The sequence below is a fragment of the Lissotriton helveticus genome, chromosome 12 (genome assembly GCF_964261635.1).
Source record: "Lissotriton helveticus chromosome 12, aLisHel1.1, whole genome shotgun sequence".
Taxonomy (NCBI): Eukaryota; Metazoa; Chordata; class Amphibia; order Caudata; family Salamandridae; genus Lissotriton; species Lissotriton helveticus.
In genome coordinates this window covers 44844676-44988854 of record NC_136073.1, presented here as the reverse complement: position 1 = coordinate 44988854, position 144179 = coordinate 44844676, and the positions used below count along the sequence as shown (strand labels likewise).

General features: G+C 47.2%; 1 protein-coding gene across 1 annotated transcript; it reads right to left on the bottom strand.

Moving 5' to 3' along the window:
• Positions 1 to 23250: 23250 nt before the first annotated feature.
• Positions 23251 to 143550, bottom strand: ACADVL (acyl-CoA dehydrogenase very long chain). Its single transcript, XM_078671429.1, has 20 exons — positions 143316 to 143550; positions 137828 to 137900; positions 90744 to 90818; positions 88354 to 88426; positions 86520 to 86584; positions 85937 to 86071; positions 79182 to 79326; positions 78572 to 78701; positions 66929 to 67054; positions 65042 to 65240; positions 44501 to 44605; positions 44119 to 44205; positions 42825 to 42887; positions 42313 to 42414; positions 30716 to 30813; positions 30322 to 30394; positions 28893 to 28965; positions 26713 to 26785; positions 26389 to 26464; positions 23251 to 24588 (listed from the first exon to the last, which is right to left on the bottom strand). The coding sequence occupies exons 1-20, from the start codon at positions 143378 to 143380 to the stop codon at positions 24451 to 24453; spliced, it is 1974 nt and encodes a 657-aa protein (XP_078527555.1). The 5' UTR covers positions 143381 to 143550; the 3' UTR covers positions 23251 to 24450.
• Between the last annotated feature and the right edge of the window lie 629 nt (positions 143551 to 144179).

Here is a 144179-nt window from a genome sequence, read left to right as displayed (position 1 = left end):
AGATTCTATGGTGTGTAAAGTTTCTAGAAATATGAACACCCAAGAATACTTTGACAAATCTGCAGGAGGGCCTGAAATTAGTGAAGAGTTATGTTCTGCACATAATTACCTGCACCTATAGGTTAATGTTGTAGTACATGCTGCGTACAGTGACATCATACCTTAAAGTGTCTGAACCGGGCAAATCATTTTCGTAACAAAAGCTAAGGTGAGATAAAATAGGAACGCTTACTGAAAATTACCAAACTATCAAATTACGGAAATCGTAAACTTTTCAAACCTTCTGTACACCATGCCTAACAAAATAAGGTTCAAGAGCTTGGAAGTGACATCAACTTTATGTACAACAAGAACTTTGAAAAGGCTGAACACTAAACAGTCCAAAATGAAATTAAATCACAAAATACATATGTATCGTTAACAGAAAATTTAATGAATGGACACAGGGGGGGGGGGGGGCACTAATAATGCACTTGAGGGAAGAAACGAGACAAAGTAGCCTGAGATTAATTCAACTGAAAGTACTATATCAGGTCTACTCAACAGATGTCGACTCCAAATTGTAGGCATGGTTACCCATAGTAAATGCTTGAAATGTAGAGTAGAAGAGGCCACCTTACTACACACTATGTCCTTGCTGAGGGGCTTTGATGGGAGGTGGAGGAAGAGCTCTTGGAAGTCCTGGAGTCACTATCATTTTCTCATTGCAATTTTTGATTCTCTGTGTACGTAATGATGTTGAATTACTTAAAATTAATCTAACACCACTCGTTGCAACTAACTATTGTTATTATGAGCCTCTATACTGGTGTTGGCGTAAGACAGTGGATGGAAGCTGGAAAAGTAATTTACAAGGGAAAGGAAGTCCCCAATAATTACTTAAAATATAGGGCTCTTGACTCAATTACTTTGTCCAAATATGATTGAGGACAATGGCCCTATTCGAGAAACCCAATGTTGTAAAACGGGCTATGGGTTTGTTGGAGGTGCCCCCCTTCCACCCAAGAATGCTTCTGGAAAGTAGATACCCCAAAAAACAGTGTACGTTAAAGGGATAATGGGATTTGCAGTACCATTCAACTTCTTCCATTTGCTAAACGCAAGGAGGTGGTTGCTACCATTATATGCTAATGGTAATTCTCCAGGCTATAACAGCCCTTTTTTCACTTTAAAATGGTTGCATCTATAACTAGCAATACAACTAATAATGCAAACAAAAAAACCTTTTTCTATTCACTGCTGTACCCATTACGGTGAACACTTAGACACAGTCAAACAGCAAACACTAGATGGACAGCCCTTTCATTAGTTTATAGAGATACATTCTATCGCCTTATCACTGACGGCTCAAACCTCACAATGCATAGTCTGTAAAACTACCACTTCTAGCCCAGAGGAGTCATGCTCACATAAAGCTGCGAAAACCACCAGTTCCTGAAGGGACAAAATGTTCATCACCAAACACACCCAAAAAATTATCCATAAAGTGCTCTTACTATCAGTTTTGTCTTACCCTTTCCTCTCCTCCCATTTCCACCATCTTGATCTTCCCATTGCCAATCAACTAACTCCTTGCACCACCCTGCCACTAGCAAATATTACCCTTGCTGTATTGTTTTTTAGATTATAGTGGCACTCTTTCATTCACCAGCAACTGTCACCTCCAATCCGCCTGTATATTTTTTACTCCTTGGGACGTGCTCTGTAGGAAAATTATATTCTAGCAATTTGGTCGCTAGTTTGGATAATCTAGCTGTAGGTCTATTAATCCTGAGTTCTCTCAAGATATAAATCAAATATCTGTGTCAATACTTCACCCACAAAGAAGCTTGAAACCTGCCAACATATGAAACAGGACTTAAAGTTTTCGAGACTCGAGTATGTAGGAACTACATACTCGAGACCGGGACCGAGGGAGAACTAACACGCCGTGGAGACTAAAACGGATACCATACGAATTGGTTGTGAATAATGGCACCATTCTGATGGCGTATCTGCCTTGATGTACACTGAATAAGAGGAATTGATTACTTTCCTTCATAATAAGGCTATAAATGCCATGCACACTTGAAGCTTTGAACAATAAAGTCTGAGAAAAACTACCGACTTACGTCCTCAAATATCTTTCGCCCTGAAAAAGTCCTTTGGACGAAACGCGTTGGCTACGTTTTTTCATGAAGACTTTGAATAAAAGCAAAGAAAGAAAACTTTAAGTCCTACTGAATTGATTTTCTTGATTTTTGCTCTGACTACTTTTTGTCATTATGTACTTTGTGGGGTGCTGAACCACTGTGTTGGATTGTATAAATGTTGGGAGTCTAGGGGTATATGACTTCAGGTTCCTGGCACCCACAACAATTAACTGGACCACACAACATTGGATAAAGTGCAGTCATCGGTGCCCTATACCCCTGTTCTAGTGTGTTTTAACATATGAAACAGGCTCTTACTGAGCATCTTACGTGTCTGCCACAGTGTCGTTCATGCAAAACCTGTCACACGTCTTCCTTCCCACAACAGCGACACTGCAATCAACCTGTAGACACTTGCATGCATCATGATATAGGCTTCTCCCTGGAATGAATCCCTGTAAAATTTGTGGATTTGATATTTCCTTAATCTTTTTTACTTCTTAGAAACCGGACAGTCTCCTCTCCAATTCGAATCACCAATGTGTTGCAAAAGTGGTTTAAAATATTCCACCTTTATTGCAAAATCTTATACAGTTTTTTCTCTAGAACTTGCACATACCTATGTATGACTCTAATTGATCCCAGTCATTAAGTGCCAGTGTTTTTACTACGCCTTCAACTAACCCAGGCCTTATTTATACTCCATCACCTGATATCACGACTATGGACTTTTGGATTAGGAACCCCGTGACCAGATTAACAGTTCCACCCTAACTCTTTCCTACATCAGCCAAGCTACTACGTGGGTGGGCGGCCATTTTTACTAGGTATTACAGTATCAACTCAAGTCTGCATGGAGGGCCATTTTGTATGTTCAGTCCTGCAAACCTTCCTGGTGTAAATCCAACTTCTCGTACTCCACCTTTGTGAGGGTACTGCTTTAGTATTGATTCAAACAGTGAAGAATCTGTGGCTACAAGTATACTTCAGAAGAAAAGGTTACTCACATATGGGAATGCTTTTTCTGATGGACACTCTAATTGCAGATTCTTCACTGCCCGCTCTCATCCCTGTTTTGTGGTGCGGACTTTTACAAGCTAGATCACTTCAGCGATCTTCTACCCGCTAAGCTTCTCAAAGATCTCAACTCTACCATTCTTCCACTCTGGGCCGGATCATTAAAGAACCTCTCTTGCAGGGGAGGATTCCTGACTGTCTCAAGATGGTGCAAGTCACTCCCATCCCCAAGAAGCCTAATACCGACCTAGCGGATCCCAACAATTTCTGTCCAATCACCAGCATCATGACCTTAGCTAAATTGCTCGAGAAATGTGTTCACACACAGCTCTGCAACCACATTGAGAAATTTCAGCTACTTGACCTCTACCAGTCGGGTTTCAGAGTGGGGTGCAGTACAAAAACAGCACTAACTCACATCGTTGATGACGCCTTGAGATCCCTTGATCAAAATGTCCCTTGTCTTCTGATCCTTCTGGACTTGTCCTCAGCATTTGACACCATCAAACATGATAATTTGATTGCTCTTCTTCAACATAGGATGGGTTTATCGGGCCCTGTCTGCAAACTAGTTTCCCTCTTCTTACATAACTATACCCAAAGAATCAAAGTTAACCAGTCTCTTGCTGCTAGTACCCGGTCACTATTTGAGTACCTCAAGGTTCAGCACTTTCGCCCACACTCTTCAACCTTTTCATGGAACCTCTCGCCGATATTCTGACCTGCTCTAACATTCAATACTATATGTATGATGATGACACTCAACTGTATTTGAAGATCTCCTCTCCAGATGACAATAAAACTCTCAATGGTGCGCTACTAAAATCTCAACAATGCCCATCTCATATTCATGTATTGTTAAATAACCTAAAAACAGAATTCCTCCCGATTGCCCCCTGTAACCACTCGGCACCTACTCTAGACTGGATCAAACAACTTTCTGCACTCAACTGCATCCCTCATGTTGTTGACTCTGCTAGATCTTTAGGTATTACCATGAACAAATACCTAAATATGCAAGACCACATCAGTGTCACCATTAGAGGAGCTAATCATCAGCTGAACACTAAGGAAAATAAAGCCATTCTTACCTCCAGAGGACATCCAGTCAGCAGTTTAATCCCTAGTTATCTCACAATTGGAATATGGTTTGGTGACCCTAGCTGGGCTACCTAAAGCTAGATTTTGCTCCACTTAGAGCCACTCTGAATACTTCTGCCAGACTCATCAGGGGCTCCAGAAAACATGACCATATCACACCTGACTTAATTCAACTTAACTGGCTATCCATTGAAGCAAGGATCTGTTTCAAGATAGCCTGCCTGACACACAAAGTTATCCATTACAATACCCCCGTCTTCCTGGAAAAAAAACATGAGCTATCTCGCTCGAGTCGGAACTTAATAAGCTCTAATACTCTACTTTTAAAACCTCCTAAATTCAAGAAGAAAAGAACTTACAACCGTGCCTTCTCTGGCCTTGCTCCAAGAATTTGGAACGCTCTTCCTCCCAGGATCAGATCCAACCCATCGACTGCTTCATTAAAAAAACATGTCGAATGGCTGCCCTTGAATGACCATGAACAGAAATATCCCCGATGCCATTTTCAATCTACTTTTATCTCCGAAGGCGCGCATAAGGCAAGCCCGTCTGCACCCGAACGAGCCCAGGAGCCAGGACCCCCGCATCTTGTCCATCAGGTCACTACTGCTACTCAAGTGCACATCCCCGCCAGTTAAATAGCGCACTAACAACAAACTGTTATCATCATATTCAGTGTGATAAACCAATGAAAAAGTGCCCTCATTGCTCGTTCACTCTCTCCCCCAGGATCATTTCCCCCTCTCCGCCCACAAGCCCCTATAAAATATTTTTATCAAACTGCAGATCTCCGCCTAAACATACTACAGAGATCTCAATGCTGCTACAAGACTATGCCCCTGAGGTCTTATTCCTAACAGAAACCTGGCTCAATCCCAGCTCAGAGCCTGACATTGTGCAAACTCTCCCCCAGGGGTACCTGATACAGAGGATGGAAAGAAAAATAGGCAAGGGTGGGGGGATTGCAATCCTTTATAAAGACAACCTCACCTGTCGCCTACTTGGGAATCACAGACTGTGAGAATATGCGCTTCTCGATAGAATTTACCCCGCTCCTCTCGCTCACAGGCATCTTGATCTATCAGCCCCCAGGAACGGCAGGCCCCTTCTGCAAAGCTCTGTTAGAAGCAGCCATCAACCTAGCTAGCAGCGCTGCAAATGTTACTCTCCTTGGGGATTTTAACCTGCACTTTGACGATTTGTTAGCAGCAACAGCACACAAACTAGTGTCAGACCTCACAACTTTTCAACTGTCACAAAAGGTTTTGCGAGTTACCCATGTCAAAGGACACTGCCTCGATCCTGTGTTTTCCAACTTGGAGAACCTTATAGGAAAGGACCCCATTCCCATTCCATGGTCCGATCACTTCCTCATCCCCCTTTCGTGGTGCACTCAGGTTTCCGCTCCCCGTGCCCAACCCTCACTGACCCTGGTCCAAGCTCCCCCTGAACATATGGGCCCAAGAATTGGAAAAGACCAGACCTAAGCCAGATCCCTATCCAGTTGCAGCTAACAATGACTTCTGCAGTTGGATAGAGGCCTCGCTGAATCTGGTCCTCCCAAAAACTTTGATCAAAAAAAGGAATGGTCCTTATAAACCACCCTGGTACACCTCAGAATTACACACTCTAAAACAGTACTGCAAGGTACAAGAAAGAAGCTGGAGGAAAGACTGCTCTCCTAGCAAGAAGCTCGAATGCAGAAGAGTCATTGGCAAGTATAGAGCAGAAATTAAAAAGGCACAGGCCTCCTTCAATGAGGAAAAAATTATGCTGGCCTCCAACTCCCCCAGAGAGACTTTCCTCATCATAAAAACTCCTCAAAAGCCTGGTTCCCCCTGTTGCCCCCGATGCCTCAGGCCAACAATGTAATAAACAGGCAGAGTTTTTTAACACCAAAATTCAAAACATTCTTAAACTGCTGCCCCAAGTTGATGACTAATACGACCCCGCAAATGAGCACGTAGGTCAGGGTCCTGCTCTTGTCAGACACCTGTTGGAGTTTATCCCTACTCTCCCCCAGGAAACTCTTCTGACTTCGATTTCCTCGGTGAAAAGTGGATCCCGCACCTATGAATGTACTGAAAAAGGTAGCACCCATAATTGCCCCTACCATTGCAGACGTGATTAATGCCTCACTTACCATAGGAATAGTCCCCCCTAACTGGAAAGGGGCAATGGTTAAGACACTTCGGAAGAAACCCAATCTGGACCCGGGGTTCTAGGCAACTACCGTCCCATTTCCCTTCTTCCTGGGATTGCCAAAATCGCGGAAAAATATGTCAACCACGCTCAAACTTTGTGGAATCTCTTAATTTGCTACACCCCTCCCAGACAGGATTCCGCCCACGTCAAAGTACTGAAACTGCTCTGCTAGCGGTGGTAGAGCAAAGCAGAAAGATCCTGGACTCAGGAGGGTCAGCTGCCATCATCCTCCTTGACCTGCGCACAGCATTCGATACGGTGAACCATCTCATCCTGATTCATCGTCTCAGAAACATAGGAATAGCTGCCACTGCACTGCAATGGCTGCGCTCCTCTCTGGAGGGACGTTTCTTCCAGATTTTAGAAGGAGATATGAGTTCTAAACCCCTGCCTTTGCTATGGGGTGTCCCTCAGGGCTCATCTCTTAGCCCAACTCTTTTTAATAAATATATGGCCCCTCTGACGGCAATCGTGGCCGCTTTCGGAATCCATATGGTGACCTATGCCGACGACACCCAATTGGTCGTAGCACTCAACCAAGCAACGCAACAGACTAATGCCCTTCACGCATGCCAATGGAAATCTCTAAGTGGATGGGGGCGTCCCACCTGAAGCTCAACGGTGAAAAGACCGAGATCATGATCCTGGGCAACCCCTCTAATGTAACACTAGGGACCATGTGGCCAGGATGCATGGGCCCAGTCCCGGTCCCCAAAACCGAAATAAAGAGTCCGGGCATCTGGTTAGACGAGAACCTGACATTCAAGTTGCAAGCAAGGAAGACGGTTGCCATCTGTTTTGGCTTGCTTACAATGGCCAGAAAAGTGCTTCCTCTTCTTCCTCCCCTAGCTAAGAAAGTCCTAGTCCAATCGATGATACTATCAAGGATAGACTATGGAAATGCACTTTACTTGGGGGCCCCGGTTGCAGTAATCACTAAACTGCAAACGGTCCAGAAAGGTGCGGCTAGACTACTGTTGGGAATGCCAAACTGCGTCTCAGCCAAACCTGCCCTTCCCTCCCTTCACTGGTTGCCAGTGAAAGAAAAAGTTAGCTTTAAAGTCCTCTGTGTTGTCCACAAGTCCCTGCTGGGGAACGGGCCACCTTTAATCTCAACCATGATCTGCCCCTACAAAGCGAGTAGGAAACTCCACTCAGACGAACTCCACTTAGTTGAAGTCCTTAGAATTAAGAGGTCCAGAAGCGGGGGTCGTCTCTTTCCCTCAATGCAGCCAAACTCTGGAATGCACTGCCTCTTCACCTCCGCAGGGAACCCAGCCACCTTGTTTTCCGAAAACACTATTGTTTCCCTAAAACCCCCGTCTTTGATTACTAGTCATGCTCAGCCTTGGGAGGCCTCCGGGTAGCCATGCGCTATACAATTGTCCCTTTCATTTCATTTCATTCAATCTCCTGTTTGAGTCTTTTTACCTTTTGTACTAAATTTATAAAGTTTCTCATCACTTGTCCTTTTGATTTACTAATTTTGCTGGATCTTTACAGATTTGTATAGCCACAAAGAAGCCCCCCTTGGCAAACTTTAGATTCACACACAAAACATTGATCATTCTGTAAGTAGAAACAAGTGTGATATTTATCCATGTCGCCAAGCCCCCCTGACGATCGGCCTCTCCTGCCTGAAAGGGCAGGCTGAAAAAAGCAGACAAACCCAGTTTGAAATAAGGAACGCGTCACCCAGGTCTCCTGAAAAAGCACAGATTTCGAATTGGTCCACAAAATTGGGCCATTCTGGACAACCCAGCTTGTTCATTAATCCTGCAATGTTCCAGGATAAAAGTTTATTTTCCACTGGAGCGATGGAAAAGGTGTCACCCTGCAAGGCACTAGTCATTGCGGACCAGTAAATCGGGACCTTTGGCACCAGCAGGATCAATCGTTTTTCCGCCTGCTAGGGGACAGCAAGCATCATTAGGGTCCAAGGATACAACTGCAACAATGTTATCTCCTGTACCCATCGCCTTGGTTTTGAAGTTGCCCATTGCCAAACCCATCGCTTGGAGTGGCTTGTTGTTAAATATTTTGTCCACCCTAAGCGTGGAAGGGTATACTCAGATGTGAGTCCCTTGCTCATTGCACCATCAGGATTCAAGCAAGCCGGGCCGACGAAGGCTGAAATGCCAGAAACCGGTCCCCTGAAGCTTGTTTCCTTCCCAGTGTAAGAATTGGCTTGGTAGTTTGGTTTGCCCTGTTCCCATCATGCACTGGGACAGGAACAGACTAATTTGCATATAGCCAGGTTCTGAACTGGGATGGTGCAGTGAGCTAAAAAACGGTGTTGGATCTAGCCCTGATCTCTTGACTGGGTGAGAGTATTCTGCTTAATTCAGAAACTCTGTCCATCACCACCCCTTGTTGTTAAATATTTTGTCCACCCTAAGCGTGGAAGGGTATACTCAGATGTGAGTCCCTTGCTCATTGCACCATCAGGATTCAAGCAAGCCGGGCCGACGAAGGCTGAAATGCCAGAAACCGGTCCCCGGAAGCTTGTTTCCTTCCCAGTGTAAGAATTGGCTTGGTAGTTTGGTTTGCCCTGTTCCCATCATGCACTGGGACAGGAACAGACTAATTTGCATATAGCCAGGTTCTGAACTGGGATGGTGCAGTGAGCTTAAAAAACGGTGTTGGATCTAGCCCTGATCTCTTGACTGGGTGAGAGTATTCTGCTTAATTCAGAAACTCTGTCCATCAGCACCCCTTGTTGTTAAATATTTTGTCCACCCTAAGCGTGGAAGGGTATACTCAGATGTGAGTCCCTTGCTCATTGCACCATCAGGATTCAAGCAAGCCGGGCCGACGAAGGCTGAAATGCCAGAAACCGGTCCCCGGAAGCTTGTTTCCTTCCCAGTGTAAGAATTGGCTTGGTAGTTTGGTTTGCCCTGTTCCCATCATGCACTGGGACAGGAACAGACTAATTTGCATATAGCCAGGTTCTGAACTGGGATGGTGCAGTGAGCTAAAAAACGGTGTTGGATCTAGCCCTGATCTCTTGACTGGGTGAGAGTATTCTGCTTAATTCAGAAACTCTGTCCATCACCACCCCTTGTTGTTAAATATTTTGTCCACCCTAAGCGTGGAAGGGTATACTCAGATGTGAGTCCCTTGCTCATTGCACCATCAGGATTCAAGCAAGCCGGGCCGACGAAGGCTGAAATGCCAGAAACCGGTCCCCGGAAGCTTGCTTCCTTCCCAGTGTAAGAATTGGCTTGGTAGTTTGGTTTGCCCTGTTCCCATCATGCACTGGGACAGGAACAGACTAATTTGCATATAGCCAGGTTCTGAACTGGGATGGTGCAGTGAGCTAAAAAAACAGTGTTGGATCTAGCCCTGATCTCTTGACTGGGTGAGAGTATTCTGCTTAATTCAGAAACTCTGTCCATCACCACCCCTTGTTGTTAAATATAACGAGTCCGTTGTTGGCATCCAATCCTGGTAGAGGCCTGAATTTATTTTAGGTTATGATGGAGAAGGCATCCCTCACGTTCTCTCTTTGTAGCTGGGGGTCTCCTGCCACTGGGCTGAGTAGGTCTATAAATAAAAGCCTAAAGGGACAATGCCAATGGCTGAACTTTCAGCCCAGTGTCTGTGACCTGATAGAATCATCTGTAGCGCCATACATGGATGGCTGCAATTTATGACCACACAGTCCCATTCTATGGTTTTGGATGAGTGGCCCTATCCATCCGATCCTACTCACCAACAAAATGGCAGCGATTGCGTGGATAGAAAAGTCAGCATCACGGACAAGCCAGTGGCAGACTTTGTTCTTGAATAGTTCTCTTCTTCGTCATGTGCTAAGGGAGGTACTCAGACTAGAACTGCCACATAAGGACGGCAGTCAGGTGAAAGGGACAGATAGAGCTAGGAGCCCTTTCTAGGTGGCTGCAGCTTTGTCCCTGTGGAGGTGGCCGACCCCTACCCATCCCCCTATCCCTGGTGGAAACATCCACCCCAAATCCTTAACACCTGCTGTGCTGCAACATGAAGGGTATGGTTTTTCTATCCCCTGGAGCTAAAGTTGAAGGACTAACATCACTGGCACAGGACTCCATTGACAGCATATGGCTCATCTTGGTACTGTCAGTCGTTGAGATACAACAAGGTCCTACTGCTGTGGACAATAAAAGTATTATTGGGGCTGAAGATAAAGGGGCCAGTAGAAACTCCAATTTCGATGTTAGGGATATTAGGACTCTGCAGGACTCGGTGGTCGGTGTCAGCCGTGCCACTGTTATAATTTGATCCGTCTGCCTATAGGAACAAGTGTGGGGGGGCGAGTATTAAGGCAGGCATAAGTTCTTGTTTTTTTAGCTTGCTCGTTAGCCACTTGCTTCATTTTCCTTTTTTTCTTAACCACCACTTCACCTGAGCTAATGGACATAGTCTGGATGATTTCGCTTGGGCATGACCACTCACAGGGATTAGCAGACTGGGTACACAAAGATGGAGGTCCGGTCAGAAGAGGTAAACTTTGCCCTGTTTCCATATCCAATGATAGACTTAGTAGAGAGGCCTCTATCTCCCTCGCAACAACATTCACAGCTCGTACCAGGAAAGTGCATATGTGAATGAGGGCGAAGTTACGGTGGTAAATCCCCAGGCAGTGACCCTACAAAGCACCTCCCCTTAACAAACCCCTCCGCACGACAATCCAGCGACAAATAATATAATGCAATGTGAACAATAGAGGTGAGATTAGCAGTGGCAAGCAATAACAGATGTACAGCACAACCGACAATAGTGATGATCGTCGTACATCCCTAGTCTAACTAGAGCTGCCGCCTCCAGCCACACAGCTCAAACCAATAATGGCATGATGGCCTGAAGCAAGTTGGAGAAGCAAACTGGAGATTTATCTGAGAATTATTGCAGCACATGGCACTTTGCACCACTGTAGCTGCCACACCCTCTCACCGTCCCCCTGCCCTACCGCCCTGCAGTACACCTGGATCCACCCACCTCATGAGCAAACTGGGTACAGTGACAGGGATAGGCAGACCAGCAGGTAACCAGCAATGACACTGCCCGCAAGTCAACAGCGGCCTTGACTGAACCACGCTGCTTCTCAAATGGCACTCTATGACTGTAGAAGAAACCCTGAAATGCTGTGCTGCAAGGGCTAATGACCATAACGGTCCTGCGAGGTGACAGCAACAACCAAGCCCACAACGAGCTCTGCCAGCCATCTATGAGGCTCCTCTCTGCGCACTTCAGCTCCCAACAAAGCATGTGGGTCGGTACAAGCACAGCGCAACGTCATGGGAATGATGTAATCTTAATGCTCCATCTCCACTTGCGCTTTCTGACTCAGGGTCTGTGCCTCTCAGACCTCAATCAAGGGCAAGAACGGTTTCCCCTGAACCACAACCTTCTTCCATTGACGCACTTTGCGTCTCACCTCCACCAGGCAGGTTTCATAGGCTGCCATCATTGCTTTGAACGGACTACGGTGCAGGAGATAAAACTGGCTAACTTTACAATTAGGAAAACTACTATGATCTCGGAGATGCCAGCAGTCTCCCCCCATCTCCTGATTCCAGCCTTGTCTCACCCCCAGACCCTGCACTGAAGGAAATGCTTCTTTTGCAGGGGTCATGTCTCCACATGGCTAAAGTTCACAATCTCTAGCTCCCCACTTTAGCGGTCAAAATCTGTGTCCTGACCGAAGTTCTCCAGCCGGGGCACACTACCACTGAGCCGCTACTTCCTTTTAAGGAGGAGCTCACGGATACCCTGCCAAGGGCCCCGGCCAAACCTTGCTCTCGCTCCCCAGTCAATGACCAAATTGAAGGGGCCACCAACTTGTCCATGGCAGTCCTAACTTTTTTGTCTCACCACCCTTCCTGAGAGTTTTGTGGTGCAGGCTTCCACTAGTCAGACGAACCCGAATACGTTTCCAACTACTCCTCCAGATACGGAGTCCAAGAGTGGAGCCCTTTAGGAAGAGCATATTTTCTTCCCCATATTTGGCCCTTAGGTCTATCACTGCCAGTTGTCTTCTGGACTGCTATTCCCACGAGCTCTCTAATTCAGTTGCCCAAGTCCCGCAGGGTGTTCCTAATGATCTTCACAATGTCCTCACCCAAGCCCCACGGTACAGAAGCGACGCCGCTAAGTTCACACTTTGTTGTGGCCTGGATACCAAGGACTCCATTGAGCAGGCCATTTGCACCAGTGTTGCCATCTGTAGGAAGCTGGCTCTGTATATGATATTGCCACTAGGTGGTAAAACTGTGCACAAAGTCCAGGGGCTCTCCAAACGTGTACAGGGCTCAATTTAAAACCCAAAGTGCTCTATTAGTGGTAATGTGGGCAATCAGCCTTAGGCCTAACACAGAGGAGTGTAAGACATTTATTGCACAAAAGTAATCAATAATGGACACACGACTTAAGGAGATCCAGATCAGTTTTAGAAAAATACACTTTGTATATTAAAACCAAGGTCTTCGTAATCAGGTAAGTATTGTTTTAATTAAAAATACTTTTCACCTTCGAAAATCAACACTTAGAAACTTTACAACACAGTCCAATATCATCCTATGGGAAAAATAATATTGCAGTTAAACAGGTAAGTATTACACTAACATCCCAGTCTTCGGAGCCAAAAGTCTGCAAGGGCCAGGGGTCAGGTAAATACAACACTGCACCACCAGCGGCATAGGGGTGGCCGGGTGCAGAGGTCAAAATCAGAGTTTGACCCAATGCTTTCCAATGGAGACAGGGAATACCTGGAGCCACAATGCTTGCAGGTAAGTTGATTGATTGCAGGGGCCAAGCTTTGGGGGTTAGGTCAAGCACAGGGGGCCACAAACAAACATCAAACCTACACCACCGGCGGCACAGGGGCAGCCGGTTGCAGGGTGCAAATTAGACCTCGTGCACCCAATGCTTTTCAATAGGGATTCCTTTTTCGCCAAAGAGACTGCAGGCGTGGCACTGGAGGTTGCAGGTGGAGGACCAACAACAGCAGAGGTAAGCTGGGATGTAGGGGCACCATCGGTTCAGCTCACCAAGGCCCAGGGGCTTTGGGTTCAGGGGTGCCTTTCGACGTTGGAGTCTTCTTATCGGATGCGGTCGGGAGGAGTATCTGGATTCACAAGGCAGGAGCCGTCGTGGAGGGCAGGAGTAGTCAGTCAATGCTGAACAAGAGGTCAGGCTTGCCGGGAGAGACCACTGCACAGGTGAGCCACTCTGGTGTTGGGTGCAGAGTGGCAGGACACGCGGATCCAGAGTCCTTGGACAAGTCACTAAACTTCGAGATGCCTGGGCAAGTAGGTAGGCCATGGAAATCTGGGCATACAAGTAGCCTTCAGACCACACAAACAATATGCATGTAAGATGGGGCGAGTGATTATGGGCCTGCAAGGGTCACTGGTGTTCAGGAATAAACTCCCACTGTCTGTTGCTGGTCGCATAACTCTTGCTAAAAGGGTTGTGGTCCCTCGGTGTTCGTACAACCTGCACAGTGTGAGATACCTCGGAGCACTTTCAAACAACTGAATAATATCTTGATAGTGCTGGTCTAGGCGGGGGAAAAGAAGTAGAGTAGGGCTTCATATTTTGAAGAGAGATTTACACTTGGGTGAGCTGGTAGTCCCGTACCTCTATTACCTTGCAGTGCAGTTACAGCATGTGGCTGCCTGGTGCCCAGAGTGCGACAATTTGGATAAGAGACGGCTGGCGGGAGTCCCCGGGACGGAAGGCTTGCCAGTGAGCTTAACGGCAGGCCCACAACTCGATAAATTGAGCCCACACATGGTACATATGGCAAGTGGGAGCGGACAATCGGGGGTGGTGTTGCGTAAACCCCCTTTCTCCTGCCAGTTGCCGATCTGGTGGCTGCGGCCTTTCATAGATATCGACAAGCATATGTACATGGCGAGAAGGATGTGAAAAGCTGGGGGATCACTACCCTGTGGATCGGTGCATTACATTTCCGGAAGCTCCGGATAGGTTTGCTGTAGGTCTAGGGCAGTTCCTACAATTTGCCAAAGTAATAAAAATAACCATTGAGATCAGGATGGATTTTACGGATTCACTGCATGGGCCACATACACTAGAGGTAGTATTGGATATGGTCTATTCCCGACATCTGGAATCCCGGCTGTATGATGCTCTTCAACAGGATAGGCAAGGACCAGTGTTCGTGGCCAGACGGTACTGGGAGACAGATGCAGATGGACCCATGACGGACAAGGAATAGGAAGGCATGCACACTGGTTAAGGGCGTTTCTAGTAATGCCTACTTTAAGCTGCTGTTTTTTTATGTACCACACAGAGCTTTTCTCTCCTGGGATGGAGGATATACCCGGATAGATGGGACAGATGCCCAAGGTGTGGCATATGCGAGGTACATTTCATACACATGATTTGGCATTGCCTATGTTTGGGTACATACTTCGGGCCGGTGGTGCACACGCTTCAGAGAGCCACACAAATGGCGCTGGAGTGCCGTATAAGACACTGTCTGTTGAATCTACAGTCTTGAAAAATTGGCTATGCAGTATAGAATGACACTGTTGGCGTTGGTCCTTGCCAAGTGTAGGAGCACTATAAATGGGGGCGGGATATTGTAAAATGGGCGCTTGAGGAGGAATGACGAATATGTGAGGTAAGAGAGGATATGGTCTGGGATGCTGGAGATGATAATACAGGCAGAGGAGAGGGGGGACATGCAGATCTTATGCACACAGACCACACAGGGCAACATGGCCCGCAAGTACATACGTGCATGCTTATTATAATGCTGGGATGAACAAGGGGGAGGGAACCAAGAGGGCAAGCAAGAAGGGGGGGGGGGATGGTGTGGGGTGGGGGGGGGGCAAGGGATGTGGTGGCTCTGACCCAGGCGATCCGGTGTGTTGGATATGTGCCCCCTATGTCCAAGCTCCTGCATTGTGCTACAAGGACTATGTATTTTCTTTCATGACCCGCTAAACGTATTTCTGTTGGTTAAACGGTTTACAAAAATCACAAATAAAGAAGTTTTTTTTTTATTTAGGTGTTTTAGTATTATTTCAAGATCACAGTAGCAGGCCTGTCAGGGAAGGAACTTTAAAGTTCTACCTATTCCGTAATAACCAACAGATAGCACGTTTAGGGGCGATGCTACATAGATGGAACGTAGGGAACACCAATCCTAACTTTGCACCTTTGGTTTTATGATCCTGACTTTATTGGCATAAGGCAATTCTGCCGTTATAAATTGTTGTTTTGTTTCTGGGCAGGTTAGGCTATTGATTATAAGGTTATGGCCACAACTAAGCACAATCCCATCAGAACAGTATTAGATCTTAACCCCTTCCATGCGCATGACGAGCTGAGCTCGTCATGAGTTGCACCGCTCGCATGCTCATGACGAGCTCAGCTCGTCATGTAACGCGGCTTTTCGCAAAAAGCCGCACAGCGCAAAAATAGCGGCCGCACGCATGCGGTTAAGCACTTTGTTGGAGCCGCACCAGATGTCTTTTCTCAAAAGGAAATTGCAGTGAAGCAGGGCAGGAGATTGCGTTTGAAGAAGGAAGGTCCAGCATTTATGTTCAGCCGATGATTCTTCGCACTTGGTCAAATTTCAAGTTTACATAATCACTAACTCCTTGAAAGTTCTGACTGCACATGGAGTAATATTTTCCAACATTTGCAAAGTCCTTCTTGTACCTCCCAAGCAGAGGTGGCTTGATCACCATTGCAGTTTGGCCGGTTGCCATTTGCCAAGAGATCCCGATACTGCCATAAAATGTTTTATTGCGTGTAAGGAAGCCATGAGAATTAAAGAAAATGGGAGGATTTGATCACAGCTTTTGCCCAAAATGATGCAGTAGCTTTCTGAAGAGTCATAAATCACACTTTTTTATCAGGCTCTGAACAACACTACCAGACAGGAGGCTGGAGACAGCGATTACAGATCTTTTCTAAAAGGTTACATCCTGCACAGACTGCCAAGGTAGGGAATGAAGAGTGCGGTGAATGCTCTGATAGCTTTGTTTACATGAAGGTGTCCGACAAGGCTGTGTCCTTGCTCCTCCTCTATGTACATTATGTACAATCCTGAGGTTACCTTAATGAAACATGAACCTACTCATCAAGGGTGGGCTACCGTGCCATTTCAGTATTATTATACATGGAAGATGTCGTTCTCCTTTGACGAACTGAGAATCGACAAAGAAACTAATGGATGGCTGTGTCTCCTTTATATAGGACATACATTTTTAACAACCAATTTTTTCAAAACCTATATTTTAATAACTACAAAACATATCAAGCCAGAAACCAGTACAATCGCAAGGGTACTGTTTTAGAGATGGTCCTTCCTTTTCCAACTTTTGAATTCCTTTTGGAAGTATCCAACGTTGCTATCAACTTCTTGAGACAAGGAGTCAGAATGTATTAGCTCAGGGGGCAGCGTTTAACTTTGTAGCGCATCTGAGTATTAAACCAATCAAATTAAGCAGGAATGCCGCCCTAGACAGTAGCACCACTTTGTCTGGAGAACAAAGTTGGTGTATGGTTGCTGGACAGACAGCTCTTACATACAAGTCATGCAACAAGCTGATGTTATTGCTATTAGAAAGACTGTCTTCAGAGTCAGAAGACACAGGGAGCAGCTGTGCATTGGTTCAAATGGGGTACACATCAAATATGCGAGAACCAGGTTAAGAGCCAACTGTGGTGGGTGGAAACATGTGGGTTAACTGGTTCAGAAAACACATTAAAATAGGGGATTTGAACAACCAAATGTTGATCTGGTAAACATAAAAATGTCAACAAGGTCGACAACTAGCCTTTAACAGTGGCCAAAGCAAGTCCTTGCTGGGCTAAAGATGATACAAAAAGCAGTACATCTGATGATTTGGCATGCAATGATTCTATCCGACGAGAAGTGCACCAAGCCACAACCTTCTCCCAGTGTCCAGCATAGATGGTTTTTGTGGATGGACGTCCGGATACCAAGATGGCATCCACTACCCCAGGAGAGAGGTTGAATGCAATCAGATGTCGCTCCTCAACTCCATGCATGGAGGTGTAGATTGTGCAGGCCTTGGTGAAGAACCCTCCCCCATACCCACCTCCCATATCCCCCACTGCAGGGACAACAGATACTCCAGAAATCGCAGTCTGATAGGAGGACAGAGGCTCATGTCCAGAATTTCTAGGCAGCGCACCGTTCTCGCCAAATACAGATCAACTTGGATGACTTGAGGCTAGTCATTCCTGATCGTCTTGAGAACTCTGGGCAGAAGAGGCAGAAAAGCAGAGGAGCCCCATGCTCCACTATAGGTGGAAGGCGTCTCAGGGGAAAATCTCCTCGGGAACTCCAATGTGCTAAAGTCTGGACACGGTGTGTTCTCGCCGGTGGCGAAGAGATCAAGCCTGACTTTTTCCCATTGCTGGAAGATGCCCTGTGCCACCTCAGTGTGTAATTGCCATTCATGATCCGCTAGGCAACGCTGGCTGAGCTTGTACTCCCTGGTGTTTTTAGATCCTGCCAAGTGGTTCATAGCCAGAGATACCCTAGCGACTCAACTAGCTCCAGAGCCTCCCATCACAGGACCCCACTACGTCCTTGTTTTTGCAGTGGTGTTGTTTGTGACAACCCGAAACAGCCTCCCCTTGATGGATGAAGTAAAGCCTTCAGTGCCAATCTGATCACCCGCAGCTCCAATGAACTGAACTGGAGCCAATTCTTTGCCAGAGACGAGGTCCTCTGATCTCTACCTTTCTCTGATAACCTCCCTAGCCCAGCAATGATGTGTCTATGATGACAGTCATATGCTGGGGGGCCAGGGAGAAGGGTCTGCTGCTGGTTCAACTGCGGTTGAGCAGCCACCCACTGCGATCGTTCGCAGTCTCCTCCAAAACCTGGGTGAAATCCGACAGGTTTTCTTGGTGTGGAGCTTTGAAAAAACAACATATTCAGAACCGCTCCAATGAACAGGAGCCTCTTGGAAGGAGTCTGGTGTGACTTCGGCACATTGTTGGAAAACCCCAAACATTAAAGAGTTTTGCCATCGTCTGTAGATGGACTATGACCAACTGCGGTGAGCCCACCATCAGCAGCCAGTCATCAAAGAAAGACTGGTATTCCAATGTACTGAAGATGTGTTGTGAACACCGCCACACTTTTGCGAACACACAAGGGGCTCTGGCAAAGCTGAAGGGGAGAGTGGAAAACTGGAAATGCTCATGGCCCACTGTAAACCGCAGGATGGGGATTGGAAAGTACGAGGCGAGGATGGTTAGTACCAATCCATTGTCCGGGTAAGTATCCAGCCCACTGGCCTCCCCTAAGTCCATTTAAAGAGTAGCATCACGTTGGCTATCATCCAGGCCATGTGGGCTATGTTCTGAGTCCGACTGAAAGACGTTGTGAAGTGAATACCGGTTTCGAGGCAATGGCAGAATTCTGTCAATCAGAAAGTGGCTGTATCGGTTGAGGATAAATTGGAGGAAGATGCAACTTTAGTCAAGGTCGTGTTTTGTTCTGAATCAGAAAGCCCAGGAGGTTCTTCCACCGGTGTTAGATGTTGGGGCGGATTTCAACGCAGGCAGGTCCGGCATTGGATTGCGGCGCAGGAGTCAGAATGGGCGTTGGCCGTGGAATCGGGCCAGACCCCTTTTAAGGGTCAAGAGGCACAGGTGTTGACGGGGACAGATCCGCTAGCAGTGATCCAACTGGAGGCCTCTGTGGATCCATGAGTCCCAAAGGTGCGCCAGAGGGAACTGGAAGGGTGCCAAAAATATGCAATATGGTCTCATTAAAGGCTTTCACTGTTGCTGCAGCAAAAGATGGCCCTGGGAATTTGGGACAAATCTAGACCAGTCCTCAATAGGCATCGATGACCAAGACGAGTGGTACCTTGGCGTTCACAAGACTTCTCACGATGAATTGCAAAACACGGGAGAGCCCTGCTTCAACTTCTTATGTTTCTTGACTTTATCTGAAGTTCTGATGTGGGAAGATTACCTGATGTGGGAACAGCCTCAAGAGCAGGAACAGGATTGCGTTCACTCAACTTCGAACAGGAAAGGGGTTTCTTCACTTCCTGGTGATGTTGTATTATGTAGAGTTTTACTTCACATTATCTGATCACCTCTGGATTTTCCTTGGAGCAGTCTTCGAAAGACTTAGGGTCACTTGAGAATCCGAGACGCTAGAGACATTGCTAGTGAGAATCAGTCACAGGCATTTGTTTGTGGTAGTTCTTACAGGGCTTAACACTTATTGTTTTAGGGAGTGGCATGTCCCTTGCACACTGTAGAAAATTGCAATAGAATTACAATGAGGGAACAAGCTTTGTATCCGTAGGTGCAGGAAGAAAGTAACATGCCAGTGCGCAGCAGTGGTGATTATATGAGACCCCAGCATCACTTCTGGGGCGGGATGGAGTCGACACAGAGCTGCTTGATGCCGCCTACACGCATGCAAGGTAGCTGCTGTAAAAGAATCTCTGGATCCAGTCTGGCACTTGGGGGTATTCACAAGGTGAGGTATCTGAGGTTAGAAGTCCCCCTCAGAAAAGTTAGGATACACTCACTTGAGGCCCGATAAACCTTTTCTGTAATGTTCCTGGGTAACATATAAAGAACTTTTTCAGTACTCCACCACAATGATCTGAAGTAGATCCAAGGTGCCTTAAGGAACGTTAAAGAGATCAACATGATATACCATTACTCTCTGCCTCAATTTCATGTCATCCTAAAACACTCCGACTCTCCCCTGGGGAGCCTAAAGCGCAGTACAAAAGCCCAACATGACATGACAGTCACCACAGTCATAGACAGTATGGGCCAGTATAAGATTAGAACGTCTGGTGCAAGCTGCATTGCTTTAAACTGGCCCTAAATGTCAAATTCAGAGGGAGGAGTAAGCACTCTGATTAAAGAAATGCTGAGCAAGCAAAAACTGCACACGGCAAACAGAAATCCCACTCAGACAGTAGTAGAAAATGACAGATGCCCATAGGCACAGCAAGTATACAGGCTATTAGGTTTTAAAATGTCTCAAGCTCCTACAGCCAGGTCGTTCCATGAGACAGGAGTAAGGAGAACTAGCAGTGTAGTGGTAAATGAGCTCCTGAATGGAGTTCACCTGATAAATGGCTGTCACAGTACATCCTTGTTAGACCTGTCCGCTCCTGAGAGTGCCCATCCATTTATTATTTATTTTTGTCACCCTTGGCCTCCTAGTGTTTCTATTTTTTTTATATGACCACCAGGATTTTTTTTTTCTAGTGTCGTCAGGGGGTTAGGTGTTCCTTGAGTATGACGCATTACCTTTCCTCTGAGGCCTAGTCAACCTCCTGAAAATTTAGAGAAACCTAAAATGGTGTCCAGCAACTGCCATAACGGACACTCCATTGGGGCAGTCTCATTGAATACCATGGAGAAAGTTCTGGAACCCTCTAGCAGGTTCCAGTGGACTGGGGTCAGCCTATAAAAGGCTAGTGTCCAGGCGGCCATTTTAGAGCAAGAGAGAGCTGGACCCAGTCAGGAGTGAGGCACATAGTGAGGGAGTTAGCGCAAACTTAAAGGTTGAGTCCGACCTGCGGGCCGGCAATGCTCCTGGTTTAGACGTGACCCCTCGTTGTATGACCAAGCCCTGATCTGGAAGCCTGAAATTAGTCTCCGCAAGAACCCTCAACTGGCACGAGAAGACTTCAGTACTGCCTGCTGGCACCAGACCTGTCAAACTGTGAGCGAGTAGCGCTGTTTAGTGGTTACCAAGTAAATGTGCCTCAAGCTTCTCTTCCGGTACTACTGCGGAACAGTAATCAGCGTTATGGCTAGCAAATTCCAGTGAGGAAGCAGCGTGTGAGGGAAGCAACACTCACCGTGTCTGTCATCGAGGTGAAGCAACTGGTTTGCCAGCAGCGCGAGGCTTCCCCTGCTTCGGAGCGAAGATCGTCAGCTGTGAGGGAAGAGCTTCCCCAGGGACCGCAGGAAGCCCCGAGTGACGTCGGGGAGGCGGAGCGGAAGTGGAGGCTGAAGACGATCGGAGAAGGCGGAGCCTGCGGCAGGAGGAGGCGGCGTCAGAGGTAATCGGAAGGAGCACCCCGTCGTGAGAAGGCCTGCGTGACAGAGCGTTGGATCTCCGCGACCTCCAGGAGGCGAAGCCGCCCAGAGATCTGCGTCAAAGTTCTGCCTCTTCCCCTTCCCCAGCTCGGAGCCGGTGCACGTCTGGGACTCGTGGGACACCTGCTGAAACCCCAAGTAAGCCGGGAATAGTACTCCGGGAGCGGGAGGAGTGAAAAGACTGAGCCGCACTTGCGAGTGAAGGGGGGGGGGGGGGGTGAGCAGGAACCTGGACAGGGGTGAGACGAACTGAGGTGACGGAAAACCACCTCCGTGACATTCAGAAGTGACACCAGCAGAGGGAGCAGGCTTAATAGATGAATTGCTGCTAAAACTGAAACAGGTGGAAGTAGTGAACTCCTAAACAGTCTAACAGCTGAAGCGATTGAAGTCCCCGAGACTACTGATCGGAATGGGTGGCCACCGAGCGTCTTATTGTTAGCACCCTCCAGTGTGAGAAAGAATAGGATACCCCCTGGGGGCACGGAGCAGTTGTGGGGGCTTTGTTGATGTTTAAGTAACTTGTCTGTCTTCTTCCAAGTATATCGCCTTCGGGGGAGTGACAGAGGAAGTTGTGGGGGTCAGGTTGCTGCATCACTTTAACACACGCTAAGGCTGCCTTCGGTTAACTCAGGGTAATGTACACGACCGAACCTTCTGGGGGAATGTTATCCTAGTATTGTGACCTAACGGGGGGGGGGGAATTATACATGCCGTAAGGTGGCAAAGTGTCATTGTTGTTACCAAGAAACTACAGTTTGAGAACCACAAAAAAAAAGTGAAAGCTATTGAAATGTAAATGAATGAACTGAACACTATCCATTGAATGTAAAGAAACCTATTGTATTGAGCTTGTACCCTACAGTGATTTAAAAAGAAAAGAAAAGGAACCAAGAGATACATTTTTATGAAAGGAACCAGTATTTTCATAACTTTGGTGTGGTGTCCTTATTTTTGGGGATAATGTGCTGAGTTACTGTGGGTGAGTTTGTAACCATTACACAAAAGCCTCAGAGGTTTAGCTTTAACCGCTCTGTGCCAGGTTACCCTATGTAGTCTAGGAATTCTAGGTCTAACATATGATCTTGGAATTATACTTGGTTCAGCACATGGGGATGCTTATGTCCCAATAAGGCCTTTGCTTGGTTTTGATGCCTTTGGATTGGTGGGTGCAATTCAGTCTGTCAATGTCTTGCCTATATAGTGTCATATTTGTGTCGTGGTTGCATGACTTGATGAATGGGTTTAACCTTTCCATGGCTGTGTTAGTGTAGCCTTGTGTTGCAGTTGTGTTAAAAGCTTAGTGTGATGTGGTTCAGTCATCCAAAGGCTAACAGAGTAAATAAAAGCCCAACCTTGGTGCTACAGTAAAAATACTGGGAGTTGGTCTCTTAGTGGCTGTCATGGTGTAGTCTTGTATTAGTGTTGCTGTACATTTTGGTGGGCGTCAAGTCTGCCATTTGCTTTGCAGAATAGCTTTGTGCTGATTTTAAAGTAACAGATTCAGTGGATGGGTTCAGTGTGAATGACTTCTCATATTGCCTCTTGCTGGGGTTATTGGCAGTGCTCTGGTATTGGTGTTACAGGAATGGTTGTGCTAACATGCTTCATTCTGCCAATGGCTGTGGCGCAGTGTGGGCCTGCAATGCTTCTCTTGTGATGCTTTACAGTTGATGATTCAGTTTAAGGAGAGTATAAGCAGAAGACAAATCAAGATATTTATTAGAAGGCCATCAAGTCCTAGCACAACAGTTAGGTAAACACAGTGGCAGTGACATTTAACAGTCTATTTCATCCACCTCCTCCCAGAACGCTGAGGGCATGTCTCAGCCCTGACATTATAGCCCTTTCTCACCGCTTCAACGGTTGATTCCTGCATACACCTCTACTGATTTTTGGCGATACGCTGAATATCTCATTTTTGTAGTTAAAAAACATACCTTTCTGTCTTTGCAGATTTCTTAGACTACCTGAGTGTAAGTCTTCTCACATCAGGAACTGGCTTTTGAGTTTAGAAATCGTATTGTTAACACACTTAGAGGCAAGCTTTTCCATTGCATTAGTTCTTATGCCCAGTAGGCTGAGGACCTAAACAAGTGCCTTACAGTAAAGTTTGTTTGCCCATTAATAGTACCCGATTACTGTAAATGTCAGTTCCTACACTGACCTGGCGCCAACCCTTATATGTTGCTTGGTTGTAATGAAGCACATCTGTACCATGCTCTAGAAAGGCTTATGGACAGGTTGATATACAAGGGTCACTTGAGCCACCCCACCAGTCTTTCTTCTCAGTGAAAGGTGTCTCTTTAGAGCCCAAGAACCAAAAACAACACTGTTCTACACTGCCAGCAAGTTGTTTCTCATCACATGAAGTCTAAAAGACTACTGCTCTTTAGTTGCTGGATCCATATTGTCATCATGTCTGAAGCTTCCACCCTGCAGCCAGAAGGGAGCAATTCACATTTTTGGCCTTTTGAGGGAACTGCTCACCTCATGAATGCCCTGGTTAGTGATTCAATCCAAATATTAATCATCAAATGTCCTGTGAATCAGTGTCCCATGAGAAGAGGAAATCACTCCATGCATGTGGAAAATAAGGCGATGGTTTAATACGCTGAACACTTCATGCCGGTCTAGTCAGAGAGAATGAAAGGTAACACACCGCAACAGATAAGAAGTGTTTTTGTAAGTTACGATGATTGAAGGCTAAGAGGAGGAACTCTGTAAGGCAATTCAGCATTTGAATGTGGCACTCTGGTTCCCTCCCACCTGATGTCCATTTCTTGCATGCCCCAGCAATTAGAAAACGTTACTGCTTGAGAGCGGATACAATCTTATAGTCCCAGCAGTTGTTGTGCGCACCCAGCAGCGGCTCAGGCACAGAGTGGTAAGCGTGTCGCAACACCTAGAATCCCAGTGGGTTGGGGGAAACCACCCCTCCATTCTCCACCAATGCCTTTGATATCATGCGCATATTTTTGAAGACTTGGTTGGTGGTGTCTGTGTTCAGCGACTGCAGGTTTTCCCGGATACGGCCATGAGCCTGAACAGGAAGGAATGGAGCAAAAAATCGGTTAGTTGCTGTGAAGATCATACAATACAAGCCTACCTTCTCGACTCTTGTGCACCTGTCCGCCTTGGCATTTGTGCAAGCATTTAATGACTAATTATCAAGTTGAAGCAGTGTTACTATACAGATACAATACAGTGGGGTCAGTGAGACGCTGCACAACCAGGTGTGTTGTAGGTATTAACATACAGCCTACAAGTATGCTGTTCCTGCAAAGGCTGCATTCAGAGCTCGATCGGAAGCATAGTTCTCTTTTCTCCAGGACTCTAAAGTCTGTCTCTCTATCCCTGAGTAGCACTGCTGCATCTGGCAGGAATTATCCACAGGAACAAGAGCAAAACAGGAAGTGCCCTCACTGCTGGTACAACTAAGGCAGCGAACTGCAAACAAGGAGAATGCTCATAGTTTGGAAGGGGTGAGTTTAGCTGGTCAGATAGAGCCATGGATAAGGGAAAGAAAGGTGCTACGAAGACCAGCATTCCGAACCATAAAGAAGGTCTCCTCGCAACCAAAGGTGGCAAAGAGTAACCAGCTCCTTGAAGCCACAGTCGTTGATCCTCTCCTCTTTTTCTACAAGTGAGAAGAAGTTCACATTTACCTAACTCATTGCCAAATGACTACCCTGTCGGGTACAGCACCCGCATGTAACAGTGCAGTCCGATTAATTCATTCATTTAATCAATTTCCTCTCTGGCTTTGGCTAAATAGAATTTCAATCTAGTATCAATTGTCAGTATCTGTAATCCAAACTAGTAATGCACAGGTTTACTACGCCCTGTGTTTTTGAGAGGTTTAGGGCAGTACTAGGGGAATAAGAGCTCAGTCTGTAAGCATCAGCCAGGCCGGTTGGGAAAGGCATGACTGGTGGTTTGTAGTCAAGGTATTGACACAGCACTGTTTCCAGGGACTGGCAGGAATGCTGACTAAGGAGCATCAGGACTTTTATCATCAGTTTCTATACCTGTACAGTGCTCTGCTGTCTTTCAGTTATTTTTGCACAATACAAATAGACCATGCATTAAAAATATACATCCATAACACAGCAAAACAGTGTCTTCCAGTGCAAAGCAAACCATGCGTCTGCCCAGAATCCAAAAGACATACTCCTTTTCGTAAATGATTACCAATGATGGTGGTCTGCACAAGGTTGCTCAAAGCGTTTCTGGGAAACTGGGGCTATGAGTGGGTAGTTATTGTTCAAGAAAACACAATTCTGATCTCAAAGGACATGTGCAAGTTCATAACAGTTGATTGGGCTGCTTTCACCCTTCTGCCTTCAAACCCAAAAAAATAAAAATCAGGGAAAGGCTTTGTTGGATAGCATCCGAGTACTTCCATGGCTATAGTGGGTTTTCCGCGGTGCCATCTTCAGGAGAGTGCTGGGACTGCAAGAGGTTTTCAAAGCAGCATCTGAGTTCTAATCCAGCTGTGCAGCAGTGGCTGTTACAAATTCCTAGTTTGAAGCATTCCTAACAACTCAAAAAAAGATTTTTTTTTTTATGAAACTTAGTCAGAGAAATGTCCAGGCTGTAATGGATAAGAAGTCCCTCTGAGAAGCTGCGAATTATAAAAGGTTTTTTCTTGCAGCTGAGATAGGCATTTCTGATGATAAAGAATAATCATGGCCGAGCTCATGAGGAATAAGATCTTTTTGGGCCAGGTGTGCTCTAGGAGCAGGACACAGCAGGCAAACGCTGGATTGTCTATGCAAGACCCTGACATATAGCCCCCAGTACTGTTCACCCTCCAGCACCGCCAACACCCAGACCTCACCTCTATGCACCAGGTGTCGCACAGCATTTTCTCATGCTCAGCAGTTGGATGCCCCTGGGTGAGGGAGCGGGAAGCCCTGCAGAATCAAAGGATAGTGTCAAATGTTATGTAGGCACCGGAAGAGGTAATCACACATGCTCCAGCCTGTCAATCAGTGTTCGAGATCCATCCTCCAGTCAGACTTCAATCTGGACTTCATGCAACCCAAGATCAGCCTTCAAGCACTACAGAAACATCTTCTGCCCTTGCCTATACCACAAGTGCTCACCCAGCCACCCACTTTCCCTACAGACATCAGTGCCACGCTGCAGCGCATGGACTTACCTGGAGAGAACGACCACCATCCCATAGAGATCAATAGCACTGTCTGCCACTCGCTTCAGCACAAACTGCTCATCTGTAAATGGGACAAAGCAAAGTTAAGGCAGCTCCAGAACAATGAAGAGTAAAGGCGTCAATGCACAGAGAACCTCTGGTCACACGATACACCTTGATTATAAAAACTGCATAAGACAGGAGCACAGCATCAATAACAGAACCATAGATCACAGACCGCACGCTGCAGACTGGAGAACGACAGGTTCTATAAAGCACTGTTGGATAAACTAGTAGGATAGGTAGGAGCAGAGTACTTGCCTCAATTCCCCAGTTCAGACGCAGCTATATGCAAATCAGTCTTGACCCTGTGCCTCATGGGAACAGTCCAGCCTGAACGGCCAAGACATGTCTTCTCTGGACCGGAAACAAGCATCCTGGGACCGGTTTCGGGCTAAAAGCTCTCATCAGCCAGGCTAGCTTAAAGGCAGTCTCAGTATTATGCCTATGTCTAAAACCAGACTGGCTCAGATGAAGAAACTCAATGGCCTCTAGATAGAGCAGTCAATTGACATATTTTTCAACTATTTTCGGAGGCGCTGGAAAAAGGGAAATTGGCCTACAATTGCCTGGAACATCTGGATCTGCGTTAGGATTCTTAAGTAAAGGAACAATTTTTTCTCTCTTTCAACATGAAGGCACCATGGCAGTAACAAGGGACTTATTCAGCACCGCGTTCAGAATGGGGTTAATAATGTCCACACCTAAAACAAAAAAATTGTAGGAAGACAAGGATCATTAGGAGAGCTCGATTTAAGATTTAAAATCGCTGTCCTAGAGACTTCCAGGAAGATAGTATTAGACTCCGAGAGCCCACAGGAATTTGGAATAGCCAATTGACCAGTACAGCCAAAAGTCAAATGCAGGATAAAAGTTGAGGGGACGCTGTTCTGTATTGCTTGAACGTAATTGTGAAAGATTAGTGTTAATTGCTCACACCAATGGAACCTTACTTTTGTGACTAGCCACAGATTCAGTAAAACCCTTCACAATAGTAAAACATTTCTTTGGGTTTGTTTGCTGCTGTTTCTATACACCCCTCATAATACTTTTTCTTTGTGAGATTTATCAGGGCCACATTTTGTATAATATTCTTGAATCAAGGCTATAATTCTTTCCCCATGCCTGTTCTAACTTTTTACAAAGTTTTTTCTCTTGTATAAGAGTATCAGAAAAACAGGGACTAGCGATCTTTTTACTACTGAGGCGTGAGTTGGGAGAGAGGCTGGTTTCTCCACCACAGTACGCAACCAATGATCGTATTTCATCATGGTGGAATCAATGAAACCTAATAGAGGTGAAATTGTATTTTCCAAGGCAGCCTGCAAATTGTCACCAGTGATTTAAAAAAAAGGACGATTTAGGGGCCTCATAACATCGTCCCGTTGGTCCGCATGGAAAGTAGACCAATTAAACTTGATAAAATAATGATCTGTCCAGACTAAAGGAATGGGGTCTGGCAAGGACAAATGAAAGTTAAATAACACTAAGTCTATTATATGTCCTCCTCTGGGAGTGGGCATCGCAACCTATTGAGAAAATTCCAAGGAAGACATACTGTCACTTAAGGTGGAAGAGTCTGTCAGGTGCAAGATCCCAATGAATATTAAACTCCCTAAGAATAATGTAATGGGTATAAGGTAAAGGAACCTGCAAGACTACTTTAATAAAAGAATTCAGAAAGGGCCCAGTCGGTCTGTAAATAAAAAGAACCCTCTCCTACAACATGTTGAACATTTATTGAGAGGCAAAATTCCGATACTTCTGTGTCAACAATTAGTGTGTCAGCAGAACAAAAGCAAGACTAAACATTCTTAAAGATGATAGCTATCCCACCACCAATGCTCATTTTAAAAGAGGGAAAATGCTGCTACCACAGTTATAACCAACTAGAACTATTAGGGTGCTGGTATCCGCCCTTAGTCACCATAACAACCCGTTTCATAGGCCCAACCTTTACTTCAGAGTATACACCAATAAGGCTTCCTTCAACGCCACAAACCATCTACCATCAATCTGATGGGGTATTGACAAAAGAGCCAACTAAGCCCTTTCATGGACAGGAAAGTTTTCGGAGGCCAAGCATCTGTATGAGAGACAGTGTAGAGTCAACAGGTGAGTTTGCATACCAATAATCTTCTTGCCATGCTTCATAAGCATCGTCTCCACAGCTCCTCCGAACTGCTCGATCGCCTGGACGGTCTGCATGGAAGAAGAGGGGGCAGGGGGTCAGTCTGTGCATGCAGCAGATTCATTCTCAGTGCCTTAATTAGCACTGACTGCATTGACTGAAGATAAATACTAAGTTTTTTAACCTTAAAGGAAGGAATGAGTACACCCCTAGTGAGGGTTTAAGTAATCCAGTTAATTACCTGTAATTATGGTTTGTGCAGCTTGAAACTCGTCTAGATTCACATGCTTTTCACAGTTTTAACATCTAGTGGTTGTGTTTGTAGGACTCGGTTTTCCTAAAACTTTTCTTAGCATGTGGGTGGAAGTCAACATAGGCGTAGCCTCTGTGTGGAGTTGACCGTAATCCCACAAAGACAACCATCTCGGTTTGGTTTTTAAACTTTAATACACCTCTACAGGGGTCAAATCTGTTGCACAGGCTTGCACTGGAGACAGTTAAGCTATCTTCTTGACTTGTTGTTGGCCGACTGTTACAGCTTAAATTCAGGCTGTAGCTGTGTTCTTCTGTTCTGGTTACATGGTGGCCCAAAGAGGTCACTGCACTAGATGACGGAGGTTCTTTCTAGTTGTAAGGAGGAAAGCATGATAGGGGGTGCTGGAGAGGGGCACCGTTATTATTCAAAGGCATGCATGTATTCCACTCGATGCGCCTCTCTCTCTCTGGTCAACCAGAGAACGGCACTGGGAAAGGAGGTGTGGGGCATTCAGTTAGACTAATACAGGCTGCTGGCATGATACTCCAAACAAAATATTACTAACAATTAACCATATTTGTTTCTTTTGTGGATTCTCTGTTGGGAATTCTCAAATTGTACATATATCCTGTCATGTGGTGGTTATGTTTCAAATACCATGTTGTTGACATGGGGAAAGCCAGCCAACTGTGGGTGTCAACAAGAGGCACGACTAGAATGACTCATGATGAATTGGGATGTACACCGACAATGCCACACACGTCAGAACCCATTTCCAGACTTCTTTTTCTAGCGCTGTCTTTAGAAGCCCGATTGGTAGTAGGGAATATCTGTGAAGACCCAACGGGTCCCATAGGAAGGAGCGGAGGGTGTTCTGAATGAGTAGACAAACACCAGGAAAAAAGATATCACTGATGCATCATAAGGACATCCCTCAGCAGCACCTTGCTCCCTGGGGGAACAGTCCGAAGAGGATAGTCGACCTGAGAAAGCGCAGTGGCATCGGAACAGAGGTACATCTTTGTAAGCTTACAGTGGACTCTTTAGCAAACAGCAACATCATTGGGCATGGGCTCTTGAGAAGGAGCTCCTTATTGGACTGCTTCTGGCCCAAATCTTCATGGCCCTGCATGTCTTTGAATAAACAGATTAAAAAGAATCCAATTCTCACCAATTCTCCGCTCTTCTCCAGCTCAGGATGCACTGTCCCCTTTAGGCTCAAGCCTGTGCCAAATCCTGCTTTCCTGTGGAGAGAGTTGCAAGTCAACAGTATTCACAAAAGTGCATTGCCAAGTGCTCCACTTGTACAACACTTCAACCAGAAACTCAACAAGCAAGAAATCTATGTCGGCCACTCTGTTAATCAAGTGGCCTTCAAAGCTTTGCCAACATAAATATTGAATTAGTTATTGCAGTGCCTGCCATATGAGACTTCACGTTCTATCCTGCCTGCAAGAACTTACTACCAGAAGCTCTTTCCCAACACCCATCAACTTCACCACCACTCTTTGTCTATCAGGACTACAACTGGTGCTCGTTCCTCAGCCTCCCAAAACCATCCTTACCTCTTGACCCGCATGCTGACTTCGTTCATAAGGAATCCTGCGTTCCCCAGTGGGTTTTTTAATGCTTTCTGCAGCCCCTTCAGCTGGTTCCCTGCACTCTATTAAAGGAAAACATCATATTTATATTTTGATTTATCAGGAAACGAGCCAGCAGTGGAAAGAAGAGAGTGACAGAGAAGCAGAAAGGCAATCTATATAAATGCAGGTGTTGGAAAGACTTTCTGAAGGCCATTCTTTTCAGTTTTCAAAATGAGGCAAGTCTGACCCCCTCCCAGACAACCTCACAACTGGACAGCCACAATGACTTTCACATCTTACAAAAACAGACCACGTAGAATGTGATTCTAACAATGTAGATCAGTGGCACCATAAGCTTGATCTTGTTGTGGCAAATGGTGCCCATTTACACAGTGTACTGTCATCATAATCTGGCCTCTTGGCACTACCTGCCCTAGCAGAACCTCAACATGGGCCTGTTCGGCATGCGTGTCTCTCTCTTTAGGAGTGACACGGTCCAGTTATCTCACACAGAGTCCCAATATGCCATTTTGTCTCCGATGTCAATCTTTTTGTCATTTGTGCTCCAGGTGTTATTTTTGTAATTTCATATCAGCCAGTTGAGCATAAAATCCAGGTCCGTGAGACAACGGATCTGAAAGTGACTGACCATATAATTTATCCAGGACAGATGTGAGCAGGGGTTAAATAAGTGAAAGGTTAGTTAACTACGGTTCTCCAGCATCAGTATCTTTAATCGGTTCACAAGCTTCAATAAGTTCTCATTGTTGTGATCGGAAACCCATGTAATCAATAATAACATAGTAAGAACCATTACATTTAGTAACACAGAACTAGCCACAGATTACATACATCCTTTACAAATTTGTATGTTTAACCCAAACTTCAAACAGCCATCAACCCTCAGCCCTTTCCCGGAGAGAAGCTTCCAAGAGCCAGATTTTCTGGCTTGTTACGTCTAATAATCTTGTAACAGGGAAGCGTCTTAAGTTACATATACCAAAGGTTTGGGAAGCAATAGAGATTGCCTTCAGAGGTCATTTTCCTTCTTCAAACACCACTGCAAAGATGGTTTAATCTGAGGGATTATGATTAGAAGATCATCCCAGTCTCCGTTTACATGTTGCCACTGTAAGCTTAGCTGCTCTTTCATTACGCTCCTGTGGAGAGGACTTGAGGCAGCAACGGGATACAAGGAGACCATTTCAAGAATCACTTCAACCGTTCTTACCACAGGCTTCTACTCTGTTTTCAGGAAAGATGCCTGGAGCATTAATCGTGTACCCTTTATAGAAATGGGAACAGCACCTTCTCATGTAAAGCTTGGCCCCTAGAAATACTAAATCTGTTGCTGGACATGGAACTGATGGTTCATGGTAATAGCCAATGCTAGTCTTGAAAGCATTACAATTAACTTTCTGGTCCTATCCAGTGCCTCCTGCTTTGTTTCTGCCCTTATCAGTCAGTCGTCAAAATAAGGGTATACCACCTAGCCTTTTTTTCTTAGGAGTTGCTACTTTGTAAAGATATGTAGATGTAAATGTAGACGTACTTGTAAAGCGCACTGATACTCCTGAGTGTCCTGGCGCTGTACTCATACAGCTAGAGAACCCTTCCTGGTTTCTCCCCGTGAAATGTCCACTCCTGGGCATCCCCAGGGTGCAACCAGGCATCCCTAGCGCTGTAGGGGGCCGTTGTGGAGACTAAGCAAGCTATTGCCCAGAGTTGCAGCGTGGGACCCATGCTTAGAGTAGGCACCGAGGCGAGAAATCAGGTCCGAGGAATTATGAGCCCAAGATCCGCCGAGACCAGCCGAGGCAGGAATTGAACCCTGGTCCCGGGCCAGACCTGTGCATCAGGGTCTACCGCTCTAACCATTGAGCCACACTTCTCCACTATATATGGAGCTGACTTTAGCCCCTTGACTGGTAATGCTGACCTGCAATCATGAAACTAAGAACTTCCTGTGCTTTGCATGAATCGAGATATTGAAATAAGTGTCCTCAATCTAAATACATTAATTAAGAATTTTCCTTGCTGGAGAAACAATACGATTTCCTGTGATGTTTGATGTATTTGCTGAGGTTTCTTAGGTCCAATAGTGGTAGCCATTCACCAGGTTTTTTTAGTATAAGAAAGAATCTCAAAACAAAATCCTAGACTCTTTTCTGAGGTTGGCACTTTTCTGGCTCCTTTCTGAAGTAGCCTGGCAATTTTCAAACACAATTCTTTTAGATATTTGTCTTTCTCTATTCTTGGAGAAAGACATTATCAAAGAAGGACAGGGACTGACCATGTCTGATAGTGTCCAACACTACCTTGACTGTTAATGTTTTCTGCCAATCCTTTAAGGATTAACCCATCCAGCCTCCCATCGTCAAAGTCAAGAGGGAGGAGGTAGACCTGGGAAAGTCAGGCTCGACTTTCCTAGATGTCAAACTTTAATGACTAGTTGCATCTTCAATGCTGATCTTGCTTGGTCAACTGCCTGCACTGTTGCCTTTGCGGTCTTGAGTATGCAAATTGCTGTCCACAACTGCCTGTTCTGTCAAAAAAGGAACCTGAGTGAAAGGATCTTTCATTTTAAAGTCTAACAGCTCTATAAAGGCGTATGGTCTGCAGGGGGAAACGGCCAATACAACAAAGCCGTTTCCACGAAAGGCTTAACCACGCATGCATTACAACACATGCGTGGTTACCACGAAAACATTTACCACGCATACCTTTACTACGAGATACGTAGTAAAGGCATGTGTGGTAAAGGAACAAATTAGAAAAGGGGGCTTGGGGGGTCTCCTCCCCCCCTAAAAAAACATAAGGGAAAAAAGGCGGTTGGGGGGGGTCTCCCCCCCAAGAAAAAAAACTCACCTGAAGTCACGTAGAGAAGTCCAGGCAATCGGCGTCGTTTAAGAGGAAACTGAAAAAAACTTCCGGTTCCTCTTTATGACGTAGGATGTCACCACGGAAGATGGAGAGGAGACGACGTGAAGAGGTAAGGGGAATATTAGTATTATGAAAAAATATATATAAAAAGGGTTAAGGGCAGGGGTAAATATAAGGATTGGGGATGGGGAGTCACGTATGGGGTATAACCTTTACAAAGAATATTCTCTTACCAAGCATACATTTACAACGACAATCATTGTAAAGGTTGTGCGTGGAAAAGGCATGCGTTGCAACGGAATGCGTTGTAACAACATACAACCGTCTGCAGGCACAACTAGACATCTTGTCATTCAAGTAACTATTTTAATGAATTAAAGGACCGTATCCAATTTCTTGCCCAAAACATTTGTCCATCGAAAGGTATGTCCATGGTTTCTCATTGAACATCTGGCCTCATGTCTCTGGCATTTCCTATTTGACAAATTGCACACGAAGAGGATTTATAGTAGTTGCTATGAACACAGTACGGGCTTGTTCTCGATCCCTTATGATGACTTTAGCCTTCACCCTGTTCTCCTGTAGCAGCTTTTCAGTTAAGCATGATATATTGCTTCAGAGCTAGTGGTCGAATCTAGCCACTATTTTAAAACCATTGGTAAATTTTACAGCATCCATTGCCAGAATATTCACAGGCTTTCCCATGGAGTCCCATTTACGACTTTCCTTGTCTGTAGGGGCTGTGCAAGGTGTTTGCATATTACTCGACCCGTGCTGTGTAACTAAATAAATGACCGAGTCTGTCTTCCCCAGATTCAAAATACACACCAGTCTTGAACCAGTAGCTCCTCATGTTTTCAGTGATAGATTAACTGTGGCCATAGCAGGCCTTCACATTATCAGAAGGCCCATAAATGATCTAGTGTAGCACTAGATCTTGTACTACTTTGCGTCCTTAAAATCAAAACAGAAAAAAGAATTTCAACTCTTGATGCTTGGACACTCAAAGCTGTGAGGCCTTTTCAATAAGAGAATGGAAACTCTCGATGTCATTCGGCAGCAAAAGAGTTGATTCTGGGGTGGCCTCATGTGGAATGATGAATGGATTCCACTCAATCTATGCTTGACGAATCTGGCAAAGCATTGGTGTCGTCACCATCCTCATTAAATCCTTGTGACTTGGACCATCCTTATCATTATCATCATTTATCAAGTCTCCTACACGTTAATCTCCATCATCCTAACCAGAGACGTCTCCCGACTGAACCACTCGACTATTAAGGAGAGGTGTGTTTAGGAGTGGTTAACTGTTTAGGTGTGGTTACCGGTTTAGGTAAAAATTCCTGAAATACGATGGGACGGAAAGGTAAGGGAGTCACAGGGAATGGATGAAGAACTGGAGGTTGCAGAGTTGATACTGCCTCCAGTTTTGGGAGAGGAACTGGAGGTTGCAGAGTTTTATTTATTTATTTATTTTGTACACTTATAGGGCACGCAGCTACCCAAAAAGGGTTTCCCGACGCCGAGACACAGCACTGAAGATAAGTATGGTGAAATAGAGCAAACAGAATGTATTTCTCAAACAACCAGGTCTTGATGCTTCTCCTGAACCTGGCGTAGTTTTCCTCCTTGCGGATACTGGATAGAGTTGATACTGACTTCAGTTTTGGGAGAGGACTAGCTAGAGGTGGCACTCTCCGGTAAATGTTTTTAACCATATCCTGCACAGAATTCAGCGTTTCAAGAGGTACTTGTACCATACGTATTGATGGCAGTAGTTGGCTGTCTGTTAGAAGGTGAATGTACTATCAACATGGTCACAGTAAGACTTGCTGTATTTTCAATGTCTTCGTGTAGACTTTATTGACTTTCTCGTCAATGGACAGGCACCTGGCTGGTATGCTTCTGAAGAAACTTTTGATTCCTTCAGTGCCACCTCAAAATCTGATGACAATGCCCTTTATGATTTCTGGATGTGCTGCCTAGGCACATCAATCTCCACTTGCAGAGCAGCAGAAGGCAGCAGCTGACCAGTTGTCCGATTCCTAGAGGCATGCTCTGAGGGACCTTTAGCCGTCTTGAAAGTCTTAGTCTTCGATTTCTCCAAGGAGATTTTTGCAGCTTTATCTTATTCACCAGAAGTGAATGCTTTCATTATCTGTGTTATGTCTTAATGTTCCTGAAGACAAAAATGTCTTGAAAAAAACTTCAAATATTTAAATCGATATTTGAAATATATAAAGTACTCCAGAGGATTTATAAACTTGAACACGCTGTAGACAATCCTGGCAGCTAGAAGCCTAAGTTAGGGAAAAGGGACAGGGTGCTGGCAACTGATTGGCTTAAGTTTATGTTAAATGAACAAGTTACTTACCTTTTGTAACGCCTTATCTGGTAGAGACTATCTGGTCGCCGATTCCTTACCTTAGAATTATCTCCATGCATCAGACTGGATCTGAAAATTGTTTCGAGCAATACATCTGCATCTGTAGTTTGCTACGCATGGCATCGTCCGTGGCAGAAGAGAGAAGCACAGTGCTTATATAGGGGCCACCCCAGCATGTTGGCGTCAGTTTCTTTTTGCAACTTTCCACACCACGAGCACAAAGTCATGAAGAACACTGACCACAAAGGGGAAAAGCCCTGTCCTTAGAAATTAGTTTGCGGAGAGGATGGGTGGGACAGTAAAGAACCTGCGGCTAGATAGTCTCTACCAGATAAGGCATTACCGAAGGTAAGTAACTTGTTCATCTGATAGAGACTTCTGTTGCAGAATCCTTACCTTAGTATATAAACCCACGCAATACCTCTCTGGATGTGGGTCTTCAGAACGAGATCATACTAGAAAGTCCTGCAGGACTGAACGGACAATGTGTCCATCCCAACGGACACGACTGTTGAGGCAGTAGTGCTTTGTAAACGTATGCAGAGAAGCCCACATGGTTGCCTGGCAGAAGTCCTGGACCAGAACACAGTATGCTAATGCAGTGATTGCAGCCTTCGCTCTGGTGGAATGAACATGCAAACCCTCAGGGGGTTGCCTCTTTGCTAGTACGAAGCAGATTTTAATGCAGAGGGCGAGCCATCAACAAAAACCCTTTTTCTGCACAGCTTTCCCCTTCTTGTTTCAGACATACCCCACAAAGAGTTGCTTATCCACCTGGAACTCTTTGTGCAGTCAAGGTAGAACTCCAGTACTCCTCTTCAGTAGAGGGATGTGGAGGAGCATGAAAGATAGGCGGGGTGATGGGACAGCCCTACATGAAAGGAAGTGACAACTTTTGGCAGAAAGGAAGCTCTAGTGCAAAGAACCAGCTTGTCTGGAAAGGTAATTAGATATGAAGGCTTAGATGCTGGAGGAAGCTGGCTCTGTATGTGATATATCAATAAGTTGATATACCGTGTAAAGAGTCCAGGGGTTCCCTTATCGGCGGACAGGGGCTTGCTATGCAATATCAAAGTGCTCTATTATGGGGTAGTGTGGGTGAGCAGCCTTAGGCTTAACACAGATGTGTAAGAAATTTTCAAATACACACATGACTAATAAATAACACGTGAGAGGTGGCGCTACACTCTTCCAGGACAGGCTTTTGTTCTGGTTCTCCTGAGAGCAAAGGCTCTCACCCTAGGAGGTCAGAACAGCATCTCGGGTGGCAGAAAGCAGTCAGCAAGGACACCAGAGGCGTTGAAGTTTTATGGGGCACCTCTAAGGAGCCCGCAGGTTTCACTGCAAAGCCCGCATAAGCCAGTGTGTATTTCGCACAAGTAAGATAAAGGAGGCCATGAGGCCCAGCAGCCTCAGAGTCTGACTCACCAAAACCCAGGATAGAGGCTGAAACATAGTTATCATATCCTGAATATCCTAGACTCACCGTTCGGGACAATAAGCCCAAAACTGCAGCGTGTCCAGAACAGCTCCGACGAAAGGGAGCATCTGAGAGGGTGTCAGGTGTGACTCTGGCATGTTGACAGTGAACCCTAGCCAGTGCGAGAGATCTGCCGTAGTCTGGAGGTGAACGAGGACTACCTGAGGTGAACCAGGCCTAAACAGCCAGTCGTCAAGATAGGGAAAGACTGGTACAACTGATCTCATCAGATAAACTGCAACCACCACCGCCACCTGAGGGGAGCTTGTAAGGCCAAAAGGGAACACGGTGAACCGAAAGTGCTGGTGGACATGGTAAATAACAGGTAACGTCTGTGTGCAGGCAGGACGGGAATGTGGAAATATGCATCCAGCAAGTCCATCGCTAACATGCAGTCTCTTGGGTCCAGGGCAGACGAGACTTGAGCTCTAATGAGCATTCTGAATTTCTCCTTTTTGAGGAATAAATTGAGAGGGTAAAGGTCTAGGTTAGGATGAAGGCCTCCGACGTCCTTGGGCACCAGAAAGTAGCATAAATAAAAACATAACCTACTTCAGTCATCAACACCCTCTTCCTTGGCCAAGAGAGCTGCCACTTGCTGGTGGAGTAAGGAGCGATGGCCCTCTGTTAACCTGTTGCAAGTGGGTATCATGGGGGAAGGGGCTGTCACAAAGGGGAGGCAGTAGCCCTGTTGTCTGATGGCATCGATCCCCAGTGGTGCAGGTGATTGCGTATCTTGCCTCCCACTTGTTGCCCATGATGGTTGGAAGATGAAGTAAAGAGGGTTGGAGGCTCTGGCTGCCGGGAGAGTATGTATGGGTCCAAGCTCTGGCTGCCCGGCCCACGTGGTCTGTGGGTAATGCATCCTCAGCCACACAAAATCTAGGAAGCTTGTGTGCCGTTGTGGCTGGGTGGGAATGACGCGGCTGGAAGCCCCTTCTGTGGCCACAAAAGGAGCGAAAGTCTGACAGGGGCTGGCAGGGGGCCATGGAAACGCCAGAGGACCAGGCCATAACTCTGCTTTCTTTTAGGTGCTCCAGCGCAGAGTTCGCCTTGTCTCCGAAGAAACGGAAGTCATCAAAGTGCATGTCCATAAGCAAGGCTTGGACATCCCTTGAAAAGCCAGTCGTTCTCAGCTAGGTGTGGCGCAGTAAGGCCACCGATAATGAAACCGTCCTACCTAGCAAGTCGGTTGTGTCCAGTCCACATTGTGAACTTGGTTGCATCTCTCCCGTTTGCCCTATCCTGGGAGAGTAGGGTCAGGGACTCCTCCGGGACCATAGGCAGCACCCGTGCAACTGAATTTCACAGTGCATGGGAGTACCGGCCCAAAGGTTCACTGACCGCAGTGCCAGGCTGGTGTAAGACACCTCTATGGTGGGTGGTAGGGAATGCTCCATGGTTTACACAGGAAGTGGAGGCTTGGGCCACAAAGCTCTCCAAGGTGGGGTATTATGTGAGGAAATTGGGATGGCGTGATGGCAGCAGTCCATTTTCCTGTTTGCAGGAGCCTTTGTGCAGGGCTTGGTCTGGGTCACAAGCAGGACGTCTGTACATGGAAGAAGTGAGTCTCGAGGGGGTCACTCCAGGCTGAAGCACCTCTGTCAAGATGTTAGTCAGACTGCCACTGAGGGCAAGCTAACGTCCAGGACCTCGCTGCCCTCCTCCCCACCACAGCAAAAGAAGCTCCCTCAGCCGTAGCCATGGTAGGAGGATCAACCATGCCAGCATCTGGGGAGGTGTCCAGTCCACTGGCATCTGCCAAGTTCTCACACCAGTCCATGATGGGGTCTAGCGGAAGGTATTCCTCAGAGTCTACTAGGTCATCCCAATCCTTTCCAAGCTGTAGCGAGTAGGATTAGGGCTCAGGCTCTGGCCAGGATGACAAGGCGGCAGTCAGCACCATAATAGACCCTCTGGCTCAGTGTTTGGAGTCGGGGATGAGAATGAGACTGGTGTAGCCAGAGGGCTCTGACGGTGTTGACATCTGGACTGGTGTCTGAGAAGGTCAAGGTGGCAAGACCGGCGCCGGTCCAGATCCATCCATGGATCCAAGGGGCCCGACTAGTGCAGGGGGCAGACACTCCAGCAGGAAACCATTAGGAGCCCCTCCCAAACCTATGCCAGTGGGAATAGGACTGCCCAAATAGGAGGTGCATAGCACCATAACATTTTCAAATTTGGGTGGGGGTCGCTCCGGCTCCCGGTAACCCCGGAAGGTGCGGAGCAGGCTCAACCCCAGAGCCAGGCCTTGAATGACTATGCTCCCTTGTCTTGTCGGCAAACTTTGATACACAGGGTAAGGTCAAGGACCTCTTCGACTTCTTACTCTTTCTTCTCATGAGACTTAAATGAATGCCCGGATGACTGACTGCGACGAAGATCAATGACTCTCCAACTGATCCCGGGACCTTTCTCTCAACTGGCATTGAGACCATCATGGCATAGCAATTCAAGCGGCCAGGAGCTTGAGAGACCGCTCCCTCATGGTGTTGGGGCACATGGCGCAGCAGTCGAGGCAGGTCTTTGCGTTGTGTGTGCACTCAAGGCACCAGAAGCAAAGAAGATGTGGGTTAGTCACCGACATCTGTCAGTGAAAGGTGCCGCAGGACTTGAAACCAGCTTTCCTAGTGGACATCTCTGCCACACCAGGAGAAAGGACTCAAATAAATGTGGCAAAGTCGATAAAGGTCAGTCAAAAATCACTGGGGGTCTCTCCCCCGGGATCTGTGCTGACTGACGCGGAGAGATGAGATCTGACGTCAGCGTGCTGGGGTGGGGCCTATATAGGCACAACGCACATCATTTCCGGCGTGGACGATGACATGTGGAGCAGAACGACGCTGCCTACTGGCACTCAGGGATACTGCTCGAAAACATTTCCAGATCTAGTCTGATGCCTGGGGATAATTCTATGGTAAGGAATCTGCAACTAGAAGCCTCTATCCGATATAAAGATGCGGGTACGATGTATGTCGTCTTGAACTAGTTCAATGTTATAGATTGTAAAGATACGCTTCCATGTTAACAATGACTACAGAATGTTTTGAGCTGACAACAGAATTCAAGAAGGCGAACCGATGAAAGATCCAATGCTGGAGAAGGAATGCTTGGTGTTCTAATCTATTTTTAGATCCGACAGATTTAGGGGTCAGTTTAAGAGTGGCAAAAATATTCCGCATGTTTCCTGGGTCGGAAAAGTGTCTGGATGACGATCTCTTTGTGGGTTAAAATTTAGATTTTAGATGCTATAGTTAGAGAGAACAGAACTGCAGAACAATGTGTTGCCTTCTAACGATCAAATGAATGTAACGGGTAAAACAGTTTCAGACTATCAACATGGTGTTTGGCAAGGGACCGCCTGATCTACTCAAATATTTAGAATACAAAAATGGATAGATGACAGTATTGGATAGCCATGTCTGCCATGACATCCCCCGCACACTGACAAAAGTTGTGGTATAGCCCAGTAGAAGGGCCAGTAAATGAAAAAGTGCAAGGGCCAGTAAATGAAAAAGTGCAAGGGCTAGCTGGAGAAAAGTTTAACTTTAAAATACTTGACTAACAATCAAAACTCGGGATAGGTTCCACAACTGTTTAGTATCAATATATTTAAAGATAATCAAACTACCGTGCCTTCAAAGCATTTGGAACACATCTAAGGTAAGTGTGATTAAGGGTTCCAAGAGCCATGGCTTTGATATTAACAGGCGATATAGTTTCCCTCCAGCAGATCATAGACATTGAGGTGATGCCAGCCAGTCTCCAACCCACATGTGAGATTTAGTTCACTATCTGGATCAGAGGTGGGGTAACTGGGGTCAGGTCTCATTCTAGTCAAATGCAATGGTGACAATGGCCATAAGAGGATGCATTAGGTTGGGCATCAATTGCAATACTGTTAGAAACTGTAAACATACTGTACTACTGGGGAAGGGATGCAAAGCATTGTTTTATGGATGACAAATAAGTATATTTAAACAGCTAAAAGCATTGCTAGTCCCCTGTACCAGACGGGTAGAGGCAAAATGAACTTCACCACGTCTCTGCAATGTAGATGTCGACTGACAGCAATTTTTAAAGCTAATGAGGTTGACTGCCGTCCCGTGGCAGCCCGTCATTCAGAGACACAGGGAGGATAGCCCAAAGAGAGCTGCTGCTCAGTGTAAAGGGGTAAATTCAAAACAAGCAACAAAACAAACCACTGAACGGTCATCTGTTAAAACATGATATGGGGCCCCTCTTGGGAGACCCAAATTATTCCTGTCCTCCTCCCCTCTTATGAGAGCTTTGTTTTATTACCAGATCCAAGAATATCTGCAACTATCCTGCTAAGCTCACAGATGTACCATACATGCATAGAGGGTAAAACGCTCCTCCCATGCAGTGACCCGAAAAAAATATGTGGTCCTTGAAACGGTCCTTATACTTGAAACACCCTCAAACAACTTTGACTTAAGAGTCACAACCTCTTTGGCTCCAATATCAAAATGCGGATCTGTAGGTCCTGCAGAACGTACTTTGCAAACTTTGGGGTCATCGGACAACTGTGCAGGGGCTAGCAGACCATAGCTCAGTGGAGCCAGCTGCTCAGTAGGAGCTAGTGACACCCCTATTCTGAGTGCTGCCCTTAATAAAGGAGTGTGGCTGCTACAAGGACTCGCAATTCACCCACTCGATTGCCCTTTCCTTTTCTGAGACACCCTGAATGGCTTGATCTTCAGATGGTCTTGATGATGGAGTACGTTAGTAGATGATAACCAAGCGAGAGGGAGAGAAGGACTGCTAAGAAAAGAGGGAGACAGAAAGGCACACAGGAATCTTGCTCACCTGGAAACCGTTCAGGGCCACAAACAGTCTTAGGATGTCATTGGTGCCTTCAAAAATTCTGAATATTCGCAGGTCTCTCATAACTCTTTCAACACCAGCTTCCTGAAAAGGGAAAACATTATTTCAGGGGCCAAGTTATAGCCTGAATGCATCTTTAGGTTGTAGAATGAAAGGGGAACTGTGCAATGGGTGCGGTCACTACCCTAATCCAAAATCCTGATTACAACTGTTCACCACTTCCTGGGGTTCAGGAACACACTAATACCTGCTGACTCAAGCATGTCCCTTTACTTTAGACTCCCAGACTATCCACAAGAGCATGCCCGAGGAGTCTGGGGTGGATCTCAGATCCCCTTTCTACTACCTGACCACTCCAGACTCCAGGTTAGGAGGCAATTTGTGGTTATATAGATTCACTTATCTGGCTGCAGCTCTGTAACCCTTAGCTCTCTATACAATTATGAAATTTGATAGTGTAGGCTCTGGGTGTGGCTTTTTGGGGTTCTACTCACCTTCATGAAACCCATTCCCCCCATGATCTGGATACACTCGTCTGTCACAGTCCAGGCCGCCTCCTAATGGGAGAAGATAGACAAGAGTTCAGAGACAATTCATTATTGATTACCGATGGTGGTGTCCTATGTGCGGAAAGGAGGTGGTCGCTCATGTAAGAGGGAGTGGTAGCAATATCTTTGTTCGCGGAGGGTAGTGCTGCACAAGTGATGCCCCTTGTTTCAAGAAGCTGGGTCCTAAGATGGGGTCCAGTGTATGAAAAGTCCATGGCTGTAAGGAGGAGTCCCATGCACATGGGTTGAGGGCAGTGGTAGCATTTGCATATTTCTTGTTCATAGTGGGTATTGATGTATGAGTGGCATCCCTTGTTTCACGAGACTGGGGTCCAGAGGCTGGGCTTCCATGTATAAAGAAGCTAAGGGTGTAAGGAGGGGTCCGTTATGTGAGGTGGAGAGGTAGCAGTTAAATTTCTTGTTCAAAGAGGGTCGGGATGTAGCAGTGGGTAACTTGTTCAATGAGCCTCAATATCTTTTTTAAAGGGGCTAAAGTCACACTCACTAAATGAACTCTGGCAGTAGCAGAGGAGCAAAGTGAGAAGTGGATTTCCTTATTTAATTAAACTGGTGCCGTAGCATGTGCATTTCTTGCTTAGCAGCTCTTGGGGCTATAAAGTTTCTTATTTTGGCAACACAGGTCTGTAGCAAGGACACCTCATCTGCAGGGTGGGAGGGACAAATGCATCGCTATCTCAATTTGACTGAGCTGCAGTTGCTATGCCTCTTGCTGGATGGGACCAGAAGTGCAGCAGTGGCAGATTTTGTTGTGTTTGCTGAGAGCTGTGGTTGTCGTGTGGCTTGCTTGATGGGGCCTGAGTTCAAGGAATTGCAGCCTTTGATGTGTTTGACTACAGCTGTGGCGGTCATGCCACCTACTTGCTGGGACCTGAGCTGCAACAGTACTGGTCTCTGTTGGGTTTGGCTAGCCCTGCTGTCATGCTTCTTGTGGCCAGAACAGAAGCACTGGCAACACTTTTGTTTGAAAAGAACTGTGGTTGTTGCAATGTTTGCTTCAAAGGGCTATAGCAGAAGTGGCTATGGCTGTAGTGATTCAAAGAATGCTGGGTTATGCTTTGTGTGGCAGAGTAACCTCGCTTTTTAAATCTAATTAAGACTCTAGCAATCGCGGCCCTTGATTCCTGGGGCCAGTGCTGCAGAAAACAATTCTTTATGAACATTGTGAGGCCTATTTTGGAGCCACCCCTCTGTCTTGATGAGCTTTTGCAGAGATACTCACAGAGCCAAATATCTTGCTGATGGCAGCTTCGATCTGAAAGTCCTTGGCACCCGTGTCCATGTTCCCACTGACCATGTATGCCATGGACTGGAGGAGAAAACAAAGAACCTTTAATTAAAAAATGGAACACAAGGGACAACTAATGTCTCCTTTAGATGAAGCTAGACCATTATTTTGCATCTCAGGCCCTGCTGCACATCACATACCCTCGCTCACATCTGCATATAAAACATTTAGGCTTAGTCTTTCCACTTTCCTTCCCATCAGCTGTACCTTCCACTCTTTGTCTCCCTCCACCCCACACCAGCTTCTTTGTTTTCTAGTAAATGTCCCTCTCTCCTATCACAGAGGCATGATATGGCTTTGGTATCTTTGTCCTTACCTCAGTAACATAATGCAGCATGGCCATGCGTGCAAGTTTCTCCTGGATGACCCCAAAGGTGTGAATTTTGCTCCCAAACTGAGTGCGGTTGGCAGCGTGGTCCGCCTACAGTCAGAAAACAGAAGAGCCACTCTCAGTTTGAGATTATTGGACTGAAAGAAGGATAATAACAGAGCAACAGAAAGATCTTCTTAAAACTGTGGATGAAAGAAGGGCAAGAATCTTGCGGCACAGAAAGCATCAGATTTGTAGGCAAGAGAAGTAATAGCAGTGGTGGAGGAGAGGGCCCCAGTGACACGGAGGGCAGAGTGCAACAGGAGAAGGGTGATTGGTAGAGCAACAAGCATTCCCCTAGAGTGGTTTGAAGGACAGGAGGACAAAAGCATTAGATGGTTAACAGCACAAGAAAACAATAACTGCCGAAGGTCTGAGGTGCAGCAGAGACTTCAGAGTGAGTGGGTTGGCAGAGTAGGCACAGACAGGGGAATGTGGCAGAGATCAAGTAACAAGGTCTACTAAGAGGAGTGCCTTGGAGAGTGTAGGAGTGCACTGTGGAGTGAGAGAGTTAAAAAACCAGAGACTGCTGAGGGGAAGCGCTGTCAGCCACATTACATGCACATTAACAATTAATCAAACATGAGGATGCAGGGATCAGGATCTGTTTGAGATGTGAATTAATATGAAACCAGCAATTCTCCACCATCCTTAACAAATAGGCCTTATCTTACCTTCAAACTGTGACATCTGACCGAAGGTGCACTCTCGCTCCACTAGGCAGCATGGGAGGGGTATGCGGTCATGAGAAATGAAAAATTATATTTGTATAGCGCATAGACTACCCGGAGGCCTCGCAGCGCTTTAACTGAATTCCAATACGGTAGGCTGGGATGATTAACAAGCTCTTCCAAACAAGTGAGTTTTTAAGGCCCTCCTGAATGACATCCGATTGTTCTCTCTAAGGTCAAGTGGGAGGGAATTCCATATTCTCGCAGCATTGTGCGAGAATGAGCGTCCGCCCCAGCGAGCCTTATTAATTTTAATTGTGGTGGCTAAATGCAATGAGCAGGAACGGAGAGCTCTGAGAGGGAGGTAGGGAGTGGCTAGAGGGTACAGGATGGCTGGGCCAGTTCTATGAATGGCCTTTTGAACGAGGCACCTGGCTTTGAATTGTACCCTGGCCGCCACAGGAAGCCAATGTAGCTTCTTTAGGGCATGTTTGGCCGATTGCCAGCGAGGAATATTAAAGAGCAGTCGAGCCGCACAGTTTTGGGTGACCTGAGGGGAGCCTGCTGTGTAGCGTTGAGCTAGCGGTAGGAATGGCATTGTGTGTGGCGCGTGAAAGGCGGGTGACTGGACCATAAAGTTGTTGGTGCCCTTGGCGAGGCTTATTTGGTAACCACCAGTAGTCATGGGTTTAATAGTTTGATACTACTATTAGTATTCACTCTTTGACCCTAGCACTACTGGTGATGCTGTAACCAACTGGTATGAGTCTATACTTGAGTTGTGGATTGCCTTCAAGTAAACCTACCAAATCTAGAAAATGCTGAAAACAATGTCTCAAAGTGAGGACACCTGGGAGAAATTCCGGTCCAGTATACGTTCTCCCGACATATATCAATAGACTATACCGTTTCAATAATGGTCCTAGGCAGTATATTAAATACCCGGATCCAGTAAGGTCACTAGGAGCGTGAGCTCATTAGAGCACAGGCCCAAACCCAGCCAAAGGTGGCATGCTTCATCACTGGGCCTTGTTCCTCGCTGGGCAGGTGCTGCAATGTCCAGCGGGCCCCTCCGGGGGGCTCTTAGCCAGAGATCTTTTTATAGCCAACTAAGGTGTAAGAATGTAACCCAGGGGTGTGTTGAAAGACGCCTGCAACAATGAGAAGATTGGTGAGGGGTGAATAAAAGATTGGTGTGATGACAAAAATATTGCACCGGGGTACCTTCGGAATTCCCAAGATGTTGGGAGAAAGAAGACAAATTTGGTGGAGGATACCTTTTGTGGAGAAAATAAAAATATGAAGGTTTGGGCTGCAGCTACCCCTAACATCCAAAAAAGGGCTTAGCACAAGGGGGGGGTGATGAATGGCGGAAGGATTAGCAGCTGAGTGGTTACCGATGTACTTTTTCACTCATGCTCTCAGCTAGACCATGATCTCCACAAATCTCAATGTGATTGCTATCTGCAGCGGAGCACGCCCTGAACCCCTACTTCTTTGTGGAAAATAGCTGATCTGATTTTGGACCCACCCCATGAAGCTAAACTTACTATGGGAGCCCTTGGGCCCAAAAACATTTCTAAGCTTTACAAATGACTAGCCATTGATAATTCATGTTGTTTTCTGACCGAGCGACAAGCATAGGAGGCTGATGATGCCACCTAACAGAGTAGAGCTGGGGGGATATCCATATTGCTCCAAGAATAGGAGCTAAATGAGCCCAGTATCGACTGATCCGCTTGAAATATTTATAAGGGAACGCTGTGGAATGTAGGTTGAGAGCCCTCCCGACTCAGCCTATGCTGCCATGTCACAAGTTGCACCAGTTTCAATATAATCTGGAGTTGTCCTAACATTCAGTAACATGGGGAGAGGTATTTTGAGTTTTTAAGCAGAGTTATTAGTCTGGCTAGCCAAGCTCTCTTCGGTCCTTAAACAGAGACGGGCTCTGTCGCCACTCCGAGGCATCCGCTGGCGAGGGTAGGTGCAGAGGTTCATGCACCCATCAACAACCTGCCCCTGATGCGTGTACAAACCAGCACAGCATAGCCTTAAGGATTGAGTACCTACACTGCGAGGGCACCACGTGGACGGATCAACTTATAGTGATCATTAGTTTACCCTAGGACTTCTTACCAGGGTACACCACGAGCCTTACAGGGTTACCACTGCGTAACCTACTTCCCCTTCCCTTCACTGACGTGCACCTTTCCTAACCCCTCATTTTTAGGTCCTGAAGAAACGCGACTGATCACTAGGACGTTTAAGAGTGAAACATGTCGACCTTGTGACTAGTTACACTGGCACATTGAGCCCCATGTAACTCACTAACCTTTTGGTTTTTTTAGTCTACCAACGACACCACAAGAATAAACTACCATCCAGTGGATGGCCTTAGGTTGTTTTAACTTTTCCCGCATGCACTTATTCACTACCCTTCACGGGATCCTTTCCCATACCTGCCCCGCCCCCACACCCGCACACACCATACGGCTGTTTCTCTTTTAAAAGATCTCCTCTAAAGAGACCCTTCGGGGGCCCGTCAGACATTGCAGCGCCGGTCTGACGAGGAGCAGTAAAAGCCCGATGATGAAGCATGACATCCTTTGGGGTGTGTGAGGGCGAGTAAGAGGCAAGACTTGGTCTTCCCCTTCGGGATTGGTTTCCTTGAAATTGGGGATATACATCTGCCTCTTTTCCTCTTCTCTCACCTCTGCCTTTCACTCTCCTCTTTTCTCCCCCTCTATGATGGGTGACATTCATGCGCTCATTATCATGGAATAGTGTCCTCTTTGATTTAACCTAGCCAAGCTCTCCTCCAGAACCGCTGCTCATCATATCATGGGAGAACTGTACACAAATCAATACTTGAAAGCACTGGTGGAACCAGGGTTGGTGATGGCGCAGAAGGGCACTGCCCAACACTGGCAGGCAGGCAATGTGCCCCCACTTACTGGTTTGCTTAGGGTATCAACAGATGCCTCTTTCTAGGCTGGCCTACCTACGAGGCTAGGGGTTGCCCCCAGAAATACCCAAAAGGCAGGACAACAACAGCAGGAATATTTTACGCAGGACTGAAGTTGCGGGGACTGTTAAACAACTCTTTGAAGTGAAACCGAAATCATTGTGCGTCTTTCTTTGTGACACTTACATTCTGAGAGCGGTCTTCGATTCATCAGGTATTTATGATTTGGCCCAACATCAATCACTCTTGTCTAATGGTTTTGAGATTGTGATTATGGTACTTTTTAAATGAAACACTTTTATTCAAAACTGCTTCGCAATCTTGTTGCAGGTTAGCACGGTATCCAACTTCAAAGGAACTAGTGCAATGTGAGGTACATTTAAATGACATAACTTGAACATGTAGAGTCGAGTATTTCAAAGTATGTTTACTAGGACAAAAACGTGAACCCCAGGCATAGTTTCTACATGATGTCATGGACGCACTCAGTAGATGCTTGAAGTAAGAAGGCCTTAATTTAAATACGAGAGCCACTTCTTTTTTCATAGAACAATGAGTTGATTAATTTGTTACACCCAAACTATTGAAGGATGGTTGGAACAAATAGCTTTGCAAAATGCCAATCAAAGGAAAGGAAGGAGTGGGACAGGACTAACACAGCCATATTAAGAAGGTAGTTTTGTTCTGGTGTGGTGAACATGATGAAGAATGACAAAGTATTAGCTCTTCGGAATAGGGGCAACACAAGCTAATCAGGGACTGAAATCTAGATAATCTAGTTAGATAAACCGCGCCAAATTGTAGAGCTTGGAGAATTCCCATGATTGAGGAAGGATCAAAAATATATTCTCCGACTTAAAAACACACATTTTGTTAAGGATAAGAAAGAATTTATAGCTGTAAACAAGATACAAGCCTCTGGCATTAAATTGAAGAGCTAATCACTAGATTGTTTGGACAGATACTACCAGAGAATTATTTTATATAACAGAGTGTGGGATTACTTAGCTGGGTTTATTGAAAGCCCTCTCCCAGCCCCCATCCCCCCCACCTATCATGTATGCAATTATGTACAGCTTGTAGAGACATCCTAAAGACAAAGCAAAAGCCAGGTAGATTCATTTGCTCAGCACATCTTTGTGAAAGCACAAGCCCATACTACTGATGGAGAAATAAGTATGAAGGAATTTCTGGTCACCACGCCCGCCACAGTACGCTGGGACTGTCCATTCCCACTCGAATGGAACACAGACTCGGTGAAATATCTTGGTATACACATACACCTGGATACAGTCTCCATGGTCCGCCTGAACGACGGTCGGGCATTGGACTTTCTGGAAGATAACCTCACCCACTGGCTTCGTCTTCCTCTTTCAATGGCCGGACGCATCGCTATCATAAAAATGGTAGTGCTTCCCCGTTTCCTGTACTTGTTCAACAATATGCCGATTCCACTCACTAAGGTTTTCTTCACCCAGCTGCGCTCGTTGTTGCTGCGATTTGTGTGGGGGGACAAGAATCCACGGGTTTCCTGGCGAACCCTGACTCTGCCCTATGAACGGGGCGGTTTTGGTGTGCCAGATTTTTACCTTTACTACCTCGTCGCTCAGTGCGCCTACGCGCACCCCTGGTTCCACCCTGACGCTCGGATACCTCATCTGAGACCTGAGGCAGACTTAGCGTGGCCTGTTGCCCTCAGGGTGCTACTGCCTAGGGGCCTGCCCCGCGACCCTCAGGATATCCAGACTGCCTCCACTACTTCCTGGGCTTGGATGCAGCTGCGTCGATTGCTCCAGAGGGACATGTTGTATTCGCCGGCTCTCCCACTGCCAAACCCCCACTGGCTCCCTATCACTTCTGAAGGGGTGGTCTGCAGCACCCTATCCAAATACCAGCTTAATACAATAGGGGATTTGTTCCCGGGAGGGCACGTCTTTTCGGTTTCGGAAGACCACCGATTTACCGATCGGACGTTCATGGACTCATTTGTTCTTACCCGGTTGCGGTCCATGCTCAGAACACAGTTCCCCTCTTTCCCGCTTCCTCCTGACGAGGTGGAGGCCCTGACTTTCTTGATACAGTCCCCAGATGGTGCGCATGCTGTTTCTAGGTTGTACAGACTATGTGTGGCGGCGCTTCCTGCCTCGGACGCGCGAGTTCGAGCAGCATGGGAGGCTGATCTGGGTGGCACTATCTCTGATGACCAATGGTCCGCTTGCTGCCAAGCCACCAGGGACGTCTCCGTCAACAGCAGACACAAATTAATACACTTCAAGTTCTTGCGGCGGCTGTACTTCACACCGGCCTTGGCTCACAGGCTTGACCCGTCGAGACCACATTGCTGTCCCAAATGCAGAGCCCCGCATGCCGACTTTGCCCACCTTACCTGGACGTGTCCCAAACTACAAGACTATTGGCTGCAGGTACACCGTATATTGGGTGACATTCTAAACTGCGTCCTGCATCCCATACCTGAGATTGCGCTGTTGGGATATGTTGCTGAACTTCCCCGCACCACGAGGAAACTTGCTGCCATTGGCTTTCTGCTTGCAAAAAGGGAAATTGCTATACTCTGGGGTTCTAGACGCCTTCCCACCTCAAAGGCATGGCTCCGCAGCCTGGCCCAGTGTAATATTAATAATGTGGAATACTCCGCGCAGCTCCCAACGGCCTCGCGCCCTGTCGACATCTGGGGCCCATACAGGCAGTACATCAGCAAGTTAACGCAGGCCGCGCAGTCTCAGGCTGCGAGCTCTATTGTGCCAGAAGGGGTGGGATAGATGCTATTCACCCGACAAGGGTGCATTGTCTGCTGAGTCGGGATTGTCTTGTTGTTCTTCCGCGCTGCGGCCGGGGTGTGGGAGGGTGCTGCTGTTACCACTGTTGAGGATGCCTGGCGGAGGGCCGTGTGGTCCCCTGTCTCTTTGCTCGCTGGTCCCCGAGTGCCGAACCTGTTCTGCTAGCATTCACTTCTATGTTACACCGGTGTCCCGTGGTCACCCATTCAGCCGCTATTACCACCTTGTTATGATTGATGTGTTGCTTGTCGCTCTATCTCTCTTGTTGGCATTTTTCTTTTTGATGTGTTTTTGCATTATGTTTATCTCTTTGCATCATCCTTGTATACGTGCATATCACTGACTGAACTGGAAAACGGAAAATGGAGTTTATAGAATGTGTAACACCGTTCATCGTATTGTTGGTCACGCCTAGCGACTGTTTATTTTTATATCATTGCTGATGACATCTCTGATTTTATCCACACGCTATGTGACTGTATGTTTATGTGTACCAATCTGATGCGAATAAAGAGATTTAAAAAAAAAAAAAAAAAAGGAAATTCTGGTCACCTCTGACTGACCTGGCAGGGCTCGTAACATTTGAATGAATTCAAAGTAAGCCATCACTGATTACGTGATGCAGAGAAACAAATCCCAAGAAGTGTAATATCAGGAAATATTGCCTTAAAATAAATTGCTATATTAGTAATCAGCAGAGCAAGATAAAGCTGTCCTGGTGACACTACTGCATGTGGTGTAGATGTGAAAGTAAATATATAGGTTACATTAAGACTGTCAACCTTGTGTATGGTAAGTAGGTATTGTATTGCTACAATAACATGTTAGGTCATGCCTATCTTGAAAGCAAACCATCACTAGATGTCTCTTGGTGCTAAGGTATCAGCTATTTGGAAATAAAGCAGATAATATCTGAGAAGGTTTGAATAAAGAGTTACGTCTTCAGCAAAAGTCTAAAAAGGCTGAGATTACAAGTGGCCCGCAGTTTGTTTGATAAAGTGTTCTAATATTAGGCAGGGCACATTGAGAAGCTTTAGACACCTTGTCTAGTTCTGCTGAATCAAGGAACTTTTAAATGATTCCCAGAGTTGAGCATACACCTTTAGGGGGTGTCTTTTTGAATCAGCTGGTCGATAAATATCTTAGATTGAGTGGTGAACTGTACGTAGTACCTTAAATGTCATAAAGATGCATGCAATAATTCCAAAGAGTAGGAAAACATCATTGCTTCTGCAGCCTACGGACAAAAAGCAACTATACTAATTTGTCAGTGCTTCAGATCTGCTGATTCTGGAAAAAAGGGAGGATTTAACTTCAGACAAAACTCATTCTGATCTGATAACAAAAGACGTTAAGACCGAAAACTACAAATATTTTAACAAAAACCTAAGATCTTACTTGACTAAATATATTAAAACTAGAATTAGGAAATAAATATAGGAACTGCTTAGAAAATACTAAAAGATTTACAATTACTCAAAACAATAGTAAACAAAGATGTAAAGTGAGCGAGGAAAAACAGTCTGGATGGTCGTGTTATGGACAATGCCTGCGCAGGTCAAGGTTTAAAAACATTTAGCAACAGTGACATTGCGACATCAGACACTATTAACAGCTGCTGCTTCTAACAAGGTCTTTTAGCACACCTGCATGTACCCCATTCATTGCATTCGAGAAGGCACCAGCCTGCTAAAAGGACATTATTTCGAGGAATGTAGAAACATCATCGATAGAGACAAAGGTACAGACAACAGCCTGAATCACTGAGAAGTTTAGAGGAACAATACATTTCAACATGATTTTGTAAAACCTACAGGCCTCATTTATGAGCCATCAGAAAGGGGTCAGCCATCAAAAAATGGTATTTGGTCTGTATGCCTCCCTCTTTGTGCTCTCCAACTCATTTAAGGGCAGGAGGGAGGTGACAATCCCGATGGTTAGGGCCTTACCCGTGACTCTAATTAATAGCATCAGACTGTGAGAAAGTGAGTTTCTGTTGCAGTACCCCCCACTTTTTGCCTGTTACCTGATGCACTTTTCCTTGGAGTGCCCTGGGTCCCTGCCAATCAGGTACCCAAGGCCTGTTTTCCTTCCCGAAAAACTGTACTAAAGCCTTAACCCAATTGGCATCTCTGGCCAACTGTCAGCCCCTAGTAAATGGTACCCTAGGTACTCAGGGCATTGTGACCAGAGAAAACCCCTAAGGGCTGCAGCACTTATTGTGCCAGCCTTAGGGGCCCTGTACCCTGACACACACACACACTGCCTTTGCAGGCTGAGTGTCCTGGTACAGAACTAAACAAAGAGTCGACATAGCACACAACCCTGTGTGCCGGGCCCACAAACCCAATGCCCTGGCATACATCAATCACCCCTCTAGCTGGGTGCCCTATGCCAGTGGTGTGGGCATAGGTGCCTGAGCCCTGTGCCCTTACAGTACCCAGGGCCATTCCTGGGCACTGTAAGTGCAGTGATGCCATTAAGAGTATATGGTGCTGTGAGGTTGTCATTACAAACTCCACAGCACCATAATGGCTACACTGGAGACTGACAAGTTTGATATCAAACTTCTCCGCACATTAAACCCACACTGATGCCAGTGTTGGATTTAATGTAAAATGCACTACAGAGGACATCTTAGAGACCCTAACCTACAATCCACGTCTTGTTTGAGTGGCTGCAGAGGCTGCCACACAGCAGACATGTTGCTGGGCCCCTGGGTGGAGAGGTCCCACTCTCCTGGGCCTGCAACAATGCACATCCTGGGACGAGGTGTCAAGCCTCCTCCCCCAGGATGGGCAGGGGAAGCTAAAAAGGCATTCCGCCTTTGTGAGCTTCTCCAGACCACTTGCTGTACTCAGCAACTGGCCCCCACCAGTTCTGACCCCCACTCTGGCGGGAAGACTGGCGGGAAACCCTATGTCAGACAGGGGGGTGTGCCAGCCTGTGCCAACTCCACCCCTCAGGTGGGAGAGGCGAGGTGATGCACGACCCCGGGCTCCGGCCATCTTGAAGATGGGGAGCCCTGCCCAATCACAGCTATGCCCCTGCCCCCCTCCCACAGGAGAGTAGCAGGCTAGGGGGTGTACCCACCCCAGGACAGGGACCCATTGGTCCCTGCCCTTGCCCTACCTGTAACGCCCCTAAATTTAGTATTTAGGGGCACCCTGAACCTATTTCCAGAGATCCAGATACCGAAACCAGAAAGCAGAACAAGAAACAAGAAGACCTGCCGCGCAGCTGCTAAGAAGAGGAAGACACCAACTGATTTGGCCCCAGCCCTACCGGCCTGTCGAACCTCGAACCTGCTCCTGCTAAACCCCGGCGTCTCCAGTGGTCAGCAACCTCAAAAACCGCGGAGGACCGGACTGCCTTGTGACTCTGACTACCTGGGTCTCCCACGAGCAGTGGTACTGCTCAAAGCAAGTAACAAGCCCTGGCATTAGCCCGGGACACTCTGCACCCGCCAAGCCTGGCCTCTGCTGGAGTGAATCAAGACTCAGAGTACGTCCCCACTGGCGATTCGGACTTTGAATCCAGTGCCCAAGGACCCCCTCGACGACCCCGAGGACGCCTGCAGCCTCAGGACAAAGGACCCCTCCGACCGGGACCAGCAGGGGGTAAGATTTCCCGACCTCAAAAGACACCCCTGCACCCGACGCCCCACAGCCCCCTGTGCCCAACTCCTGGGTGCTTACCTATCCTGGAAGATCCCAACTTAACCCTCGAAGTGTTGGTTGCTCCAGAAGATCCACCATCCCCGAGCCTGCAGCCTTTGTTCCATTTTCAAGATCCTCATTGAATAACATTGAGCACCCAACGGCTCAAAAGCACCCTGCACCCAGCCACCCGAGTGCCCCTGGAAGTGCAACCTGTACCCTATTCTACTTCCCCATTTGCCCTGAGCAAGTGACCAGGAGCCCAGCTCCCACGGCCGTGTGGCCTGCTAGCCAGCAGCCACCAACCGAAGGCCCCCTGCCTCTCATTGGATAACATTGGGCCTAACTACCTCTGCACCCGGCTGCCCCTGTGCCGCTGAGGGTGTACCAACTGTACCTACTTGACCCTGGGGGACCCCCGAGTCTATGCCCAGAACCTTAACTTCACCAGTCGCGTACTCACCTGAAATCGATGACTCACTTTCCTGCCATTGGATAACATTGACTGGTTTGACTCGAAAAATCTTCTTAGTGTGAAGTTTTGAAACTTTTAAATATTCATCTAAAATCAGCCGAACAACGAATTCCGAAGTACTCACCTGTGATGAGGAGAGATGCCAGTATTGTACCTTGTAGCCCAGTACTGAAACGCAACAGAAGCCAGTACTGTACCTTGCAGCCCAGTACTGAACCGCAAAAGTAATCCTAACCGGGTTTACTAGCAATCTGAATTTTCTCCATAGGAATCCATTGTCTGCTTTTCTATGAAATTTCTTCTCAGTGTATACTTTTGAAAACATGAAATATTTCTTAAAAATCATACTTACTATTGAAACGTAATTGCTTACCTGTTTTAAGTAGAGACCCCAGTGCTGGACCTAGGAGCCCAGTCCTGGATTACAAAAGTAACGAGAACGTACTGTTCCTGGTACCTGAAATTTCTCCCATTGGATAACATTGCTAGATTTTCACTGAAAAGTTTCTAAGTGTGAACTTTTAAAATACCTTTTTATTCTTTAAAAATCATTGCAATAACTAAAACGTTTTTACTAAACTGTTTTCAGCTTAGATCCCAGGACTGAATCTAGGATCCAGTCCTGAAGTTACAAAAGTAATCGATAAAGTAATCAGCTGCATTTATGTAGAAAACCCCATTGAGCTCAATGTTAAATTATGTTTAGACTTGTGTTGCCTACTGCAACCATTGTACCTATTGTGTTTACAAAGTTTATTGCCTCTTTGCAAAGTAAATTACATGAGAGTACTCATATCGAGAAAAGTATATCTTGATACCTGTTGGTTCTAAAAATAAAACTATATCCTTGGAAATAAAAACAATTGGCCTAGAGTTCAGTTCTTGAGTGAGTGAAACCTTCGGCTGACTGAGTGTGTACAACAAATGCTTTACACTGTCCTCTGGTACTCCCTTGACTGCTCGGTCAAGCTACCACTTTAGAGAGTAAGGTCAGACCTGAGTTTAACCTCCGTTATACCTCTGGGGGTTGTGGACTCTATACACCCTGTACCTTATTTTGGTCCAGCATATATAGAGCCACTTTCTCACACAGACCACCTCTCGATTTAGATCAGCCTATCAGATGCAGTTTGCACAAAGCGGCTGAGCAAGAGAGGCCAATACATGTAGGTGGGAGTAGATCATAGGAAGTGATCAGAAGGAACTTGAGCCGCCAGGACATTTTACTACTCAAGGTTGACAGATGGTGTCACAGTAGAAAAATGGTCCTGCAACCCCGGTGAACAAAAATGTAGCTGTGCATGGCTAGTGTGGCAGCGGGGCACCCTTCACTACAGAAGCCGGCTAAGTAGACAGAACAGCAAACTTTTCAAAGGCACTCAATGTCAAATGGCTGTTCCTCTCCCAGTGGATAGCTTATGGAAGTTAATGTCCCCTTGTTAAAACCATTTAGTGAACATAAAATATCAGAAAAAGCATGGTTAGGAAATCTAAAACATTTCACAATTGCCTCGGATACAGATATCTGACCAAATCCAAAGGCGTTTGCTAAACCTTGAACGTTCTTTCTCCCCAGTCATGGGAGAAGAAGGAGGAATCATTTGGTTAGCTAATTTTAGTTTTAGTTTGAGGTTGAAACCCACAGAAACCTAACTAGGTAACTATGCATTCAAGTCCTAGAAATCCCATTTCAAGACTCGTTCATAACTGGGAAAGGTTTGCGCACTGTGGGCTGCGCTGGGCACGCCGCATACAATAACAAGAAAGAGGGGTGCCAGTGAAGGGGCTGTGGAAATGTGCCTTTTAAAGGGGGACAGCTGATACCAGAATCCCTGGCAAAGTATGCGGTGAAGCTGACTCTGGGCTTAAAGAGCCGCAACAGACGGGGATGGGATGTAAGTTGCCACTGTGGCGGAAAAAGAAGGCCTAGCACATTTTCCATGGAAAAGGTGAACTGTTCTCTTTGGAGCCGTTTTGCAGAAAACTCGAGTGATATATTTGAAAAATAAAGAATGAAATTGATTTCATGCAGAAAAATGTTAACATTCTGTAAAAGAATGTGTGTGCATTGCAGTTGCATTACCACATATTGAATAGCCGTGCCAATATGGGCTGCAGACAGGCTAACATTTTTACATTTATTTCGACCACCGAAGCATCATAGCACCACTGTGAACACATTTCCACCGCTGCCCTGCTCTCATATTCAGCTAAAGTTCAAAAAACATTCTTGGGAAGATCAGGCGTTAAGGCATAATGGCCCTCACTTTTTTTGGGTGTTCTTTTGTTTCACGCTTCCTGTCCTGAGACTTCCTATAACTCAACGGCACCTTCGCATTTTCTAGAAACAAAGGTCAACTATGGTTCCAGCCGCCACAAATTCGACTCTCTCAAACATCAACTAACAAACTGACTTAGGGCGAAAACTATAGGAAGAGTCCAGCTAAAGAACAGCCTAAAAGACAAAAGCAGCAGATGAAACTGATAGAGTTTGGCTGAGCAGGTGAACGGTCATAAATCAACTTTTCACCTGCTCTGCCAAATATGTGCTACCCCAGCCCTATTTAGGGGTGTGGAACCATAGAGTTCCCACCAGAGGAGCCTTGACTGTCTCCAGCAGTGAAAGCCCTTAACCTAGTGGTCCATCTGCCACTGGGCCTCAAGGTCATAGTGATAGTTGCTCAAAAGAACTTAGAATGTCAATATATATCTCCAGGCCCACTAGGCATGGCAGGCCCTAGCCAGGAAAATCTTTCGCTGGCCTCCACGTGCAGTAAGAAATCTTCTTGCGCATCAGGGCCATTGAAATATTTTGGCAGTTTATTCTTGAAAAACCAAAATATTTGCCATTATGGGCATCAATCATCGAGCCCACTCAGAAAAATCTTAAGCGTCCAGAGCAACGACTTCAGAGGAGATTGCTCCGAAGGCATGCAGGAATCTCTACATCTGGCTGGCGGTCCTCTGCAAAGAGAGAAGAGGGCATTGCCTTCACTAATCTGGCAGGCTACCCTGCAAATGAAGGACAAAAACCTTAGACAAGGAAGAGAAACAGAGGAGATTAGATGAGGAACAACTTAGGGAAGAAAGAGTCTAGAGGAAAACGTCTACATGGAGAAGACCCTAGTGGAAGAAGAAGCCAGAAGTGGAAGACGGCACAGTTATAAACTCCCTGTAGAGTTTAAGTCATAAAAGAAAATACAGGTTTATTTTTTGGGAACCACGCTTGTCATCATGTTTTTCATGATGCGAACCACTAGTAAACCTTAATTATTTTATACTCATTAGTGATCATCTATTGCTTGTTACTCTCATCTTAAAATAAATACTCTCACTGCAGCGTTAGCTGTAACTAACCCTACAGGTATATACATATTTTGCCAATAAGTTACTAATGATTTACAAAAAGCTCATAGGTAAAATTGCAGCCTCTTGGTGCAAAGAAATCCAAATGAAATATAGTTATGAAGAATGTTTAGGAAGAGAACAAGCAAGTGCTGAGGTGTTTCCTAGTGGACAAATGGTATCTGGTGTACGGGAAAGACTATTCATTGATCCATTTGCCTGGGGTGGGACAGCGTGGAATCCGGATAGTACAAAGTGAGGACAAGTAAGCAGTGCTTAAGAATGGGAGCGCTCTCTTTGCTGCAATCCATGTGGGGTAACCTATCGAAGTAGTTACCTCTGGAAGAAGGGTTACTTGAAGGAAAGGTCGTCAGCTTCTTTCATAAAGTATTGAAGGGAACGTGCTCATCAGTTCTGTGTTAGGAGGGACTTAAAGATTCTTGGTGCGAAGCAAGAGACACAATGCAAACTGGTCTTACACTTCCTGGACCACACTAGCTTCTCATCGCTCAACAACTCCCCCCCACTCCCCAACCTTTCCCCTGCAAATTCTGGGTATTTTTGTATTGAAAATGTTGCATTTCTTTCACAAAAATGGTAGCACTGTAGAGACAGCTTTAGGATTCTGATCACTTTCTGCAGAATTTGAAACCACTCAGTCAATGCCTGTCCTGGACTTGAACGGAGTTCATGGGCAGTGGCAAACCATAAGGTCGTCAGTTTTGTTTGTGGAAAATGAATCAGGTTCCTGAGCCATTTCCCACTGCCAATTCTCTTGCCTCATTCAGAAAAGACCTGAAAACTTGGTTAGTCTTAAATAAATGTTTCTCCCCTTTCATTCCTCAGGGCTTACGGTCAGGTTTAGCTCCGAGACACCTCCGGGTATTCGTGTGCTTAAAAAGTTACATTAACATAACATAACTGTGCAACAAACAGTCGCTCCTCATTCTGTTCTGTGACGTATTCCTGCTTGGATTGTCCAGAGAGCAGAAGCGAGTCAGATGTTGAAGTTTTCCCAACAAGGATCATTCAATTAAGATTCAGGTGAGTGCTGGCTGCATTCCTTCCAAGGCTGGGTACACCCTTGGAAGCTGCCAGCTGCTCCACAAAGCTTAGTGCAAATAGTTACGATCTCATTTATGTTCGTTTACAAGTATGGCGCACTACTGAGGGGTATCTTGGAGTATTACCGAAGGCAAGGCATCAGGGGTGCGGACAGGCCCTTTATTATCAACTGGGCTTTCAGACGTGCAAGTAATATCATTTGGTCCTGTAATTAACCGGCTGCTCAGGATAACATGAAAAGTTATGAAGATGATTTAATTACGGACGCATCTTTGATGGTAGCCAACACAGTGATTTTCCTTAATCGAGATGTTGAAATAATTAATTTGTGCTGTGACCTCTGTCTTGGGATTGCAAACGAGCAAGTAAAATTAAGATGTCAATGCAACAAGAGTGGAGAGTGATGCTGGGAAAGAGATAGGGGGTGGGGGGTGCAAGGCATCGAATAAACTGATGACCAGATGGCAGAACTAAGTAGCGGGAAGATAAGAGCAGAGACTGGCAAGGAGCAGAAAAGGACAGAAGCTACTGGGGAAGAAATAGAGCAGGGACGGATGAGAAGGAAAGGGGAGGAAAACAAAGAGTAGGAACTAAGCAAGAGGGCAAGAGCTGCAGTGGAGTGGTAAGAGAAGAGTGCGGGGATGGAGTAGAAGCCTTATGACGAGTTCAGGAAATATGGAGGAGTGATCATCTCCATCAATGTGTCCCTTGGGGTCTGCCTGCTTAGACTTCTTTGTTTTCATGGCCTTGGAGTAAGTGTAAGAATTGGCTTGGTAGTTTGGTTTGCCCTGTTCCCATCATGCACTGGGACAGGAACAGACTAATTTGCTTATAGCCAGGTTCTGAACTGGGATGGTGCAGTGAGCTAAAAAACGGTGTTGGATCTAGCCCTGATCTCTTGACTGGGTGAGAGTATTCTGCTTAATTCAGAAACTCTGTCCATCACCACCCCTTGTTGTTAAATATTGGAGTAAGTGGAGGCATGTTTTTGTTTTTTTGGCCCCACTCTGATTTTATTTTCCTGTTCCTCTTAGGCTTATCCTTGATCCACATCAATGTTCAAACCCTCGGCACACGCTTGTACTCACAGGGGCAGTTCTAGTTTTTTGTTGATCAAATTCAGATTCTTGTTCTTTTGCTTTTAAGAGCAATGAAACCCTTACAGGTTTATGTGTGCTTAACGGCCCATTCTATAGGAAAAGAGTAGGAACTGCTGAGGGAATAAAGGCAAGGTCAAGAGGGGAAGAAGGCAAGCACTGCAGAGCAATGAGAGGGGAAGATAGCAGGGACATCGACTGACAAAAGAAAATTCAGCGACTGAGGAGGGGGAAGAGAGCAGGGACATCGACTGAGTGACAAAAGAAAAGAGCAGCGACTGAGGAGGCGAAGAGAGCCAGGGACATTGACTGCTAGACAAAAGAAAAGAGGAGCGACTGAGGAGGGGAAGAGAACAGGGACATCGACTGAGACATAAGAGCAGCGACTACGGAGGGGAAGAGAGCAAGGACATCAACTGACAAAAGAAAAGAGCAGCGACTGAGGAGGGGAAGATAGCAGGGACATCGACTGCGAGACAAAAGAGAAGAGCAGCGACTGAGGACGAGTAAAGAGCAGGGACATCGACCGACAAAAAAAAATACAGCGACTGAGGAGGGGGAAGAAAGCAGGGACATCGACTGCGAGACAAAAGAAAAGAGCAGCGACTGAGGATGGGTAGAGAGCAGGGACATCGATAGACAAAAGAAAAGAGCAGTGGCTAAGGCAGGGAAGAGAGCAGGGACATCGACTGCAAGAGAAAATAAAAAGAGCAGCGACTGTGGAGGGAAGAGTGCAGGGACATCAACTGAGTGACAAAAGAAAAGAGCAGCGACTGAGGAGGGGAAGAGAGCAGGGACATCGACTGAGACAAAAGAAAAGAACAGCGACTGAGGAGGGGAAGAGAGCAGGGACATCGACTGAGTGACAAAAGAAAAGAGCAGCGACTGCGGAGGGGAAGAGAGCAGGGACATCGACTGAGAGACAGAAGAAAAGCGCATTGACTGGGGAGGGGAAGAGAACAGGGACATTGACTGCAAGAGAAAAGAAAAGAGCAGCGACTGAGGAGGGGAAGAGAGCCAGGGACATTGACTGTGAGACAAAAGAAAAGAGGAGCGACTGAGTAGGGGAAGAGAAGAGGGACATCGACTAAGGCATAAGAGCAGCGACTGAGGAGGGAAGAGAGCAGGGATATCGACTGACAAAAGAAAAGAGCAGCGACTGAGGAGTGGAAGAGAGCAGGGACATCGAATGCGAGACAAAAGAAAAGAGCAGCGACTAAGGAGGGGGAAGAGAACAGGGACATCGAATACGAGACAAAAGAAAAGAGCAGCGACTGAGGAGGGGAAGAGAGCAGGGACATCGACTGACAAAAGAAAATACAGCAACTGAGGAGGGGGAAGAGAGTAGGGACATTGACTGCGAGACAAAAGAAAAGAGCAGCGACTGAGGACGAGTAAAGAGCAGGGACATCGACCGACAAAAGAAAATACAGCGACTGAGGAGGGGGAAGAGAGCAAGGACAGACTGCGAGACAAAAGAAAAGAGCAGCGACTAAGGAGGGGAAGAGAGCAGGGACATTGACTGCAAGAGAAAAAAAAAGAGCAGCGACTGTGGAGGGTAAGAGTGCAGGGACATCAACTGAGTGACAAAAGGAAAGAGCAGTGACTGAGGAGGGGAAGAGAGCAGGGACATCAACTGAGTGACAGAAGAAAAGAGCAGCGACTGAGGAGGGGAAGAAAGCAGGGACATCGACTGCGAGACAAAAGAAAAGAGCAGTGACTGGAAATGGGCAAGTGGGGAAGAGAACAGTTACTGCAAAAGAGGCTGTAAGGTATCTGGGTATGGGAACAAACAGGAGTTTGCACCATTTCCACTCATGATGAAATCTTCTATGGGTGGGACCATCACTAGCCAATTTGTGTTTGCAAGAGCAGGGTAGAGATGCTTTCTGAGGGCTATCTTGGCATCATAACCGGTTATCACACGAGACACAAATGTGAAACAATGAGGTATCAGACTCCACCGGAGGCCAGAGAGGACCTCTTCCCTGTATGAAGACTAGGAGATAGCCTAGATTCTTACTGATCTACCTGCAGTGTGGTGGCGAGAAGACAGCAGGTCTGATTTGCAAATACTTTTCTGTGGGAGGTGCATCTTATTTGTGAATTTTATTCAGAAAACGCACATCTACTCCTTTTAAAAATGATTAGCAAATCAGACCCGTACAGTGCGAATGTGGATCTTGAGCACAGAAGAATGATTGGATCCCCTCCAAAGCTACTAGCTAGTGCTAGGGCTCTGTGAATCCTCATTGTGTTATGTTACAGTCAAAGCAAAATTGGAATCAGTCCTTCAACAGGATGATCTAGCTTGAGTGAAGCTAAAAGGACTGATGTTTGAGTGAGTTGGATTGTGTCATACCTTTCAAATAGCTCTAAAGTTTGAAAGCGGCTTATGGGATGGGCAGAATGGTTGTGTACAGTTCCATTATTTAAGCCAGGCAGGAGAAGGCGAGTCCCCTTAGGGCATTGGTGTGTGTTTTCTTTTAAAAAAAAATTACAAATAAGGTTTGCACTCCTCTCATTCTTGCTCCCAACCGTCCAGCTATAGATGCAATAAAAAGACTTTCATTTGCTTAATCCTTTGATCAGGGTCACTGGAATTATGCGGCAGGGTTGAGAAAATTATACGGCAAGAAAAGGCAAACTATACGGCACTGTGCAGCACATTTTGGGATAGTATTACTTCTTTATTTTGTCATTTTCAAACTTGCTAACACTGTCTAGGCATTAGTTGCAACTCATTAGTTCCAACATCCAAAACATAGCAATAAGCTACAGAAAGGTGACCAGTGAACCTTTGCAAAAGGGCCTTACACTGCGCTACCACACACGGCACTGCGTTTTTAGTAGCATTGAACCGTTTGAGCTAGAATTTTTTTATTTTTTTTATTTGTAGATTATGCAGCAAGTGACGGAGTGAAACGTGGCAAATGTATAGTTATGCAAAAATCGCTGCAGACGCACAATTTCAGTGGCCCTGCCAATGATACAGACTACTATGGATGAACCCCAATCTGTATGCGTGCAAGTCTAGACACTGTCAAAACCTATGAATATTAGCGACCTCTTTAAAAAACTCTGACATTTACATAAAACCCCTAATGCCGCCCATCAAACAATACCAGTTATAACCATAGGCGGAGCAGTTACCCCTAAGCCAGACAAAAATAACATTACAAACTGCCTAATCTATCTCTTCCGCTGGCTGAGGGAACACTTCTCATATCTGAATGGTTCCAAAATGTAAATTACGGTCATTGGAGAATCAAAGGACAGATGATTCCCATTGCAATGGCCAATGATATTGTCCACCAGGACAACCGAACACAGTCAGAATTCTAGTTGTAAAGGTCGACTGTGGCCCGCACTTCAACACACAAGCATAACCATAGTGTGATAGCCCAGGAAGTCGCGCCCACTTCTGATCGGCAGATCTCTGACCATAAAGCAAACTGTGTGGCAGAACGAAGCGATGGCATTTGGACAGACCAGTCCACTCTGAACAAAATACTTACTTACCACTTTTACACAGATCAGTAAATCATCTATAGCCAATCCCTTCTGCAAAACCATTATCTTTCACTTTTTTGTCCCTACTCCCGACTTCCATAGTGATGTACTAATTACTGTATACAAGTGTTTTTTTACTATGGCATTTCACTCTACTCCCCTACTTCTACAGCAACAAGTTCTGGACTGACGTTACACTTCTGTTAAACTTTTGATAGATAATCAATGTCCTTCCAGGCTCCAGGCTAGTAGCCACGAGCCATCTGCTCTTGTACTAACATCGCGGTTACACACAAGCCCACATTTAAAACCTTCTCTAATAACCACAAAAGTTCTGAGAACCTAGGTTCTCAATGCCCTCAGCACATCCCGAACAGCTTGCCTCAACTCTATACTCTTCTGAAAGCCAAACCCTTCTATCAAGCCTATGACGAGGCTGAAACTGAGGTCCAGTGACTAAGGAATGGCTGCTGGCCACTCCCAGCAGCTCCCTGCAATGACCAACATGTACCCAGCACCCTAGACCCATCTAAGCCAGATGCTGAGCAGTCTTAATCAAAACCTTTCTCTGTCTGTACAAATCCTCTCGCCAGGAAAAGACATATTACAGCCAGGGGAAAAAACATTTTTGGACAACAAAGAATTAAGAAGTGTCTGTAAGGCAGAAGGTATGCAACTATAGAAATGCCTTAAGAAAAACAAATGTTTGGGTTCAGTGCAAATCTGGTAATTGTGTTACATGCAATGTATTTTGTGCAGGAAGGAGATTGATTAGATCTAGTCACTGAACTGGACCAGGTACCAAGCGATCTGTTAAAAAGACAAGTGAGAAGCACACCATTCTGACACACTGTACATTTCCAGAATCAGTGCCCACCCTCACCTCTTCTCAGACTCACCGCTGTGCCAATGGCCGCCTTCATAGTGCCGGCAAGCGCTGCTGCCATGCCGAAGCGACCATTGTTCAGGATGTTCATGGCCACCTTGAAGCCGCCACCCACTTGTCCCAGCACGTTCTCTGCTGGGACGCGGACGTTGTCAAAGTGAACCTCAGCTGTGTTGGAGGCCTTGATGCCCATCTTCTTCTCTGGGGGGCCGCTGGGACATGGCAAAGGCACGGAAAGGGATGGAGTCGAGGGAAAAAGAAGGAGTCAAGAATTAGGGAACAGTTCATGGGTTAAGAAATATGGCTCAAGCAAATGTAGAGAAGATGCCTGGTTACATCCTCTGTGCGCTTTTATTACACTGGCCTTCCCGTGCTTCTAGATAGCCATTTAAACTCTGAACGCCCTACCCACAGTTAGAACTACTTCAATCCATCATTTTGTGAAAAGCTCAGCAGCTCAGCTTACCGGACATTAATTCCTTACAAGTAATGAATGTTGCATTTTTAGGTTTTAAAGCCTGTGTGAATGATCCCAGGGATATCCGGATGGAGCACAACAGACTGGCTACCATAATAAGAGAGCAGCCTAGTAATAGGGCCCTACTATTACCCTTAGCCTGCTAGCCATAGAGTCACAAGCCTGTACTAGGATCCATTACACAGCAAAAATGGGCTAGTCATATTCAGGGAGTAACACACATACTTGTATTCTCAGACCCAGAAGGACACTTGCCCAGCTATTACAAACAGATTAGATCCAGCTAAATTCCTATTAGCTGCATTTCAGACTAGTTCTTTGAGCTGGCAATGTGTGCACTCACCATCCGTTCACAAACAACCTTAGAGTCTCTACCTCAAAGCCGTTTCACCTCCCCAACAGAGGCCGCTGAGAGGAGTCTGTGTTCAAGACCGTGTTCACCCTCACTGAAGGCTGTCAGGGAAGCAGGTACAAAGCAGTAGGGGCAGCCTCAGCATTGAGCTCCCAGGGCAAGAGATTGTATCTCAGATGTGCATACCAGTATCCACTCCAAAATGTCAAGCAAGCTGTGGTGCAAGGTAGCAATGGCTTGAGTGAGGCAGCTTCTTTTAAAGGAAAAGTTGTTACCTACATTCTAGCAAGGAAGGGGGAGCAGGTCCATATCAGTAAGTAATGCTTATGGTAGCGCTTTTTAATTGGGAGTTAACAGGACGACAGAGGAGGATAAAATGGTTAAACTATTAAGGACCTAATTCAGAGAGCAAGTCAGCAAGGGGTCTTCTGCAAATGCAAAAAGCTACTACAAGTGTCATGATACAAACATATGATATCCCAACTGGTATTATTTGAAGGCAATTAGAAATGATATGAATATATATGAGCACATGTAATAACCAAATACTTCCTTTTGATGATGTTGTATTCATATAATGTCTAATTGCCTTCAAATAATACCAGTTGGGATATCATATGTTTGTACCATACTTTCTACCCCAATCCCAACACGGTTGACGTGTTTTTGCTCCTGTTGTATATACAAAAAAACCTACAAGTGTCAGGCATGAGACAGAATCTCAGGTTTTCTGAAGTGAAGATAGGCATGCACAGCTTTCAATTACGCCTTGTTTGTAATGTACACAAGGAGCAAAGTCACAGGACATTGGTGTTTATCAGGCTGCACTCTAACAAGCATTACTTTTTGCACAGAGGAGCATAGATGTGTAGTGTAGAGCCCTACTAGTTGGTCCACCCTACCAAGAAGAGAGGAGATAGTCAAAAGCAGCACGGGAGGAAAAAAAGTTTTTGCAAACATGAAAGCAATTGATATGGATAATGCAGAAATCCACTGGTTAGTCCATCATCACAGGAAGGAATGGGGACATGGCGGCAGGCAGGAAGAGGGGGAAGCAGCACAACACTCACCTTGTGACACCTCCAAAGCTGCGCTCTACGATGAAGGCAGTAATCTTGTCCTTAATCTCCCCTGTGGTCTCGTCCTTCACTGGTGTCTTGGCAAACACAGTAAATATTTCAGCCAAGCTTCCATTGCTAAGTAGAAAACCAAAACAATATGAAAGGCCTGTTCTTATTTAAACGTTGTTCGCAAATTTCTTGCTCTCCTTCGTTTACATGCACTAAAGTGTCCGGGTGCCACAACAACAGCCCCAGTGAATATCACCATTATCCATGCCGGCTCCCCTCAAACTCGGACATGTAACTCCCCTCATCAAAAAAAAGGACACCGTCCCGAATGAAAATAACTACAGACCCATAACAAACCTCCCTTTCCTTGCAAAAACCATCGAAAACGTGTGCTTGCATAACTCACACTGAAAAATACAACTTGCATGACACCTTCCAGTTGGGTTTCAGGAAAGGCAGCAGTACAGAGAAAGCTATGTTGAACGTCATAGACTATCTTCACAGATCTCTGGACGAAGGACAGGGAAGCCTCCTAGTCCTCCTGGATTTATCAGCCACCTTCGACACAGTCAACCATGACATCCTCCTAAACACCCTCTTGAAGAGAGCAGGCATCAAAGGAACTCTCCTTATGTGATTCACCTCTTCCTAAACAAGCGCACACACTTAATAAAACTCAACAATGAAATTTCAAATGCAACGCCAGTCCCTCATGTTGAGGCAAGAGTCAACCCTGTCCCTGCCCTAATTAACCTCTATATGGAACCTCGTGCAGTGACCCTGAAACAAGCTAGAATTGCCTATCACCACTATGCAGATAACACCCAAATCTACATGAAAACCTATTCAGTCAGAGACATCTAGCAACTAAATAGCACTCTACACACAGTTCAATCCTGGCAACTAAATAGCATTCTACACACATAGTTCAATCCTGGCTATCCGGAAGCCACCTTGAACTAAAACACTACTTCTGATAAAAAATACTATGTGTTTTGCATTTATTATTATTGCACGGTGAAAAGTATACTGGTGTGAGGGACTATGTGAGCACAGAATAAGCATGCACATGTTACTTTTGGACTATGTTTGTTTTAACCCCTTCAGCGCTCATGACGAGTTCAGCTCGTCATGAGCTACGGCGCTCCGGTGCTCATGACGAGCTGAGCTCGTCATGACCGCGCCTGTTCCGTGGAACGCTCGCATGCTGGGCTGATTCCCCTGCAGTGCTGAGCATTCCATTGGAACGGGTGTGGCCATGACGAGCTCAGCTCGTCATGAGCACCGGAGCGCCGTAGCTCATGACGAGCTGACCTCGTCATGAGCATGGGGGCGCTGTGCGCGCCCCTCCGCCCCCCAGCACAGCGGGGGAAACAGCCCCGCATGGAAGGGGTTAATATGAACTACATTAGATCTGTACTTACATGTTGTTCTCTGTATATGCTTGTGTCTAAAAACAAATGTATAGTCAGGCAGAAAATGTACTCGCATATCAGGGGCACCTATAAACAAAGACACGCAAAGGCAGATACACACACTGTCAAACAAACGTACACAATGGCAGATATTTACACACGCATTGTCTACTGAACATTTACCCTGGCTATGCTCCATACATGCGACTTATAAGGGTAATGGTCTACTTGCCACTACCTCTGCTATGCACCATAGATGCCATCTCTAAGAGTAATACTGTACTCAACACTATCTCTGCTATACCCTACACGTACCATCTCATCCACTCCATGTAAAAATAATTTCCCGCAGCTAGCTGGCTCATCAACATTACTGCACTAAACTGCAAACTGTCCAACTCTGTTAAATTCCTGAGAATCACACTCAACAGTCATCTTAGCATGAAGGAGCATATTAACGCCTCTGCAAAAAGAGCCCTTTACTCGCTGAAACACCTAAAATAATTCAAACCCTTCCTACACAGGGATGACCTAAAGAGAGTGGTGCAAGCCCCGTCCTCCCCAAGCTGGACTACGGTAACGCAGCGATTACTGGTGGCCCAAAAACATACCTTTGAAAGCAACACTCCATGCTGTGGCTATGCTACTAGCAGGAGAGAGGCGACATGACCACATCACTCCCACTCTCAAGCAGCTCAACTGGCTTTCAGTAGAGGCAAGAGCTATATTCAAAACTACATGCGTCACTCACAAAGCTCTCCATATGAACAAACCAACTTACCACTCAAATAAACTATCAAAAGCTGAACAAAAGACATCTACAAAGCTCAAACAACCTTCTTGTGATTCCGCCTAAATTCAAGAAAAAGAAACATTGCTCCTGCTCCTTCGCCCTGGGAATGGACCCGGATCCGAAAACGCACTGCCTCAAGACTTACATGACAATCAACTTTCCGCTCACTTCAAGACGAAATTGAAACTCCCCCCTCAACCAATATTTGAACCCACCCTCCTAAAGCTTCTGGATGACCCACGCTATCACCCACAAAATTCAAGACTAAGCTCCCTATATCTCGTTGAAAACTCTTATGCCCTCAATCCCGAGACCCCAAGAGGCCCATTCCCAGATCCCCCTGAACTTTTCTCCCATCCAATCTACGGCCCGCCACAGCCCACTTGATTCTATGTATGTTTACTTATTCCCAGTGTAACCGTCTGCAAATCTACCCAAGCACTGTTAAAACATTATTTTATACATGTATGATGTTTCTGCCTCAAAAACGTAATTAGTTTGATTAGCTACTGCCCCTAATGCCTTCATATATTTTACTTACGTACTGCCATTATGCCTTCCCGAATGTGTACTGCTAATATGCCCTATTAAAACAACATCTATATTTATAAGCTTTTTCTCCCTCTAAAATGCCTTCATATATTTTGCTTACTTACTGCCATTATATCTTTATGCCTAACAAAATGTGTACTGCTACTGTGCAATGGAAAAACATATGTATAAGCGGTTTCTACCTCAAAAATGTATCAGCTACTGATCCTAATGTCTTCTTATGTTTTGTTTACGTACAGATATTTTGCCTCATGTTTACCCTATTATGCAATAAGTAAACAAGGTAACTCCCCTACTTTGCAAACACTGAAGCGCTCAGATGACCTTCGGGCTAAGTTTGCGCTGTATAAAACTCTACAAATAAAAAACAGCTTGGCTTGCAGCGATCAAGGCTTTTTGATTAATGCTCCATTTCCTGCAGCCGTGGACACCACAGTGACCTTATGTGGTTGAGATAAGAACTGCATGTGCATTCAAGAATTCACTGCTGCACCAGTTTCCTTCCTCCACTGGTGACTATTGAGGGGACTGCAGGCATCCCACCTAAAAAGGTACCAAAGTACTTCCACAGAAAGCATCCCCACAAGGTCTTCCATCGATAGCTACGCACACTGGAACCAGGGGCCCACACAGAAAATGTGCTCAAGACACTCATGTCTGTTAATGTGACTCTACTCTAGCAGGATGGAAGTGACCACATTTTCCCAGTCACATTTAGACAGCAGAGCTATCAGATACTTAAAGCTCAGTCCTTTGGCAGGAGAGCATTTTTTCTGATTTTTGAAGCGCAGGACACTGCAGAGCTACTGCTAAAGTTACAAAAATGTTCTGGCCTTAGACTTGGATCAAAAAGTTCCCCATTCAGAGAGTAGAGCGCTCTCTCAAGAACACAGACATTACAAGTTTAGGGTTAAGACAGCATAGCTATCCCTCATTGTACAAAGATCATACAAGCTTCTGTCTCAAACAGCAGAGCTAGCCCTCATGTAACTGTTCTCAAAGCTTAGAAATCAGGTGGCACTGATATTTTATAATATCTACTGTCTGGCTTTAGACTGCAGAGCTACCCCAGGTTATACATATATGAGAGACGCATGCCTCAGAGGTCAATGACACCCATCAGGTTACACAGATAGTCAGATTCCCTTGCCTGTTTCAGCTCTTTCCCCTTGTAATCACATAAGATAAGTGGACGATGAGGAAAGAAAATTAAACCGGGGTACCCTATTGATAATGTGTCGCACAGAATCCTACGGAGAGCAGAGGACAACTATGAAAAATTAGTTTGACCTAGATACTTTAGGGGTTCACAAAAAGGGTCCAAAATTGAGAGGACTAATAAGGCTATTAAAGGCAGATTTAAAGTTGTTAGGTGCTCCTGAGCAGATGGGTGTAAAATATTGAGCGAACACAGTTATAATGTCGTACCAAGTGACCATTTGCCAACTGGATGGATATTAAATGACTACTCACTCTTACATTATATGTTTAACGAAGGCCACTCTGACTAGACTAAAATAATATTTTGAGGGAAGGTAATAGGCATAGAGCAGCTGTCAGAAGTCCAGTTGGTCCCGCATGCTGGCTTTCTTTTGTCTGAATGTGCCATGCTCGCGTGTTTTGGTGGGTAGGATTATAGCCAAGCTTTGAAGTTTGACTATATTGTCCTGGCTTGGGTGTCTCCAACCAGTCAATCGCGGCCTACCAGTAGCTCGTTGACCCCTTCAGAGTAGCTCACAGAGTGACATTTTACTCTTAAAAGTAAGGGAAGGCTGCATTTATTTTACAGTATTATCTCTAGGCTTCAGATAGCAGGGCCCGGTAGTGAGCAGTGCTGTAGTGAGATTCATGACCCGGGGCTCAGAGGGGAAGAACTGATGCAGTGAGGTATTTAACTCTTAAAATACGTCCTTGTCAACTCAATATTGGAGTGTGAGAACAAAATGATCTTTCTGAATGCTTTTTTATGGTAGAAAATTAAAATGAAACGTTATCCTAATGATTAAGTTAAATCTTCACTTGAACTTTCTCCCATTTCAAAGTGTCACTTTTTTACACAGAAGGCATCTTGCTCCCACTGGCTGGTAGACCCAGTGCCATATTTATAACCTTAAAAAAAGCCATTATTTTAAGAGGGAGAAATGTAAACTGCAGAAAAGTTTTCCATATCATGAAAAAGTTTGCAGAACATATTCTGCACTTCAGATTTCTCTCATTTAAAAAATGTGTTATAGGTTTGTATTATACATGTAAACGGTGCAACATATGACTAAAGGTATTCTAGTGCCACAAGTACATACTACATAGGCTCTCACTCACCCATACACAGATAACCCATTCATATGCACATATGTACATAAATCTCCAAACACCACACTCTCACTGACACACGGCATTCCTGTCATAGTGCCCCATGTAAAGTATTTTGTTCAAACCCTAGTATCTGGCTCTATGGACATTAGGCTTAAAGTCAATAAAGCTGGACTTGGGGGTGTCTGGTAACAATGCGTGAGCTGCTTAGCCTTCAGTAGCTCACGATGATTATCACGGATCAGAAGTAGCTCTCACAACAGAAAAGGTTGGAGACCCTAATTTAGCCTAGCTGGGTGGATTCTAATGGACCTGGGAGTGTGTGGCTTGCATTATCTATTCAATGGTATTCTTCCATGAAACAACCCTGCACCCAGTGCATCTGTACGCAGAACATCTTCACATATAGACTATGCATCTAGCAGGACATGTTGGACAGAACACTAAGCATGCATCCAAAGCCATTCAGGTACATCTCCTAGTTTCATTTCATTACACGAAGCAATCCCTTCCAAACACCAGTACACAATCTCACAACACATTAGGCAATACCATGTACATCCGTTCAACACAGGTCAGATGGAAGATGATGTGTAACTGTGAGAAAGTGCCATCTTTCTTGCATTGGTATGCCCCCACTTTTTTAGGTTTCGCCTGGCGTCAGCAGCGTTCGTGCAGGCGAAATCTTTTGAGAAACAGTACGGGGGCTTTGTCCCGCCTGCTCTTCTATTGGCAAGCTCCATAAATGGAGGCTAGCCATTGGAAGAGAGATCTGTCCGTCATTGCCGTGGGCGTTCCGGCGATTTTTACTCATCCCGCCCCTTTAACAACATCATGCGGCAGTGGGCGGATGTTATTTTTTTTTTTGTCTCGGCATGTGTTGGTCTTTTTCGAAGTGTCTTTTGCAGGAGTGGGCTGCGCGATTGAAGTTGCCAGGAAGTACTTTCAAATTGCGATCAGGTAAGCAGCATTGTTTTCCGTTTCCGTCTGTCTGTCGTGTGTGTCGTCTTTGTTTTCCATCTTTGCGCCAGAAGCGTACGCAATCGCACCAGCTTTTGTTTGTGCCCCCTACGAGACGTACCGCCTTGCCTTGGGGCCGTACGCCTCGCATCTGCCTGCAATCTCAATTGTGCCCCCTACGAGAGCGCACCCTCTCCTGTGCGCCGCGTCTCACGACAAAGAAGCATTTCCCCGCTTTCATCGAGCACCCCCCCCCCCCCCGGAGTGTTTGTGGCGTACGCCAGAAGCGTACGCAATCGCACTAGCTTTTGTTTGTGCCCCCTACGAGACGTACCGCCTTGCCTTGGCCCGTACGCCTCGCATCTGCCTGCAATCGTTAAGGAACAATCACTCCTGATCCTGCGATCCGTACCGGCCTGTGGTTCTCTGCCGGGTACGACTCGCATTAGCCTGCTGTAGTGGAGTTCGCCTCGTACGCTGAAGCGTACCAACTGTGCCCCTGTACGCCGGCGCCCTGTCCCTGACCGCGGCGTAGAGCCTGGAAGATACGGCTCGCACGCCGCCCTTGTGACCTGGCATTGTTTCCCCTTGAGGCCGCGCCGCACTAGAGAGCCCTTGAAGCGTACAGGCCGCTCGGTGCCGCATTGCCGCCTCGGGGGTCCCTGACACCACAAAGGATCACCGACAACCCAGACCTTCCCAGAGCCCCTCTGAGGTCCCGCCGGGACGCCCCCGCCCTGCTGCGCTCCACCCCAGCCGGATACCCGCACGGACCAGGAACGTCTTCGCTTTGGCCCTACAGCTGCCGCAACACAATCAGGTATATTGTGCTTCTAATCCCCGGGGCCCGCAGTGGACCAGAATGTCCGTTTTTGTGACTCACAAGCCTCCTGCCTGGTAATTAGTAGAGGCCCCCACCCGGGAATCAGAACTGCGCAGAGCGCTATTCACAAGAGCACTGTACAGTGCCTTAGAAATGACAATCTGGCACCACGTGTGGAGCCGGAGAGTATTGTATTTATTGGTAACAGTATATAGCTGTTAATGTTTTGTGTTCGCCCTGTCTTCAGTACTATCGGAGCCTTTGCGTGTCAGCAGGAAGGTTGCCGTGCTGATAGTAGTGGCCACAGTTGCCATGGGACCGGCTCGCTTATGGCTGCAATGTGTGTTTACTCTGGTTTTTATGTTAAGACAGTTTGAGTGCATAATCTGGGTGCATTACTATTTGCGCACAAGCATGCCTGCAGTCTGGTTCTCCAGGGAGCATGGCTGTGGCCCCAAGGTTAATGGGGACGTGCCTCTTCTCCATCGGAGGGTCCTAGGGCTGGAGGTGATTCCTCTTCTCACCGCGGACTCCTGTGTCTCATATGAGTATTCCTCTTCTCCGGTACTCGGGACCCTCACCTGTTGATTAGATGAAAGCAGACATCATCCCCAGTGGTGTTCAAGGAGTGCATTCCTGTAATGTGTTTTGTTAGTGACCTGAGGAGTGGCTGCTGTGAGGCCTGAGCCTATTATTGCTCCGTGATTCCAGGGTATAGTCCATATTATGACCTAATTAAAGGAAGTCTCATCCATTCTGCGCCATCCTATGCTCCAGCTCAAGTATCCACGAGAACTTCTCCCCAAAAACCACCTCAATATTGTCCTCTTCCCCAAAAACAATCTAAAAAAAGAAATTGGTGTTTAAAAAAGAAATCAATTGTACAGATGAAGACTGTGTGTGCAAATGCAATAGTTCTCGCATTTGTGAGAGATTAAGCTATTGGCATTGTAAATGACTGCCATTTATTTATCTGTTTTCAAAACCAACACATAAATACAAAATTTGTCATTTACAATGCGGATAGCTCTAACTTTTACAAAGGCGAAACCGTTGCATTGTAAATGCTTGCTCTGAACTGCTGGTGTGCTTTGACTGAGTGTGCCCTGGGTTCCTGCCAACCAGGTACCCAGGGCCTGTGTTCTTCCCTAAAACTGTGTTAAAACTAAAACCCAATTGGCATCTCTGGCCACCTATCAGCCCCTAGTAAATGGTACCCTAGGTACCCAGGGCATGGTGACCAGAGAAGACCCCTAAGGGCTGCAGCACTTACTGTGCCACCCTTAGGGGCCCTGTACCCTGGCACCCACACACTGCCTTTGCAGGCTGAGTGCTTAAGTACAGAACTAAACCAAGAGTCGACATGGCACACATCCCTGTGTGCCATGCCCACAGAATCCACTGCCCTGGCATACTTCAGTCACCCCTCCAGCTGGGTGCCCTATGCCAGAGGTGTGGGCACAGGTGTAGGAGCCCTGTGCCCCTACAGTACCCAAGGCCATTCCAGGGCACTGTAAGTGCAGTGATGCCATTAAGAGTATATGGTGCTGGGAGGTTGCCATTACGAACTCCACAGCACCATAATGGCTACACTGGAGACTGACAAGTTTGGTACCAAACTTCTCAGTACATTAGACCTGCACTGATGCCAGTGTGGGATTTAATGTAAAATGCACCAGAGGGCATCTTAGAGATGCCCCCTGAAAACCTAACCTACAATCCACGTCTGGCTGAGTGGCTGCAGAGGCTGCCACACAGCAGACATGTTTCTGGACCCCTGGGTGGAGAGCCCCCTGCTCTCCTGGGCCTGCAACAATGCACATCCTGGGCGAGGTGCTAGGTCTCCTCCCCCAGGATGGGCAGGGGGGAAGCTTCAAAGGCATGCTGCCTCTGTGAGCTTCTCCAGGCCATTTGCTGTACCCAGCAACTGGCCCCCACCAGTTCTGACCCCCACTCTGGCGGGAAGACTGGTGGGAAAAACTACGTCAGGAAGGAGGGTGTGCCAGCCTGTGCCCTCAGGTGGGGAGACGAGGCGAAGCACAACCCCGGGCTCCGGCCATCTTGAAGATGGGGAGCCCTGCCCAATCCCAGCTAGGCGTGTATGCAAAATTTCCTAGGCAGTCAAAATTTTCAAGTAAAATAGACAAGTGAGAAAACCCAAGGCAAGGACACTTGAATAACTGTAGTGGATTATCTAAAAACGACAAATTTTAATATATACAACCAAAAAATTATACATTTAAAAAAAAAAAAAAAAAACCCAGAAAGACCATATGGTAGATCAATAAGGGTTCAACCTATATGATGCAATAATAAAAATGACATATATGCAATACATATCAATACATAGTACAAATTTAAAATTATAGAGACAACACTAATATAGGGTGTCCGACAGATATAAACAATACAGTACTTTTCACATCAATCCCAGCTAGGCTCCTGCCCCCCTCCTACAGGAGAGGAGCAGGCTAGGGGGTGTACCCACCCCAGGACAGGGACCTATTGGCCTACCTGTAATGCCCCTAAATTCAGTATTTAGGGGCTCCCTGAACCTTCCTTCCTTAGATCCAGATAAGAAAAGAAGAAAGAAGATCAAGAAGAAGAAGACCCGCCGTGCAGCTGCTAACAACAGGACGACAACAACTGACTTGGCCCCAGCCCTACCGGCCTGTCGACCCTGGAACCTGCTCCTGCCTAATCCCGACGACAGCAACCTTGGGACACCCAGAGGACCTGCCTGCCTTGACCCTCTCGAAGATTGGGACTCCCATCAGCAGAGGCTCTGCTGCAACCACACCCCTGGTGCCAAGCAGGAAGCTCTGGACCAGCCCATTCTGCACCCGCTGAGCCGGACCCGTGCCCAAGTGATCCAAGACCACGAGGACGTCCCCCCGGCGACTGGGACCCGAAGTCCAGTGCCCAAAGACCCTCCTCGTCGACCCAGACGACGAGTGCAGACTCAGAACCAGGGGCCCCCAACCGCGACCAGCCGAGGGTAAGCTTTTCCGACACCCAAATACACCCCTGCACCCGGCGCCCTGCAACCCCCTGCGCCTTCCTTTGGGGTACCTACCTGTGCTCCAAGATCCCAACTTACCTCCCGGAGTTGTGGTCGCCCCTGAAGAGTCTCCGTCCCCGAGTCTGCAGCCTTTGTCCCCCTTTTACATTTCTCATTGAATAACATTGAGCGCCCGACGGCTCAAAATCACCCTGCACCCAGCCGCCCGAGTGACGCTGGCTGTGCCACCTTTGTCCTATCCTGCTTCTACTTTTGAAAACTTGAAATATTCCTAGAAAATCATCCGAATTGCAAAATACTCACCTGTGACCAGGAGAGGAGCCAGTACTGTACCTTGTAGCCAGGTGCTGAACCGCAAAAGTAATCCCTAGCGGGTTTACTAGTAACCTGTATTTTCTCCATAGGAACCCATTGTATGCTTTTCTATGAAATTTCTTCTGTCTACTTTTGAAAACTAGAAACATTCTTAAAAAATCATACGAAATACTGAAACGTAATTACTTACCTGTTTTAAGTTGAGACCCCAGTGCTGGCCCCAGGAGCCCAGTACTGGATTACAAAAGTAACGAGAACGTACTTTACTCGCAACCTCAATTTTCTCCCATTGGATAACATTGGCAGATTTCTGTTGAAATATTTCAGTGTGAACTTTTAAAATAGCTTTTCATTCCTGAAAAATCACTGCAATGCCTAAAAGTGTTTTCAGCTTAGACCACAGGACTGAATCTAGGAGCCAGTCCTGGAATTACCAAAGTAATCTACAAAGTAATCAACTGTACTTATATGATGAAAACCCATTGAGCTCAATGCTAGAAAGTGTGTTTAGACTTGTGTTGCCTACTGCAACCCATGTATCTATTGTATTCACAAAATTATTGCCTCTTTTGCCAAGTAATTACATGAGAATACTCATCTCGAGAAAAGTATATTTTTATACCTGTTGGTTCTAAAAATAAAACTATATCTGTTGATATAAAAACATTTGGCCTGGAGTTCAGTCCTTGAGTGTGTGAAACCTTTTGCTGACTAGGTGTGTACAACAAATACTTTACACTGTCCTCTGGTACTGCCTTACTGCTCGACCAAGCTACCACTTTTGAGAGTAAGGTCAGTCCTGACTTTAAACTCTGTTATACCTCTGGGGTTTGTGGACTCTATACACACTGTACCTTATTCTGGTCAAGGATATATAGAGCCACTTTCTCACAGTAACAAAACTTGACTGTTCTCTATGACCGTAACATTGTATAGTAAATGTGCGATAGGCTTATGTCTTGAATGTACAATGATGGAAACTGTTATACGTGAACATGTTTTGCTGTAAACTGTAATTGTTGCATGTCCAAACTTCAATCAAAATAATAATTTTAAAAAACAGGTCAGATGTTCCTTACAGCTGGCTATCAGCTAGCACGACATTAAACAACACTCATAACTGTGTACATTGGACAAGGTTGCACACAAATGTCGAGATGTGCTGAAGCAAAAGGTGCATGCAACATCTAACAGAATACACGAGACGGAACATTGAATTCAAACCCAACACAGCTCAGCTAGTCCATGTGAAACGTGTACCATGAGCTCACAATAGCACCACATTTAATGATACACCTGTGCTCAGACAGCAATCCTAAGTTCACAAGCCAGGTGATTGTGAAATATTTTCTGTCTCATATGGTCGTGGTTTTAAAGTTGTGAAAGATGGAAGTCTGCAATCACATTGGCTCTGTAGCAGTGTCAGAGATCATTGGACCTGGCGGTCCCTCACCTGATCCAGATCTTCCCTCCATTCATGGTGTAGTACTTGCCACAGTCGCTCTTTACTGCTGTGGTTTTGATGGAGGCGGCATCGGAGCCACTAGCAGGTTCCGTCAGACAGAATGCAGCGATTGTCTCTCCTGTAGAAACAGAGCAAGAGAGTCACAAACAACAAATCTCAACGCTTCAGATGTGTCCTTTGCTCGTCTCGCTCATCGATCTCTGTGACGAATCCTCAGACACTGCCACATGCAGGAAATCCATCCCTACACACAGTAGGATCTCTGCCTCTTCCACCCACCATTGGACAACTCTTCCGCCTAGAGCAGGATCTTCTGTCCCTGCCCAAACCAGGCCCAGCCTCCTTGCTATAGAAGGCTTTCCCCTCCTACCCAGAGCAGGCTGTTCCCATTCACTTGTTCCCATTTCCCTACCTCCTTTTGTTCTAGATCGCTCTCCCCTTGTGAATACCGTGCTTGTGGTCTTTTCAGGATCACCCTTGTCAGAGCATATTCAAATCTCTATCCTTCTATTGACCCGCGCACGCTGCAGTCATTCTTCTGAAGGCTTGCCACCTTTGCCCCTTGTTCTACCATCATCCACTGGGATACCCTCCTCACCTGTGGCCAGCTTGGGAAGGTATTTCTCCTTCTGCTCCTTGTTCCCAAAGAGAAGAATACCCTTGAAGCCAATAGACTGATGGGCCCCCAGGGTAATACCCACACCAAGGTCATGCATGCCCACTATCTCCACCAGTCGGGCGTACTGCAAAAAAACAAGAGAGACAGGACAAAGTTAGAGTACTTTCACATTTCCTTATATAGGGAAACCGAAACATTCATTATCCTAGCAAGCTTTCCCAATGTGTCTGGGAGAAGCAGGATGTTAACCAACTAGGGTTGATCCAAGGTTTGTGTTTGGAGTATCCCCGAGACAGAGAGCAGCAGGTCACGTGCTGATAAAGGTTACAGTATGGAGCTGCGTAGGAAAGTGCCCCTTTTTATATGGTCACCCCTACTCTGTCTGATATTTTTTGCAAATTACAAACAAGCTTCGTGGTTTATGTTATCTAAAGCACATGTGTAAAATCTTATGTTGGATGTACCAGAAACAGAGTATAATTGAGAATATTACAACACTTACAAGGAATCAAAAATCAAGATCATACCTATCCGAATGCCAAATACTTTGTAGAAAAGCATATAGCCAGAATACTCATTTATTTTGGGGAAAAAAACAAAAATTGGTGAACGAGGGGTTAACAGAATTTAACTTAAGAAGAATGGAATAAAGATTAATAATACTAATGGGAACAGAGGCCGCTTTTGGATAGAATTTGGTTGCTGAACTACACGTTCATTTAAAAAATGTAATCCCTAGATTAGTCAACATATTTTCTTGACTTTTAACTTTTAAATTCTTTTTTCTTCAATCAATTTCTTCATGCATCTTCCATCCATCTTGCTTTTACCACCATAGTAGACATGATTGGAATATTTTCTACCATATTTATGCCAGATTTTTAAGATGTGATTTTTCTTGATATATATAACTACAGTTGAACCAACTAAAAGGTAGCTAAATGCACCTGCACTTCCGATAGGAAAGATCAAGAACTTTTGTACTGTCTTTTGAAAAAAATTAAATTAGAATCATGGCACTGCATGTACGAGCACTTTAAGCATGATCACCTTTATAATACAGCACCTTAGGATAATTAGTGCAATAGATAAAGGTGGTGTATTTTGTATATCTGAAATACCATATCGTTTTATCCTGGTTTTAAAAGGATAAATGAGTTAAATTATGACATGTGCACTTTATAGAACAATGTGCAATAGGCTCATCTATTCAAAACATTTAAGCACTCTCTGATTCAAGTTAAGCAGTCTTTGAAAGGTCAAATTTCTAATAGAGTGATAATTACAGTACTTTACAGAAATTTCCACACATTTGGTTAATGGCCTTTTAACAAGAAATGTATTTTCACTCGCAATTTAGAAAATATCTATTATTGGATCAATAGGAATAATGGGTACGTAGCTAAACGATGAAAACTACAGGAAAATGATATGGTGGTACTTTACAGTAAGAGAAGAAAATTACCTGAAATATTGTACAGTTTTATGGAACTATAGCATTTCTTTATCCATATCAATAAGAAAAAACTACTTTCATGACATGAAATTAACAAACAAGGACCTGTATATTTACAATATAATAAACGAGAGGTTTATTCAATATAAGTAAGGAACTGGTTTTGAAATGCTTAATAATTAGAACATGGAAAAAAAAGAAAGGAAAAAAGTAAAACAAAAAAGGTTTTTAAATATGTATAAGATTTCTTCACAAATACCTTGCAGTTATGCAAATAGAATTTCAAGAACTTTATTATACAATACTACTGAGGAGAAGAAAGGTATGCAATATGGCAAAGTATTGGGTGTTGAAAACGGTCTATGAGCGTGTCTGCTCTAGTTGTGTATTTAAGGAATAAACACTGTAAAAGGCCAATCACATGAGCTTAAATAGACGGGCTACACAAAAGGGCTCTATGGTCCAACATAAGAGCTCTGTTCATCGTCTCCAGATGGTGAAGAATGCCGCGGCCAGGATTGCTCTGGATCTTCCATGACTTTCCTCTGTATCCCTTGCCCGAAAAAACCTCCACTGGCTCCCTGTCCAGTTTAGGATATCCTTCAAACTTCTCTGCCTTGCCCATGGGGCCTTCTATGGCTCGGGATCTGAAGGCATCAAGTCCCTTCTTCATCCCTATAGCCCCAGCAGAGTCCTTCGCTCCTCTTCTAAAAATCTTTTTTCTGTCCCCAGATTTGCAAAGGCTAGATGGGGAGGTAGGGCCTTTTCCACTCTGGCTCCCAAGCTCTGGAATTCCCTCCTCCAGAATTGGTAGGACAATCCTCTCTGGTGCTTTTCCGTAAACAACTAAAAACCTGGCTCTTTTCGGAGGCGTACCTGTAGATCTTGAATCCGGTGCTTTGAGATTATCTGTCTGTCTGTCTATCTTGTTATGGCTGGCGCCTTGATGCCCTTGGGCTAAGTTGCGCGTTACAAGTTCCCCCTCATTCATCCATTCAACAGGAAGGCTGAAGCGCCTTGTCTGTGTCTGTGTCTCACTCACTCACTCCCTCTCATATTGGGACAGTTAATCTTACATTAGGCTGGGGCTCTTTGATATCAGAGGGCCTGGGACACAGTCAATCCCATATTAAGTCAGTGTCACTGGAAGGCCAGAGGGGCATGGGCAGAATCAGTCACGTTAGGCGCATACTTCTGAGTTGCAAGGTGGGGTGGGGGTCGGGGGGCGAACAGTTATTCACATGGTGAGCCTGTGCCTCTAATGGAAGGTCTGCAATGTAGACCGTTACAATTCCAGCTAGTGGCAATGAATGAAGTTAGGCAGGCTCAAAGCTAGGACAATTAAACTGATGCCTCTAAGAGAGCAGCAGGTTTGGGTACCATCTGTTTATTTACGTTAGTGGTGTTGAGGTGGAGTCAAGTCCTGTATGAAGCCAACGCATCCAAAACTCCTCCGTCCACTGATCGTCAACATCCCCCGCCGTAGCCACTTCACCCCCCACCTGAGAGACCTACACTGGCTCCCCGTCGACAAGAGGATCACCTTCAAGCTCCTCACCCACGCACACAAAGCACTGCACAACGCCGGACCAGCCTACCTGAACAGCAGACTCAGCTTCCACATCCCCACCCGCCAACTCCGCTCCGCCAGCCTCGCCGCTGTCCCCAGCATCCAACGAACGACCTCCAGCGGCAGATCCTTCTCCTACCTCACCGCCAAGACCTGGAATACCCTCCCAACCCACATACAGCAGACCCAAGACCTACTCGCCTTCAGAAGACTCCTCAAGACCTGCCTCTTCGAGCAGTAGCAGCACCCCGCTCTCCCCTCAGCGCCTTGGGACCCTCACGTGTAAGTAGCGTGCTTTACAAGTACTCGGATTGATTGATTGAAGCCAAAATCTGTGGCACTTTAGAGGCAGTACAATGGAGAATTACTTACAAGCCTAGCCAATGCGTCCGGTTTGCTATGGAACTGTCAGTTTCATGTGAAGTCCACAGGGCTAGGGTGGAGTTAGTTACATAGCATGTCAAGGGATAGCAATATGTCTGTAAGCAGGGACAGCAGGAGGAAAGTCAATCAAATTTCAAGTATCTCAGAGTGTAAGACGAGAGCAGCCAAACTAAAAAATTACACACTTGTCATCTCCGTGTTAACGGAATGGTGGGAACTAATTCATCATTGAGAACAGGGTTTCTTTAAGCTGTGGTGTCTGTCCCCAAGGTCTCTCAGTGTGTTGGGCATATATATATATATATATATATATATATCTACCGATCCTTTCTGTCTTAAAGTTACCTGTCAGTACGACAATACTACAATCTTAAATGCCGTGAACTACTATAAAAAATGAGAGGACACACACAATAGCGAAAGGAAAAGGCCTAAACATGCCCAGAGCACGAACTGGATCCGCGTTGCACGCAGAAAAGGAAAACAACTGACGTAGGCGCGCTGGGGTGGGACTTATGTGACCTTGCTGACGTCACATACGCATGATGCCGCCCCACCGGCGCGCAGGGATGCTTGGGCAAAACAATTTCCGAATCCAGTCTCACGCCTGGGGGTAGTTCTACGTTAAGGAATCAGCGGCTAATAGTCTCTATCAGATACCGCTTCTTTTAAGACAAGTTCCATTCTCCACAGTAATTTGTTTCTAACAAAAAATGTTTTGAGGCGGAGTGGTTATCAGTAAAGTAAGAAGGTTTGTACTTGTACAGATCTCTCACAGTTGTTCATCTTGCTGAAGAACTGGTAGCACATCTTTGCCAATCCCAGGAATGGTATCCAACTGTGGAGTGTCCTACAAGACATTATAGACTCTGTTTTGAGTCTTTTACTTTCTATACCAAGAGATTCCCCAGAGGGATCCTGGTTGCTCAAGGAGTTTGGTTGTCAGTGGTTGTGGGTGCACTCAGTTTATTAAGTCAGATCTAAAAAAATCCTCACTTTGTCTCTGTAACCGGCATTGATTAGGTTGTAAATTAACCTACCAAGTTGCATGATGGCTTGGCTTATAAATGTGGCACACTTCTGTGTAAACGGTCACTCTTCAGAGAGCTGCCTCAAACTGCTGGCTTGCTCTAAATAGTGGTCTGAGCCAGTGTGCCTTCTTTATGATGAAGGTATCAGAGTAATATATTCATTTTGAAGAGTTGAGGTTGATGATTAGGTGAAATACCTCAAAACCTTAGAGCTGTAGGAGGTCTAATTTCCCTGCACTCCAAATCATTACAGTGGAGGTACTGCAAAGGTCTGCTGTCGTGGACAAGAAGACAGTTGCTCTTCAGCAGAGCCATGATTAAGTTCTTAAACTGCAGTGGCACTTATGTTCGCATTGTAGTAGGGATATTTTGAAGGTGTGTGTCCTTTCCAAATGTAAATAGTTGGGAGCGAAAATGAACGACATGCACTTGGCTACAGTGTCGGTAAGCGGGTTCTGTCCTCCAATGGCGTTACTAAGACTTTAGCCGCATTCTTGTATAAGAGCTGAACAGTGACTACAAAGCTATGGTTACAAGCAGTGTTCTTTTTGGATGAGAGACAATAGAATTTGGATCGTTTACTAAATCAATGGAGTCCAGAATTTAATTGGGGGTCCTTCTTCTGAATTGTTTCGGCATCTGTTTCATTCAGCCACAGTGGTTCCCCCCCCCCCCCTTAGCATCAGTTATAACGCACTCTTTGTTGTTTACCTTTTGTAGCTTTGGGGGCATGAAGTACCACATGTGTGCTATGTTTTCTGGTACCTGGTCCAGAGTGTGCTATGGAGTTTCCTTTTTTATTTAATTGCTTCTCCATGCAGTTTTTGCGTAAGGCCTTCTATCCTAAAGCAGACAGTGTGATTTCTGGGCATATGCGGCAGTGTTCAATACAACGACTGCTACTTTCTCGCCAGGTGTTGAACTGTGATACTGTAGTGGTTGTTGAGTGACTCAATAACCCTCCTCTTAATTGATGTCAGATGATATCACTGTCATGTGTATGTCCAGGAAGCAGAGGGTGCTGCTCTCCGAAGGGAGGAGGAGGAGAGAGGGCTGAGGAAGCAGCCCATCTCGCTGGAGTGGGAGGCCATGCTAATTGACCTGGAAGCACTGGAATTGTCTCCTGCACAAGATACTGAGACCACGTAGGCTATAAGGCTGCTTAGATTCCTAAGGGTATTAGGCTCTGTTCCATTGAAATGACAGGACTCTATCCGATTCATCGCTTCCTTCAAGAGGAGAACCGTAGGATGACCCCCGGCAACCATAGTGGCTGCCAGGATATGACTGGCCAGGAGAGGGTTGGGGTGGGTGGAAGTCGGGGTTTGTTTATGTTACCAATAGTTTATCTGAATACGCACTACTTTTGAAGATTCGCTGGAGATGCAACATGACCATTGCGTGTTTAGTAACATTTCCAGCACTGAATTTGACCTTGATCAGTCGGTTTTACCATGTATGACAACAAGTGGAAAACTGTTACATGACCCATGTACGGAGATTGATGAACAACCGGAAAAACAAAAATACGACTGTATGTAAAAGAATATTTTCCTAATGTATATGCTATAATGGGGTCACCAATAAAGTGTGTTAAAAAAAATGTGTATGTCTAGGATGCGTCTTAGGAGTCTGAAGCTTTAAATGTATTGTTCAGATTTATGGTGTCCAGTAGGAGTTTTAACTGATCAAACGCCCTCATTTACAGTGCAGTCCTGTTCAGGTTTGGTATAGAAGGGCTTCTTCATGCAGAGACATCGAAAACATGCTTCCAGTTTATGGTATAGTTCTTTTTTATCTAGGGGTTTAAATAAGTAGGGGTTAAACCCTCTGCAGAGTCCTTACAATTCTGTCAGTGTTGGGGCATAGTCTGAAAAGTTGACAATGCAGTCCTGTTGATGCTAGGTGTCTTTCTTCTACAAGTACCTGTTTGCATGGCTGTTGAAGTGTTTCTTGCCCTTTGTCTCTGGCCGTCAAGTTTTTTTCTTCTCCACAATCCCATTTGGAAATGGTTATGATTTTTCAAATGGGTCATATTCTTTTTTTTATAATCAATTTTATTAGCATTTATAAGAGCAAAAACATAAGAGGACAGTGAAAAAGTGCACAAATTGGCTCATATGTATGCATTCCTTCCTAGGATTGTGGTAAATTCTTTTTGTATCATCTCTCTCAGATTTTAATAGGCATTGATTAGGTTGTAAATTAACCTTTCAGTGATCGTGATACGTAAGGTTTCTGAAAAGCATGTGTTGTACGTACATATAAGATGCAAACGTGAGCTTCAACTCACCTGGGTGTTGCATAGGCCCAGCCCTCCTAGATCAGAGGGGACTTGGAGTCCAAAAGCCCCCAGCTCCTTCAGGCCTTGCATCGTGCTATCTTCGACCTTTTCCAGCGCGTCATTCTTGGATGGGTTATTCACCGTCTGGGATTGTGGATGAAAAGGGATAGGGAGCAGGAAAGAGAAGACTGGTTACAGATGAGCACAAAGCACAAGTTATCCAGTATTGGGGTATCTTTCATAGATTCACATGCCTGAATCATTCCCCGTCCTTTTGCAGGCAAGAGAATATTTTTCCTACCCTGGTTCTGTGGACACACATTACTGATCTGGGAGTCAATGAAAAGATGCCGATAGGAGACTGCAATCTTTGCACATCACTCAGAAACCTGGCACAGGTTAGAATGGCCAACAAGGAGGTAGAGGGAGTAGTTAACTTTGGAGTCCCTGGCAGAACAGATAAGACTGGTCAGCACAGTGCCTGCACAGCCTCCTTGAGCGCTGGCATGACCAGTGACCTCTTCTGAAGCTCATTTTGCACACACCTGTGCAAACACACTTAATCAACCCAATAAAGACACTGAGCTCTTACCTCAAAGAACCGGGAGACGGGTCCCACAAGCTCAGACAGGAATTGGATCTGTTCCTCATTTAGCACTGCAATGGGAAGACAACAGCAAGTATGAAACTTGGATGTAACGTTTAATAGGCAAATACACTACATACTTTTCCTCTTCGAGTTTTCTTTCAAATTGGTTAAATATCCTGTGACACCAAGAGCATCAGAGATACCCAGGGATCGAATGTGCAGACCTGCTGTCTGGAAGTAGCCAGGGTGGATGGTAAATCTGGCAGCATCGCCCGCACATCTTGTTCATTTTCCACTCTGCTATGGGAATACTGAACTGTATTACTTTGGGAGGGGTACCCTCTTCTCTCAGCACACAAGAAGGACACCGGTTACCTCAAGGAAAGAGGAGACATCAGCCTATTAGAGTTTTTGGGTGGGTTTCTCTAGTGGATTAAATAGGGGTTGGCACTGTGTAAGCCAAAAAATACTTCCTCAACTGTACATTCTGAGGGCTTTTGGTTGTCTATGATGATGAGTACCGAGTTCTAGAATTTTTTGTCGGAGGGGTGACACCGATGGGAAAGAGAAGGGGCGACACCTATGGGAAAGAGAAGGGGCGACACCTATGGGAAAGAGAAGAGGTGACACCTATGGGAAAGAGAAGAGGTGACACCTATGGGAAAGAGAAGAGGTGACACCTATGGGAAAGAGAAGGGGCGACACCTATGGGAAAGAGAAGAGGTGACACCTATGGGAAAGAGAAGGGGCGACACCTATGGGAAAGAGAAGGGGCGACACCTATGGGAAAGAGAAGGGGCGACACCTATGGGAAAGAGAAGGGGCGACACCTATGGAACAGAGAAGGGGCGACACCCAAGGAACAGAGAAGGGGCGACACCCAAGGAACAGAGAAGGGGCGACACCTATGGGAAAGAGAATAGCAATTGAAAAAGGAAGGTGAGATCCAGTGGGTAAAGCAAGGTGTCACCTTGTGGGTAAGGCAAGGTGCGATCTGATGGTTAACAAAGGTGTGACCCCCCACCACACACCCATGGATATTTTAACAGATGGAGGAGCAATTGCCACATGTACATGGAGATTCATTACCTCATGGATTGTGGGAGTGACTAACCAATAAGGAAAGGTTTGATCCTATAGACTCAAGAAGGAGTGAACCCACTACCCTGTTCTCCTCCCCCCACCCAATGGATACAAGGCTGTGCCACAAAAACAGTACAACATATTAACCCATGATTGGGGTAATCCCTTACCCCATGGATAAAAGCCTCATGATGGGGTCTCTCTCCATCCATCCTTAATGATGAAAGCTGTAATCCCATGGACAGAGACACACGTTACCCTGTAGATAAGGGAACCTCGGATTCGTAAATTGGGGAATGGGTACTTTATCGCTAGAGAATCCAGTTACCCCAACGGATATGAATTTGTGCTCCACAGTGGGTTGGGAATCCAGTAATTGCATAGCAGGAGACCACATACAATGCACAAGGACGTGAGTGACCATCCCCTGGATAGGGTAATTTGTTACCCGATTAAGAGAGGATCCTGCTGCTGCATTAATCCAGAAGTTACCATGGATAGGGGCCGTTATGCCTCTTCACCCAATAAGCAGTTGAACATTACTTACTCATGGTAAAAAACAATAAATTAAAAAAACATTTACATCGTTTAACTTAGGAATCGTGGCGCAGTCTTTCCTCCTGACACATGTGGCTTTTCTATCATTCCATGGACAACTTTTCTTTTTTTTTTTTTACTTAAAAAGGGAAAGGAGTTTCTACTTGCATAAAGATGTAAAAAGACACATACCCTTCCGCACCCCACCCAGTGTTACCTGAAGGATAGGGGAAAACTTGCTCCGTGCACATCTGACCTTTGAACATGCTAACAGCGAAAGACTTGGACTCCTAAAATGGAAAGAGGAGAAAAAGCTAAATATAACAGGAAGCACCAAAATGACCTGCAGCTTCCCCTTCTCAGCAGGACAGAACATTCCATTCTCTCTCCTCTGCACCTTCCCGGAGTCTGTCTCTGTGCTTCCTCTGATGCGTCTTCGTCATACCCTCATGTCCATCGTCCATGGCCTCACAGCACCCCTTTTTGTTCAATAATCCCTCATGCTTCTACTACACGTCTCTCTTTGCTCTCTACCATCACTTAGTTTCCGGCCTCCTACGCTCTCCACAGTCACTGCTCATTGTACTCCATCAACTCACACATCCGGTCACTCTCCTCCTCTTTTGCTCTCTGCCATCCTGTGACGTCACAGCAGGCTGAACCTCAAAAGCAACAAAGGGGAGGACTTCCAAGGTTCATACGTGGGACTGGAATATTGCATCTCCACGTGGTTTGTAGGATGCATTCAGTCACAAAAAGACAGACATTGGCTAATGCAAACAAGGTTCTGATTTTAAGAGACCTAGTTGAAGTCCTGTAGATCGAGCAGTGTCCGAGGCGTACCCGCGCTTTCAGTCCAGCGCAGCTCAAAGGCACCCAATACTCACAGAAAGTTTATTGCTGGGGGGGGGGCATGGCCTTCCTATGAAGGTACAAGTTTCAAAATGAACATGCAGACTTTCAGAAAAACAGTGAGTAGAAAGAAGTTTATGCCCCAGGAATTCTGCGAAATGAAATTTGCCAGGTACCAGGACACTGCCAAGCCAACAGCCTTACAATGTGACTTGGCGGTACTTTGCCAAAGACATAAAAAGCAAACCTGCAGTGAGGTTTAATTTAATTTGTAAGGTATTTAAGTTTTATTCTCAAATGTTGTTTTCAAATTGAAGACTTGTCCACAATCCTTCACTTGGTGCCTGCTCAGTGTGTCCAGTAATAGAAACTTGTGTTATAAAGCTAGCAAGAGGGTGACCCTTGCAGAGGAGGGCTAGCTTGCAAGAATCTGGCTCGTGATGTCCCACAGGGTGCCTACAGTTACTTCTGAAAACCAAGCCACGTCACGTCACCTCACCAGCCCTTATATAACATGGTCACCTAGGTGCAAGAGGTCTGCTACTAGAGTGGCTCGGTTTCAGTGGACGTGAACATGACCAGCCGGGCAGGACTAACCAGTGGTTCACTGCTAGCAGAGTAGTTTGAACACAAACTCTGCGCAACATAATAAAATTGGGAGTCTATCTGCATTGAGCACCTCACACCCAAAATGTTCGAAAGGCCTGCAAAACGTCTTCGAATAATGAAATATGTTTTTAAAATGTGCCCTTATTTTTACTCTTTATTCACAATGCCAACAACTGCTCGGTCTGCATTACACTGAATGTAAATAACTGTCATATCTGTGTAGCGCATCTCAGTTGGTCAAAGAATGTTAACAAACCAACTGCAAAGTCTAGACAAAAGAAAATACCCCAAAGCACCCTCAAGCAAACACAGAACCATGTCCAAAGCCTAGAGAGCAATACTGTGCTTGCCCTGCAGCCTTTGGCTCTATGCAAACAAAACTGGCCGTGAATTTCTGCAAAATATTTGCAAACAGACCTAGCTCCAAACTCGCCTGACAGGCATTCATCAATCATCTCTACAGAATTCCTGAATCCCATATCACAGGCAATTCCTACAACTAAGACCTTCATTCAATGAAGGCAGCCATCTCTAGAGTGGCCCAAGCATCTGGAACCTGCAGCCTCCCAACAGAACATGTGCTATAAAGATGTCTACATTATTTGGGTTTCCTAACCGGAAAACACTGAGTTTAATAGTTGAAGTGTTATTTAAATATACTGGTATGACATCATAAAGTCCTCTTTACAGAATGTACTGTACATACTGTAGCCACTATTACTTGATTCCAGTACACTATAAACATTATAACAAGTTATTGGAAAATAATTTTTATTGATGCAAGTTGGGAATAACTTTTTAGGGGACACCAAGCCTTTCTTTAGACTCAAACTTCATGTGATGAAAAGGAAGACAAGAAAAAGAAAATAAGGACATCTTCTAGCGACTCTCATCCTTACCCACACACCAAAAACAGCCATCTTTTCTTAAAACCTTTACCCAGCTACCTCCACCCCGACCAAAGACTCTAGGTTTTCGTCTGCTTCGCCAAGCCCTGGTCCAGCTCTAGCCTATGCTTAAGCCCCCATTATGTCCTCACCAAGGTCTGATCATCACTTCTACTGTTAAGTGTACCCTCTCTTTATCTACTCCCACCCCAAATATGGCCCTGCCACCCCCAGCGTAGTACCGGATGGTAATACCTACCGCAGCATGTGGCTGCTTCTCGGAAGTAGTTTGGGAAGCTGTTGCGACGCCGATGCCATCTTTGTCAATCGCGGCCTGTTCAAACAAAAAGAAAACTGTACCGTTCTGCCCAGAAGAAATCACAATCAAATGATACAGGGTCTGGATGGTGAAACACCCCATTACTCAACAACAGTTTCTGTTCACACCACGACACCCTTCGGTCATATCTTCAATAACAAATTTCAGATTTTGAACGTTCGGCACCTTTATGAGACAATGTCAGATAGGGTACAAAACAAAGAGAAGCTTCTTTTTGTTCCATTCTATGTCTGAAGTCCTCTTCTGTGAGAGCATAACAGCACTGTTGCAGAGCGAATCCACTGTGGTCATCACGTGTACTACTTCCATGGTACCAGCATCACCATTATTGTCCCACACAAGAAGATACCGCCTGAAACCTCCTATCCCAAAACCAAAGGCCAACGAAAACGCACTGACGCTCTAGATACACAGATGCTTGCTTCTTTCTGTGGCTATGTCCCTGGTGAGACGGAAGGTTCCCCCTCTCTCCTCCAGATGCCCACTCGTCTTGTGTCGTGGAAGGTAGAACTGGTGCACTATGAACAGATAGATCCCAGATGCTGGGACTCCTGCCCACAGTCACAGAACAAGCTGTGCACACATGAGTCACTTTGCAACAGTGGGGTAGGATTGTTCTTGCAAGATTTCCTTGGCAGAGTTCTAATTCTTGCCGAAGACTTTTCTGAGATCAGGGACAAGATGAGCGTACGCAGCAGTTACACAGTCTTCTCGCTAGAGATCTGGCAATGCGCGGACTGACTGTGGACATCGACTGCAGAGGGGGAGCACGGATATGCTTACTGTGGCTCTTCATGAATGGCCCTCAGCAAGGCTGGACACTCTCGACACAGAGTTTCAGAATTCATCACATTTTAGAACATTTCATCCGACTCATGGTACAAGTTCATAACCCTGGAAGGAGTAACTTGGTAGCTGCACAGCAAGAAGGGTGAAGGGTTCGTGTTCAGGTTAAAAGAGGAAGCCGTGGCTCCGTGTAAAAATCTTAAATTCAGATCACCATAAGGACAAACTCTGAAGAACCTGCGGTTGGGTGATGGTGGTGTGTTGGGTGGACCATATTGGACAGCAGCACCATGCCGCAAGCGAGATGTGTAAGGCTACGATTCTTTTATCCCCCATGGTCAGAATGCCACAGTTCCTCTGTCAGATTCTTGTTGGGCCTTCAGGTATGTGTGACACTCATGCGCCTTTCACAATCCATATCATGCGATCCAGATTCTCAGGGAAATTTAACTGTAGCTCCATACATTAGGTTCCATCTTTCCCTCGTTTCTTAGAGGCTTAGTCTACACAAATTTAACACACCTTGAACCCGCCACAATAGCACGAGGTGTGCTCCCATACTCCTTTAAATATGAACTGAAATATGCTGCATTGTGAAGATTTTGCAAACAACTGAAATGCTCAGATTTTAGTCTCTGCCGACGTTTTGCACAATCTGCCTTTTCTGCATAGGATGCTTTTTTCAAGAAAGAAGTTCTTTAAAAATTCTTTGCTACAATGGGGGTGGAATATTTCAACTAGGTTGATACAGTTGAAAATCAAAAATGTGTTTGTATTCCTGCATTCCATCAAGATATTTGCAAATATAGTTTTAGTGTCAGTAAGATTTGCGGTCCATATCAAAATCAATTGCTCTTGTTGAGGGAGAAGTGAGCAATAACTCGAGCTTCTGATCCCCGATGTACACTCTTCATCATCGTATGCCTTTCAAAGAATGAATACAGCACTTTATTCAATTTCTTTTATTGTGAGAATATGCCGATTCACTGCAAAGATCGCTTCAAAGCACTGGTACAAGGGGTCGGAATGCAGAAAAAGAGCACGAAAGGCCATCAACGGGGAATAGGTTGGACCGGAGACCACTTCAGTACTTGACTTAAGTCTAATCAAAATGCTACCTCAATGTCTACTTTGGCCATTTAGACTCTCTTCCCTTTCGCTCTCAACAGTTCATTGCCACTTTATACGGAAGCGACTACACTCCTCTGTGTCGATGTTGCCCTTCACTGACAAATCAGCAGTATTGGCCCCGCCACTCTCTTTTCTTGCACTCCAATGTAAGTCTCCCCACCCCCACATGTGCAACATAGGTGTCTAAATTAGCATGTCGGATCCCGGAAGCCTTCATTCTATGTAAACTTCCAACATATGGCCCCTGCCATTCAGCGTGCTCTTCCACCCGGAGTAAGGCATTGCTCTGCTATAGAATGTGGGCTTCTCGTGCCTTGCTGTAAATCCTGGCTGGAGAGAGGACTACTCTGGTTTGCTCCCCATGTCTATGGCTGCCATAGTTTGTGAATAGAGCCGGACACACCTCCATGGTCGCATTCCATACTAGGCTGTGTCTGTTTCTTCAGCCTCAGCCCTGATAGAACTGCAACCATGCCTTTCTTGGGACGTGCCTTATGCATTCTAGTCTCATATAGCCATAAGTCAGTGGTCCAATGCCAAACCTTGTTGACAAGGACACGTGCCATGATCCTGAATGCATCCAACAAATTATCTATGTGCCTCTCCTTCCTGTCTCTTCTCCTCAACATTGTTAGTCAATAAGTCAAAGTCCTCTGGTTGGAACCCCAGGAAGGAAAATAGATCAATGAATTATATCCTCCGTACACATTCTTCCAAGGGGATGAGGCGAGATAAAATGGTTGATTTTGCCACCGTGGGAGTGGCTGGACTGCGGCGGCTCTGGCATACGTTAGTTGGCCGGTTTGCTAATGCTGGATTGGCCACCACCCCACTGTGGCCCATGAGGCCTAACCGCACTCCTAATGGGTTAAATGTGTTTTTCTGTGCGAGTTCCGCCAGGGTTTCCTCCATGTGTGAGCCGGTTGGTGTCTGCTGCTCTGCGGTAAGCTAGATATCTGTGTGAAAACCCCCAGGCCTGTTAGACTACTGGAGTTATTTGCTGTGATCAAGGTCTGCACAATAGGTAGCAATGTCACCCCAGGGTTAGATGCTATTAGGGCATGAAATAAAGGGGGGGGGGGAAATTAGTTGTCCCGGCAGCCACACAATTTTTACTTTGGTAGCAGAATCTCTGCATTAGTCATTACCTAAGGTGCCCATATGTCTGCAGCTGTGACTGGTTCGGTTCCTGTGCTAAGCATGTGGTGAATCCCACAGGCAACTCATCGTAGATTTGCGCCGCATGCCCCTGCCCTGCATGGTGCAAGGGATGTATGGCACTCTTGCACAATCACACGTGCTGGTGCCCTGTGTTCCGGATCTCGCTGCCGCAATGCTGGCTACAGACATTGGGTTCTTTTCATCTTTGCACTTCTTGTTCCCTTTCTTTTTGGCTGAAGGCACTAGTTCCATTCCTTCTCTGCCCAATTCTTTTTTTTATTGCTTGCATCCCTCTGCCTCTCTCTTTTGCTGTTGGACGCCATCATTTGCATGCTTCACATCTGGTTGTGGCTCTATCCCCGAGTTCTCTGTGCCAATGCTTATTGTTGCTTCCATTCCTCCTCCACTACACATAGTAGGAGCTTCAGCACCCATGTTTTGCAGCTGCTTCTCCTCGAGGTTGATGAATTCCCCTCAACATCCTCTGTTTGCAGTGGGTCCTCCGCGATGGTTGCTTGAATCAATAGGTTTGTGGTGGGGGGTAGGGGACTTGGACAGTCTGCTCCTTGAGGCAGTTTGTTGCGCAATCCCATGTTTCAAGGTGGACACTGGCCTGTCTGAGCCCCAATTTATCACTGGCGCCTAAGGTTGTTTGAACAAAAGTTGTGCCCCAGAGCAGTATCGCCGCTGTTTAGGACATCAGAGACTGATAGCCAGGGAGTGGGTGGGCTATGGTGTGTTGCGTGATGTGAATGTGTATACCATACAACCCACCTGTTGGCGCGGGGGGGGGGGGAGAAGGTATCCTGGTGCAGAAGTAGTAGCTGCATTGGCCAAGCCTGGATCAGGAAGTTTACAGGCCGGGTATTCTGCAGCGAAGAGCAGTGTTGACCTTGGCACAGCAGCATGCAATGGAGACGCTGCATGCGGTGTATTCTTTGTTTAAACAAGTGAATGCATGAATAATTGAGGGTTTGGTATGAGTGGGTATTTGGTAACACTGAGTGCAGGTGTAAGGGTCACTGATGCATGAATTAGTGTAAGTGCGTAAATGCAGGAGCGCACTGGTGACACAGTGTCAAGGGTAAATGGACGTGAATCTGTGCAACCTGTCTTTTTCTGAAGCTTCTCTATCTGTGCCCTGTTACCGCATTCACAAGGGTTGCGAGGCTGCTATTATTTTATTCCCTAGGCTCGTTGTGCTCTTGCCAAGCTAGGGAAATAAATAAAAACAACACAGCACAGATGTAGGAGGCACTTAAAAAGGCAGAATGGACAGAGTCCTGGCTCTAATAGTCTATATGCTTGTGCATGTATACCTGTGTTGGTGCATCAGACTCAGACCTTTTTGCAATGGTCACCTTCATTTTTTGCCTCATATTTGATGCAACTTTGACTGAAGTGCACTGGGTTTCTGCTAACGAGGGTTCTTTCCCAAAAACAAGGTAACTGCTCACTTGTTCTCCAATTGGCAAGGCTTTTAGCACCCCTAGAAGTCCCTAGTAATTGGTAACTTGGGTACCATGGGCAGGAGCGCTAAAGAGGGTCCCTAAGAACTACAGCATGTATTGTCCCAACCTAAGGGACCTACCACCACGTGAGTTCAGACACACTGCCATTGCCAGCTGCGTGAAATGGTGCAGACAAAAGTGAAAACACAACATGGCACACACCCTGTGTGCCATGCTCCCAAACACTGCATGCAATATATGTGAGCTACCCCAATATCAGGCCTTACAGCATTAAGAAAGGGGGCATTATATTGCAAATATGGCCTTGTACTGTCTGGCTCCATTGCTAGATAGCACAAGTGGTTATTGCAAGTTCCCCAGCTACATGATGGCTTCTCTGAACCCTAGGGTGTTTGGTATCAAACACCTTGTCTTAATAATTGTCTATTGATGCAAGTAGTGGATTTATTAGGACACACACCCAGAGAGCACCTTATAGGTGCCGCCTGAAAACCTACCAACCTCTAGTGTGCTGGCTGACTGGTGCAGGTCAGCCTGCTACCACAGATCGGTTTCTGAACACCTGCAGGTGAGAGCCCACGCTCTCCAAGGGCAGAAACAATTTCTGCTCTGGCCAGAGGTTTTGCCACCTCCCCCAAGCAGCATGGCTAAAAAAACAGCATATCAAGGTGGGAAACCCCAGCTTCCCCCAGACGGGGGAAAGGCCACCCCCTGCCCAGGGCCCTTTAGCCACCAGGACGGGCAGGAAAATTAGCTAGTCAAGAGACGTGTTCACTATAGGTCAGTTTCACCCCTAAGGTGGGCTACCTGATGTGAACACAAAAGCTGGAATTCCACCATCTTGGTTTTTGGTGGAATAAGGTTCACGAGATCAGAGTTATGCCCACTTCCCCAGGAAGTGGTCATATAGGGGGTGTAGTCATCCTAAAGGTAAGTAGCCTATTGGCTACTGCGTATCTGTCCCGTTAACACCTGTAAATTGAGTATTTAGATGGCACCCCTGATGCCAGATACTGTGATTTGACAGACCCAGAAGAAGAGGACAAAGCAGAGCTGCGAAAAAGAGAATGCCAGACTTGCTATGGACTTTTTGGCGCCAAACCCTGCCTGTCTGCACCAGTCTTGACAATCATGAAGAAACCAACTCGTCCTGCAGCTGAGCATCTGCCAGAACCCCGGCAACCTATCAGCCCTTTGCAAATTGCCAGCAATATCCCTTGGAGTATAGGAGCTACTCTCCTGCAGTCCGCAGGCAGCAAAACAGCAATGTCCGGTTTACTGTGCTGCTGCTCCACAGTCACCCGATGCAGCAGCTGCCCAGGAAGAGCTCACTGCACGGCAGAAAATTAGATCCGTCTCCCCACTAATTGAAAAGATGCCAGAACCAACCGGAGCCGTCCAGCACTAATACCCAGGGTACCCGACCCCTTGCAGCAACCAAAGCCTGGTTTGAGTACAATCCGGACTCCAACAATACAGAGAAGCCGTGAAGTGACAGCAGGACCGCCGAGATCCACTTCCAGAGTGGCCCAGCTGCCCTGATTTGTGTACCCTCAACTGGCTAGAAGGACAAGCGCAAGGACCTGTAACACATCAGCCCAGCTGAACTATTCACTCTCTACCCAAGCGCCCCAGCCAGGGTTTTCGAGGACTGGCCGTGCTTTCTTGCCCTCAAGTCCCTTGTGAATTGAGCCCCCCTACTCCTTTGGGAGCTTCAGGACTTGTCCACAACTTCCCAACTGCATCCTGTTTCGAGACGGCCCCCCTTTCTTTCAGAGTAGCAGACAAGGCTTCCATCCCGACTAGCACCTCTGCACCCAGAAACCCTAACTGCTGTTGGCACTTTGGACCTTTCCCCCCACCTCCTTAAGTCCTAAAGAGGACTCCCGAATCCTACTCCAAGTACCTGTATGCTGTATGTCTTTTTCTCGCATCGGAAAGCATTGCGCGTATTGACGCATTGAATAACAATTTACTTACCTGTAAAAAAGTATCTCTCGAAAAGTACTTACCTGATTCCGAAGTTATGGTATCAAAATGTAAATAAAAATAGGAGTTATTTTTCTTGCTCTTGGATTTATTCTTTTAGTGTGTGTCTCATTTATTGCCTCTATGAGCACAACAAATGCTTAGTACTACCCTCTGATAAGCCTAAACTGCTCTCCCACACTACCACAAATGAAAGCATTTACGGTTATCATTTTTGCCTCTGTAAACCAGCAAGGACCGCCTGGACTCTACAGAGTGAACCTCGTTTTGGTGCACTATATGGAGAACCAGTTTCCTACAGACGTGGATTCGAGTGGGCGAGCAATGTCAAGATGAGGTTACCGTTCTAGTTGTACATGCCCTGCAGCCTTTGAGCAGGCCCTGGTTGCAGCGGTTTCTGCAGTGCTGTCTCTCAAAGCAGAAGCCCTGGTGCAGTTGTCACTATAGTGGAATCTCTGCAGTGCTGTCTCAGAGCAGGTCTCACAGCAGCTGTCTCAGCAGCACAATCTCTTATAGGCAGGCGCTGGTGAAGCAGTCTCTTTTAGTGCAGTTTCTCAGAGAGCAGGCCCTTGTGCAGCTGTCCCTGCAGGGCAGTCACTGCAGTAGTGTCGCTTACAGAGCAGGCCCTGGCGCACCAGTCTCTATAGTGCAGTCTCTCAGAGAGCAGGTCCTGGCATAGCTATCGCTGTGGTGCAGTCTCTGCAGCGCTGTCTCTCACAGAGAGGAGGAGCCAGCACCCATCACGGCCGCTCAGAGCTACTGCTCCGTTGCGAACCCTCCTACAGCCCCCAGAACGGCGTTTCTTCACCACCCGCTACTAAGTTTCTGAAATCTGAATGTAGGCGGCTCTCACGGAGACTAAACCCGCCTTTCTCCGAACGATCTCCGCAGATATATTGGCCGCGACCTCCCTCCCACTGAATCAGCCAAGATGGTGCCAGAGGAGTTTTGAGCAAGCGCCTGATGCTGATTGAAGCGTGCTGTGATGCCACAACCTCCGTTCCAACCAGCCATCATCGCCCCTCCTCCCTCGGTCCCCACCTTGATTGTGCCTGCTGACTCCACTGGGGTTGTTCCGCTGCTTTGTTCTATCTCGCTCTGCTTACAAGGTATGGTTGCCGCTGGAGAAGGAGGAGCACACAAGCGCGACCTGCAGTTGCTCCCTGAGACCCACAACAGACATGCTTCAAAGGCGTTGAGTGGGGTGTGGTGTGCGAGGTCAGGGCCTCCCACTCAGCAAAGTTAGCGCAATAACGGACACACACACTGTGACTGGAGGTATGCCGGAAAGACCCCGAGCGGTCTTCCGCGCTTTTATTATATACCTCGGGGCGTGCCCGTCCCGAGGGTGAATGCATGCGTGCGTGTATTCAATACATTGTTGTTCAGAGGCCGGGTGGCTCTACATCCCTCCTTCAATTTAGTTCATCTGACGGACTACTCTTTCACTTGGTTATGGGGAAGTCCACACAAAGTCTCGTAGCCTCTGACTGGGGCCGGGATTGGGCCGTAGGTGATATCGGTGATTGTGGCGGACAGGAGACCCCGCAGCCCCGGCCGGGGTTGCATCACCATCACGATCGGAGGGAGTATGCTCAGATGTTTCACTTCGGGGACTGATGGGTTGACGTCTGTCTTCGCCGGACCTGTCTGGGTTCGGGGGGGGGGGCACCGATTCATGGTCCCTGGGTCTTACGTCGCCCTGACGGTCTGAGTCTGTCTCGGTTGTTTCTTCAGTGTCTCTGGGGTTACCATCCGGTCTCCCTATTCTTTTGAAGCACGAAACGTTGCGGGTGACAGTCTGTTGGCCGAGGCGGGCGGTCACCATCGTTCCTCGAATCCTTTCAACGATCCATCTTTCCGGCTCAAATGGGGTCCTGAACTTCCACCCTGGGTGGCGATCTTGCACCACCACAGTGTCCCCTTCCTGTAGCCCAGGTAGCCTGGCATGTCGTCCTTCGCTTGCCTTTTGATTTGTGATGGTTCTCCTTGACTGGATCGCCTCACTGTCCCTTATTTCCGGTGTCCAGGTGGGGGACGTGGGGATGTTTCCCCTTGGGGCTCTTTTGAACAGGACGTGTGCGGGAGCACATTGTGTGGTGCTATGTGGAGTCTGCCGGTATGCACTTAGAAATTGGTCTAAAGCGGCCTCTGGGTCTTTTCCATCGTTGACAGCGATGCGGAGGGCCCTATTGAGGGTCCGCATGAGTCTCTCCACTGCGCCGTTCGCTTGCGGCCACAAAGGTGTGATTCTCCGGTGTTTAATCCGTAGTCCTTCCAGATAAGCTTGGAACTCTCTCCCTTGAAAAGGCGGCCCATTGTCCGATTTCACTTCGTCTGGGAGCCCCATCGTGGCAAAAACGTGGTCCAGCGCCTTTTTGACTTGCCCGAACGCTGTGGAAGTGAGCAATTCTACGACAGGGAACTTTGAAAATGAGTCCACCACCACCAATGTGTGTCGACCATCCGAGAAGCTTCCAAAGTCGATGCTTAGCTGAGTCCAGGGGGTCGTCGCGGACTCTTCCGTGATGACAGGGGCCGGAGCTGGATCCGAACCCGTGATGGTGCATGCGTGACAGGAGCGCACCATGTCGTCCACCAAGCGATCCATGGCCGGAAACCACACTTTGTTGCGCAATCGGGCTTTTGTTTTGGCCATCCCTTGGTGGCCCACGTGTGCTGTCGTGAGCATGTGTTGCTGAAGGCTCGCGGGCACGACGATAAGGTGTCCTCGCAGTACGATTCCTTCGTCCCCTATGCTCAATTCATGGCGGATCTGCCATAGCTGTTGTCGGGCGTGGCTCACTTCCGGTCGTAGTCCTTGTATTCCATCTAGGAATCGAGTCCAGCTTCCATGTTCTAGGGCTTTCTTGACTCTGACCAGAGTCTCGTCGGCAGCCGTGGCTTCCCCTATTTCCGGCAGGGTGAGTGTGTCCGGGCATGCAGCCATGGACACCATGTGTACAAACTCTTCTACGACCTGCCCATCTGCAAGCGGGAGTGCCTTCTTGGTCACATCTGGGTGTCTGGACAGATAGTCTGCTGGATTGTGGGCGCCCGGCCGAAAGATCAGGGTAAAGTTGTAGCCTTGTAGCTGGACTGCCCATCGCTCAATTCGCGGGGGAGCGAGTCTGGAGGATCGAGTGAACAGTGGTAGGAGTGGTTTGTGGTCGGTTACAATGGTGAAGTTCTGGCCGCAGAGATAGAGGTGAAAGTGGTGGCAGGCCCACTTAATGGCTAGCGCCTCTCGCTCAATCTGGGCGTACCGAGTTTCAGTGTCTGTGAGGGCTTTGCTCGCATACGCCACAGGTCTCCACTCGTCCCGGCCGTGTTCTTGCAGCAGGACTGCACCGAGGCCTACCGGGCTGGCGTCTACGATTAGTTCGGTCTTTCTGCGCGGTTGGAAGTAGGCCATCGTGGCCTTATCCAGAAGGCTTGCCTTGATTTCCTGGAAGGCCTGGTTCGCTGCGCATGTCCATTCCCACTCCTGATCCTGTTTTGTGAGTGTTCGGAGGGGCTCGGCCAGATCTGCTAAATTAGGTATGAATCGGCCACAGTACGTGGCCATCCCGAGGAAACTCCTCACCTCTGATGGGTTCCTGGGCGTGCTTGCATTTTGGATGGCTTCTGCTTTCTTCGGGTCAATCCGGAGCCCTTCGCGCGTGCACCTGTAGCCAAAGAAGTCGACGGCTTCCTGATAGAATGAGCATTTCGCTCGGTGGAGCGTCAACCCATGTTCTTGGAGTCTCTGTAGGGTGGCTCTTAGGTGGGCGTGGTGTTCCTCCAGCGTGTCCGAGTAAATGAGAATGTCATCGCTCAGATTGATGACTCCGTTCAGCCCAGATAGAACTTCTCTAATTGCGTTTTGAAATACCTCGGCTGCTGATGACACTCCGAAGCTCAGCCTCTTGTACCGTCGGAGTCCGACATGCGTAGAGAAAGTTGTGATATATCGGCTGCTTGGTTCAAGTTCCAATTGGTGGTACCCCGCGTTGAGGTCAAGTTTTGAGAACCACTTCGCCCCGTTGAGGTCGGCGACGATGTCATCCATGGTGGGCGTGATGTGACGCTCCCTCTTCACGGCAACGTTCGGCAGTCTCATGTCGACACATAACCTGATGGCGCCAGGCTGCTTGGGTTTTGGGGCCACCACCAGCGGGGATACCCAGGGAGTCGGTCCCGACACCTTCTCGATGACGTCTAGATCCTCAAGCCTCTTCAGTTCCTCTTCCACCTGAGGGCGGAGATTGAACAGCACTCTTCGGTGTCTTAGCGCGACAGGATGTATGGAGGTGTCTATGTGCAGTTTGACTTTCTTGCCTTTGAGCTTTCCAAGGCCACTGAACAATGCAGGGAATTCTTGTAACATGTTGTCAGCGTGTGATTGATGGACTTGGTTGGCGAAGAAAACCAGTCCCAGATCTTCGGCTGTGTTACAGCTGAGCAGTGTGCCTTTCTTCCCCTCAGTAATGTGAAACTTTGCCTCTGTGGTGTAGTCTCCGTTGCTAATGGTGGTGCTAATGACTCCGCGCAGCGGCAGGGGTTCCGTGCCCCCATAGGTGTATATTCGGGCGGTCGACGTGGCTAGTGGAGGTCTGGGCGACATTTGTTCATACTGATCAGAGTCCATGACATTCACTGAAGCTCCAGTGTCAATGAGAGCTCTGATTTCCGATCCTTCCACCGATATCGTGCACATGGGGGGTGGTCTCTTCCTGGTAGAGATCCGGCTGACATACGATATCACATACACTTCGTCGTCTTCCTCATCTTCATAGTGCGGCCTCCTGTCTTGGGCATGCGTGTCGGGAGGTGGGTGTTCTGGTTCTAGCGATAGTGGTCTCACCCTTGAGGTCATCGACCGAGACCCATACCCGCCCCGTGACCTTGGGGCATTTGGCCTGTATCTCCCTCCTTGGCACACGGCGGCAAAGTGATTGAGCCTGCCACACTTCGAGCAGATCTTCCCTTTCGCATTGCACACAGCTGTCGCTGCGTGGTCTCCACCGCAGTATGCGCATTGAGCCTCCCGGGGTTGCCATTGTCGTGTTCGTCCACCCGCTGGTCTTCTGTGTATTGCGTCAACCGTTTCTTCTTTGATGGGCGCCATTTTGGGCGTGGCTGGTGGGGCCATGGGGGACCGGAGCGCCAGCTCCATCTCGTCTGCTCTTGAGTCCGATAGTTCATGGGAGCGAGCCAGGACAAGGATGGCGTCCAACGTGATGCCGGGCTGCCTGAGGATGAGCTTTCTGAGTAGTTTCGACCTGCACCCTACAATGATTTGGTCCCGTATCTCCTCACGCGGGTCGGTGAAGGGGCAGCTGCTGGCCAGCCGGCGCAGCCTCGCGTAGTACATGTCCACAGATTCGGCATCAGTTTGCCACGCCCGCTTAAATTTGAATTTTTCATAGTCGGTGTTCACTTGGGGGTCAAAATGTGTGTTCAGCGCGGCCACCGCCGCGTCATAGTCGTCATCTTCTCCCGTGTTCGGGAGGGACTCGAAGAGGTCATATATTTCTGGGCCCCCGTAGAGGATCAAGAGCGATCTCTTTACAGTGTCGTCCGTTTCTCGGGTCCCTTTGAAATATAGATTCAGACGCCCCAGCCACGCCTTCCACCGCGGTGCCGCAGTTGCGGGGTCTGCTGTTTCACTGAAGGGTGGAATGGGGGCCACGCCGGTATGAGCATGACTGATTACGTGTGTGTCGGCGTTGCGGCCTTGAGGTGGGCCAGCGGGCCCTGGTTGCGCGGCATTGGTGACAGGTGCTGCGGTCGCGCCTCCAGTGGCGTTGTCAGTCATGCTTTTGTCCCCTCTCTGGACTCACTCCTTCCTGGCCCTGACTGTATTGCTTGGTCTGGGGCAGGGGTAATGCTTTGGCAGGCTGCCACTGCACTGTGATGGCAGGAGGTCTCCTATAGTTCGATTTTGCCAGTGCTTTATTTTTTTATTTTTTTATTCCCGTTCTTTTTGTTTCTCAAAACGTGCTCAGGAACGGTGAATACTGATATGTTTTTCAGTTCCCACTATGCAGTCCAAAGCGGAGTGAGGGACGACGTGTGAGGGCGCAGGGCAGGGCGGGCGTTGGAGGCTCCACGTGTCAGGAACCTCGGGGCTGACGTGCAGCGTCTCCCCTCTTCACCCCTCCCCCACCGGGGCAGCGCGCCTCTAGAAGCGCGCGCGCGCACACGCGCTATACGCCGGGGCTGATGGCGAGCCCCCAGACAGTGAAGCGCGTAGCGCGGGGGGGCCTCGGCAGGGCCGCAGGGACAGCGCACTCACCCGGCGCTAGGAGGAAGGCCAAGCGCAGCTCCCGCCAGCTGAACACGCTCCGCGACAGGAGGCGCGTGGGCGGGGGCCGTCAGCGAGGCACAGCAGCAGGCCGGCGGACGAGCTCCGCGGCCAGGGACGGCACAGGCAGCCACAGCCTGTGGAAGGCAGCAGGTAAGGGGGCGAACAGCTCCAACAAAGGCTAGGCACGCGCGGGGGCGGTACCGGCCTCGTCGCCAATGTGGTGTGCGAGGTCAGGGCCTCGCACTCAGCAAAGTTAGCGCAATAACGGACACACACACTGTGACTGGAGGTATGCCGGAAAGACCCCGAGCGGTCTTCTGCGCTTTTATTATATACCTCGGGGCGTGCCCGTCCCGAGGGTGAATGCATGCGTGCGTGTATTCAATACATTGTTGTTCAGAGGCCGGGTGGCTCTCTACATGGGGGAGTGGTAAACTGCCACATGCGACCCAAATGTGGCTTCAGAGGACCTGCTGGCACCTAAACTAACCCCTTATAAAACTCAGCAAATACCGTTAAATCGAAAATCGATGAGCCGGACCCCAAAATGGCGCCCTCAAAGGTAGTCCTACCAGAAAGGGAAGAAGTCCCAATAGACAAGGGGGTCCCGACTTTCTACTAGGAAAATTGGCTCAGCTGAGTATTCACACCAATGAACTAGAGACAATCCCAGCTACAGAGTCATGGAGATCAATAGACTCGACTGGCCTGACTATAAGATGGCAGCCAAGCTACACACCCTTGCCTATCCTGCCACTCTTGCCATCTTCACTCGCCCGTCACTGGACTCAAGACCTTCGGTCTCTTCCTGATCCTCAATCCTATCCGGCGGAGTCCGAACCGCATGACCGACTCCCGGTGGAGCTTCTCCGACAGCTATAGGGAAGACTGGCTACGGCCGTCACCTACCAAGCCGGACTTCGGACATATGTCTCGTCTCTTTCTCCGCTGCGGTCTCCTTCCCAGCCCTCCCTAGCCTTTTGGATCCTGATTTTCATGTTTGCTAATAACTCCTGAATTAAATGTGTAATCATTCTATAATTAATGTGAATGTTTGTGCAAATTTTAACTCGCTGTTTCCCTTATGTAAAGCGATCCGATAACTCCGGGTCTAGCCAGTGCTATACAAGTAAATAAATAAATAAATAAAACAGAGCAGGCCCTGGCTCAGCTGTCATGGTGCAGTCTTGGCAGCGCTCTCTCTCACAGAGCAAGCCCTAGCTCAGCTGTCGCTGTGGTTCAATCTCTGCAGTGCGGTCTCTCACAGAGTAGGTCCTGGCTCAACTGTCGCTGTGGTGCAGTCTCTGCAATGCTGTCTCTCACAGCTCAGCTGTCACCGTGGTGCAGTTTCTCACAGCTCAGCTTTCGCTGTGGTGCAGTCTCTGCAGTGCGGTCTCTCAGAGAGCAGGCCCTGGTGCAGCTGTTGCTGTGGTGCAGTCTCTACAGTACAGTCTCTCAGAAGAGCAGGCCGTGGCTCAGCTGTTGCTATGGTGCAGTCTCTCAGACAGCAGGCCCTGGAGCAGCTGTGGTGCAGTCTCTTAGACAGCAGGCCCTGAAGCAGCTGTGGTGCAGTCTCTCAGACAGCAGGCCCTGGAGCAGCTGTGGTGCAGTCTCTCAGACAGCAGGCCCTGAAGCAGCTGTGGTGCAGTCTCTGCAGTGCAGTCTCTCAGACAGCAGGCCCTGAAGCAGCTGTGGTGCAGTCTCTGCAGTGCAGTCTCTCAGACAGCAGGCCCTGGAGCAGCTGTGGTGCAGTCTCTGCAGTGCAGTCTCTCAGACAGCAGGCCGTGGCTCAGCTGTTGCTATGGTGCAGTCTCTCAGACAGCAGGCCCTGGAGCAGCTGTGGTGCAGTCTCTTAGACAGCAGGCCCTGAAGCAGCTATGGTGCAGTCTCTCAGACAGCAGGCCCTGGAGCAGCTGTGGTGCAGTCTCTCAGACAGCAGGCCCTGAAGCAGCAGTGGTGCAGTCTCTGCAGTGCAGTCTCTCAGACAGCAGGCCCTGAAGCAGCTGTGGTGCAGTCTCTGCAGTGCAGTCTCTCAGACAGCAGGCCCTGGAGCAGCTGTGGTGCAGTCTCTGCAGTGCAGTCTCTCAGACAGCAGGCCCTGAAGCAGCTGTGGTGCAGTCTCTCAGACAGCAGGCCCTGGAGCAGCTGTGGTGCAGTCTCTCAGACAGCAGGCCCTGGAGCAGCTGTGGTGCAGTCTCTGCAGTGCAGTCTCTCAGACAGCAGGCCCTGGAGCAGCTGTGGTGCAGTCTCTCAGACAGCAGGCCCTGAAGCAGCTGTGGTGCAGTCTCTCAGACAGCAGGCCCTGAAGCAGCTGTGGTGCAGTCTCTCAGACAGCAGGCCCTGGAGCAGATGTGGTGCAGTCTCTCAGACAGCAGGCCCTGGAGCAGCTGTGGTGCAGTCTCTCAGACAGCAGGCCCTGGAGCAGCTGTGGTGCAGTCTCTGCAGTGCAGTCGCTCAGACCGCAGGCCCTGGAGCAGCTGTGGTGCAGTCTCTGCAGTGCAGTCTCTCAGACAGCAGGCCGTGGAGCAGCTGTGGTGCAGTCTCTCAGACAGCAGGCCCTGGAGCAGCTGTGGTGCAGTCTCTGCAGTGCAGTCTCTCAGACAGCAGGCCCTGAAGCAGCTGTGGTGCAGTCTCTCAGACAGCAGGCCCTGGAGCAGCTGTGGTGCAGTCTCTCAGACAGCAGGCCCTGGAGCAGCTGTGGTGCAGTCTCTGCAGTGCAGTCTCTCAGACAGCAGGCCCTGGAGCAGCTGTGGTGCAGTCTCTCAGACAGCAGGCCCTGGGGCAGCTGTGGTGCAGTCTCTCAGACAGCAGGCCCTGGAGCAGCTGTGGTGCAGTCTCTCAGACAGCAGGCCCTGGAGCAGCTGTGGTGCAGTCTCTCAGACAGCAGGCCCTGGAGCAGCTGTGGTGCAGTCTCTCAGACAGCAGGCCCTGGAGCAGATGTGGTGCAGTCTCTCAGACAGCAGGCCCTGGAGCAGATGTGGTGCAGTCTCTCAGACAGCAGGCCCTGGAGCAGCTGTGGTGCAGTCTCTCAGACAGCAGGCCCTAAAGCAGCTGTGGTGCAGTCTCTCAGACAGCAGGCCCTGGAGCAGCTGTGGTGCAGGCCCTGAAGCAGCTGTGGTGCAGTCTCTCAGACAGCAGGCCCTGGAGCAGCTGTGGTGCAGTCTCTCAGACAGCAGGAGCAGCTGTGGTGCAGTCTCTCAGACAGCAGGCCCTGAAGCAGCTGTGGTGCAGTCTCTCAGACAGCAGGCCCTGGAGCAGCTGTGGTGCAGGCCCTGGAGCAGATGTGGTGCAGTCTCTCAGACAGGGTGCAGTCTCTCAGACAGCAGGCCCTGGAGCAGCTGTGGTGCAGGCCCTGGAGCAGCTGTGGTGCAGTCTCTCAGACAGCAGGCCCTGGAGCAGCTGTGTTGCAGTCTCTCAGACAGCAGGCCCTGGAGCAGCTGTGGTGCAGTCTCTCAGACAGCAGGCCCTGGAGCAGCTGTGGTGCAGGCCCTGGAGCAGATGTGGTGCAGTCTCTCAGACAGCAGGCCCTGGAGCAGATGTGGTGCAGTCTCTCAGACAGCAGGCCCTGGAGCAGCTGTGGTGCAGTCTCTCAGACAGCAGGCCCTGGAGCAGCTGTGGTGCAGTCTCTCAGACAGCAGGCCCTGGAGCAGCTGTGGTGCAGTCTCTGCAGTGCAGTCTCTCAGACAGCAGGCCCTGGAGCAGCTGTGGTGCAGTCTCTCAGACCGCAGGCCCTGGAGCAGCTGTGGTGCAGTCTCTCAGACAGCAGGCCCTGGAGCAGCTGTGGTGCAGTCTCTCAGACAGCAGGCCCTGGAGCAGCTGTGGTGCAGTCTCTGCAGTGCAGTCTCTCAGACAGCAGGCCGTGGCTCAGCTGTTGCTATGGTGCAGTCTCTCAGACAGCAGGCCCTGGAGCAGCTGTGGTGCAGTCTCTCAGACAGCAGGCCGTGGAGCAGCTGTGGTGCAGTCTCTCAGACAGCAGGCCCTGGAGCAGCTGTGGTGCAGTCTCTGCAGTGCAGTCTCTCAGACAGCAGGCCGTGGAGCAGCTGTGGTGCAGTCTCTCAGACAGCAGGCCGTGGAGCAGCTGTGGTGCAGTCTCTCAGACAGCAGGCACTGGAGCAGCTGTGGTGCAGTCTCTCAGACAGCAGGAGCAGCTGTGGTGCAGTCTCTCAGACAGCAGGCCCTGGAGCAGTTGTGGTGCAGTCTCTCAGACAGCAGGCCCTGGAGCAGCTGTGGTGCAGTCTCTCAGACAGCAGGCCCTGGAGCAGCTGTGGTGCAGTCTCTCAGACAGCAGGAGCAGCTGTGGTGCAGTCTCAGGCCCTGAAGCAGCTGTGGTGCAGTCTCTCAGACAGCAGGCCCTGGAGCAGCTGTGGTGCAGTCTCTCAGACAGCAGGCCGTGGAGCAGCTGTGGTGCAGTCTCTGCAGTGCAGTCTCTCAGACAGCAGGCCCTGGAGCAGCTGTGGTGCAGTCTCTCAGACAGCAGGCCCTGGAGCAGCTGTGGTGCAGTCTCTCAGACAGCAGGCCCTGGAGCAGATGTGGTGCAGTCTCTCAGACAGGGTGCAGTCTCTCAGACAGCAGGCCCTGGAGCAGATGTGGTGCAGTCTCTCAGACAGCAGGCCGTGGAGCAGCTGTGGTGCAGTCTCTGCAGTGCAGTCTCTCAGACAGCAGGCCGTGGCTCAGCTGTTGCTATGGTGCAGTCTCTCAGACAGCAGGCCCTGGAGCAGCTGTGGTGCAGTCTCTCAGACAGCAGGCCCTGGAGCAGCTGTGGTGCAGTCTCTCAGACAGCAGGCCCTGGAGCAGCTGTGGTGCAGTCTCTGCAGTGCAGTCTCTCAGACAGCAGGCCCTGGAGCAGCTGTGGTGCAGTCTCTGCAGTGCAGTCTCTCAGACAGCAGGCCCTGGAGCAGCTGTGGTGCAGTCTCTCAGACAGCAGGCCGTGGAGCAGCTGTGGTGCAGTCTCTGCAGTGCAGTCTCTCAGACAGCAGGCCCTGGAGCAGCTGTGGTGCAGTCTCTCAGACAGCAGGCCCTGGAGCAGCTGTGGTGCAGTCTCTCAGACAGCAGGCCCTGGAGCAGCTGTGGTGCAGTCTCTCAGACAGCAGGCCCTGGAGCAGCTGTGGTGCAGTCTCTGCAGTGCAGTCTCTCAGACAGCAGGCCCTGGAGCAGCTGTGGTGCAGTCTCTGCAGTGCAGTCTCTCAGACAGCAGGCCCTGGAGCAGCTGTTGTGCAGTCTCTCAGACAGCAGGCCGTGGAGCAGCTGTGGTGCAGTCTCTCAGACAGCAGGCCCTGGAGCAGCTGTGGTGCAGTCTCTCAGACAGCAGGCCCTGGAGCAGCTGTGGTGCAGTCTCTCAGACAGCAGGCCGTGGAGCAGCTGTGGTGCAGTCTCTCAGACAGCAGGCCCTGGAGCAGCTGTGGTGCAGTCTCTCAGACAGCAGGCCCTGGAGCAGCTGTGGTGCAGTCTCTCAGACAGCAGGCCCTGGAGCAGCTGTGGTGCAGTCTCTCAGACAGCAGGCCCTGGAGCAGCTGTGGTGCAGTCTCTCAGACAGCAGGCCGTGGAGCAGCTGTGGTGCAGTCTCTCAGACAGCAGGCCCTGGAGCAGCTGTGGTGCAGTCTCTCAGACAGCAGGCCCTGGAGCAGCTGTGGTGCAGGCCCTGGAGCAGATGTGGTTCAGTCTCTCAGACAGCAGGCCCTGAAGCAGCTGTGGTGCAGTCTCTCAGACAGCAGGAGCAGCTGTGGTGCAGTCTCTCAGACAGCAGGCCCTGGAGCAGCTGTGGTGCAGTCTCTCAGACAGCAGGCCCTGGAGCAGATGTGGTGCAGTCTCTCAGACAGCAGGCCCTGGAGCAGCTGTGGTGCAGTCTCTCAGACAGCAGGCCGTGGAGCAGCTGTGGTGCAGTCTCTCAGACAGCAGGCCGTGGAGCAGCTGTGGTGCAGTCTCTCAGACAGCAGGCCCTGGAGCAGCTGTGGTGCAGTCTCTCAGACAGCAGGCCCTGGAGCAGCTGTGGTGCAGTCTCTCAGACAGCAGGCCCTGGAGCAGCTGTGGTGCAGTCTCTCAGACAGCAGGCCCTGGAGCAGCTGTGGTGCAGTCTCTCAGACAGCAGGCACTGGAGCAGCTGTGGTGCAGTCTCTCAGACAGCAGGAGCAGCTGTGGTGCAGTCTCTCAGACAGCAGGCCCTGGAGCAGCTGTGGTGCAGTCTCTCAGACAGCAGGCCCTGGAGCAGATGTGGTGCAGTCTCTCAGACAGCAGGCCCTGGAGCAGCTGTGGTGCAGTCTCTCAGACAGCAGGCCCTGGAGCAGCTGTGGTGCAGTCTCTCAGACAGCAGGCCCTGGAGCAGCTGTGGTGCAGTCTCTCAGACAGCAGGCCCTGGAGCAGATGTGGTGCAGTCTCTCAGACAGCAGGCCCTGGAGCAGCTGTGGTGCAGTCTCTGCAGTGCAGTCTCTCAGACAGCAGGCCGTGGAGCAGCTGTGGTGCAGTCTCTCAGACAGCAGGCCCTGGAGCAGCTGTGGTGCAGTCTCTCAGACAGCAGGCCGTGGAGCAGCTGTAGTGCAGTCTCTCAGACAGCAGGCCCTGGAGCAGCTGTGGTGCAGTCTCTCAGACAGCAGGCCCTGGAGCAGCTGTGGTGCAGTCTCTCAGACAGCAGGCCGTGGAGCAGCTGTGGTGCAGTCTCTCAGACAGCAGGCCCTGGAGCAGCTGTGGTGCAGTCTCTCAGACAGCAGGCCCTGGAGCAGATGTGGTGCAGTCTCTCAGACAGCAGGCCCTGGAGCAGCTGTGGTGCAGTCTCTCAGACAGCAGGCCGTGGAGCAGCTGTGGTGCAGTCTCTCAGACAGCAGGCCCTGGAGCAGCTGTGGTGCAGTCTCTCAGACAGCAGGCCGTGGAGCAGCTGTGGTGCAGTCTCTCAGACAGCAGGCCCTGAAGCAGCTGTGGTGCAGTCTCTCAGACAGCAGGCCCTGGAGCAGCTGTGGTGCAGGCCCTGGAGCAGATGTGGTGCAGTCTCTCAGACAGCAGGCCCTGAAGCAGCTGTGGTGCAGTCTCTCAGACAGCAGGAGCAGCTGTGGTGCAGTCTCTCAGACAGCAGGCCCTGGAGCAGCTGTGGTGCAGTCTCTCAGACAGCAGGCCCTGGAGCAGATGTGGTGCAGTCTCTCAGACAGCAGGCCGTGGAGCAGCTGTGGTGCAGTCTCTCAGACAGCAGGCCCTGGAGCAGCTGTAGTGCAGTCTCTCAGACAGCAGGCCCTGGAGCAGCTGTGGTGCAGTCTCTGCAGTGCAGTCTCTCAGACAGCAGGCCCTGGAGCAGCTGTGGTGCAGTCTCTAAGACAGCAGGCCCTGGAGCAGATGTGGTGCAGTCTCTGCAGTGCTCTCTCTCACAGACCGGGCTCTTGAGCAGCTGTCTCTGCAGTGCTGTCTCATAGAGCAGGCCCTGTAGCAGCTGTCTCTGCAGTGAACCTTCACCTACATTGCCAGGTCCGATATGCGACGTCACCAGAGACCTTTCACCCACTGATAATAATAAGCCGCACGTGGCAGGCGGGTGGGGTGGGGGGGGGGTCAGGGCAGTGGAATGCAGGCCTGGGAAATGCAAGGAGGTTGTGCTGGAGGGCGCCGGTGGTGCTCTGTGACCGTCACACTCACGGGCGGTGCGCCTCCTGGGGGAGGGACGGAGGGGCGCTCTGCACCTTCACACCCATGGAACAATGTTAAGATGCGGAGCGGAGCCTGCAGTACTCTCATAAGGTGTTTATTGCATGAATGCAGCGCCATCAACAGTGCAGCAGTCCAGCACAGCCCCAGCCCCCCATGCCTCCCGCTAGAGCAGGGGGGGGCGACATGTTTGGTCTTTGGTTTTACCGAGGACCGCAGTGATGCCAGCAGCCGGGAGGGGGCGTAAGGTGGGTGGAGGGGAAGTGCAGCATGAACCTCTTGTTGCTGCACTGAGCTGCACAATGCGAGACCAGAAAACTTGGGATGAATCCCGGCTTCCCCACTTGACCAAATTGTGTGATCCTGGGCAATTCTCCTATTTCAATTTCACTCTTTATTCTTCAATATCACATATGAAGGGGCCTCGAAATACATGACTTCAGGATGCATGGTCTACAAGTGAATGGATGTCTCAGTGGTACATGTCCATGTAACTACATATGTAAAAGGCAGTGTATGTGAGAGTTGGAGTATATAAATGACTATATGTGAGAGTCCGTGATTGTGAGAGTGGCTGTATAGATGAGTGTTCACTTGTATCAGTGATGGTATAAGAGAGTAATTATGTGTTTGAATAAGTGATCTGTTGTTTGTATAACTCTATAGGTCAGTAAATGGGAGTGTGATTGATTCTTTGCATGACTGACTAGGTGAGTGAGTAACTCCATGAATGATTGGCGCTTTGTGAGAATCTGTATAGGTGTAGGAGTGCATATGATAGCGTTGTATTGATGAGTGACTGTATGTATGAGTGATTGTATGGGTGAATGAGTGGGTGAATGAGTGGATGTGTGTGTAGACTTAGGAATCAGTGAGTGCGTATGTAGTAACTGGTATTGGTGTGTCGATGGTTTCGAAAAAGGTAGTCTGTATTTTAGAGTGGGTGTATCAAAGGTTATATTAGACTGTGAGGAGGTGCATCAGATTTTCACGTGGATGATGCCATCAGTGATGTCATTTGAGATGTCATCAGTGATGTCACTGACCATGTAAGGAATGATGTAATATGTGACGTCATCAGCAGTGCATTGTGGGGGCGCGAGTTATAGTTAGCTCAACTAACTATCCCGGCGGAATTTCTCTGGTTTTGTTCGAGTGAAATGTCCAACTAACTATAACGTCCCTGAAACCTAGGGTTTTTCCAGTGAATTTCAAAGGTTTTTTAAATGCTAATTTGTAACTATAACGTCCCTGAAAACTTTAAATGCTAATTTCTAACTAAAACGTGCCTGAAACCTATGGTTTTTTTCAGTGAATTTCAGTCGTTTTTTCAAATGCTAATTTCTAACTATGCCTACAAAGGTAGGACATGTGAAGAAAGAGGAAGAAAAGCGCAGAAAGAAGCAAGACAAATGCTGAAAGAGTCAACAGAAGTCCAGAAAGACTAACAAAAGTGCAGAACGAACCAACAGAGGAGCAAAAAGTCCTCCTATGCCCATCAACTTTTTACTGACAGGTACTGGTGGTAACTGACTGACTAACCAGGACCGGAGCCAGTGCAATGCTAAAAGACACTTAGACTACAATGAAAACACCTACATATACTAGGGAAAGCTATGCATTGGGGTACCCCTGTAATGAGCATGACCTCTTCTATATTTGCCATGAGTTAGTGCCTGAGTCATTGCATGAGTACATTGGTACTGACTGGATGATTAGAGTGCTGCAAGGACAGTGCATGGTGATTCTATAACTGCCTGGGTTTTGGCGGAGGGATTGGATAAGTACATGATGCTGGAGGGCTGATTTGAGGAGTGAATGGGTAGTGACAGGGGGGTTTCTGGAGTGCCTGGGTACAACCTGGATAACTGGAGGAGTGAATTACTACTCCGTAGGTGGTTAGAGGTCTGCAGGGGTAGTGCACAGGGGATTGTAGCAGTGCATATGTTAATGCCTGGGTCATTGCATACGTACATGGGTACTGACTGGAAGATTAGAATACTGCAAGGACAGTGCATGGTGAATTTATAAGTGCTTGGGTTTTGGTAGAGTGATTGGATAACTACATGGTGCAGGCTGGGTGATTGAAAGAGTGCATGGGTATTGACAGGGTGATGGCTGGACTGCATGGGTAGTGCTCATAGGATTGTAGCAGTGCATGTGTTAATGCCTGGATCATTGCATACGTACATGGGTACTGATTGGATGATTAGAATACTGCAAGGACAGTGCATGGTGAATTTATAAGTGCCTGGGTTTTGGCGGAGTGATTGGATAACTACATGGTGCTGGCTGGGTGATTGGAGGAGTGCATGGGTAGTGACAGGGCGATGGCTGGACTGCATGGGTAGTGCTCATAGGATTGTAGCAGTGCATGTGTTAATGCCTGGGTCATTGCATACGTACATGGGTACTGATTGGATGATTAGAATACTGCAAGGACAGTGCATGGTGATTTTATAAGTGCCTGGGTTTTGGTGGAGTGATTGGATAAGTACATGGTGCTCGCTGGGTGATTGGAGGAGTGAATGGGTATTGACAGGGCGATGGCTGGACTGCATGGGTACTGCTCAGGGTATTGTAGCAGTGCATGAGTTAGTGCATGGGTAGTGACTGGATGATTAGAGTGCTGCAAGGAGAGTGCATGGTGAATTTATAAGTGTTTGGATTTTGCGGAGTGATTGCATAAGTACACACATGTCATATCAGGCCCCACCCCTCCCTTCACCACTGTGCAAACGCGCCCCCTGGCGGGTTTTAATTTGGGGGATTAATTTGCTTTGAATCCTGAGGGACCCTGGGGGCCAACTAGCCCACCAGGTACCTCCAGTAAGCGCCACAGAGCTGCCTTGCAGAGAGGTGGTCTGAGACCACGCCCCTTTTTACACCTCTCTGCAACGCAACTCTGTGGCGCTTACTGGACGTACCTGGTGGGCTAGTTGGCCCCCAGGGACCCTCAGGATTCAAGGGGACTTAATCCCCCAACTTAAAATGCGCCACAGGGAACGTTTGCATACTTGTCACATCAAGCCACGTCCCCTCCCTGCACCACTGTGCAAACATGCCCCTGAGCAGGCCTAGGGGTGTCAGGGTGTTTCTACCCTGCCCCCTTCTCTTGTTTTATACCTTTGTTTCTCTGTTTTCTGGCGACTCGCTTCTACCGAGCCACAAGATGGCTGCCAACACTTCCTGGTTTGGAGTGTTGACAGCCAATCACAGTGAAGCTCGTGCACGGGACTTACGCTCTGCCCAGAAATTGAAACTTTTATTTTTCTAATTTCTCAGCAACTACTGAATGGATTTACACATTTTTTAAAAAGGTCGCTTTCTGATCCAAGCACTACCTGTGTGCCAAATTTGGGGTAATTCCGTTCAGCAGTTCGGGCTGTAGCTCGTCACAAAATTTCCTATGGAAATTAACATAGGAAAACGTGTTTTGGGACCTCCCTTTTTTCTCAGCCCCTGCTTGACGAATCACCCCCAAACTTTCAGGATAGGAGCTGATCTGGAAAGACTTTATTTTGGGAGACTTTTGCAAAGATTCATCAAATGACGCCAAAGTTATTAACAAATCAAAAAATGCTTTTCCTATGGAAACTAGGTTGTAACTATAACTACCTACGGCGACCGCCAGCTGTTGTATTCATTGTATTTCTTTTGTACTGTATTACTGTGCTCGTTCTGCTTTCTGTTCATTCCGCCCGTTTCTGCTCTCCCCTTTCCGCCGCTGCATCCCCAGCGGCCCGCCCCCCGCTCACCCATTCGTCCCGCTCCCGCCTCCCAGCTGCTCCTCCCTCCCACCTCCCCTTCTTATGGCGGCCGCTGCGTGTTGAGGAGAGCGACCCTTGACCCTGTACCAGGCAGAACGCTCCCCACGCCGCACAGCATCACATGTGTGCCCGTGTCCCTACTCGCTGCTGCTGTCGTGAATTTGAGGCCCGGTGGTGAGCTGTAGGTATCTGTGTGCTCGCTCTGCCCCTTTTGCCTGTCTGCCTTCTGTTTTTAGTTCCTGCATTCTGCGTCAGCAGTTGTATTCATTGTATTTCTCTTGTACTGTATTACTGTGCCCGTTTTGCTTTCTGTTAATTTGCCTGTTTCCGCTCTCCCCTTCCCACCGCTGCGTCCCATGTGGACCGCTACCCCGCTCGCCCATTCGTCCCGCTTCCGCCTCCCAGCTGCTCCTCCCTCCCACCTCCCCTTCTTATGGCAGCCGCTGGCGCTAAAGGCAAGCCTGTCTGCGCCCGGCCACACCTGGACCTCGCCCAGCGCCAGACCCCCGCAAACGCGATGACGACCGCCACCACTACGACGCCAGCACACTCCACACATTCAACGCCGGCTGATAACACACCTGCTTCCTGGGCACCTCGAAGCACACCGAAAGACACTTCTCCTGCCGGAGCTGCAGCTTCACCAGCCTCTGGGCGGCCAACTCGCCCGCCGGGACAGGACAGAACGCAACCACCTCAGATGCACACTACTCAACACCCGCTCTGCCAGCAAGCATGCCATTGCGCTCTGGGACCTACTTGACACATCCTCCCTGGATGTCGCTTTCCTGACAGAGACCTGGATGAACCCCTGCTCGGCACCAGACATTGCCATAGCCATCCTGGACGGCTACAAGATCACCCGCAGGGACCGCACAAACGGAGTAGGATGAGGAATCGCAATCATCCACAGGAACACCCTCAGGATCTCGATCAGGACCGACGACTCCCTCAGCATTGTAGAACACCTGCATTTCCAGATCCACATCGACCCGAACACCACCCTCAGAGGAACTCTCGTCTACAGACCCGACTTCGGCCAAAGTTTAGTGACTCCATTGCTGACTTAGTCAGCACGCACGCCCTAACATCCATGGACTACATCCTCCTTGGAGACCTGAACTTCCACCTCGAGAACACCAACTACAGCAACTCCACCAACCTGATCGACAGCCTCGCCAACCTCGGACTCAAACAGCTCATCACAACGCCCACCCACTCCGCCGGTCACACGATCGACCCCATCTTCTCCGCAAGCAAGCACGCCACCTTCAGCCACACCACCGAACTCCACTGGACCGACCATCGCTGCATCCACTTCACCTTCCAAAAACCCACCACGCACCACCACACACAAAGGACCCTACGCCACAGTTGGAGCAAAGTCACCGAACACCAGCTAATCACCACCCTCGCCAGAAACCCACCAACTGAGCCCACTGACACTGCCGCCCGCAACCTCAGGCAATGGATCGACGACTGCGCCAACACTCTCACCCCAATCAAGAAACCCTCAGACAGACGCAACGACAGAAAAGCCACCTGGTTCACCGCCGACCTCCAGGCATCCAAGCAGACCTGCCGTAGGCTCGAGAAGAAGTGGCACCACGAATAGACACCAGATAGCAATGCAGCCTACAAGAGCGCCAATGCAGACACCATCAACTCATCTGAACCGCCCAAAAAACCTCCTCCAAGGAACGCCTCGACAACAAGCACACAACAGCAAAGAGCTCTTCAACCAACGTGAAGGAACTCTCCAACCCTAGCTCCAACACCAACGGCATCCACCATCGCAAGACCTGTGCAACTCCTTAGCCACCTTCAACAACCAGGCCCCGCCGACAGCCACTGACACCTCGGATCTGCTGCCCCCCCCCCCCCCATCCACACCAATACCCTGCTTGTCTGGTCCCACGTGAATGACGACGACACCATCAAATTCATGAACACAATCCACTCCGGCTCGCAGCACATCTTCAACAAAGCAAGCTCCACCATCGCACCCCACCTCCGCAAGATCATCATCTCCTTCGAAACCGCCATCTTTCCGGAAAACTGGAAGCACGCCGAGATCAACGCCTTACTCAAAAAACCCATGGCAGACACAAAAGACCTCAAGAACTTCCGGCCCATTCCCTACTCCCGTTCCCGGCGAAGGTCATCAAGAAGATAGTCAATAGGCAACTAACCCGCTACCTCGAGGAGAACAACATCATGGACCCGTCCCAGTCTGGGTTCCGCAGCAACAACAGCACCGAAACTGCCCTCATCCCCACCACCGACATCACATCCCTGCTGGACAACGGTGAAACCGCAGCCTTCATCCTCCCGGACCTCTCAGCCGCCTTCGACACCATCTGCCACCACACCCTATGCACACGCATCCACAACACAGGGATCCGTGACAAGGCCCTGGAATGGACCACCTCCTTCCTCACCGGCAGAACCCAGAGTGTCCGCCTCCCGCCATTCCGATCTAAAGCCTAAAAGATCATGTGCAGCGAACCCCAAGGATCATCCCTCAGCTTGACACTCTTCAACATCTACATGGCACCACTCGCCCACATAGCCCGATCGCACGACCTCAACATCATCTCATACGCCGACGACACCCAGCTGATCCTCTCCCTCACCAAGGACCCCACCACCGCCAAAACCAACCTCCAAGAAGGAATGAAGGCCGTCGTCGAATAAAGAACAGCCACCTGAAACTGAACTCGGACAAGACGGAGGTCCTCATCCTCGGCTCCACCCCCTCCACCTGGGACGACTCCTCTTGGCTGGCCACACTAGGAACTGCACCGACGCCCATCGACCACACACGCAGCCTGTGGTTCATCCTCAACTCATCGCTATCCATGACTGAGCAAGTCAACGCCATCTCATTCTCCTGCTTCAACACCCTTCGCATGCTCCGCAAAATCTACAGATGGATCCACACCGAAACCGCTGTGGGTCACCCACGCTCACAAAGCACTCCACAATGCCGGACCAGCATACCTCAACAGACGACTCACCTTCTACACCCCGAACCGCCAGCTCCGCTCCGCTGCGCTCGTCACCATCCCCCGCATCCGAAGAGCGACCACCGGCGGCAGATCATTTTCCCACCTCGCCGCCAAGACATGGAACACCCTCCCCATCCACCTGCGGCAGACCCAGGACATGCTGACCTTCAGGAGACTCCTCAAGACCTGGCTGTTCAAGCAGTAGCAGCACCGCTCTTCTCACGCTCCTGTCCCCCCCACGCCTGGAGACCCTCACGGGTGAATAGTGCGCTTTACAAATATTGTTGATTGATTGATTGATTGAATGAATGGGAAGACATTCGCAATTTGTAAGTACCAAATAGGTACTCGCAAATTGCGAATGCAATTTCAAAGGTGATGGGGGGCCAAAAGGCCACCCTGTGGCATCCCCTAAAAGGTAAGCGTGCAAATGTTGCACACATACATGCCCTAAGGGTATACCACGGTTCCTCATTCAAAAGTGCATTTTTCATGGAATTCACATATTAACACCAACTTGAAGTTGGTGGTAATATGCGATTCCTTACAGGCAGGTCTCAATTTTTTGGGGCTTCCTGCATTTCATTTAAGGAACTGCAAATTGCGATTCCTTAAATGCATTTGCGAAATAGGGATTCTGTGAATCGGGCCGCTTGCGAACAGAAAACATGCTTGATACTTCTGGCCCTGTATCCCCTAACTAGAAGTCCTTGAGTTCTTCCTGCACTTCCCCAAGGAGGTTCTTATCTCTACAATTCCATCTCATGTGAAAGTTTTCTGCATATGGTATGCTGCATTTCAAATTCTTCGGGTGAAAACTACGAGCATGTAGGATCGAACTCCCCGCACTGAGCTTCCTAAATATCTTGGAATAGATTTTTCCCTCCTTTTGTGGTAAATAAATAAATAATACCTCTATTTTTGAATGGATAAATGAATAACAGATAGCTCAAAAAATAAGAGTCAAGATTCGAGGTAGTAGGAGTTTTGCAGGTTTATAACAGCATAAAGGACAGGAACAGGACGACCTGCACGGGAACAGGATGGCAGCGCTGCCGGGGGCAGGGTCGGAATCGGCGTAACATTTAATAACAGTGCACGCTCATATATACTAAAACAGTTGCATTACAATACATACGATAGGCGGAGCAGTGGGTGTGGTCAATAGCAGTCGCGAAAGATAAGGGTGAAAGTAGGTGTAACAGAGGCGTATACATAGACATGTGATGCAAACGTAACAGAATATGTCATGAATGGGGCGGAAACATGGAGGGGGCTACCTAAGGAGCCGGGACCTCTGACCTAATGGTGCGCGCAAACTGGCAATGACGTGTTACTAGAAGAAGCTGGGGGCTATGAACTCTGTGCTAGGAACAGAGACTGAAGTCTGGAGAGTCAGGGCGACATGTACCTAAGCAGTATCTAGTATCTGATGTTTAGAGAACATGTTGATAGAATCCAAAAGTTATCGGGGTAAAGGCGAACAGACTCTAAGACTGGAGCATGCATTATTCTACATGTAGTGCGTGATGAAGAATATTAAATGACCATTAAATGCAGTATTTCTCTTACATGGAGACGTAAAGGCTAGACAATGACGGAAACTATTGATGCGATTCAGTAGCTTTAGGAATGCAGAGAAGGAGGACTGAACTGATAACTGGAATCATAACATACTCTTGGCAGACTCAGAGGCAGAGCCAGGCTGAGCCGGGCACTGCGAGGCAGGAAGTAAGTGAAGGGTCGAGGATACAGGTGGGGGCTGTATCGCTCCTCAGTGAAGGCTTCAGGAGACAGGAGCTGAATCTGGTGTCCGGGCCCTTTTGGGGCCTAGAAACGGGGACTTTACAATGGAATAACGTGCACACTGAGAAACGTGGCAACGTAGCTTTACATAGGCCTGATATTCGTAGTATTCACGAGAACTTGAAACTGACATACTAGAGGTGGACACAACTGTAATGGCGTCTTTAATCGAACATAGGGAATACATATGCATATTAATCATGCACGGATAACATATGATGGAGGACTCGTAGGGACACAGAACATGGCAAAATTTACTTTTCCACATTCCCTCCTTGTCACTACGTTTCCATCAGGAAACATCAATATTCATGATACCATCTATCATTTCATACAGTATCATTTGCTCGTCTCGAATTTTCTGGGAACGGGTTTTAGAACGGGGCTTGGGACTAGGAATACAAGAGGTAGCACAAATGCCGCAAATCGCAGGGCCACATTGTATACAGAGGCAGCAGCTGAATATGATCGCTACTGCAATACCTAGAAAGGACAAGACTTTCCATCCCCAAGCGGAAATTATATTCCAGAACCAACCGGACCATGTCCAGGTGCCTGGGTCTTGGTGTAACAGATGGGCAATTTTATGGAGTCTGGTTATAGCTGAATAAACAGACGGCGCGTTATTTGGAATGAAAATGCAGCAACTAGATCCGATGACTCTACAGGCCCCGCCCCTATCGGCCAATATGACGTCAAGGACGAGACGATTCTGTAAAACGACAAATCTCATAGCAGATTGCTCTTCGGTTAAGTTACCTAGAGCAGAGGCAGTCTCATTAACTACTGCTTCAAGGGTTCTGGTTAACCTACGGATTAGCTTACTATTCTGGATAGGTCCTATAAAGAAGAAGAAACCTCTATTGAAATCTGTATACTGTTCTAGAGCAGTTTCAGTATAATCGACAATTGGGGACTCCCTTCTATGTCTAAGGTGTACTAGATGTGTGTTTCTATGATAATCAGATGGGGCTAGGAAAACAGGTGGCAGTAGGAAGGCAATGTAACAGGTTCCCTCCCAATCGAGGGGCAGACGTACATATGCAGTTTGACCACAAATAAAATAAGAATGACGTGAAGCTTTGAAAATAGATTTCCCACTGTCACTATATTTGACAATAGTAGTACAATCACTATGGCCTACATGTACGGAACCATTATTTCTAACACATAATTCGCCTTTGACTGGTAGTACTGAAATAACAGGTAAGTCTGGAGTGGAATCAGACTGAACATTCAGGACCATGAAATTCGAAGAATAATTACCTAAGTTGTAAACTTCATTTTCTAGATCTAACCCTGTTCTGTGGGGAAGACCTTGCTTGTCTGGGAAACATGTACTGTTAAGAAAAGACATATCTGTTGAGGATGACGTTAACGTGGACCATGCTCCACACGAACCATTATGTGAAAATGGATAAGGAAAGAGTGGCAGAACTCCCTTCGGGGTCTGGAAAGGGGGGAGTCGACCACACACCCAACAATTAGTGGCATTGCTGGTCTGGTGTGAATAATGTAACATGCGGATAAAAGAATTGTTACGCATAGCGAGGCGGTAAGAGAGTTCATGAGGAGGCAGATCACTAAACGTGTGCTCTACTGTAGCATTAGAAGACTTATTTACATGAGAAACTGGAAAATACAGATAAAACGCATAACTGGTGCAGGAAATCATAACACTGAGAAATAATATGAAACATAGAAAAACGATAAATCGGATTGAGTTTTGACTAACTCTCTCACTATGGGGGTCTATTTTATACATGTCAGAAACCGGTCTAACCGTTTCACCTAGGGGAGGACTTAGACAATCAAACTGGCTGACTTATTTTACTAGACCTTAACTTGAGTTTATACTCCTGTTGCGGAGTTGTCTCTAACAGGGAAGGTGCAGTATCATTGTCTTTTGCGGGACAGTCCTTAAGAATAGTACTTTGGCAGTCTTTTAAATGTTCGGAAATGTTCTTTGAAACTGGTTTCAATCCATGAAACCTTTTGATATGCGAAAGATGCACCCAGCCTTTGCGTCCCTCCAACTTCACGGCTGTACGGGTGGCCAGGAGGACCTGTCGGGGCTCCTTCCAGCGAGGCTCCAGCGGACTTGAGCGATCGAAATTTCGCACTAGGACCATGGATCCGGGAACGATTTCATGCGGTGCCACCTCGGTATTGTCTGGAAATGCGGCGGCAACCTGTGAACGACAAGAGTTGAGGGCAGACATCAAGGAAGCTAGGTAATCTGTCAGCATATTACTTGAAACATCGGTAATACTTCGAGGTCTAGGAGTACCCCACATGTTAGGGGGGCGGCCGAAAACGACCTCATACGGGGACAGACCTGATCTGGAATGTGCGACCATGCGCATATAGAACAAAGCAACTGGCAGAGCTATGAGCCAGTCCACACCTTTCTCTTGACAAACTTTTGCAATTCGGATTTTCAGGGTCTGATTATGTCTCTCTACAAGACCGGCTGCTTCAGGATGGCGTACACAATGGAACTTCCACTGGTACCCTAACAAAAGGGACACATGCTTCATGAGTTCAGATGAGAATGGCTGGCCGTTGTCAGAATATACGACCCTAGGGAGTCCGTAACGGGGGAAGAACTCACGAACCAACTGCTTGGCAGTGGTTGCGGCTGTGTAGTCTGGAACTGGATATGCCTCCGTCCACCTGGACAAAGCGCATACAACTACAAGGACATACTTGAAACCTCGACATCGCTCCATCTGAATGTAATCCATCTGGAGGACTTCAAAAGGGTGGTCAGGGGGCTGGAAACCACCTTGTTCCACCGGGACACTTTTACCTGGATTAAACTGACAACATATCATACAGGTACGGACTTTCTGCTTGGCTGCAGCTCGTAAATGCTTGTTGAACCAAATGTTCTGGATACTGCCTAACATAGCTTTTTCTCCTAAATGTGCTGGACTATGTGCGGTATTAATAATGACTTGAACCATAGAGTCGGGGAGAAACCATGTGGTTCTACCCTTCGTTAACCATCCTTGATCTGTCTGTACCCCTCCTTGTTCGGACCATTTCTTGATTTCATCGGGAGTAGCATGTGACTGGATATCTATGACATCTTGAGTAGGGTCTTTAACTGTCATACAGGTAGTCAGATCTGGAGTGTGCGTCTGTGTCGGATTAACTGAAATGTCTGGAGTCTGAGCTGTAAGCTTTGCTGTGCGATCTGCTAGATCATTACCCTGGGAAATAATGTCAGTAACTTTCGTATGTGCTTTGCACTTCATGATAGCAATGGATGTCGGTAAATGTATGGCATCTAACAGAGCCTGAATGAGGAGACCATGCTGAATCTTGGTTCCATGAGAAGTCATGAAACCTCTCTCCTGCCAGAGCACTCCAAAGTCGTGTACGACTCCAAATGCGTAGCGTGAATCTGTGTAAACATTAACTTTCAGGTTCTTGGCGTGAATGCAGGCTTGTGTCAGAGCAACTAGCTCTGCTGCTTGAGCAGACAGGGTGTCAATACGGTGTGTCTCTATAACGTCGGTGTCGGTAGTCACTGCATACGCGGCGACTAGTTCTCCTGTACTTGTTCTCATACATGAACCATCCACATAAAGTGTCAGGTCTGGATCTGGTAATGGAATATCTGTCAGGTCTTGTCTTGGTCATGATGTTAACTACTTCCACACAGTCGTGTGTGGCAGAATTCGAAGTAACTGATGGTAACAATGTAGCAGGATTTAAAACGTTGCAGCGTCTGATTTCTATGTGTGGCTGGAACAGTGTCAATTCATAACCTGTTAAACGTGCAATTGTCAAGTGCTGAGTTTGTGTTCGGTTTAAAAGAACTTCCACGGAGTGTGGAACTTGTACTGTCAGGGAGTGTCCTAATACTATGGAATCACTTTGTCTGATAGCTAGTGCTGTGGCTGCAACTGACTTGAGGCACGCAGGCAGAGCCTGGGCTACAGGATCTAATGTGCTTGAAAAATAAGCACAGGGCTTGTACTGTCCTGCTTGATCTTGTGTGAGAACTGATAATGCTGTACCTTCACGTTCAGTGACGAAAAGTGTAAAAGACTTACTGTAGTTCGGTGTTGCTAGAACCGGGGCTTGACATAGGGCTTTCTTTAACTCATTGAAACTAAGTGTATGTTCAGATGTCCAAGGGAGGACAGTCGATACGGCTGCCTCCTGTGTCGTTAACTGTATCAGTGGCTTGGCTAGAAATGCATACTGAGGAATCCATTGTCTGCAGTAAGAAGTAAGGCCGATAAAAGCACGTACCTCCTTCTGGGTCTTGGGCTGAGGAAGACTCGCTATTAACTGGATACGGTCTGGTGTCAACTGCCTACCCCACTTGGACAGTAAGTGGCCTAAATAGATCACTTGCTGGACACAGAATTGAAGCTTCGAAGGGGACACCTTGTGTCCCATCTCGGCTAGGAAATACAAGACTGTAAGGGATGCTCGCTCGCAAGCACGTTCAGAACGGGCTGTGATCAGGAGATCATCGACATACTGGAGCAGGGCAGTGTCAGTTGGCATGTGAATGTTGTCTAGTTGTCTCTTGAGTGCTTGACTGTAAATACTAGGACTTTCTGTGAAACCTTGAGGAGCGCGTGTGAACATATAGCTCCTTCCATTTAAACAAAATCCGAAAAGAAACTGGCTGTCTGGATGAATGGGGACACTGAAAAACGCGTTCTTGAGGTCTATGACAGTAAAAAATGAGGCTTCGGAATCAATGGCTGTCAACAGGGAAGAGATATCTGGGACAACTGGATACTGGGGAATAATACATTTATTAAGTTCTCGGAGATCAATCACTAAACGATATACTGGAGGTGCATTTGGATCAGTACGTTTCATAACAGGAATGATCGGAGAATTGCATACATTGGAGTCAGTTTCTACAACTACTCCTTGAGCCATGAGCTCGTCAATAATTTTGGATAAGGCTGCTACAGCCTCAGGTGGCAATCTGTACTGTCTGATTCGTGGCAGGACTACACCTGGCTTGAGAGTCACACGATGGGGTGTGATTTGCATAAAGCCAACATCAGTTGGACCTTGCGCCCATAGATGCTGTGGAACATTAGACAATCTCGGATCAAAATCTCGTAATACATAGTGACCCTTGAAGTCACGTAGGAACAATCGTATTCCCTCTGGGGAACAGCATATAACTGCACCTAACTCTTTCAGTGTCTTAATGCCTAATAGATTTTCTGGACATGACTTAGTAAGTAACAGATCAGTAGTGCGGGACAATGGACCTACTTCTAGAGTAACTGGCTTTGATATTTCATTTACAATAGGTTTTCCTGAAAATCCAAGGGAAACATTTCTAGAGCCTGAGAGCGGAGCCCCTGGAACTTCGGCGTGACTTATAGTGGTCCTACTTGCCCCTGTATCAATCAAAAACTTTCTGTCTTTCCCTAATACTTGACTGTGAACATAGGGACCTTCTTGATCTACAGGTATCTCGATGAGAGGCAAGCCTACCTCCCTCTCTAGGCTGTTTCATGAATATGGCTGATACTCTGGATACTCAGACTGTGCATACTGGTACATCTGCTGTGTAACATGCTGTGTTGCAGCGATGGGCTGCGGTGCTGGAACTGTCTGTGGTGCATTCTGTGACTGCGGAGTCTGTGTAACTTGTTCTTGTCTCGGCGGACGTGGTCTTTCTTTAGTCTTACCGGTAGCTATGTTGTGTTTCAGAACTGCACACTCGTTTATAAAATGACCTGGCTGTTTACAATAATTGCAGTTTCCTTTAACGGGAGCTGCAGGATGACTGGCTTGATTTGTACCCCTCTTCTGACTGTCTTGAGGAACAGATTGTGCAACTAGTACTTTCATTTTCGTGTCTTTCATACGTTTTCTTTCATGTTCTTGCTCTTCTCTGATTCTATTCTGGTGATATTGAAGCATCTGTAACATTTGGGACGGGGTATTAGCTTGCCAGGTTCTTTCGACTTTCAAAACTCGATTCTTAATTTGTGGACTTGAATTCTCGACTAGTTTAGTAACAAAAAGATGAGGGTATGACTCGCTACTCGTTTTGAGGCCACTGTTTATGGTAAAACATTTCTCAAATCTGGAATAAAAATCACTAGTGTCTTCGTCTTGTTTCTGTTTACATGCTGAGATTGCATCCCAGTCTTCCTTTTTAGTTGTCAATAACCTAGGCAAAACTTGTATTAATAATTCTGGTAATTCTTTACATTTATCTCCAAGACCGGTACCTGGTACTCGTGCCTTGTCTTCAGCTTCTAAAACTGCCCAATCGATCTTTTTCTCTCCCACCTCCCATTCTTTTTCCTTGAGTTTCTCATATACCCCTGCGGGCAACAGGACCTTTAACATTTTAATGATATCTGGATATGTGTATTCTCCCATACGGAGCATGTCTTTTAATTCTCGGTGGAACCCTGCTGGATCTTTATCATGACAGGGAATTAACTTTTTCATCTCTAAGAGTTCCATCTTTGTGATAGGGGTGTAAACAAACACTCGTTGCATTTCACCACCGTCTGTCTTAACTGGATGCACTTCTCGTAACGGATTCTGTCTGTCTATGTAAAAGGGTTTACTTTCTGGGGGTGAGACATGAACAAAATGCGGGTTCAAAAACATACTATATTTGTGGCGCTGTTCTAGAATGACACTAATTAAATCGGTACCTAAACCTTTCCATCTATACTGGAGTAACTCGTTCAGGACATCGTGTAACGGACCTGGATCAGAATGTTGACCCTCATACAATGTAATGAGGTGCTGGATCATATACATACCCACCAGTCGCTGCTCGGCTGGGGGCAATTTCAGAAACATTTGTGCCACTATTTCGTCTGGAAAAGTGGTAGAATCAGTAATCCATCGGACTGCTGATCGGACTAGTTCTTGTTCATGCATAGTACTTAACTCGCTATAACCGATTCGTGATTTCAGAATGTGATCGGTAGCTTGAAATACTTGTTCCAGAGAACCTTGTTCTGGTGCTGGATGATGAAAAATTGACTTGTGTTCTAAGCGTAAATGGCGATCTGGAAATCTAGATTTTCCTACATACGCTATTCTGTCGGGATTCTCGTCCTCTACCTCTTCTGTAGAAGAGTCATTTTCTTTCTCGCTTACTTGTGCTTCTTTACGTTGTTCGTGTACCCTTATTATTTCTTTACGAATCTTCTTGTACATACTCTCTATACTACTGATGGTCTTATGCTTACCCTCGGCTATATTATCACTCCACCTTGTCAGGATTTTCATTTCGGCTCGATCTTTGGTCGGATAATCTTGTTCCCTTATTAGACAATTAATCAGAAACTTTAATATCATGAGCTGGACTTCAACTTTTCTTTGGCACATGACGTCACTAATACTTTCTGGATCATTCCCTGTACGGATGAAACGATATATTCTGTCTAGATCTTCTTTCATATCTGGTAGGGTGACTAGATACTCGGTCACTTTTCTCACGCGTAATGAATATAAAACCATACTATCCTCGCCTGGGACTGGATCATAGCCACATTCGGTAAGGGCTTTTCTTATTTCTGCAACAGACTGATATCTGGGCGTACGCTGTGACGCTTGTGCATGTAATTCGGCTAACGTTAAACGCTTGTGTGGCGGCGGGGTCTGAGGAGGACCTCCCCCTGCGGCCCCTAAACTAGAGTCCTCTACTGATGCTCTTCGTCCTGGCAGAGTGGGAAATGGAAATGCAGGCTGGACTTGTATGGCGGGCTGGACCGGGGGTACCGTAACAGGTACTCCGGTGCCTGGAGGAGCGGGAAGTGCCTGATTTACAGGGACTGGCGGAGCGGGATTTGCATATTCTGGGACTGTGTCGTCCAAATAGGACGAAATGAAAATATCAGCGGCGGTCGGTTTGTGACGTAGCTTGAGCGGAACTAATGGTGGCGGGAAATTACTGGATGCCTCCGGGGTCGCTTTTGGCAAGCCCTCGGCAAGAAGAGGATACATACCCTTAATAAGGGCATTCCTCTGTCTGTCTGTCTGTTCGGTTTTGACTCGTTCACCTATCTCGATTAATTCCCTTTCTTGGGCTCGTTCTAAGGATTCTCTACTCAATTCTGACTTTCTGATTTCTTTTTCGGTTCTTTTATGAGATTCTTTGCGCCATAACTCAATGGCATCTTTCTGTGACTGTCTGGCTTTCTTTTTCCATAATGCTTCTTCTACTCGCATGATGCACTCGGCATCCCATGTGCCTGATACAGGCCATCTATACTTTTCTTCTAACTGTTTGGTATACTCTACCCATAAATCTAGATATAGTATGGCACTTATGCCATGCTTTTGATACATAAAATGACCTGGACTGTCCCTAGGCGGGACAGGAACTGCTGCTTCTAGCAGACCTTTTCTGGTTTTTAACTGACGCAGTTTTGAAAAGAGCGGCATGACTGAACTATAATCTGGACACAACACAATACACAATAAACACGATAATTACTTCACACTCATACCACGACATTAAAATACATGAATAACATTCAGAATAACAGTTCGAACAGAATACTACCTGGAATACGGGAAACAGAATACATGAATTTTCTCGAGAACAGAACTGACTTAGAACAGAAACTAGATGCACTGCTGAAACAGTACGAAACTTACCGGTCTCATACAGAGACACGTCAGGACCCGCATCCACCGAAGTGGACACTTCGTTTGTGGGCCTGTGTACCACCAACCCACAGACCAGAGTCAATTAGATTGACCCTGTCTAGATACTACCCCAGCAACGGTACTCACCGGGCAGCAAGAACGGAAGGCCTCGGACTGGACTGGACTGCTTCGACGCCGGACGGACGAACTTCGGACTTCTGTTACGGGTGGGCCTCCGGATACCTCGGACCTTGGACTCTCGGCTTGGGCTCTGGTCGGGACTCGCCGCGTTCCTCCACCGTCTCGTCTGGATGCTGGACCGCCTCCTCCGTCTCCTCCGTGGGCCTGAGGGATACTTAAAGCAGAAATATCTGCCGGTGCGCAGAAGAGTTCCGTCACGACTGCAGAGGGTCAGGGGGCCGGCGTGGCTTCACCGACGCGTGGGGAAAGGGCAAGTCCCTGTTCGGGCGCCATTATGTGGTAAATAAATAAATAATACCTCTATTTTTGAATGGATAAATGAATAACAGATAGCTCAAAAAATAAGAGTCAAGATTCGAGGTAGTAGGAGTTTTGCAGGTTTATTACAGCATAAAGGACAGGAACAGGACGACCTGCACGGGAACAGGATGGCAGCGCTGCCGGGGGCAGGGTCGGAATCGGCGTAACATTTAATAACAGTGCACGCTCATATATACTAAAACAGTTGCATTACAATACATACGATAGGCGGAGCAGTGGGTGTGGTCAATAGCAGTCGCGAAAGATAAGGGTGAAAGTAGGTGTAACAGAGGCGTATACATAGACATGTGATGCAAACGTAACAGAATATGTCATGAATGGGGCGGAAACATGGAGGGGGCTACCTAAGGAGCCGGGACCTCTGACCTAATGGTGCGCGCAAACTGGCAATGACGTGTTACTAGAAGAAGCTGGGGGCTATGAACTCTGTGCTAGGAACAGAGACTGAAGTCTGGAGAGTCAGGGCGACATGTACCTAAGCAGTATCTAGTATCTGATGTTTAGAGAACATGTTGATAGAATCCAAAAGTTATCGGGGTAAAGGCGAACAGACTCTAAGACTGGAGCATGCATTATTCTACATGTAGTGCGTGATGAAGAATATTAAATGACCATTAAATGCAGTATTTCTCTTACATGGAGACGTAAAGGCTAGACAATGACGGAAACTATTGATGCGATTCAGTAGCTTTAGGAATGCAGAGAAGGAGGACTGAACTGATAACTGGAATCATAACATACTCTTGGCAGACTCAGAGGCAGAGCCAGGCTGAGCCGGGCACTGCGAGGCAGGAAGTAAGTGAAGGGTCGAGGATACAGGTGGGGGCTGTATCGCTCCTCAGTGAAGGCTTCAGGAGACAGGAGCTGAATCTGGTGTCCGGGCCCTTTTGGGGCCTAGAAACGGGGACTTTACAATGGAATAACGTGCACACTGAGAAACGTGGCAACGTAGCTTTACATAGGCCTGATATTCGTAGTATTCACGAGAACTTGAAACTGACATACTAGAGGTGGACACAACTGTAATGGCGTCTTTAATCGAACATAGGGAATACATATGCATATTAATCATGCACGGATAACATATGATGGAGGACTCGTAGGGACACAGAACATGGCAAAATTTACTTTTCCACACTTTACAAAAATCACTACATCCAAAAAATACCATTCAGTTTTTCTGTGAATACTTTAGCTTAGGCGGGAGTCACCCCTCCAAAGGATAAAAAGGTTGTCTATAAAACACTTCCAGAAGGTCGACATTCTCAGACCATTCAGTGGCATATTCCCAGATGAGCACCTGCTTCTTCCACCAGTCCATATGCAAATTAGCATAGCTGGGGGCAAAGCAGGTGCCTATGGCAATGCCACGTATCTGTCTGAACACCTATGAAGAAATGATTTTGTCGACACCAGTGTACCATGTCTCAATAACATCTGTATGAGCTGATGCAAACAGATTTGTCTTGTGCCCAAAAAAACGTTTTAGAGCCCGAAGCCCATCTTCATGGGCATTGCTCATATATAGAGATGGTATGTCCATAGTAATTAGGACAAAAGTACCTTCCCATGTAATGTCATATATTCTGCGCAAAAATACACCTGTATCCTGTATGTAGGCGGGTAAATTCTGGACATGTGCCTGTAGGAAAAAAATCTATGAACCATGATGTGTTCTCAAACATGCCTCCAATATCGGAAATAATTGGCCTACCGGGGGATCATGTATGTTTTTGTGCACTTTTGGGATGAAGTACAATATTGGAGTTACTGAGGAATCGACTTTCACAAATTTATATTCATCTGAGGAAATGAACCCCAACCCTCGCCATCGAGGTAGCTCCATCGTGTAGGCCACTTTCGCCTCATTTACACTTCAAGGGACTTTACATACATATATACATACACACTCATATATATACACACAAACACACACAGATATACAGACACACTAACACGTATACATACATATATACACAAGTACACATACATATATACACAAGTACACATACATATACACACGTACACATACATATATACACACACGTACACATACATACATATCAGGACTTTCGGCGCTTTGATCAGGGATAGAAGCCCAACTGACTTAATGGGGCTAATATGTACCAACACCTGAACGTTAACAGAGAAGTAACCCCCAGAAGAGAGGCTTCCTAAGCACTTAAAGCACTCTCTCATACATAAGTTTTCAGCCTCTTCCATTAATTCTAGGCGTGACTGGTATCATATCTAGACAAATTAAAGCTGTAGGAATTTGGGATTTTCAATTTATTGCTCTATTTTTCTAAAATTGTATTTAAGAGGAGTTTTAGAATGCATAAATACATGGGCACTGGTTATCCCTTTCATGGAGTGGTGATGTCTCTGAGCCCAAACCCAAATCACTGTCTGGAGAAAGTATCGACAGCTTGGTCACAGCTACGACTGGAGAGAGAAGTCTGGAAAGAACAGTGTCCAGGGCTCTGGGACTGCTAGACAAGAAGAAACCTGGCCTGATGAAGAGGCCAGACTGTGAGAAAGAGGAATAAGGGAGCTATCTTTATCACCTTCACACCTGCATGAAGTCACAGGGGTAAAAGATGCATATGGCACTCAAAAGCAGAGGCTAAGGGAAGACTTGGCAGAAAGCCTGCTCAGTCGCAGCCCGGAGAGGAGCAATATGGGTGAGGTGTGTGGAACATGGAGCAGTGACAGACTATTACCTTCACACCAGCAAAGCAACATGGGACACAAGCAGAGCCTGTTCGGTCACCCTCACACTTGTACAGAATTGAATGACTGCAAGGGGGGGGTGACACGGTGGAGGGGATCCTGCTAAGACCCCTTCACACCTGCACAACATAGAGGGAGAATGAAATGGGGTATGGAAGAGGTGATCCCACCATTACCTTCACACCTGCAGAGAGCAGGAACTAGGAATATGGGGCACGGAGGAGAGTCAGTAATGTGGATCATGAATAAAAGCCTGGTGTCACCTTCACACCTGCATGGAACAGAGACAAATGAGTAAGGAATAGGAGGTGGAGGAGAGCACAGTGTCACCTTCAGGCCATCACAGAACAGAGGCACAGGAGTCAGGAACACGGGGCGTGGAGGAGAGCACAGTGTCACCTTCAGGCCATCACAGAACAGAGCCACAGGCATCAGGAACACGGGGCGTGGAGTCTGTCAACTCACCCTGTGCTCTCCCTGCATGCAGGACACACCTGTCAACTCCCTCTGTCCTCCCATCAGGTGCTCTCCCTACATACAGGGGCACCTGTGAACTCGCCCTATGCTCTTCCTGCATACGGGAGGCACCTGTGAACTTACTCTGGGCTCTCCCTGCACACATGAGACACCTGTGCTCTCCTTTCATACAGTAGACACATGATAACTCGTGCTATTCTCTCCCTGCATACAGGAGACACTGTGAATTCACCCTGTGCTCTGCCTGTCACAGAAGACACTTGCGAACTCACCCTGTATTATCCTTGCATTCAGGAGACATATGTAATCTCAAACTATGCCATTCCTTCATACAGGAGACACCTGTGACGTCACACGGTGCTCTACCTGCATAAAGAAGACACCTGTGATCTCACCCTGTACTCTCCCTTCATACAGGAGATCCTTGCGAACTCACCATATACTCTCCCTTCATACAGGAGACCCTTGCAACCTCACCCTGTGCTCTCACCCTGTGCTCTCATTTGCTCCCCCTGCAGACGGGAGGCACCGGCTGCTTGCGAGTCGCTCCTCTGCCTGCTCGTAGAGATGCTGTGCTCAGCCTTTCACATATAACTGGATTACCTCTTCATCCCCCCCAGGGGTGATGTCGGATTAAACAAAGATCAAGGACCAGATTGGATTCACAGGAGAACAGCAAGAGATGGGAAGGAGTCCTCACCTCCCCGCCTACCCTACCTGCCCAATACACAGAGCGCTGCCGTAGAATTTAAGGTGGAGAAATAAAGACTTAAAGACTTGCATCTCATGGAGTATATTAAACCGGCAGATGGACAGTGCATTTTTCCTTGTCAGGGAGGGCGAAGCTGCTGGTGATGACTGTGGGAGAGGAAATTCAATATGAAAACGTATACCCCGCCCACTCCCTGAATAACGGATGTCTAATGCTAGACAGGCGAGGCGGTCGGATCCCTGCTACATTGTTGGTATAACTATATAAAACACATCCAGCCAAATCCACTAACGTAGTCCAGGCTAATCCTGGACAGCTGGCGTGCTTTGGGCACTTCTGGATCTGGGTTGGCCACCCCGTCCCTTAAGCCGCTTTACCTTTTCTGACACTTGCAGGTGTTTTCCAGTAGCCCCAGGACCCCAGCGCAGAGCCCTGTCCCAAGGCAGTGTGCAGAGAAGGCTGTGGAGGCAGGTCACACATGGGAAGCGTTACCCAAGTGGCCATCTCTGCATAAACACACCTGGCATTGTATTACATACTTAAACATCTCATGTCCTGACTTATTGTGAACACACAAGTGTGCATGTCAGAAGCTTTGGAACATAATACTATTTTGTGTGTGAAACGATTGATCATCTATTAGTGTATGTGTGGATTCACATTTGAAAGCGCTGTGCTTGTCGTTAGTTCAACATAACACACATGCCGCGTACATGTCTGGGGTTGGACGCCATACAAGTATGCATGTGAAGGACTGTGTATCATGTCAGACTTTCAGGTGCTGGTCCTCGTATGCAATACCAGTCCCCGCCGGGATGTATGTAGCACAGTGATCCATCTGCCTAGCTCACAAGTAGGCATGTAAAACGGATTTAAAGGGGCCACCCCTCGAATGATGTCACGATACATCTCAAAACCCAAACACACGTCATCAGCATTCTAGAATGACTACTGTGGGTGACAGTTCCAGATTGACGACTGGGTAAAGGAAGTGTTGTTTTTTTTAATTTACATAAGCTGGCTCCTCTAATCAGAATTATCTATATAATTACAGAAACATTGATCTATGTGGAAATTGGAAACTATTACCTCACCCCCTTAAAAATAAACTTTGAGCACAATTTGTATTCTTTTTGGCACCACTGCTCCTCTGATTTCGAGGAGAGGGTGTCCCAGAGCTCCACTCTCACCCTCTTCACAGTCCAAGTCATATCTGCTCCAGTCTGATTTCAACCCCAAGGTTCATAGTTGTGGTTGTCTTGTCAATTTTAGAAACACTGCGTTTCTTAGGTAAAGGGGATGGGGTGAACTGTCTGCCCAACGCCCCGAAGCAGAGGCTTGCATTGATTTCAGAAGGGTAAAAGGCATCAACAACCTTCTCATGCCTTGGGTTTTGTGGATTTAGCGGGTCCCCAACATAAGATTTCAGCTCTTTTGAATCTCCCTGAGAGAGCACACATTTCTTAGACATAGCGGATTATCAATAATGAAAATACAAATGATGGGAAGTCCAATTACAGGTAAGAAATGTTTCCATTTTACGGACAAGCATTGCATCAATAAAGTCACTCTTGGTTGATGACGTCTTGTTGACAAACGCCTCTCCTAAAGATCAACAAGCATAGTCAGTGCCTTCTTCCTCTTTGATGCTCAACAGCCACCCCTTGGGAACAAGCATAAAACCATCAATGATGGATACTGGGATTGTGAGAGCCTCAACCGACATACAATAGAATGATTTGTGGTGTGCGCAAGGCTGGTCTACTTAGGGTTTACAAAACCATCCTCGACGACGACCACATCAAAGCATAAATTACTGCTACTGCATAATCTGCCACAGGTTTATGTCCTGTACCATGCAGGATACTGTTAGCATCACAAGATTACCCCATGAAGAGGTCATCTGAGCCATCCTAGCCAGTGCTGGAAGAGCGCAGCAGGACAGGGAAGTATGCTCGCACGAGATTTAGTTGTAAATTTGTTTGCATTCCCGATGATTTGAAGGAGGATGAGGCCTGGGGAAGTAGAGACTGTTTTCCACCCACCTCCCACCACAGAGATCCTCAATCAAATAGTCAAGCTCTCCCAGTCCAAGCAGCTGATTATTTATGGCATCACCAGCACTGCACACAATAACTGATCAACCTAAAAAATGATCTAGGAACAGTTTCTGCAAAATCTGCCTTAAGCAATGCCAATAAGAGAACCACCTCGAATGAGATCTAGACCTGCAAACTCTCAATCCATTCTCTGAAACATCTATGAAGCTTCCTCTTCAATAGTAGCCGTGGGCGTCCTAGGGCTCACCGGCTCCCGTGCCTTTACCCTAAACAACTGACGCCATGAGGAATCAATGGAAGACTCGCTGCACCGGCATCCGAGTGAACGAGATGTGGGAGAGAGGGCACGAAAACAAACTGCAGACTCATGAAGATAGCGAAAACCACTGACTTGCCCCAGACAACATTTCAAAGTTTAACTCACAAATGGAAAGGCAGTGATTATGTTTGAGCTGCGGTGAGCATCAAAGAGTTATGGTGTTCGCTGTTATTTTAAAGAAAAGGCCTGCATGTCGATTAGGCCCAGACCATTTCAAGAAGAACAAAGGGCCATGAAGGCCCTTGCTTCAATTTCTGTGGTCACTAGCAGACTGAAGAATAAACACCATGTTCAGCATTTGCCCGCGCCCGGCTTCAGAGGCCAAGCATAACCTGATTCAGATATTACATTACTGCTGTTACACATAGGCATTCAAAGAACATGGTCACACCAAGCTCAGCGATTCCTGGATCCGGAGGGGAGACACGTCGATGCTTCTGGCAAGAAAGTACTATCTATCCACTGCAAGAACTGCAGTCAAGGTTTTACATATCCTACTTTCCCTCTGCAAGCAGAATCCCTAGATGTGGAATTTCATCCCAACACTTTAAAATAGAACACCTCAAGATGAAAAGCCAAAGCAAAACCAATCCGCACAGGAGCACAGCAACGTCATCATTGATCACTTGAGACAACGGTTGATAGAGTTAAAAAGTGGGACAATGGTGCAGTTTGAGATGACAAGGTTATATCTGCAGAACCTGATTCACCTCAGAAATGCAACTAAAATACTAGAAATGCCCATCCATGATGAAGAACAAATTGATGAAGCGTTACAATACATCAAATCAAATACTGAGACAGCCAGGTCGATGGCCTCACTCCAAGCTCAGAGGGGCTATTCCTTTAACAGAGTGAGAGGAAGAACAGTACCTGTAGAGGATTGTATCTCTTTAACTCCCCCCAGTCGTTTCGTAAATATGTTACCAATCGGCCAACCCATACCGGCAATGATGCCAGCCTACCAGGTCTAAAAACAGGCATATAGATCAAGTCAAAGCAGAACCCTAAAACACATAAAAAGACCCCATTTCATATGTTGTCCACGCTTCCCCCAAGTAAGTAGAGGACAGGAGTTTTCAGCACTTGGAGGTGGGGAAATCTATCACTAAGGACAGCTTGCTAACGGATACTACCCAATTAGGTCCCTCTTTCGAGTTTAGCAAGACGGCCCAAGAAAGGTATTGCAAAGGGAAGGCAAGAGTCCACTAAAGTCTTTAGAGAAGAACATTCTCTCTGTGCTCATGCAAGAACAGAAAATATCCAGCAAAATCAATGCCACAATGGGCTACACTCCAGGCAGTTCCTTGTCAAATCAAAATGAAAATGGGACTCGAAACCCTTTCCAGACCGGTCTCTCCAGAACAAGTATTTGAAAAAGCAATCCTTCAGGATGGCGACACTCTAGATGCCCCCCAACCCCCTTTCTTGAAGACAAGTCTCCATTGTCCTACTGTGGTCTATTTGCATGAACTCATTCACCCAAACTACTGAAAACGTTTAGGTTTCGCGACTAACATCTAGCACAGAAATAGGAAATATTCTGGAACAGCAATTGGTTGCACTGGAGGTCATTTTGGCTGGATTTATGGCAGTCTTATCTCCTGCTTTGGGCACAATCACACCTACGTATTCTAGATCCAAGAATATGTGCCTTCGATACTAGAAAGGACAAGAGTATCAAGGTCTACAGCTCGGTCCTCAAAACAGACCAATAAGGAATTTATGCAAGGCCTTTTCTGTTCCTTTACTCCAGCAACCAAATCAGTGAATACCTGGGATCTTAAAGTGGTTCTTTAGTGAGTTATTCCTTTGGTCCTTTACACAAAATAGAAGGCATGGAAGAGGAGACTTCTAATGCCCAATATATAATCAAGGTGGGTTTTGGATAAATCAATAACTTTTCCATCAGTATTCCTATATCACTTCCTTCAAGGACAAAGTTCTACAAACCAATCTCAACCAAGTTTAATTTGAAACTCATTTCGAATTATATCTTAACTCAATCACTCCACATTTTTCAAGATTCTTCTCTTAGAAGACAAATCCCTATACGCCCTGGATGTGAAAAGGTGCCTAAAATGTTCTATTGGCGGATCCTGCGTCTCTAAAGCAAGATTTGCGTTACCATTCCAATCCATGTATTTTTACTGCTCACTAGCCTTAATTCACCGTGTGAATACATGAAAAATTCAATGAAGGAAAGAAAAAAGTTACTCACCTGGAATTACAATTCACCTGCATATGGTGATAGCTACTAATGGTGACAACTACTGTCCATCACATTGACTTTACAAGTTAAGATGTAAGACGGCTTGCTATTACACGGGCAACAGAGATAATCCAGATGCATGCTCTAAATAAAAGTTCACACCATAGTCCGGCACATGACATACAGACCAGGACAGGCCCCAGCCTGAAGACAACAGATCACCCTCAGAGAATACAGCAAGTATTGTATTGCGTTCCACACACCAAAAATAACAGAAAAAATCATATGAGGTTGCAACCTTTTACCTCAGCTGTATGGGCAGAGTAGCATCGTGGTCCGAGCGTTCTGAGAGCAGCAATTGCTGAGGTCCGGCAAACGCTAGAAGAGGAGCGAACAAAGAGATGCGAAGTGTTACCTTGAGGCGATGGTGCACCCATTCTTTACTTCCACCAAGCAGCCCCGTTTGCTTTTTGCTCTTGTCATGCAGTGATCGACTTTGTTTTAATTGTACAGAATTTTCAACTATGGGTCTGTCCAAATCAACTAACTAGCGGTCAGTCGAAAATAACTCATTTACTGCGTGTCTTAGAGCTCTGGCCTGGCACCCTAACTTGGTGATCTGGAGAAGTTTCAGGCTACGTTGCCCCCTCTATTAAAGGGCTCAGCCCACAATAGTTACTGTTTAGCTCTAGACTTTGAATGTCAACACCCTAACTCTCCAGGAACACTGTTGTATTCAGACTATCATTGTTATTTCAACATCTATGACTGTTCCCGAAAGGGCCTGGCCCATCTCCAGGGTGGTGGAGCTTGTCATACCAGCAGTGCTTTAAATGGGCCGGTACTCAAAGGTACTAAGTACCAGCACTTTTCAATTCTCACCCTGTGAGTACTGAAACAACTTCTTCACCAGAGAGACTATTGCTACTCGGAAGAACAGCGCGGCAGGATCAGTGGAATGAGTGCGACACTACCAAGCCGTGGATCAGTGCTGCTCTAAACTGAGCTGCTGACGAATCCTCAGCAGCTCCACTGCTGCATCAGGGCTTCCCGGGGTTTGCACAGCTGGCATCCTACGGAGATTCACAGTGCAGGGTCCATTGGCACTGCCCAGTCAACCCCATTGTAGGTATGCAATGCAGGGAAACTGGAAATTAAATCCAAGTTGTGTAGTTATTTTGTTTGCAGATCTGAGTGGTTTTGTGCTGCAGGTCAAGAGACAACATAAAAAAAGATTTGAGTTCTGTGTGGACGCAATCTTACAAGGGCAAATAATTAAGCTACATTTAGTTTTCCTCAGTGCCCCATAAAAGGGGGAGAGGAACATGTGAGAGAGGAGAAAGAGAAATAAAGTGAGCAGAGTGAAGACAGGGAGCAAGCAAACGACAGATATCACTGAAAGGGACTGATTCCATAGAGATACAATTTGTGAACAATTAATAAGGCATGATTTAATCAAACAATAACTCTCTGTGAAATATCAACTTAGCCCCTTTCCAGCACCACTTATTTTTTGCTTTTTCGAACCTTATAAATGCCGTACTTGCGCCCAAAGTAAACCACGCTCATGCTTTAAACTGGTTCTGCTGCAGCATGGGGCATTTCATTCTGTGTCATTTATTTGGTCTTGGCAGCACTAGTGTTTTGTTTAAGGATGTTGTGCAATATAGGCAGGGTCTCTGGAATTATGCGGCAGGGAGGACCAAATTATGTTGCAGCGTTGACTAAATTATGCAGCAAGAAAAGGCAAATGATGATGCTTAATGCAGCACTTTTTATGACAGTATTACTTTATTTTTTTGTCATCTTTACATATAGTAACACTGCCTTGGAAAAGATTTCACCTTAATGGTATCAGTTTAATACCCCGATACAGCAATAGGAAACTCAAAGATGATAGATAAGCCAACCTTTGCGAAGGGCCTTCCACTGCACAGGAACATTTCACACCATGTTTTCAGTAACTTGATCCGTTTAAGCTGGAAACAATTTTTTCGGGGGTAAAATCTGCTGATTATGCAGCAGATGAAGGTTTATGTGGCAAATGCGGCAATTCCATTATTATGCGAAAAAATGCTGCAGAATCATAATTACAGCAGCCCTGAATATAGGGTTGTAAACCAGTGCCCTGAAATGCTTGCGCCAGGTGTGTGACTGCTGTGACAAGGTTAATCCTGTTTGCCACTGATCTGGCAGATAGCTCTTTCTGGAATATGATCTGCATGAATGTCAGGGAGGGTAACAATGATAGACTGGTGGTCTGGCTGTGTTATTCAATCATGAGCTTTGCACCTTCACATCTAGACCATTCGAAAGGAAATTGAAAAAGAAAGGAGAAGAGAGACAATCTGGAGATAGGGTGAAAAATAAAAATGGGAATAAGATCAGGATAAAAGTTGGAGGAAGAGGGAAGGTGCTCAGAAAGAGAAGTTGACACAAAGATGAGAGAGTGATAAAAGAAAAAATGAGGGGTGAAGACGAGCAATATTATGTAAAAGACAGGGAGTCACAGAGATATAGTTTGAGGAAGAAGGACGGAAGGGAGATGCGTAAAGTGCAGTTTTTGATTTGAAAATAAGTTTAAAATGCATCACTTGAAGGGGGTTTCCACTTTCCTGAAGAAGTAGCTTGACTCCAAAATTCACTGAAATACTACTATTCCTCATATAAAGTTATATGCTGAAATGAAGTAAACGTAAAACAATAACTGAATATTCATGCGAATATTTAAAGAGGCCCTTGAGCTCTTTAAATACAAACACACAAGAGGAACTACGAATACAATGTCAACATTGCCACGAAGTCAGGTGGTGTGCAACAACACAGGATAAATAAATAAATCATCAATGTATATTTTGTTAGTCATCCCATGGACTTCCACAATGTTCGTTTTTGTTTATTCAAATACTTTATTTACATCAACGTACTTCATTATTTTGTAACTTTTAAACTGACTGCTACCATGTTAGGTGAATAAATTAATACTCAATTCAAGGGGATTATAAAAGGTGCTTTAAAGGAACCACCGTCGTTGAATAAACAGGAACAATATAGCGAAGGAGAGGCGAAATCTGACAACAGCGGGATAATGGTATGTCCTACTCTAGGTTTCTTTCTCAGACTACACACAGTATCCATTAATGTGGATAAGAGAAAATTCAAATGTTGTTCATACGCTGTAAGCAGTCTGTACGCATATTAAATTTGAAAAACAATGCTAAGTATCATTTGTACATGCAAAAATATTAAGAACACAGATAGCAGAAATGTTTCTGAATCCTCGTGCACAATAGTGCACGAGAAAATCTTAATCTTGTTAATGAATGCTTTCCTCTTAGCCCGCCCCTAGCTCCACCATTCGTCCATGGCTCAATTTGGGGGAGTACCTGCACTTATCCCCCCTCGCGCCCCCCCCCCCCCAATTAAATCGCAGCATACCTGCAACCCTACCTATTGGTCAGGGTCAAAGTCTCGTCTTACTTGCTGGAGTGTTCGCCTTCTGCATGTATGGACATGTGCAGGCAGAACTCTCAGTACAAGGCTTGCAGGGTGCTTGCCTTTCTATCATCTTTCTGTGCTGGCTCTGTTCCCTTCCCCTTCCTCCCAAATCAACCAGCCTGCATCTCTCACAGTTTCTCTCTGCCCTCTATGTGTGCCTCTCCCTTCTCGGTTTCGGTCTCCTCTACATAACTGCCCATTTATCCTAATTACGCACCTGTTTCTTTCTCTTCCGTCTAGAGTTCACCCATGCTTCATTATGTCTCTCTAGCGCCATTCTAGCTCTCTTTTCCTCTCTTCCTTCCCATGACTTATCATTGTCGTTTAGTCTCTGTGCCTCTCTCACCATCTCTACGTTTGCCTGTCTCTTCCTTCCTCTCTATTATCGCGTTCCTGTTTTTCAAATGAGGTTTACAGTTCACCGCCCTACGGTCTCTTTTCTCCAACATTTCTGTCTCTCACTGTGCACCCTCAGGTGTTTATTCTTAGCTACAGCTTGCTGTTTGTTCTCGATTCATTTTCCTCCCTTCCACCCTCCAGCATTCTTCCTTATCTTCACCAAGTTGCGGTCTCTTTCTCATTTTCCCCTGCCAATTTTTCTCTTTTGCTGTTTATCGTCTTCATCACTATCCCTCACTGTTTCCATTCCTTATCTTCTCTTTTCTGTCGATCGCACTTTCTTCAATTTTAAGTCTGTCTTTCTCTGTTCTCTTTCAGTTTCCACCATCTTGCACTTTGCCTACTTTGTATTTTGCTCTCGTCCACCTATTGCACCACAGCTCTTCCTTAAATCCTCTTTTTCCCCCCATCTCATGGCCCATCCTCAGTCTCTTTCTTCTACCTCCTCCCATTTTTCTTCCCCTTGGATCTATGGACATGTTTGTCCTCCCTGCTCTTTCTTTCCCCAATTGTCTTAATTGCCTTATTTTGCTTCCACTACCTTGCCATTATTGTCCAACTTTCAATTTATTTTGTTTCTCTTCCACCCTGTGTTGTAATTTGTTTTTGCTCCTAATCTAGTTTCTCACTCCCCAGTTTCTTGCTCTCTTCTCACCAGTCTCTCGCTGCTTCTTCCTCCTTTTCCGTGCCCCCATTTATTTTTTGGCTCGGTGCTTTCCCATACTTTCCACATAGTTTTCCGTCTTTATTTGCCTTTCTGTGGTGTCCGCACTGTCTTCATTCTCCCTTGTACCTCCCTTTACTTCCCTCATTTGCTCCTGTCCCTAGATCCTTATTCTTATTCTCAAGTTCTCTTTTTGCCTATCTCTCACTATTCCGCTTTCTCTCTCTTCCCGTCTCCTTCTTTTGTTATTCTCACTTCCTTGCATTGCTTTTTCCCCTCTCTCCACGCTTTCTTTTGCAGTATTTCGCTTTGCTGCTCCATGCCTCTTTCTGCATTGGTGTCAAGTGCTCCCTGACAGGTGAGGCACATACAGACAGTCCTGTTTTCTTTAACCCAATAGAACACGTGTTTAAAGGCCAATTCCTGCAATGGAAAAACAAAACTACAAAGTGCTAGAATGTGTCTGAAGGTGTCACACAGCACTCCTTTGTATTGTGAGCTATTATACAATTTACAATCATGCCTAAACAGATGTTACATGTATTTTTTTAGCGCCATCAGTAGATATATGGCACTAAGCATGTCTATTGTATGCCCTCTCTTGTCCACCCTATTTCTGTGTTTATAACCCCAGAGAGGGGCTGTTTTTCTGTGTTTATAACCCCAGAGAGGGGCTGTTTTTCTGTGTTTATAACCCCAGAGAGGGGGTGTTTTTCTGTGTTTATAACCCCAGAGAGGGGCTGTTTTTCTCTGTTTATAACCCCAGAGAGGGGGTGTTTTCTGTGTTTATAACCCCAGAGAGGGGCTGTTTTTCTGTGTTTATAACCCCAGAGAGGGGCTGTGTTTATAACCCCAGAGAGGGGGTGTTTTCTGTGTTTATAACCCCAGAGAGGGGCTGTTTTTCTGTGTTTATAACCCCAGAGAGGGGGTGTTTTCTGTGTTTATAACCCCAGAGAGGGGGTGTTTTCTGTGTTTATAACCCCAGAGAGGGGCTGTTTTTCTGTGTTTATAACCCCAGAGAGGGGCTGTTTTTCTGTTTGTACACCCCAGAGAGGGGCTGTTTTTCTGTTTGTACACCCCAGAGAGGGGCTGTTTTTCTTTGTTTAGAAACCCAGAGAGGGTGTTATGAAGCAGTGCTGTGTGCCTGACTCCCCCCCCCCCCCCCCTTGCTCCTGCTGTGGGGGTCTCACACCTGCGGCCCACCCCTTCCCCAGAGGGGTTCTGAGACTCACCCCTGCGCCCCGGTGATCCTCAGCGCCCTCTGACAGAGGGCCGGGGCCAGCCTCGCGCTCTGCATCCTGGAGCCGTGTGTACCGGTGGGCCTGCTGGAGGGAAGGAAGGGCAGCTCTCCCTGGGTGCCTCGCTTCCTGCCCGGGCACCCGGCCTCTCCTCCTCGCCCCGCCCTACTCCACGGTCACATGGCAACAGCGCTGTCACACAAAGCAAGGTCACCGGAAGCGCCGGTGCTCCTGCCGTCAGGCACGCTGGGAGGTGTAGTCTTCGTCTAACTGCGTGAAGCAAGATCCGCCACAAGGCACGCTGGGAGATGTAGTCTTCGCCTACCTGTGCGAGAAAAGATGGCGTCAGCAGGCTAGAGGAGGAAAGGCATTTTAAACCTCCAAAGTGAATTGAGAAAAAAACATTGTTGGGTGGTGGTGAGGAGCGAAAATAGGCGATGTTAAAGCCTGCTTAAGGCTAGATGGGTGCGTTTGTCACCTTTCCTAGCGAAAGTACGGGCCTTATGTCAAATATGTGATATATACTTGTCCAAGCCGAATGGTAAAATGTAACCCTGAGAAAATCTACTATTTTTACATATATGTATATAGAGATAACTCTAACCACTAGTATATGTAGTAGACCTTTGTACTCACTACCATTCCTATGTGATTCTTGGAGTTTATCCATTTGTATCTCTTCCTAGAGTGACTTTACAACTTGTACATTTGCATTTTTTTCTATTTGTATATCTTCCCTGTGTGACTTTACAACTTGTACATTTGCAATTTTTTTCCTGTTTGTATCTTTTATGTAACTCATGTAATCCTAAATCCTTAAGTTTCGCAACTGGTTTTTTTGTAAAGCGCTCTGGCACC

Bases quoted from the DNA above. Each gene is read 5' to 3' on its own strand.
- ACADVL (XM_078671429.1), bottom strand. From the start codon at position 143,380: ATGCAGAGCGCGAGGCTGGCCCCGGCCCTCTGTCAGAGGGCGCTGAGG. The intron at 44,206-44,500 runs GTAAGGACAAAG...TTTCTCCTCCAG, and splicing joins TGCTGCATTATGTTACTGAG to TCCATGGCATACATGGTCAG. The intron at 30,395-30,715 runs GTAAGGATGGTT...CTCTCTCCACAG, and splicing joins GTCAGCATGCGGGTCAAGAG to GAAAGCAGGATTTGGCACAG.